A 144,179-nucleotide genomic window follows, 5' to 3' on the forward strand; every position below is an offset into this window, starting at 1 on the left:
TTTATACTTCCGGGTCGGCACTTGACCCTTTGCGGGGCGGGCTCAGAGCTCTGTAGCTCCGCCCAGTCTGGCCTCCAGCTGGACTTTTCGTCCTCCGGGGCAGCTGGGAGCCAGGCTGCCTCACTACACACCCCCTCCTCAAATCTGGCTCCTGTGTGGCGGGGCCATACCCTTCCATGCCTCCCACACGGGATAGAAAGTCTGCATTAGAGTGGTCCTTCCCGGCCCTGTGGTGAACCATAAAGGCATAGGGCTGTATTATGGTCTTTCATTCGGGCCAGCCATTGGAGTGCGGCATGATCAGTAATGAGCGTGAATGTGGCTCCAAGGAGATAGTACCACAATGCATCAGAAGCCCACTTTACTGCGAGGGCCTCCTTTTCCACTACCACATAATTTTTCTCCCGGGGAACAGTTTCCTGCTGATATAGACCACCGGATGTTCTTCTCCATCGACTTCTTGAGAGAGGACCGCCCTGAGTCCCACCTCCAAGGCGTCTGTCTGGAGGACGAATGCCCAGTCACAATCAGGGCTATATAGAACTGGTTTGCGGCAGAGGCTTGCCTTGAGTGTCTGAAATGCATTGTCGCACTCTTGGGTCCGTCTTACTTGCCGCGGGCTGTCCTTGGTCAACAAACTCGTCAAGAGGGCTGCAATAGCCGCAAATTGGGGAATGAACCGCCGATAGTAGCCTGCCAGTCCCAGGAACTGGCGTACTTGGCATTTTGTGGCTGGCGGAGGGCAGGTTGCAATGGCCTGAACTTTTCCCACGATGGTTTTTACTTGTCCATTCCCGATGGTATATCCCAGGTAGGTCGTTTCTTGCCAACAAATATGGCACTTCTTTGGGTTGGCGGCCAACCCGGCTGCCCACAGGGACCTCAGGACCGCGGCTACCCGCTCGAGGTGGTTCTTCCATTGGCTATTATAAATAACCACATCATTCAGGTAGGTGGCCACATAGTCCCGGTGGGGCTGGAGGATGTGGTCCATCAGCCGCTGAAACATGGCCGGGGCCCCATGGAGGCCGAAGGGCATCTGGGTAAACTGATACAGACCCGAAGGGGTGGCGAAAGCGGTCTTCTGCCTGGAGGGCGGCTCGAGGGGGATCTGCCAATACCCCTTGCTCAGGTCAAGGGTGGTGATGTAACGGGCCTCTCCCAACTGGCCGAGTAGCTCATCTACCAGGAGCATCAGGTATGCGTCGAACTTCGAGATGGCATTGACGTGTCTGAAATCGATGCAGAACCGTCGGGTGCCATCTGGCTTCGGTACCAGCACTACTGGGTTGCGCCATTCGCTTTGTGCCAGTTCGATGACCCCCAAGTCCAACATGGCCCATACTTCCTCCTCGACAAGCTGTCGTACGTGATAAGGCACGGGCCTGGTCGCGCCTCGAATCACCACGCCCAGCTCAGTCTGAATGGTGTGATGGATGAGGGTGGTGTATCCCGGTTGGGTTGTGAAGGTGCGAGGGAACACCTGAAGGAGACACCGGGTCTGTTTAAGTTGTTCCGCCGTCAGCGTCTCTCCAAGCTGGGGTCCTTCAGGTTCCTCCGAACATGTCACCTGGGGGCCCAGCTCGGGTTCCAGCGGGTAGAGGTTAATCAACAGCCCTTCTCGCTCCCTCCATGGTTTGAGAAGGTTCACGTGATAGCGTTGCCTTTTCTTGCGTCGGTCGGGCTAGTAGATCTCGTATGTGAAGGGCCCGATCTTTCGGACCACCTCATAAGGCCCTTGCCACTGGGCCAGAATCTTTGATTCACTGGAGGGGAGGAGTAGTAAAACCCTATTTCCAGGCTGGAAGTCGCGAGTCCGCGCCTCGCAGTTATAGGTCTGGACCTGAGTCTCTTGCACAGCTTTCAAATTCTCGCGTGCCAGGGCCCCAGCCCGCGCAAGGCACTCCTGGAGCTGGAATATGTATTTTAAGAGGCTCTGGGCGAGTGATGGGGCTTGCTCCCATGTCTCCCGCATTAGGTCCAAGAGGCCCCGTGGGCATCGACCACACAGTAGTTCAAACGGGGAGAACTTGGTAGATGACTGTGGAACCTCCCGAACCACCAGGAGTAGAGGTGGAAGTAACTGGTCCCAGCGGCGGAGATCGGCTTGGGGGAACTTGCGTAGCATGTTCTTAAGAGTCCGATTAAATCGTTCAACCAACCCGTTGGTCTGGGGATGGTAGACTGACGTGCTTAGCTGCTTGATTCCCAAGACCTCACACACCTGCTGCAACAGCCGAGAAGTAAAGTTGATGCCCTGGTCCAAAAGGATCTCCTGGAGCAAGCCTATGCTGGCGAAGATCTTCACAAGCTTGCCTGCAATGCTGTGGGCCATGATGTTTCAGAGGGGTATGGCCTCGGGGAACCGGGTAGCATAATCCACCATGACCAGTATATACTGCAACGCTTTTGGGGAGAGGGCCCACCAGGTCCATGGCCACCCGCTCAAAGGGGGTTTCGATTAAGGGCATGGGGATCAGGGGTGCCTTAGGGGTCTGGGCCGGAGCAGCCAACTGGCAGTCTGGGCAGGACTTACAGTAGTTCCTCACCTCCTGGTGTACGCCTGGCCAGAAGAAGAGTGTCAAAATCCAGGACAAAGTCTTCTCGTGGCCTAAGTGTCCAGCTGCCAGGACATCGTGGGCTAGTTTCATGACGGCCCGCCGATGGCACTCAGGCACGAGGGTTGAGTCTGGGACTCCCCCATATGGGGGTCCCCCTCGACCAGATAAAGGCGTTCCTGTCGTAGTTCAAAGTGTGGCCACTGGGCCGCCCGGTGGGGATCAATGACAGTGCCATCGACAGCGGTCAATTGCTCGTACGCCCGCTTGAGCGTGGGATCGGCCCTTTGATCGCAGCAAAAGTCTGTCTGAAGTGGGGGCTCCTCAACCACTTCCGAGGGAGAGTCCTCCGATTCTTTCATCAGTTCAGTGGGATCGGATGCTTCCCCTTCCTCTGCCCCAGTCTCAGGGGGATCTCCCCCCAAGGCTGGCGTGACCCTCGGGTGTTTCCCGGTGTTGCAGCGGAAGACTTCTGCAAACTCTGGCCAGTCCCGCCCCAGGATCACTGGTACGCAAGGCGTGGGGCTAGACCCACCACCATCGGTCGGGTTACCCTCTCCACTGTTAGCTGGGCCCAAGTACTGGAGTATGACTGGACGTCCCCATGGATACACTGCAGCTGGATCACCTCCAGGCGGGTGTCGGCCTGGGGGCCTAAGTTTTGGCGGACCAGCATCTGGCCGCAGCCTGAATCAATGAGGGCCACCATTGAGTAACCCTCCATGACCACGGACACTGTGATCTTGGCCGCTTGGGGATGTCGGGAGCAGGCTTCCCCAGAGCAGACCTGGTCAAAGTTGCACTCCACTGCTGGGCAGTCCCGTCGTAGATGGCCGTACTCCCCACAGGAAAAACAGGGCCCAAGGTCTGCTCGTCCCTGCCGGGGACGTGTCCCTGCGGCTCCCCGGGGAGGGCTCCAAGTGGCCCCCAGTGCCACTGGAGAAGGGGCTGGAGCTTGTCGCCCAGTGACCTCCGCGGGTTGGGGTCGGGGCTCAGGACCCCAGTAGGAAACTAGAGAATCAGCCCGGGTGGGAGCCCCCTTCCTCTTGGGGTTGGGGCGACTCACCCCGGGGCAGGTTTAGCTGCGGGGTCCCCTCCGGGCCTCCTGGCTGGGGTTCCACAGGCCGGGACGGCGCCGTTGTGAACTGTTGTAAGCATAGCCGCTGGAAGTCCTGGTGCTGGGTGGTCAAATCCTGAACCAGCTGGTGTTGCTGGGCTCCTAGCTGTTCAACCAGCTGCTGTTGTTGCTGGAGCTGGGCAGCCCGCTGCTCCTGCTGCTGCTGCAACTGGGCCGCCTACTGTCGCTCCTGGCTCTCTGTCAGGAAGGCGAAGAGCTGGGACAGATCCATGTCTCGGGGGGAGGTTCTCTCCCCTCCAGTGCCTTTCTCACTGGGGTCGAGGGCTCATGCCCACATTCTGGGCAGACTCCCCACTTCTGGTACCACGTGTAGAAGTCTGCTGTTGGGAGAGAGGGTTCACCACTCTCCGGGGTGGCTGGGAGCCAGGCCGCCTCATGACCTGGGGTGACAACAACAGTTCCGGGCCCAGACCCTCAGGCAGGGGCTGAGCAAGCAGTTCAGTCTATAGAGCCCCAGGCCCTGGATCAGGGTGGGGCAACAAACACTGGTGCAGAGCTCAGACCCTCAGGCAGGGGCTGAGCAAACAGTTCAGTCTATACAAGGTAAGAGGCCCAGGCTTCTGGGCCTGAGCGTTGGGGAAGGGGGACATGGCCACCAGTGAGGGAAGTGGCAGGGGGGTGCAAGCCCGTCCACTCCTCTGCGTCCCAGCCCGGGGCCCTACCAGTGGCAGGCAACCTGCTGCTGTGTCAGTGGGGATCCTGGCCGCAACACACTGACATTGGCTCTGGTTTTGCTGCAGCCAGACTAGAGTCGGCTGCCCCCGGGCTACTTCCAGACTCCCCCTCGGAGCCTACCTGGATCCTGGGGTCGTCCTCTGCAGGGTCCAGGTGCACGGGTTCGTCACGGCCGGGGCTGGAGGGTAGGTCTGGCAGCTCCTCTGGATAATGAGCACGGGGGAGCTCCAGCAGCTCCTCTGAATAACGAGCACGGGGGAGCTCCGGCAGCTCCTCTGGATAACGAGCACGGGAGAGCTCCGGCAGCTCCTCTGGATACTGAGCACGGGGGAGCTCTGGCAGCTCCTCTGGATACTGAGCACGGGGAAGCTCCAGCAGCTCCTCTGGATACTGAGCACGGGGGAGCTCCGGCAGCTCCTCTGGATTCTGAGCACGGGGAAGCTCCAGCAGCTCCTCTGGATAACGAGCACGGGAGAGCTCCGGCAGCTCCTCTGGATACTGAGCACGGGGGAGCTCCGGCAGCTCCTCTGGATACTGAGCACGGGGAAGCTCCAGCAGCTCCTCTGGATTCTGAGCATGGGGAAGCTCCGGCAGCTCCTCTGGATTCTGAGCACAGGGAAGCTCCAGCTGCTCTTCTGGATAACGAGCACAGGGAAGCTCCAGCAGCTCCTCTGGATACTGAGCACGGGGGAGCTCCGGCAGCTCCTCTGGATACTGAGCACAGGGAAGCTCTGGCAGCTCCTCTGGATAACCAGCACCACAGGGAAGTTCGGGCCACTCTGGGCAGCTACCCTGGGTTGCAGGAGTCTCCCAGTCCCGAGCTCCCGGAGGGACGTCCGCTCACTCTGGCCCCTGGGTCCTCACTGAGCTTGGAGGGCCCTCCTTTATACTTCCGGGTCAGCACTTGACCCTTTGCGGGGTGGGCTCAGAGCTCTGTAGCTCCGCCCAGTCCAGCCTCCGGCTGGGCTTTTCATCCTCCGGGGCGGCTGGGAGCGAGGCGGCCTCACTACAGTCTGTTAGTCTATAAGGTGCCACAGGATTCTTTGCTGCTTTTACAGATCCAGACTAAAACGGCTACCCCTCTGACAGGGCAGCTCCAGGCCCCAGCACGCTAAGCGCGTGCTTGGGGCGGCATGCCGCGGGGGGCGCTCTGCTGGTTGCCGGGAGGGCAGCAGGCGGCTCCAGTGGACCTCCCGCAGGCGTGCCTGCGGAGGGTCCGGTGGTCCCGCAGCTCCGGTGGAGCATCCGCAGGCACGCCTGCGGGAGGTCCACCGGAGCCACAGGACTGGCGAGCGGCAGAGCGCCCTCCACGGCGTGCCGCCGTGCTTGGGGCGTCGAAATTGCTAGAGCCGGCCCTGCCCTCTGATACTCAACTGAACAGTCTCTCTCTCTCTCTCACTTTTCAAGCAGTTTTATAAAATAACGAGTAGGGGAACCAAGAGACAATGGGGTGGAGGGAAATAGTAGTGAAATCCGGCTTTAGCTGAGGAAAATAACTTGCAGAATATTGTAGTTATGACCTCCAAAACACTGAGATTATTGTGAAATAGCTGATGAAGATCAAGAGAGAGAGAGAGAATTTCTCAAAAACTAGGAATGACAGCGAAAAATGCCAGAGGCAAGCTAAGTAGACAAAAAAATGGAAATAAAAAGAATGGGAAAGAAATAATAGAAAACTCAATTAGCAGTAATGTTGGCATAAATGGAAAGAACCAGAAATATTTTAACTGGGTGATGCAGAAGAGGAAAGAGAATGAAAGCTGACAGTGCAGATGTAAAGAATGAGATGAGAAGTATGCAAAATTACCAGTACATTGGATTTTACATTCTTCAAATGTCCACTACACTCCCATAAAGAAACCAAGCTGTAATGAATCCTGCTTATAAAATTACTGTATTTAACACACACACACACACACATGTGCGCGTGCACACACACACACACACACAGCTTTACTGACACTGCTTTCCTGACGCAAAACACTACTTTATCATTAGAGATTGACCAAGGACACCATGATCTGGTTTTGCAGCTAGTTTTCATTTTATAAAATTCAAAGCCAAGTTCCATCTGACCTGAATCAGCAGAATCTGGGGGACTGATGTCAGTGGGACTGCTCAGGAGCCACTAAAGACGTGCTCCCATGGGATAACACAGCTCCCAAAGCCCAGGATGAGAACTGGGGACAAAGTGCTTTGTGTCGCGGGAATCTGGAACAAACTTCCAGAGCATATCAGGCAAATCCAGAGTCTGATTACAAACGCTGTAAAACCATTCTCTTCAACAAAGGTGTTTCTATCATAGGAATTACACCTGCAACACTGATGCTTCCCTTCCTAACCAAAAAACCCTCAATAAAATTAAATAAAATAAAACCTAAAATCAAGTCAAACTGAAAGAAAGTAAATTAATAAAATTTAACAAAAATTAAAAACAAATCCCCACCCCCAACACAGTTTTCATCTCAGAAAGAGAGATCTGGCAGAGACTCCATGAAATCCACTACGGACGTCACTAGTGCTGTCAATCTGACACAGAAAGTGCTCAGATACTACAGTGATGGTGACAGTATAGAACCCGAAGTTAAGATAACATGGTCCTAAATGTGAGAAGAAGTGTCAGTTTCCGGTCATAAGACTATAAAAAGACCAGAGTGAGTCAGATTAATAGTCCATCTAGCCCAGTGGTCAGTGCCAGATGTTTCAGAGGGAATGAACAGAACAGGGCGATCCATCCCTTGTCATCCAGTCCCAGCTTCTGACAGTCAGAGGCTTAGGGATACTAAGAGCATGGGGTTGCATGTCTGACCATCTTGGCTAATAGTCATTGATGGACCTATCCTTCATGAACTTATCTAGTTCTTTTTCAGACCCAGTTACATTTTTGACCTTCACAACATCCCTTGGCAATGAGTTCCACAGATTGACTGTGTGTTGTGTGAAGAAGTACTTCCTGTTTGTTTGTTTGTTTGTTTGTTTGTTTTAAATCCTGCTGCCATTCATTTCATTAGGTGACCTCTAGTGTTATGTGAAGGGGTAAGTAACACTTCCTTATTTACTTTCTCTAACCAGTTATGATTTTATAGATCTCTATCATATCCCCCCTTACTCATCTCTTTTCTAAACTGAGCAGTCCCAGTCTTTTTAATCTCTACTCATATGCAAGCTATTCCATATCCCAAATAATTTTTGTTGCCCTTCTCTGTACTTTTTTCCAGTTCTAATACAGTATATCTTTTTTGAAATGGGATGACCAAAACTGGATGCAAATTCAAGGTGTGGGTGTATCATGGGTATAGTTTCCATGCAGCTTGCATGTATTTCACTCATTACTTTTCCTTTTAATTTCCATTTAACTAGCCTCATAATTTTTGCATAGTTCCTCCCTTTTGAAGTTAAATGCTACTGTGATGGGGTTTTTTTTTGGTATTTTCCCCACTACAAGGATGCTAAATGTAATTACATTATGGTCACTATTACCAAATGGTTCAAGTAGATTCTCTTGTGGTCCGGATCCTGTGCACCACTTAGGACTAAATCAAGAATTTGGAACAAATTGATAAACTAATCAGCAATAAGTCACCAGGACCAGATGGTATTCGCCCAAGAGTTCTGAAGAAACTCAAATGTGATATTGCAGAACTACTAACTGTAGTCTGTAACCTACCATTTAAGTCAGTTTCTGTACCAGATGACTGGAGATAGCTAATGTGACACCAGTTTTTAAAAGGGGCTCCAGAGGTGATTCTGGCAATTACAGGCCTGTAAGCCTGACTTCAGTACTGGACAAACTGGTTGAAACTATAATAAAGAACAATATTGTCAGATATATAGATGAACATAATTTGCAAAGGAAGAGTGAACATGGTTTTAGTAAAGGGAAATTATGCCTCACCTATCCACTAGAATTCTTTGAGGGGGTCAACAAGCATGTGGACCAAGAGGATCCAGTGGATATACTAAGATTTTCAGAAAGCCTTTGGCAAAGTCCATCACCAAAGGCTCTTATGTAAAGTAAGCTGTCACAGAATAAGAGGGAAGGTCCTCTCATGGATTGGTAACTGGTTAAAAAATAGGAAATAATGAGTAGGTATAAATGGTCAGTTTTCAGAATAGAGAGAGGTAAATAGTGGTGTCCTCCAGGGTTCTGTTCTGGGACCAGTCCTATTCAATGTATTCATAAATGATCTGGAAAAAGGGGTAAACAGTGAGGTGGCAAAATTTGCAGATGATACAAAATTACTAAAGATAGTTAAGACCCAGGCAGACTGCAAAGGGCTACAAAAGGATCTCTCAAAAGTGAGTGACTGGGCAACAAAATGGCAGATGAAATTTAATGTTGATAAATGCAAAGTAATGCATATTAGAAAGCATAATCCCAACTATACGTATAAAATGATGGGGTCTAAATTAGCTGTTACCACTCAAGAAAGAGATCTTGGAGTCATTGTGAATAGTTCTCTGAAAACATCCACTCAATGTGCAGTGGCAGTCAAAAAAGCTAACAGAATGCTGGGAATAATTAAGAAAGGGACAGATAATAGGACAGAAAATATCACGTTGCCTCTATTTAAATCCATGGTACGCCTACATCTTGAATACTGTGTGCAGATGTGGTCTCCTCATTTCAAAAATGATATATTGGAATTGGAAAAGGTACAGAAAAGGGCAACAAAAATGATTAGGGATATGAAATAGCTTCTGTCTGAGAAGAGATTAATAAGACTGGGACTTTGCAGCTTGGAAAAGAGATGGCTAAGGGGAGATATGATTGAGGTCTATAAAATCATGACTGGTTAGAGAAAGTAAATAAGGAAGTGTTGTTTACTTCTCATGACACAAGAACTAGGGGTCACCACATGAAATTAACAGGCAGAAGGTTTAAAACAAATAAAAGGAAGTATTTCTTCACACAACGCACAGCCAACCTGTGGAACTCCTTGCCAGAGAATGTTCTGAAGGCCAAGACCATAACAGGGTTCAAAAAAGAACTAGATACATTCATGGAGGATAGGTCCATTAATGGCTATTAGCCAGGCTGGGCAGGAATGGTGTCTCTAGCCTCTGTTTGCCAGAAGCTGGGAATGAGCAACTGGAGATGGATCACTTGATGATTACCTGCTGTGTTCATTCCGTCTGGGGCACCTGGCACTGGCCATTGTTGGAAAACAGGATACTGGGCTAGACGTACCCTTGGTCTGACCCAGTAGAGCCATTCTTATGTTCTTATGTACCTCTCCCCTTGTGGGTTCCAGGATTAGTTGCTCCAAGAAGCAATCATTAATGGTATCTAGGAATTTTATCTCTGCATCCTGTCCTGAGGTGACACGGTCCCAGTCAACATGGAGATAGCTGAAATCCCCCTTTATTATAGGGTTTTCTGTTTTTGTAGCCTCTCTCATCTCCCTGAGCATTTCACAATCACCGTCAACATCATGGTCAGATGGTTGGTAGTATATGCCTGCTTCTATAGTCTTATTATTCAAGCATGTCATTTCTATCTGAAGAGATTCTATGATATGTTGATTCATTTAAGATTTTTACTATATTTGACTCTATGCTTTCTTTCACATATAGCACCACTTCCCCACCAGCGTGACTTACTCTGTCATTCTTACATATTTTGTAATCTAGTATTACCAGGTCCCATTGATTATCATCATTCCACCAAGTTTCTATGTTGCCTATTATATTAATATCCTCATTATATGAGGCACAGAGAAAGAGAGAAATGGGCCAAATATGAAAACTCAAAGTCTGGATCTTCTCCAATTTAACAATGGCAGGGTCAGGTTCAACCATTGGACTCCCTCCCAACAGCCTTATGGTTTTGATTCTGGAACTGATACAAAACTGGAAGGGCCCCTTTTTCTGATCCCAGTGTGGATGTGGCAGAAGTCTGAGAAGAATGGTTAGTCTTTTGGATTTCAACTCAAGGATGTCAAGCAGCTCCCAAAACATGGGCACCAATGAATCCAAACCTGGACCTGAACCCTACCCCTAAATTCAGACTCATTAAAATCTGAAGCCTTAAGCTAAAACTATTCCAGAAACTAATAACAAGGGTAACATTTTACAAAAGTCTTAAGTGGACTAACATAAGAACAGCCATTCTGGGTCAAACCAAAGGTCCATCTAGCCCAATATCCTGTCTCTGACAACGGCCAATGCCAGGTACTTCAGAGGGAATGAACAGAACAGCTGATCATCAAGTGATCCATCCCATAACCCATTCCTAGCTTCTGGCAAACAGAGGCTAGGGACACCATCCCTGCCGATCCTGGCTAATAGCCATTGATGGACCTATCCTCCATGAACTTATCTAATTCCTTTTTGAACCCTGCTATAGCCTTGGCCTTCAGTTCATTTTCAGACTGATTTAGGCACTTAGGCTCAAAAGTCTCACTGACTTTCAACAAAACTTAAACTCTTAAATGTTGAGTCACTTTTGAAAATGGAACTTAGGCACCAAATATTATCCCCAGCTCCTGAGCTCAACTCATATTACACAATACTGCACATAGATGAGCTGACAGGAGCCCAGCTTTGGGAAAGACGTGGCTATCAGTGTGGTGCTAGCAGCACATCTTCTCCACCTTGGCTAGGTCTGACTTTTAAATGTTTTTGTTTCATTATTTTAGTTGAAGAGAGCAATCTATGATCACTCAAGGGAAGGATGCTTCCATCTTAACCACTGATCCCTTATTCATAATTATACAGGTGGTTAGCCTCCTAGTAAAAATGGTGATTTTTGGACATGTGGTAAAATTAGAAAGCAGAAATTTCATCATCCCATAAAACACTACACTAAAAGTAGGTGATATTAATATCATGATGACAAATTATTGCTGTGCCTGTTTCAGAGATATGGAAATGTAATATAGGTAACATATGGGATGACCTCGCTCCTTATGCCAATGTTTTGCCACTAACAGCTGGTGACTAGCCAGGATCTAGTAGAATATAAAGAAGGACGATGTGGAAATGCATCATCTTAGAAGTGAAATTAATGTGATTTTTGCAATTTCCTATCGCATACATATATTTACAACAATTTTCCTGGCTATAATGAGATAATTAGAACTGCAGACCTCTGATTTATCATTCATATATTATTTAGATGATAGCTCACTTCTTCAAATCCTCATACCCAAATTGAGAAGCTCATGCAAGAAACTAACATCACTTTTGTAAATGGCTACCCAGCAAGGTGCATCTGAAGTCACTGAAAAGAGCTAGAAACACTTTCTTTTAAATGAAATAGATATCCTGATCTTGGAGTCAGGAGTCTAAGAAAAACACCAAATATCACAAGAGTTGGTAACACTATGTTGCCCCTCTTTCTCTGTAGAATCACTGGCAACTGAAATATAATTGATAGATGCTTCCTTGCACATAAACTCATGAGAGAAGCTTTCAAAAGAATTGAAAACTTTAAAATACCCTTTTCCATTTTCATGTCAAACTGATATTCTCATCTGTTGCAGAAAGGCAGTCAGGACTGGATTCCATTTTCTTCTGCTCCCCCCAAAATATGGCTTTTGCTGAAATATCACTCTGTTATAAAAGGATCACCTGGCACGGATATTAAATTTTAGTAAAACAGAATGCAACTAGAAGCTTGCACATGTTGGCTAGATCTACACAGGCCCACAGTTTGGACTACAAGGGCGTGAACTGTAATACTCAGTAGCATGCTGTAACTCCCCCTCGTGGATGCTGTGAGCACCAACTAACAGGTATCTAGTTCATGTTATCGTAGAAATGCAGAGCCATGTAGACATAACCTTAGCTGCTTATACCCAATGAGAGAGAGAGCAATATATTAAATCTCTGCCAATTATAGGAATTGGTGGCAGCAGGGAATGCCAGAGAGATTCCTCTGCCTGCAGCACCAAATGGCAGAGCTGGCCAAAACTCAAGTTTTTCAGTTCGGGAGAAATTTTGAAATTTGGCTTCATTCCAAATCAGAATGAAAGCCCCAGAGCAATGGCCCCTGTAATCCTGGGGTCCCCAGCAACACACCTGAAGAGCTAGCAAGAAACCAGGCAGGTTTCTGATTGAAATCTGACAAAAGCTCAACCCAGACTCACTTACATGAGGCATTTTGGGGTTGCTGAACTGTTGTTTTCTGACAAAATAGAGTTTAACAGGAAAAATTCCAACCAGCTGTACCAAATGGGCAGTCAGTGAGACTGATTAGTGGAAGTCAGGCCTTTTCCTGCATTCCAGTTTTCACCAAAATCAATAGGATTCTGCCCATTTATACATAGAGCATTCCCTCAAATTTTGGAACTGATCAGATGCAGCATTCAAAAGTGGTCACTTGAGACAAACAGAGAGGAATGCCATTGAGATGAGTACAGGGCCACTCTCAGTAAACTACTACAGGATGAATATTCTAATCTCCCAAATCTCCATCCTTTGAGGTTTTTTTAAGGCCTGGCTTGACAAAGCCCTGGCTGGGATGATTTAGTTCATGTTGGTCCTGCTTTTGGCAGGGGGTTGGACTAGATGACCTCCTGAGGTCTCTTCCAACCCTGATATTCTATGACTCTATGACTGGGACTCAGCCTGTTTGGTTTTCTGTCTACGTTGCTTGCCATATTTCTATGATTTCATCAATAAATAGCATCCAGGAGCTAGAGTTCTCAGTCACTGGTGTGCACACCAGAACGGGCATTTCAAACTTTTGTAACTCTAGGCCCTGTTCCCCTAATCTTACAGCATGATTCTGCCTGCCTTATTCAGGGTGAGAAATAACATGCTACACAAGTAATCCCATTGAAATAAAGGATGACAGAATCAGGTAATAATGATCATCTCTGCTGGGCCCTGATTCACCACCGCTACCCACCTCCCATTCAGTTGTTTGCACTTCAACGCAAAATGGATATTGGGAATTAGCAAACAAGAGAATATAAACGTGCTGAAGCACTCCATCTTTACTCAGAAGATAAATATTAGAGCTATATGAGTCCCTTTGGACCTTCAACAACTTATGAGTCTGAGACGTACTCTGCAATCTCACCTGGGTTGATCTCGGCCAGGAAGCACAGAGCATTGCTATACATACAGTAACCTCATCAACTTTCTCTGTTCCATCTGCAACAACTGTATGACCAAGGTATGCACATGGGGAGCTGCCGTATGGAATGTAGGTGGTAGATAATGAGGAGCCAGATCTTCAAGTGGTGTAAGTCAGCATACTTCCACTGCCTCCATTCATGTAAACCAACTGCAGTTAGTGGAGCTATGGGAATTTACAATGCCTGGGGATCCGGCTAGGAGAATATGGGAGGCAATGTATCATGGAACTACCACGGCTGCTTTAGTTCTTGTTTTGGAACCAACAGAGTTATGCTAGTGCAATGCATATGTTATATCCATATATACAGACTTTAAACAACAAACAGAATACACACAAACTGGAAAATAGGGAGTCTGTCAGTATGCATGCCATCCTCTAGGGTCCAAAGGTAATGTATATCATCTACAGGAATGTCTACCATTTCAATGCCAAACAACCAACAATTCACCACTAAAACAGTGACTGCACCAAAATATACATCCTTGTTTCAAATGGCTGATTTACACTTTGGGCCAGGTCCTCAGCTGGTATAAATTAGCACAGCTCCACTGAAGTCAATGGAGCTATGCAGATTTAAATCAGCTAACGATTTAGCCCTTTCTGTGCTAAGCTCCAGAAGAAAAAATATGCACTGAAAGCCACCATCACTAATATCCCCTCCCACAGGGATGTGTAGTACATCATAAATCATGTAGGGGTATTCGGCCAATTGGAGAAATTAAGCCATACATGTCAAGAGCTTCAATTCAACATAGACGATAACTTGGCCATACCCTGCAACATACAGTACATTACACTCTTTAAATGAACATTCATTGAGGGGTGGCTGCGACCCCAGAACTGCACTCCCTCAAACTTTATCCTTTGGGATGAAGTCATTACACTATGATCTCAATGTTGCATTGATCTCAAAGATATTTCAGGCTGCTTTTGGAAAAGGCAGGGTGGCCATGCAAAAGTTGCAGTTGTCCTAGGAAAATCAGCATGGGAAGTAGCCCAGGTGAACTGCTGAATTCTCACAAAAAAACAAACAAACAAAAGAAACAAAACAAAAAAACCCACCTCTAACTCTAGTCTTGGCTAAATTACAAAGTGGCTTCATATTATAATTACCCAGATCCCAGGAGGTCCATGTAATTGAATTAAGGAGTGTCTCCACTTGCATAGTTAGTAGCTATAGAACAGTCTTTGGCTTCAGTCTGTGGACCTATAATCAGTGTCCAAAACATTGACAAGACACCCTTTAATTCAGTTCTAAGTACTCCTCAGGGAAACATAGAATTAAATTGGGTAATAAGGTTCTAAACATGGGCTGTACAAAGGACAATTCTCTGCTCTTGGTCAATAGCCGATTTCTCAGCCTCATCCAAGTTTTATGCTAAAATGTGGGCTAATATTCTGAAAGCATGTTACTTCATCTGACCTAAATGACTTTTGCACATGTTCATTTCCATTTCACTCAATCAGCCTGTTTAAAGGAATAGCAAATATTGGCATGTTTGAAGGAAGAGTTAGTGGTCTGGAGTCAATCCAAAGCAGTCACAGCAGCAAGGCAGAGCAATAAGAGGTTTAAAAGAAAATTACAGTGAAGCCCAAATGCAGTTTTGCAAAATTCAACAATCTCTGCACCCACGGGATGCTTGGAGATAAGTACAATAGACTAATGCTACTTGTAACCAGGCTACCAGATAATTTCCAGAAACACAGTCCCTGAGAAGACCATACATGGCTTCCTATTACTGAAAAATGCTGATGAGCTGAAGCTTTGGAATTATTCTTATTTTTTAATATATGTATAATTTAATATGTTTTATACAATATATGATATCATGCCATATATTCAAATTGACGAGGCATACACACCTACACATACATATTATCGGCAGAGCTCGTAGCACTTTTATTAAGGTTGCCCAACACGCCATTATAAAAGCCTGATTTCAGTTGCTTATAACTTTATCTAATTAACCATATAGACTAAAATTTTACATGCCGCATGTCTCCCTCAAGCTTTTGAAAAATGTCAGACAAATTGGTTCAGCCATTCCTGAGAACAAAGCTAGGGAAATACTGTTGTTTTGCCCATGTGAAACAATTCTAGTGACCTCTCCTTCAAACTTCTCTAGCAACCCCTTGCTTATGAGTAGAACTCAAAACTTGTTAGGGGGTGGTCACTCGGAAAAGAATGTGCCTTTTGCCATCTCCATGGAAACCTACCCAAATCTTGCCAAGGGGTGATTGCAATTTGCACCTGCTCAGTAGAGAACTCAGATTTTAGCTACTAAAATCTGAAAAGATTCCATTGTCACTGAGCACGCTCAATCCCCTCACTGACCAGACTATGCGCAAGCCATCCTCAGAGCGAATGAACATGCTTAGAATGGAATCTGCCTAAGGCAGACACCCATCAATGGAAATTTACTGCCCAAACAGTTAAAATTTGGCAAAAATTTTAAAAAAAAGGAAAACAGGTCTTATAATGGGAAGTATCTCGCAATCTTAATAGAAGACAGTGCTAGCACCCCACCTATAATATATACACATACAATATTGTTTAGACACACCTGTAATTGTTATTTGTTCTTCCTTTCATCCCAGAAATAAAAACATAAAGACAATAAATAAATAAATAAAGACATCATGAAGTAGACTTATGGGGAAGATTTAGATTTGGGGAAGAAACAACAAAACAAAAAAAATATATGCCTGAAAATACTTTCAAATTATTGTAAAATAAGAGTTGTGTTTATTTATTAAGAATGGTTGTTTGGGGACATATAAGGAGTAGGCCCATATCGTATCAACATATTCAGTTATATTGATACATAGCATTGAATGAGTTGTTTTCCATGCAGGAATCTTGATATGAATTTTTATTCACAGTCATTTATAGTCAATCAGTACCACACTGAAGAGATGGAATGTCTGAGCATGCTGTCCAATCACATTGTTTGGGACATGTGTGTATTTGAGAGTTATCTATAGATGCCCACTGATAACAGGTATTCTTTGGTTGGCTCAGCACTTAAAAACAAAAAAAAAAACACTGAGCTGGGAGTGAGCCTGCTAACAATAGTTGTCATGGCTGGGAGGCCTAACTCACAATAGAAACCAAGCTGAATAAGGGTTTTCTGCAGAAAGCCTCTTCTCAATGGCTAGAAAACAACAATGCTGACTGGAAAAAGCTTGTGAAGTCAGTTGAAGGTACAATGGGTCAGACTGATCTCAATGACTGATGTAAATCCAGAGTAACTCCATTAAATTGTGATCCCGATCCTCAACTGGCATAGCCCTATTCAGGCAATGAAGTTATGCTGATTTACAGCCACTGAGGATCTGACCCAATATCTGTAATTCTAATGGTCATACTGAGTGAAATTCTCCTATGTAGACTGCCAACAAGGCAGCTAGGCATCACTTAGCTCCTGTTAAAACCCTTTAAATGGGGCTCAAGCAGTGCGTAGGACACCTGCTGGCCCTCTGCATGGAGGTGAATTTCACTCCGTCTGCATATTCACTATGGATGAATCCTTGTGTTCTTAATTAGATTTTACTCAGGGATTTTTGCCTGAGGGAATACTGAGCAAAAGAGAATCAAGATTTCAGGATTTGGCACTATTCATGCTATTACTTATTTAAGGAGTCCCTGTAATAGTTCACAGATTCATTCACAAATTCTAAAGCCAGAAGAGACCACTGATCGGCTAGTCTGAACCTCCTGGATAACACAGGCCATGGGATTTGCCAGGAATAATTCCCATTTGCGCTAGAGAAAACCTTTTAAAAAAATATCCAATTTTAATTTTAAAAATTGCCAGTGATAGAGAATACACACAAGCCTTGCAAAGTTGTTCCAATGGTTAATTATACTCACTATTAAAAATTTACAGTGCCTAGGATCAGATCTAATTTGGATCATGGCAACTCATGTCATAAGATACTGCACTGTACAGTGATGACCAAAATCAACCCTGAGATATGTACATCCAGCTCCTGCTGAACTCAACAGGACTGGACATGTATATCTGCAGTAAACAGAGTCATCGAGCAGGAAGGGGAAACAAAAAGAAGGAAACAAAAAGGGGAAACAAAAACAAAAAGGTGAGGAAAAGCCACAGGGAACATCCTTCCCTATAGATTCTCTCTCCTGAATCTCAGCTGGAAATGTTTTCCAGTGGGGGATTGACACTATAAAAGGAGGGACAAACATTGCAAGGCACGTCTCCTCTTTCTCTCTCTGTCCATCAATTCACTACACCAGAAGGGACAAGGGAAGCAGTCATTGAAGTGGGGAAAGGATCCTGAGCTAAGAAGCTTGGTCAGTAAGATTGCTGAGAGCATGTGGGGAGAAAAATTCTGCTTTGAATTAGCATGTTAAGTTAGGAACCCATTGTGTTTTACCTTTATTTTTCTTGTAATCATTTCTGACTTTTAAGCCTCATTAGTCATTACTTGTATTCACTTAAAATCTCTCTTTGTATTTAATGAACTTGTTTTATTGTTTTAACTAATCCAATGTGTTTAAATCACAGTGTCTGGAAACTCCATTTGGGGTAACAAGATGTGTGCATATCATTTTTATTAATAAAATGAAGACACAGAGGGTATAGAGTTTACTTGGAGGAACTTGGAAAAAAGCCTTGTATGTTATGGACCACCAAGGCTGGATCCAAACCACTATAAATTCATAGAGGCCTGAGAGTGGGCAGTAAATCTGTGACCAAGGGGGACTTTGGCTAGTGGAGCCCTTAGGGAGGAAGGATACTGACAACCCATGTGTCACAGTAATAGTTGCAGAGCTGTTACACAGGTGCTACACAGCACTGTGAGGCATTTTCCATTGCCTCTTCCCCATATAAATCCCTGACAAAAACAGTTTGCTCAGCATGGCCTGGTTTGGTTCCAAGATGTCTTCTGTTGGGAAGGAGCTTGGCGTTGCCTTATGGTCCAAAGATAGAGGCTGATGTTGCAGTCTGAACACCTCTCCATCTACCTGGATAAGCTTCACAGCAGCAAGCTGCAACCTCATGCAAAGTGATGAAGCAGTCTTTGCAAAGGCTCACAACCTAAATAAGTAGCGCAATCCCCCAGAACATTACACCAGAGACTAAATCATTCCCTTCTGCAGACTTCCTCCTTTCAATCCCTTCTGTGTTGTGACACACACAGGTTCTTTTCTAATAGAGTTATCATAACATACAGACATCTGCAGAACATTCTGCCACTACTCTCTAGCATCCAAGGCATGTCCTCCTGTCACTCATCTCAAGCCATGAGCAATTTCTTTGTGTATTACCCCTTCTATCACAGTATTCCATATCTGGCTTTTCTTCTTCTCCTCTCTCAAGATTCTAGCTAATGAGAGAGATGAAGGTTCCTCTTCAAAAAGGAGAAGGAAAGAGAAAGCACAACTTTCCCTTTCATCCCATGCCACAATGAATCACCCAGCCCATGCACAATACAGTTCCTCACCTACCCATAAGCTGGCTGCCTAGCAGAGGTCAAAGCAAGGAGCAACCAGAGTCAAAATGGGAAGCCTGACAATTACACAAAGGCAGATGTCTGTACTCCTCCGTGTCTCCTCTCCCTGTGGGAGCAGGTTTCCACCTGGCAAAGCCTGCAGCAAATGTGGCAAGCAGATCTCTGAACATGTGAAGGGAGTGACAGAGTCAAATGTAAGTGTGTGTGACAGTTACAACTGCTCATGATTTAAAGATAGCCAAGAGCAGCAAGCTGCACTCAGGAAGTGCAAAGGTCACAAAGAAGACACAATGCTAGTTGATGGCATAGAATTTCAAGGCCTGAGGAGCAGAAGAGTGAAAATAAAGAGCATTTGGAGCTAATTAAGGAATAACAAAGCCAGAGGGCTAGCAGGAAAAAAAAAGAACAAATCCATCAAATAAGGAACTCCTCCCTACACAATTCCCCTCTTGCTTGAACACTGTCACCGTCCTAGTCTCTTGACATGACCAAATGCTGGCCTCTCAATGGTCAGTGCAAACATCAGATCACCCTCTGAGAGTCTACAGTATTGGATACTTACCTACTGAAAAGCGCTACTGAAGAAATGGAGGGTGTGGGGTTGAGGATGGGGATCAGCTGCTGCTGCTGCTTCTAGCTTGTTTCTCAAAGGCTGCATTGGAGATGGGAAAGAGCAGAGTCAGGGAGAATCCTGATTCCTGTCATAGACCTTATACCGTTAACCGATGCAGCAAATTCTTCTTTATCTTAAGTGATAGGATCCTTTACTTTTGGAACAAAAGTGTTTAGATTTTATGCCCATTGTTACTTTCAAATTGTCATAGTAGGCAGCATATGGCAATTGACAAGTTCCCTGTTGGTCATAGTTTTCCTTCAGTATCCATGGATATATATCATCTGCTTCTATAAGGTATCAAACAGCAATAGCAATTAAAATATATTTCATTTATAAATGCTGGCAAAAGAAGAGGTTCCCACCTCATGCTGTACCCAGGGCCCTGGGCGAAAATTCCACCTTGTGCCCTCCCCTGTCCCCGAGCCCCTGCACTGAGGCGCCTCCCCCCACCGCGGCAGCTCCCCACCCCCACCCTGAGGCACCCTCCCGCACCCCAGCTCACCCCTGCTCCGCCTCCATCTCAAGCACACCGTCGCTGCTTTACTTCTCCCACCTCCCAGGCTTGCGGCACCTAAGCTGATTGACGCCACAAGCCTGGGAGGTGGGAGAAGTGAAGCAGCCACGGTGTGCTCGGGGAGGAGGCGGGGCAGGGGTGAGCTGGGGTGGGGAGTTCTGCTGCGTGCTGCCCCTCCCTTACTTGCTGCAGGAGGCCCTCTCTGCGCCCCCCTGCCCCAGCTCACTCCGCCTAAATGCCGGCAGCGACCGGGGTGGCCGAAGATCCAGCCGCCGTGATCGCTACCGAAGAAAATGCCACTCTCCAAATCCTAGGGCCCTAGGCAACCGCCTAGGTTGCCTAATAGGTTGCACCGGCCCTGACTGTACCTCTTCTAAGTTCTTTTTTCTTTTTCATCTCTAACCCTTATCATAATACAATAGCATCATCTGTTAACATTGATCAAAGGGTTCCTTATGAAACATATTAGACAGGCTACAACTCTTTCCATGCTGTCAACACAGTCATTACTGGAAATAGACACACAAAAACCTAAATGCTCACTCTCATGCAACCACACTAAGGTTAAAGAATTTTCATTGTTTAACTGAGAGCAGAGTTTAGCCCATATGCTTCTAAATAAATTGGCTGATTGCTACATTTATACTGGATTACTCTGACCCCAAATAGGCAAATGCATGCAATCATTTACTCTCTGCATATTGCAATGCATGAACTGCAGCTTGGCTTGCACAAGCTTCTAAACATTGCAAGCAGGTTAGATTAAATGTAATTGCATGCCAGGGCAAAAGGCAGCTCTTGGCTCTAACAAAACCTCCCTTATACTTACCTAGTACAGATGTTTGTTGAGGATATATTGTCACATACCAACGCAAAACTGTGGTTTGGCTCTTTCTACTCTAGATAGTAGCAGATTGTTTATGCATTTGCCACTGTGTTTCCTTACTGTTGCAAAGCCACAACAGGATCTGGAATGTCTTCTGTGTGTGCACCATGAAAAACATACCACAGCTAGTTTTCTAACTCAGAATGAATGGAGGTGACAGCTGGACAGAACTGCCTAGTGTTTAAAGCAGAAGCTTCGGCAATAACCTTTGGGATTCCCCCTGCCCCTTTTTTCACATGGAAGGGTCTTTTCCTACATGCAAAGCTGGATTCAAGTTCATATAAAAAACTGAGGCATACAAATAACTCCTGTGATAAAAATTGGCTCTCAGCCTTAATTTTGTTTGTATGCATTTGCCAAAAGCAAAAAAACCAGTTGGTTAGATACTGATGGACAGATAACAACATGTTGAGTGTTCTACAGGGAACACATCAGGCACACATGAACACACATTTCAGACATGCACATCCAGACAAACCCATGCCCTCACACACAAACACCAGTCCTCACACTCACACATCCCATAAGAAGTGATCGTTCTTTGAAGATCATCTTGAAGGACTCCAATTGATATTCTCCTCAAATCATAAACCCGAGGCTGCAATTTGTTTTTTAATGATATCACCAAACTCACCAATCACCACTACTTCTCAGCAATAGCTATTGGAATTTTCCAACCTATTTTTCCCCTTGCCCCATATATCATGTTTAAAAAAATAAAATAATAAAGAGATAGGTATGGAATTAAAATCTCTGTCTTATAAGATTCATTAATGAGGCTTGTTAGGATGTATTAAACACAGTCTGAAATTTCATAAGTAACAAAAAGAATCAAAAGGAATTTTCTTTACCAAAGATTCTTTACTGAGACTCGGGTAGTCCAGATCACACTTGGTAGCATCGACTATAAGAAAAGGAACAAAGACCTCCAGCAGCATTTTTTAACTTCAAGAAAAGAAAAAAAACTTTTTAAATCACAAAATGTTCTTCTGTATCTTTGATTTTCACTTGAATTGCAATCCAGGAATTAAAAGAAGTTTTTGAAGAATGCCCTTGATCTTAACTCTAGACAGATTTATAGACAGACTGACATACTGTAACAGCATCACCAAAAGATTACACTCTTTAATATGGCTGCTGAGGCTTTCACATGTCAAAAACTTTCAAAGTTTAAATGAGCACCCAAAAATATTAATGTCTTCAGTTTCTTAAAAAGCAAATATTTTTCCTTAATAGGGAGAAAAAAATTCATAGAGAAGCCTAGAAAGTTTGACACTGATATTAGCACCATTAAACTACTTCCAGCCTTCTTTTGGTTCTTTGCTGGCATGCAGAAGTGAATCCCAAATTGATGTCTGTGCTGGAAAAATCTCACCATGAGGAAGCACTTGAATTCTAGAAGCGATAGCTGAGGAAGGGTTCAGCAGCTGTTCTTATCCACTCCATCTACAGACTGATCTATTTGCCTATTTCTTGGGTGCAATCCTGACCCTCTTCAGTCAACAGCAAAACTCCCATTGATTTCAGTAGGGCTAGGGCTTGGATTTTATGAGGGCTAGAATAAAATTAGGAATGCCTTAAATTTTCTGGGAGAGGGAAAAATAATGTTCACACAATCTGGCTTACATATACTTTCTCATGTAAAGTTCCCAACACAATAAAAAACAAACAGATGAAAAAGCCTAATTTTGTATGTTTTATGTTGATGTAAATTCTTTGAATCATAATATGCTTTCCCACCAGTGTCAATTCAGGAATAGCTCCACCACAGTCAATAGAGCTATCCCTGAATTGCACCAATATAAGGATGATCAGAAAAAACCCCAAACTCTTGAATCTCAAATTTCTTTTATTTTAAATCTTTACATTTTCCTTCATTAAATTAGTATTTACTATATGACACTCTTCCATTGCCTTTTCCAGAAAGAGCAAGATTCTCCATACTCTTTACTCATATTTTTCATTTGTTCTCAAATTCAGATCAAAGTGCTTCTCAAATACACAATTAACATAACAAGATATTACTTTACTAAGAAACAATTACTGTAATGCTCCATTGCAGTTCTTCTTGGGCAAAGTCTTCTTATTCATTAGTGGGTCCATTGAACTGCAATATTCACAGTTTGTGCTTATTGGACGCAGTCCTGCAACTGGACCAGCCAGGAGGATCCTTGCACCTGTCCAGAACCCCACTGAAGTGAATGGGAGCACACACAAGTAGACAATACTACGACAATGAGCACAGTATAAGAACCAGAATAGACTAGAAACTGCCCATACAGATCCATCTGCAGGAATATTCTATTCCCAACAAGGGAACAGAATCAATAGTATGTGACATGTAACTAATCAACACAGCATGAACTTTGGACTTTAATTTCAAATACATGATTTAAAATTAACTTTCATTAAAAATACAAGCTAAAAGATCACTTTTCAAGAGTACTCAAATGTTCGTAGGCAATTAATGTGAAAATCTCATGATCCTTGTGGCGTTAAGATTTGATTTCAGATTTGAACAACTATTCACAGAACATTCCCCCTTTCTTCCTTTGCCCCCTTTTCATTCTGCTCTATATACTGTTGCATTCTTCGGTTTGAATCACAGCATCAAAAACTGAGAGAGTGAAGACCACTAATAATCTTCACTGATCTTCTCTGAATTTCCCTAAACTACAGATCAGGCCAGACATATTCAAAAATAATTGTGTTTTCCAGTACTGTAGAACTGTATTTTCCAAAACATTTGTGAAATACCAACTTATGCACTGACAAATAAACCATTCTTGTGTGCACACAAATTGAAGAGATGACTGATAATTTGCATTAAAGGTAGGTTGCAACACTTTTTCCTCAAAGTAGTAAATAGATTAAGTCCTAAATCAAAAACATCCTTATAAATTTTGCAGACAAAGTTCAAGGAGATCTGATCATACTTATAGTGCAATATTGCTCAGCTGAGAGTGTGTGTGTGTGTCAGTGAGACAGAGAGACTAAGTTATGCAGCACTTTACTCTTGCCACCATTGGTCTGTAAGGGGGAAGATGGTGCCACAATGAGCCTGTGGTTAATGGCTGACAGCTCTGCTTCAGAACAGCCAGTTGGCTCCCATGTCTGAGTACAGACAGTGGTAAGAAAATGTGTTAACTTCACTTTTAAATGTGACAGACAGACACTGCTGAGCTATCACTCTCTGGAACATTGATTCCAAAACTGCATCCGAAGTGTAAAAAATTATTTTCAAATAAATCTATGTTCATAACATTTATTGGGAGTAGATCAGCAACAGATAATATAATATGCCTAGAAGTGTTCACCACTTGAACAAAAAAGACTCAAAGGGTCTAATTTTGCCAACTGTCACTCCCAGTGACACCTGTGAGCTCTCAGTGCATTGTGGAATAATGGGCCAACATTTACTTATATCCATATATACATAAAAAGCATTGACTGGGTTGAGTGGGGGCTATTTAAGATCAACATTAACTTTGAGCCCTAATTTTTCCCACCAAAACAAGTTTAGTTTTAGACGTTTTTCTGAAAAACAAATAGCAGTAATAACAGAAACGCAAAATTAATGGAAAAATAAAATTATATTTTTGAATTTTTTCATTCTGAAGTTGGAGAAATTCCTACCTTCTCTCAATTTGGCATTCTTATTTGTTCATTTGCTTTTTACTTTTTGCCCCAAAACAACAAAACATAAGTTAAAAAACAGAGAAACACTTAGTTTTTGCACTTTCACTTTTAAATGTTAACTTCACATTTAAATGAAAGTATTATATTGAAAAAGAAATCAGTACTCTCTTTTTAACTCTTTTGAAATTAGATAAAATAACATGAAGTAACACTGATTTTACTCGAGTAGGAAAGCAGTCAGAAAGTATAAGCGGCTGAAAAAAATTCCTAGTTTTTCCACCCTCACTGTGTTACTGATTTGCAATTGGCAAAAGATAGAAAAAACTTATAATACTTTCTTAATATTTTATTTTTTCCCATGAGAAAAATTGTTCCTTCCCAATTGAAAAATTTTGAACTAGACTTTTCCTATGAAAATTCCAATAGGAAAAATTCTCATTTTCCAGACAGCATTTCTGTGTATGAATGGTGATTCATTCTGTGGAACCGAACCTGAGGACTATATCTTATCTCCAAAGTTCTTTGCACTTTCCTGTTGAGGCCTTGACTAGAAATCTGTGGAATATGTACGAAGCACTGAGCCTAAATTATGCTGTATGCTAATTAGAGTTCTGGTTTATCATCTCTCAAATTCTACATCAACACTAAAATAATTTTTTATAGAGTCCAAAACACATTGAGCAACAAGACTTAGCTCCAATCCTTCTCAACAGGAAAGACCAATTTTAAATGTCTTTGTTAGGTTTATGATTTGCAGATAAACATTTTCCAAGAGACTGGATTATGATTCAAGTAGAGCTGGTTGGAATTTTTTTGACAACTTTTTTCTTTGCAAAATATCAGTTCAAATTGTATTGGTTTTAAGAACTCATCAATGGAACTTCTGGCCAAAATGAGAGAGACTGACTCCGGAATAGCCAATATCCCAGTGGTTAGAGCACTCACCTTGGATGTGGACAGCCTAGGTTCCTGCTGTATCTGATTTACAGCAGGGACTTGAACCTAGATCTTCCACCACCAGTATACCCTAACCCATGTGCTATAGAATCAGCTTCTCTAGCCCAGTGAATATCTAATTATTTATACAAAGTGAAATAGCTCCAGTGGGATAGATTGACCCTGCTCTGAATCAGGCACTGCAGGGCAAAGATCAATGTACTCAAATAGTAATCCTGCCAAAACTAGCTAAACTATTCCCAGTTATATATTATAGAGTTGGTAGATTTTTTTCCAAACTTTACATTGACACAGTTTTTCACTGAAATATGATTTCATTGAGAAGACAGGGTAAATATTGCAAAACTTCCCTTTCCAATGGTGTATTTTTTGTTGGCGACCCTGAGATGTAATAATATAGTTTCTCTGGTGGAAAGTGTTTGTCTTCTGAAAAATCAAACCTGCTAAAATATTTTAAAACTTGGATTTTGCTGTTAGAAGTGGACAGCTGTGAAATTCTACCAGCAGTTTGTCCCATTTAACTAGGAGTGACAGGCACTGGAGACAAGATTTTTCGCATTTCAGTCAAGTTAGAATTGTGTCACGAATTCAGTTAGTGCTAGATATGTAGCAGTCTTACATCCCCCATTTTTCAATTAACTCTAGTGCCCCCAGAATTTGACTTCTGTCTCCTATAATTTGCTGTATAATGTAAATATATTGTGGCTAACAAGAAAAAAATATATTGTCAAGAAAAGACCCTGTGAGACACTGGTCCCCAAAGTTAGAACCAGATTGCTCCCAGTCCTTGTATATGTGTAGAAGATTAGGAAGAGACCTCAGGAGGTGTACAGAAGGCAGAATTTTTCTCCTCTATCCTACAAGCCTGATTCAGGTGTCACTCACAGTGGGACTTGTATTCAGGCTACACATGCACTCTGTTGGGTTAGGAGCATTAGCATTAATCTTTGCAAAGACGACAGGAAGACATAGGGCTGTAACACCTTTAGCACCAAGCAGCAGAGCTTGCCAGGGATGAAGAAGAAAAGATGCTATGCTGTCTCCAAAGACAGTGCAGAAACTACAAACTGAGGGCTTGTCTACACATTGAGCTGCTCTTGAATAGCTCTTCTGTTTTAAATTCACACCCTACCTTATTCCAGAATTACTTGCATGTGTAGACAAGCCTTTACGCCCTTTGGTAATTCAAGAGAGGTGTGTGTGGTTTTGGCACAATGAGAGCTCCCACTGTGGTAGGTGTGCCCCTAAGCTTTGGCTTGTGGCTATAGGTCCTAAATGAACTGTTAAACATGTATCCAGGGAGAAGTTTATGTGGCCTACCACACAGCACAAACAACAGAGATCACTGAATCAATTGAAAAAAAGTAACTGTGTAAGTCAGATATCTTTGTCACTTGTGCCTTAACGTTGGAAGTCACCTCATCCCTTCAGTCCCTCTGTTGGAACATTTTTGTTCCCTTGTTTAAAACAAAAGGTTTGAATGGTATTTTTGATAAAATAATTAAAATATTGAAAAAAGGCATGACAATTTTTGCGAAAAAAACAGAAACAATTTGGTGGTTAGTTACTCTGGCTGGGGACCAAACCATGGAGTCCTTACACTCCAAGAGAACTCCTATTGAAGTACATTGACACAAGAATTGCAAGAGATTAGACCCTGTATTGCTGAAATTATAGCAGAAGACTGTTAGAAATCTGACAGAATTTTTGTGAGGTTACCAACTTGCTGACTTGCCAGGCTAAATTGATTAATCACCACCTTATAGCTGCAAGAAACCTTATAGTCCACTACTGGAAAAGGAATAGTGCTGCTAGGATTGAAGAATAGCTTTGGAAAAACCTGAGTTGTTGTCTCAATGGAAAAATTGACAGCATGCTTAAAAGAGAAATATGCTGAATTATACGTTATGTAGCTTTGGTCTGAAATCTCTTTTTCAGGTATATCAATAAGAATGGTGCCAGTTTGGTTAAGCCAAGAATTTTATACTTAATGTTTTATCTCCAGTCCATCATCACTAGAAGCAACATATATGGAAGGGAAATAGAAGTAACTGTCAAGGTTACTGTACTTCCTGGTCTCCTGCTGCCTTGTATGACCATGAGACTTTCATCAGACGTATAATTTACAGCTGAAATGATGATCTCAGATCTGCATGTATGGGTCCCATTGACTTCAATAAAATGCCTGAAGTTTTATATTGTATGTCACTTAGGAACTAATGGCAATTTTTAAAAGATGCACATAACATGATGCTGTAGTTTGGCAGCTCTAAACAACATAATTATTTTGTTAGAGTCCAAAACACATTGAGCAACATTGAACAGACACTGGTAGGACATAGCCCAGAGCAGTGGATTTAGACTCCCCGCTGGGACAGCCGCCTCCTGTTCAGGGGTTGATGCACACAGGCCCTGCCTGGGACCTGGTAGAGAGGAAGGAACGGAGCCAGATTCACAGCACTCAGAGAAGATGACAGACTGGCTCCTCAGGTGGTGTGAATTGGCAATGCTTCACCAAAGCCAAGGGAACTATGCTGATTTACAAGAGCTGGAAGTCTGGCTTTAGTCTCAGTTGAAGAATTCTCATTTATACCACTCATGCAATGTAAAGGGGCTTAAAAGTGGAAGCAAGTTACTTTTGCACACATTTTAAGGCCCATTGCCTCTTCCAGAGCAGCATAAAGGGGCTTTAGAGTAAATGAGAAGCAATAAGGCCATAAAAAAAGCACAAGGGTGCACAGCATGCTAGTTACTGGGCAATTAGTGCATATTCCACTTCACCATGGAGGTGGTGGCTTTGTGCAAGTGGGTGTGACCATAACAGGGGGCTGGAAAGCAAATATACACTAGGATACAAGGGTGTGAGCCAAAAATGAGGAAGGTTACTCAATGTTTATAACACTGTGTGTTTTCTTTACATATCTGTTGCTTCTCTTTGCATTTTATATTCTAGGTTAGCAGTTTTGGTGTCTCTTTGATCTCGGCAGCACCAGGAGAATTGCCAGTTAAACTGTCACTTCCTCAAGCTCCCTGCCAAAGGCACATATCCTCACACATGCAAAATCAGCAGCACTTAATCAGATTAAGTGTAGAACTACCAAAAATATGGATATTTGTATCACTTGATTTCCTGGTTTTAATTTTTAAAGGAACCTTTCTTTACCCTCGATAATTAGACTTAGCCTAAGTGTACTTTCACTTGATAAAGGTGGGCGCTCTGAATTCTTTGAGGCTATTTCACCTTGAATGGCTGCATAGGACAAAGCATTCTTCTAGAGAGCTACTCACAGCATTTGCAGAATAAGATCAGGATGAGGCTTCAAAGGCCCCATCTACACTGGCAAGTTTGTGCCCAGTAAAGCAGCTCTGAGCACTGTAACTCCTGAGGTTACACGCTGCCAAGCCACTGAGTGCGCAGAAACTGGGCAGATGCAGCGCTATGTAAACCCCACCTCAATGAGAGATGTAGCACTTTCTCCGCTGGGGGTGCAGAGCTGCGAGGCCAGTATAGACACCGTGGCGATTACAGTGCTGCAATTTGCCTCTTGGAGGTGTCCCAGAATGCTTGTTATCACCTCTCTGATCATTGGTTTGAACTCTACTGCCCTGCTCTCAGATGATCAACTGTCAGCCCCACCCCGTACTTTCCTTTGCAAATTTGAAAGTCCCCTTAGTGTTTGCTCGGTGACACGTGCAGTGGTCTCAGTGCATCTTTCCAGGGGGCCATGCCTGCTTCACACACCAGGCTATTCCCCTCTTGGAGCAATGCCAAGCTGCTGGACCTCATCACCATTTGGGGAGAGGAGGCTGTGCAGTCCCAGCTGTGATCCAGCCATAGGGATTTTGATACCTATGGACAGATTTCTAGATGCATGATAGAAAGGGGCCATGACCGGGACACACTGCAATGTAAGAAGCTGCGGAGCGCCTACCACAAGGTGCTGGAGGCAACCCGTCGCTCCGGTGCTGCACCCAGGAGCTGCCGGTTCTACAAAGAGCTGGACGCAACACTCGGTGGTGACCCCACCTCCACTGCCAAGGCCCTGTGTATACTTTATTGGCTCGCATGCCAGTCGAGAGTGAACCGAGCTAGGAGGAAGAAATCTTGGCTGAATAGGAGGAGGGGGAGCCAGAGGCAGAGGATGGCTCAGAGGTCAGAGATGCATGCAGTGAGGAGTTCTTTTCTACCTCAGAGAAGCCTAGCCAGTCACAGCAGTCAGAGCTTGGTGAAGTGCAAACAGGAGAGGAGGCCCCTGGTGAGTGGATCTGATTTGGGGAATTGCTGAAGCAATTTGTTGGGGTCAGGAGGGTTGCAGAAATCAGGCTTGTCTCCCACCTCATGCCTATTCTGAACAGTGGAAGAATCTCACTTCACGGGAATCTCCTTCAGAGATCTCCAGGAAACTCTTGCGGAGATACTGGCCAATCCACTGCCACAGGTTCCTCAGCAGAGCTGCTTTGTTTCTTGCCCCATTAACAGTAACTTTCCTGCCCCACTGTGCCGTGGCGGGTGGGGAGACCATTGCTGCACACAGGCAAGCTGCATAGGGGCCAGGGTGGAAGACGCAGGCTTGGAGAAGACCCTCTCTTGATTTCCTGCTCAGCCTCAGCAGCGAGATATCTTCCATATTGATCACATCCTGTGGGGACAGGAATGATTATCAGGCCCCCCCTACAGTGCTGGCTCACCCCAAGAGCTACATGCTCAATGTACACTAGGATCTGCGGACAATGATTTCCCCTACCCCTGCGGCTACTCACCATTTTGGGGCCCTTGTGGCTCATGTGTGCTTGCCTGGGGCCAGCCAGTTAGTGACAGGTGTGTGAGTACTGGCTGTGTTTCAAAGCTCTGAATCAGTGTTGTCTGTGTTGCACAGAATATGCTTCTGTAAAACGTTGCATTTAAACTTCACAGAGATGACCTTGGGAGCCCAGCCTCCCACTTCGTTATTGGCGGCAGAACGGCTGCGCAGAATTAGAAAGCGGTCACGAAGAACTAAGGAGGACTTTCTCCAAGAGGTTATGATGCACTCCACTGCTGAGAAACAGGAACTGAAGGAGTGTCAGGACAGCGAGAAGGGGGACTGAAAGGAGATTGTGGCACACCATAAAGAAGCCACGGAGCAGCTCTTAAATGTTATGGAGCACCAAGTGCATACGCTCCAGGCAATACTAGCTCTTCAAACTCTTTTCCATGCACCCCCCCACACACAACGCCAACACACTATCAACCTCCTGGCTCCACTCTCTACCTGCAGCATTCCACTCCTCCCTCCTCACAGTCCAGCAGTGTGGACTCCCACTACCCACTGCACTCAACACCCATCCCTCTGCAGTTTGGCCCTGATGAAGTACAGCACCTGCTGCATCAAACTCCAAAGGAGAAGGTCGGATATGATCCCTGGACATACACAAATCTGTAGCTGTCTTGGGACCCCTCCTCCTCTGGAGACCTTCCCTTCCCCCATCCCGCTCCCTGATGATGTATTTTTGTCTTTTGACTCTCTCCTCGGGTTGTTGTCTTTTAATAAAAGAATTGTGTTGCTTTGAAACCAATCTTTATTCTAAGTGAAAGCAAGAGCACAGCAAAGCAACACACAATTATGTTAAGGACCCTTCTTGCATCATGTACACCAATCACTTCCTAGCATTATAAGTACTACAATCCCTAGCAAAGCAACAAATATTAGTGGCTTTCAGCCTCAAATTTTTGCCTCAAGGCATCCCTGATCCTTATGGCCCTGCGCTGTGCCCCTCTAATAGCCCTGGTCTCTGGCTGTTCAAACTCATCCTCCAGGCACTGAGACTCTGCGGTCCAGCCCTGAGTGAAGCTTTCACCCTTCCCTTCCCAAATATTATGGACCGTACAGCACGCAGCTATAAGCATAGGAATATTGTCATCGGCCATGTTCAGCTTCCCATACAGGCATCGCCAGCGGGCTTTTAAATGGCCAAGTGCAAACTCAACTGTCATTCTGCACTTGCTCAGCCTGTTGTTGAACCGCTCCTTGCTGCTGTCAAGTTGCCCCGTGTATGGCTTCATAAGCCACGGCATTAAGGGGTAGGCAGGGTCTCCCAGGATCACAATGAGCATTTTGACTTCCCCTATGGTGATCTTCTAGCCTGGGAAGAAACTCTCTTCTTGCAGCTTCTTGAACAGGCCAGTGTTTCGAAAGATGCGTGCATCATGCACCTTTCCGGACCAGACTATGTTAATGTCCATGAAATGTCCACGGTGATCCAAGTGCCTGGAGAACCATTGAGAAATACCCCTTGCAATTAATGTACTCAGTGGTTAGGTAATCTGGTGCCAGAATTGGAATGTGCATGCCATCTATCGCCCCTCTGCAGTTAGGGAAGCCCATTTAGTCAAAGCCATCCATAATGTCATGCACGTTGCCCAGAGTTATGGTCTTTCGGAGCAGGATGTGATTAATGGTCCTGCACACTTGCATCAAGAAAAGTCTAACGGTTGACTTTCCCACTCTGAACTGGTTAGCGACAAATTGGTAGCTGTCTGGAGTAGCCAGCTTCCACCTTGCAATCGCCACGCGCTTCTCTAATGACAGGACAGCTCTCATTCTCATGTCCTTGCACCACAGGGCTAGGGTGAGCTCATCACACAGTCCCCTGACTGTGGCTTTCCTCATGCAAAAGTTTGGCAGCCACTGTTCGTCATCCCAGACTTGCATCACAATGTGATCTCACCACTCAGTGCTTGTTTCCCGAGCCCAAAGTGGCATTCCATTGTGGTTAGCACCTCCATGAAAGCCACAAGCAATCTCGTGTCGTAGCTACTACATGTGACGAGATCAACATCACACTCCTCTTGACTTTGTAGTTTAAGGAATAACTCCACTGCCACTCATGATGTTTTGGTCAGTGTGAGCAGCATACTGGTCAGCAGTTCAGGATTCACTGCGCAGTACACAACTGTTGAAAGATGACGCCAAATGTGGATGGAAGCACAGGGATTGCTGGGATATGAAGCAATGCATCATGGAGCATTGGGACTGGACCCAGGATGCCCCGCGACCCCCCTCTGCCTTCCCACAAGTCTTAGCAGCAAAAGAGGAAGAGGTGCTCTGTGCGATAGCTGCTCAGAGTGCACCATTCCAAATAACACCGAAAGTGCCACAAGTGTGAACATGCTATTGCGCAAGTAGCTGTCAGTGTGAACACACAACAGCAGTTTCCTTCTGCGCTCTCTGAGGGGCGCTGTAACTACCAGCACTGTAGCTTGCCAGTGTAGATGTGCCCAAGACAGATTTGGGGGGAAATGGTCTCCTGTTTCCATTTGACTGTTCACCACAATACATCTCTGAGGGAGTATAAACTAAGAGCCACCTTCTGCCCTCTGTTATGTACCCATTGACATGAAGATAACCAGAAAGCCACATATGTATCAGAGGGCAGAATTTGGCACGATGACTTTAAAAAGCCTAGTGTCTCTTTTGGGGAATACAATTGTCTGGGGAGAGTTCTCAATATAGTTGCTTTCTGAGACTGTTAACTGGGTGGCTCCATTCTCTGTGGAGTGACTTGTGTTTACTTGATCGCATGGATTGCTACCTGTAAATGATGATGGCTGCTTCAAGGTGCAGTGCATTTTCTAAGTGCTTATGGTCAGATTCTGAGATATATATGTGTGTATACACACACACACACACACACACACACACACACACACACACACTCTCACACTGAGTAGTACCTAATTGCATGAGTAAGCCCCACTGAAATCAACGGGACTATTTGTGGAGTAATATACTATATAACAGCAGCAAGGGTAGCAGTATCAGATTCATAATTTTTCAGATGGTGGCCACAATTAGAGACCGATGAGAAAAGAATTAATCTGCTTCCCAGCAGAGTCCATGGCTACCATCCAAATAGCATCATGCATAGAACACTACCAGTCTAATGTGCATTTAGGGCCAAAGACCAAGAACAACGAACAAAGTAGTAAAATGTTCAAGGAACTTTAAAATAAGGTGGAATTCATTTATTTTAGCACAACTAGCATGATACTACTTCATATCCATTATGAGTATTAAATTATGTATATGAACAAAGTGAGTACACCAGCTCATTGTGTGTAACGGAAGTAAATTTGGGTCTAACATGAGGGATAATTGGGAGGTATGTTGGTGAGCTGCCATGCAGTGATGACAGCAACTAAAAGACCCCAGCCAGGGCTTTGTCAAGACGGGCCTTAAAAACCTCTAAGGATGGAGATTCCACCACCCTCCTAGAGAAAAAGTGGTGAAGCATTCCAGTGCTTCACCACCCTCCTAGAGAAAAAGTTTTTCCTAGTATCCAGCCTAAAGCTCCTCCATCGCAACTTGAGACCATTGCTTCTTTTTCTGTCATCTGCCACCACTGAGAACAGCCGAGCTCCATCCTCTTTGGAACCCCCCTTCAGGTAACTGAAGGCTGCTATCAAATCCCACCTCACTCTTCTCTTCTGCAGACTACATAACCCCAGTTCCCTCAGCCTCTCCTCGTAAGTCATGTGCCATCCTTAAGTAACAGTATTTGACTTCCAGCTTGTTTCCAAAGGGAAAGCTCCCTGAGATACAGAAGCCTATTAAGAAATTAGGTCAGATGTCATCTGATGTTCTGGGCAGGTAAGGACTGGTAGGAAATAGCCAAACCATAGATAACATGATTATAGTGAGTGTTCATTGGTCCCATTCTCATTCTATTCCTGCCAGTGTTCTAGCATTGCCAAGGGTGGAAAAACCTTATAGACATCACACTTCAGACTACTGGAGTGAGCTAAAGTGCGTGCTATGCACTTTCCTCTCACCCACTCAAAAATGGAAGATAAGTGTTGTGTGTCATGAATACTGGCAAAGGGACAAGCCCAGGCCAGTCGTTGTGACACACTTATAAAATGACACTAATGAAAGATGAAAGAATAAGAGCAAACATTCAGGTGAGATGGGAGGACAGCAGCACTTCTCATGATGGCCTCCAAAAATTATAGAGAGAAGAGCAACAGACTGCTTATCATGCTGTTAAACACTCAGTGGAACTCTGCCTCACGTGTTCCTGAAGCAGCTAAGAGTGGTTTCAGTAACATGCTGTTATGCGCCTTAGCCATGGTGAGAGCAGATGTATTTCTTCCAGTTTGACAAAGGAGTCATATGAACCCCCTCTAGGAGATTCAAAGACTTTTCCAGGTAGTTTCCTGTGGGGAGATAACAAAGAAGGGCCTTGACTTTCTATTATCTCTCCACAGACAGTGAACAGTGGAGACAACCATACCAACTTAACCTATTTTCCTGAAGGAAATCAAATTAAATATGTGCACCTAAATACACAGCATGCACACAAACACAAAGTAATGGCCACTGGGAGATCAGCAATTACCACAGCTAAACGAGATCCCACAGGTCTTCTCTGTTCTAAATATAGGAACTACTGCAGGATACTCAGATACTACAGTGAGATGATTTTGGTAAATGATCATCTTTTAAATGGGGCCCACTGGAAGCCACTAGCTATCTCCACAGTCTGAACAGGAGTTTGCCCATGTTTGGAGGTTAAGAACAGGTTGGACAAACACCTGTCAGGAATGATGTAAATTTACTTGGCCCTGCCTCATCCCAGGGGGCTGGACTTGACTTCTCAAGATCCCTTCCAGTCCTACATTTCTACCGATTCTATGTTTGAAAATTCAGCAAATGCCCTTGGAAGCTTTAAACAATTCCAGTGAGTGAATCCAAAGATAGGCCTGGGCCAACCCCCCAGACAAAATACCCCCAAAATGGGCAGTTTAAAACCATCTCTAAATCTAATCACATGCTAGACCATAGGACTCACTGCAGGAATACAGACTATCTTCCCTCTTGGAATGGCTAGATCACAAAGTGCTCCGGATGGCAGGGCAGATGTATGTGCAGTAATATTGTGTTTAAAATATTAATGATGGGGCCAGAATCAAAGCCTGAGCTCTAAGCTTCATGATCCTATAATGGGTCAGACAAAACTCTCTACTAAAACAATCAGACTTGAGATCTGAATTCCAGGTCCAAGTCCAAGCTTTCCCAAATTTTACAAATTCAGTGATGGGATTCAACCTGATATAGGCATGCTGCACGGTTGTGATATGATCTCTGCTCTCAATCCAGACCCAGCGTTCAGGGCCAAGCCCATTTCAAACAAATACTAATTCTCTGAATACCATGTAACACTATCACATTTATTGTTATCACAAAGAGGTGCTACTCAGAGACATAAAGCAATCAGCCATGACTTTGAAGCTAATCAGCAGCAGTGACTATTGTTGAAGTTAATCTATTATGCATATAAGCAGCACACAGGATGTTTTTTAGGGAAAAAGGCAATACACCGCGTTTATTGAAGATACAACAATTAGCATATGCATTTAATTACACCACATGCACACACACACACTGTTCCACCAGTCGATATTATAGTTATTAGTTTAGAGTTCAGCTCAATATAGTGGCCAGGGAGGAGCCGGGTTTTGTTGATCATGACACGATGCTCCGGGGAAGTGTTGGCAGGACAAACCCAAAGTTTCATGGCAAAGCCCTCTGTTTATATAGTGATTTTTTTTATTGGGACCAATGAGTTTTGCACCTTTGTGCTGTAATTAATTGTTGTTTGACAAGTGCTTGTTTTTGTTATTTATTTATTATCTTGGTTTTTTATTCAGTTTTGTAGGGAGTTTTTCCATGCTGGTTTTGATTACAGCAATTTTGCTCCCTGTTTTATTTTTTGAGTTGTAAATTTGCTCTTTCTTGACATTTCAATAGGCGCACGTTGCAGCCTCCTGGTGCCCTTGCATCTGCCTCCAATTCCTCCCTAGGCATTTGGTTCAGCAATGGCCCCAAAGATATTGCCACATAAGGTCAAGATTCTTATACTCTGACTCATATTTAGTAGCACCTTATCCAGGGAGTGCTTTCATGGATTTCAATGGGACATCACATGGAGTAAGAAATTATTCATTGAAGTCAATGATGCTGCTTATGCAGTCAGGCTGTAGAGAAGGGTATTACAATCTGACCCATAAATAATGTGCAAGTTACCTCTTCTGCCAGAGCACTGATAAAAGATATTAAAGACAAGTGAGAAACTGTGTGAACCCAACAGCATATTGGACAATTCTAGTTCAATACAATTCCAGTTCAATATATTGCCTTTTCTCATAACTCCTTATTTCCAGTTCTTCCATTCGTTGTAAGTCCCTGTGACAATGCTTGAGGCCAAAACACACTTGAATCTTGAAATAAGATTTCAAGATGCATTACACCAACTTATTTACCTTGTAAAAACCTGTCCTTGGCCATCATAAACAGACAATAATCAGTGTTGGACATTCAGGCAGAAACAATAGGCACAGATCCAGTTTAACTGTGAGTATTACAAGAGTAATCAACATGTTAACTAATATTAGTTCCAAGACAGTCACCACAATTAAAGGTTGAGAATTTCAAACCTGGGCACTTAAAGTTAGGGTCTTTAAATAATTTTTAAGAGTTAAAGAGCTTTTGAGACTCAGGCCAAACTAATCTAGGTTCCTAAATCCATATATAGGATCCTAACTTTAGGCACCCACGTTTGAAATCTTGGCCAAGATTTGCATGACACCAGGTACTATCTTAAGAAACATCTCAGAAGGAAACTTAAAAAGACAGACTTAGTAGCATTCTTATTAGTTTCAGAGAAAAATTATAAATGGTGGCCAAATAGCAAAATATTGAATAGTATTGTTGTTTTTCAGGTTCATAAGATTATCCACAAAGCAAGAATTTCCCTTATTTTATTGACCCAATATCCAAGAGAGGGGCACCCCTAGATTTCACCTATTTCCAGCAATGAAGAAGTGATCAGCTGTCAGATGGTGGGATATTCTAAGTAACTGTTTAATGCAATAGTACTATATGTATTTTAAGCTGACTTTCTTTTTAAAGTGTTAAGTAGCTAGAGTTTCCAAATCTGCATTTTGCCTGGCTATTAAAACACTTTGCATTTGAATAAAAAGCATGGTTCAATACAACAATTTTAATTTTATATCTGGTACCTTGATATTTCTCTCAACTTTAGAAGAGGAAAAAGTTGTGTTGTGTCAAATACACCATATCAGGGGTCAGCAACCTTTCAGCAGTGGTGTGCCAAGTCTTCATTTATTCACTCTAATTTAAGGTTTCATGTGCCAGTAATAGATTTTAATGTTTTTAGAAGATCTCTTTCTATAAGTCTATAATACAGAACTAAACTATTATTGTATGTAAAGTAAATAAAGTATTTAAAAAGTTTAAGAAACTTCATCTAAAATTAAATTAAAATGCAGAGCCCCCCGGACTGGTGGCCAGGACCCGGGCACTGTGAGTGCCACTGAAAATCAGCTCGCGTGCCGCCTTCGGCACACCCCTGCACTATAGGTTGCCTACCCCTGCACTATATGCCAAGTGTATTTTTATCTCTATATCTAAATTACTAAACTAATGTTGATTTGATGACAGCATTGGGTTATTTGTTGTAGTGAATGGGTCCATTAGGTATTGCCCTAATCTGTCAAGGCCAGCTTAATCCAATATTTCTAATAGGATTCATCAGGATCTTGGGAAAACAAAGTTGTAACAAATTGGGCTTCACAAAGAAGGGGAAAGTGATGTTTTATTTAATTTATTTATTTATTTTAAATCTTGGACCATATTTTCAGTCAAAGTATGAATTTGGGATCTTGGGTTAAATATTCAGCAGCTTGCTCATTTAGCAAGTCACCTTGCTAGGAATAAATGACACCAGAGCACTGGTTACGTATTGGTCTTTGGGTAGCTTGTAAAATGTTGGTTCTGAATGGCCTGGGACCTGCCGGACAGACCACATCTTGCTCCCCAGTTTGTTTCACAGTAGCCTGAACTCAACCATGTGGTCATGCTGCAAAAGCCATTTATCTGAAATTTCACTTTCTATGAACATTCATGGCAATAAAACTCTGACGAACATTAACTGGAAATCAACACTAAAGAGGTAGAAGGCAGAAAGGGATGCTGGTCATACAGCTATGGCACCAGACTGGTACTCAGGAGATCTGGGTTCAATTTGTAGCTTTTCCATAGATATTTAATCTTTGAGGCTCAGTTTTCCATCTGTAAACTGGGGATAATGTGTCCTTTCTCTTAACCTTTATCTTGTCTATTTAGCATATAAGCTCTGGACAGTTCATAGCCTTTTAGGGCCTCCAGGCAGTACTCTAATACAAATATATTAATAGTAACAGCATTGCCAAGTAATTGATTTAGAAATTCAAGCAAATGTTTGAGCAAAACATATTGCAGTATTCATGATGTCCAGGAAATACTTCAAACCTAATGGAGTATGTGATTGCGTCTAAAGGCTCATTCATTGCAATTTCAACTATGACGAGATACAATTTGGCCTCGAGTATAGCTGGTAAGAAAAATACTAGTAGAAAGATTTTTCCAAGGTACTCCTCAATAAAGAATTAATATCTCCTCCTGCCTACAGTATTCTGACGCTTTTCATTTGCCTACAGGGTGTCACAGACTCCACCACATGGCCCCTGGTTTTGCTTGGTATAGTCGGACTTGAACTTAATAGAAATTATATGGAGGAAAAATTAAGCTAAATTTAAGGTTGAGTGTTGCACAGTTTATTTCTAATTACATAAAAAAACTAAATTAAAAGTTTAGGAGTGCAAAGCCAAGCTCTCAAAACTTAGGAAATGCCAAAACTAAAGTTGCCTGGGCAACCTGAGTTCAGGCCCTTCTGCGTATACTTTATGATATACTCTTTAATGACTTGACCATATATTTTTTCCACAGGATCCATCTCTTCTTACTACACCCTGTTCCTCACCCTTCTGCATGGTAGTTAAATTGCCTCCACCTTCTCCTCTATGCAGGCTGGGCCCAGCATGGGGGCACAGAGCTTAGGGAGAATGTCCCCTGACTGCCAGGAGCAGCAGTTGCCAGGAAAGTCCTGCTCAGCCCCTGCAGCCGTGGGATGGAACATGCTCAGTTGCTCTGTGGGGCTTGGCACCCACACAGTGCAGTCACACAAGGTGGCTGTGAGGGGCTGGAGCATGCTCGGTGCAGACAGAATTTAGCTACCAAAACAAAAAGTCTTTAACAAGCATGTGTAAATGGAGTTTGTTTGTTTTTTGGAGCCTTGTAATTTGGCGGAATTTGAGTGAATTTTCACAGGGATGGAAAAAAATACACCCCTCACATCAGTGAGACCTCCCTGACACATGTCAAGTTCCTGCTCCACCGCATGGAATCGCTAGAGCAGTAGTCCCCAAAATTTTGAGGGTTATACCCCCCCCCCCTTACACCTGTCTGCGCCTCTCTTGGACCAGGAGCAGGACTGCGGATTGGGAGAGGGAAGACGCAGACAAGGGTAAGAGGGCTGAGGTTGAGGGTGGGGTCGGAGCCGCAGCCCGGCTGAGATGGGGGCCAGCAGCCAGGCCTGTGGACAGGTTCATCTCTACTCCCAGCCTTGCCCTCAGCCTCGGCCCTGGACTGGAAATGGAGCCGCACCAAGCATGGGGATGAGGCAGGGAGCAGGGGACGCAGCTGGGGGCAGGACCAGGAGCAGAGTTGGGGGCAGAGCGGAGCGGCACTCCCTCCCCACCCCTGTGTGGGCTGGCCCAGGCCCCACTGGACCCCCCGGACGTTCCTCCACACACTCCCTAGGGGGGCACCCCACAGTTTAGGGACCCCTGCGCTTGAAGTTTTCAACAAAATGATTGTACAACTTTTTAAAACCTGGGCTATTTCCCATACCTCATTCTCAGAAATTGAGACATTTAAAATTTGTAAACCAACAAACTCCCAAAAAATCAGTATGAGACAGACACCAGCATGGAAAGTTTCAGTCCAAACATCTTACATCTCATGGCTCTTCTCTGAACCCTCTCCCATTTATCAACATCCTTCTTAAATTGCGGATACCAGAACTGGACACAGTATTTCAGCAGCGGTCACATCAGGGCTAAATACAGGGCAAAATAATCTCTGTTCCTACTGGAGATTCCGATGTTTATATATCATCCAAAGATCACATTAGCTCTTTTGGCCACAGCGTCACACTGGGAGTTTAAGTTCAGCTGATCATCCACTATGACCCACAAATCTTTTTCAGAGAGTCACTGCTTCCTAGGATCAAGTCTCCCACCCTGTATGGCCTACATTCTTTATTCCTAGATGTATGCATATTGTTTGTGTCCAGTTTACCAAGCAATCCAGATTGCTCTGAATCAGCGACCTGTCCTCTTCATTATTTACCACTCCCCTAATTCTTAAGTCATCTGGAAACTTTATCAGTCATGGTATTATGTTTTCTTTCTGGTCACTGATTAAAATGTTAAATAACATAGAGCCAAGAACAGACCCCCGTGGAACCCTACTAGAAACATACCTGCTTAGTGATGATTCCCTATTTACAATTACATTTTGAGATCTATCAGTTTTTAATCAGAATCTCATGTGATACCAAATCAAACACCTTACAGAAGTCTAAGTAAATTACATCAGTAGTATTACCTTTATCAACCAAACTTGTAATTTCATCAAGTTAGTCTGACAGGATCAATTTTCCATAAACCCATGTTGATTAGTATTAAGTATCTTACTCTCTTAGTTTTTATTAATCCAGTCCCATATAAGGTGCTCCATTATTGTGCCCGGGATTGAAGTCAAGCTGACAGGCCTATAATTACCCAGATTATCCTGTTTACCCTTTTTAAATATTGACACAACATCAGCTTTTCTTCCTGCCTTCTGGAACTTCCTCTCTGTTCCAAGACTTACTGAAAATCAACGTTAACAATCCAGCAAGCTCTTTTTTAAAATTCTGGATGCAAGTTACCCAAACCTTCTGATTTTAAAATATCTAACTTTAATAGCTGCTCTTTAACATCCTCCTGAGATACTAGTTGAATGGAAAGAATGTTATCATCATTATACGGTGAAACATCTGTTTTTTCCCAAATACAGACTATTTACTGGACACATCTGCCTTTTTTACATTATTACTGATAATTCTACCTTTTCCATCTAGTAATGGATCAGAACTATAGTAGGGATACTTTTTGTTCCTAATAGACTTAATACTTGTTCTTATTGTCTTTAAGAATAATGATATCTCACAATGCCATAGATATCATCATGTGTCCCTTTGCTTCTCTTATCAATTTTCTATAATTCCTAGCTTCTGATTTATATTCATTGCCACCAGCTTTTCCTTTCTTCCATTTATTACTTTTTTAATTTTATTTTTTATAGCTACTTAATCAGTTCATTTGTTTAAAACCAATATGGCTTTCTTCCTCAACTGTGGCCTTTTGAGCATCTAGTAAAGTGTTCTTCTTAAACAATTCCAAATTATCATTCACATTTTTCGGATTACAGATTCTTCCTCCTAGCTGATTTGGTTCAATTATTTTCAGCTTTGTGTACCTGGCTCTTTTAAAGCACCACGTATATATTGTGACAGTCTGTACCCTTATGTTCACCCTACTTACAAGACTATGATAAGTTTATACAAAGTATGCCTTGTGAGGTATCACTTGAAAGCTCAATCTGTCGAACATTATTGTCCTGGTAAAATATGTGTTTCAATGTTGTATGTAAAGTTATAAAATTCTATTGTATAAGATATGTTCCAAGTCTATGGAAATAGCTTCAAACCAGTTCCGCGTAGACAAAAGACTAGCCAACATCTCAGCCAGGTATCAACATAATCAAATGGACTATCACTTGATTAAATGGGCATTCTTTGGCAGAAAGAAGGTATGAGCAAGAAATTTACATCTCAGCAAACAGACTTTCTGTCTTCTGAACCTCAGCCAAACATGATTTTCAAAGACGAGGAGGAGATATAAATATGAGCAACAGAAGCCCCAAATCACCTTGCTCCCCTCATCTCTACTCACGGCATCAACAATTGAAAGACAAAGGAAGCATAAGTGAACTGGGGGAGCAGTCCTAGCTAAAAGAAATCCAGACAGATTGCTATAAGCATGGGGTGAGAGAAATCTTTTTACTTTAAATTCACTTAGCTTGTTAAGTATTAGTTTGTGTTTTACCTTTTATTTCTTTGTAACCAATTCTGACTTTTATTCCTCATTATTTGTAATCACTTGAATTCTATGTTTCTGTAGTTAATAAACTTGTTTTATTGTTTTATCTACATCAGTGTGTTTGGATTGAAGTGTTTGAGAACTTCCATTTGAGATAACAGAGTTTGTGCATATCATTTTCTATTAATAAAATGATGGACTTTCTATGAGCTTGTATTGTCCAGGAGGGTACTGAGCAGTACAAGATGCACATTTCTGGGAACTTGAAATTTGCTGGTGTTGCTCTGTAATATAATTAAGGAGTGGCTGGCTAGAGCATTCATACATTGTAGCTGGATGTGACTTACATGCTGGAGGTTGTGTGTGGGCAAACCAGGAGTGGTTGCTTTCACAGGAAAGCAGCGTAAAAGGCACCCAGGGTTGAAGAATTGAGAGGACACAGCTGCTCAACAGTCCAAATTGTACCCTGGGGAATGGCACATATATAATACTGGTCTGGAGTTTTTTCAGTCTGCACACTATAAATGTGATCAAGTCATGATCCCTTGTACATAAGCTCCTGTCATCAATTCACCTTTATCTGTCAAGTCGAGCTCTGATATAGAATTCCCTCATGTTGGTTGCCACACTTCTTGAGTTAAGAAATTATCATCTATTATGTTTGGAAATTCCAGGGATGTTTTAGTATTAACAGTATGAGATCTACAGCATATGTCACTCAAACTGAAGTCTTGATCATGATTATTAGATGCGGTATAGGGCTATTAAAGCTGAACAAAGGAATCTACTTCATAAGCAGGAAGAGAATCTGTTCCCCCCCCCCACACACCTCAAGAGTGTCATAGGTTCAAATCATAGGGCCACATAGTATATTTTCACATTGAATTAGACCTTACTCCTTGAGTAGTCCAGTGACAATACTGGGGTTATTGTGGAGTAAGATGCTCCTCAGTGAGAATAAGAGTGCAGAAATCTGTCCCATTATTTTTCCTCAGTCTTAACTAAGGTTCAGAAATTCTGCCACCCTTGCTCACGTTGAGTAGCACCTTCTTCCTCACGCAGTCTCACTGAAATCAAATAGAGGAGTGAGGGAGTGGGGAGTTAGGTATGACTCAACATGTGTAAAGAATGAGGAAATACTGAGTATGAGCTTCAGGACTTGGCTCTTTTGAGGGTATCCTGCAAATCCACCACTCTTAGATAGGACAGGGACCTCTATGAAACTCAATAATTTCACCATAAGACAAGGGACATTCAAAGCAGATGAGACTTGGTAAACAACTGAACTATATTAGCTCAAAGCGCATGCAAACCCTGCAGAAAATTAAGATAATATTGGCTGTTCATTGTAGATAAGAACATAAATCTGTAATATAAGCATCTAGGAGATTCCTGCATTTTCTGTATCAACATCAGAAAGAAAAGTTATGATTGCTGTCACACAAAAAAGAAATGCAGAGGCTGCTGAGCCTGACTAACATTTAGAGATATAAAGCTTTCATATCCTTCAGTCTTCTTTCCTTTGTGATTTCCACAGGATTTTCATTTCCAGAGATATTATACTATTCGCCTTCAAAGGACTTCAGTATTTTCATCCAGAAAAGTAATTTCACAGCAAAACAACACAGTGCAATGTCCTGGGTATTCATTTTCTGAACCAATCTTGCAAAGTCAATTTGTGTTGCAAGAAGGGAAGACATAAAAAGGTACAAATCCCATGAATGTGGGTTTCCATGACCCTCCTCTTCCCTCTGTTGTTCTCCACGCATGGGATGTAGTGATACTTGTATGGAAAGCATATGAAAAGAATTGCATGGTTTTGGAAACGGAGAGCTCTGAATTCTTTAATAATGCTATTGCATGTAACCTGAAGGCATTGATCCTGAGCCCAGCACTGGATTATGGCTTCCTCACTCCTGCCCTGTGGTGAAAGTCATATTGCTGTACCTACCACACTAATGTAGTTTATTTTCTCCTTGTTGTTTTATAAATTAAAGGAGAAAGCTGGGTTTCTAAAGTGAAAAGAGATGAGATGAGTTACTTGCTTGGGTACTTCTGTGCAGATGAAAAGCTAATCCTGATAAAACCAAGTCTGAAATCCTTCCAACCCACACAAAGTCAAGGTCACACATTATTAGGCAATCAAGGTTAAAGCTACACAATTTTCTGAACAAAAAAAAAAAAAGAGAGAGAGAAAGGAAGGAAGCAAAAGTAGTGTATCCCTCAGTTATTCATGTTCCTTGACATATTTCAGGATCAGAGAAAGTTTAAAACTCCTCCTTCGATTTTCATTAGAGGTCTAGGGTGACTCAAGAAGAAGCCTGACAAACAAGGCCCTGAATATGAGTATTTTCCCCTTTGTTTTGTGGAGCAGCCACACTCCATGACCTTGAGGACAACTATGTTTGTTCCTAGCAGAAAGAGAAAGCCAGACAATCACTGCACTTTCCACAAACCACCTGTAGAGCAGGCGTTGATGTTGAACAAAGGAGCATCACAGAACAGCAACAAGAATTTGGTTTATATTATAGGACATTCTGAGCCTGGGCAAGTTCTATTTAAATAAGCACAAACCTATTTTAAATGAGGATGGTTGGGAGGAATTCGCTCTCTTTTTGGGGAGTTGACATTGTTAGTTTATCTCCCGGATGGCTCCTCACAAAAGTCTTTCGTTTTCTTCAGTGGTTCTATGTGCCAGGTCTATAAGAAGGGAGGGACTAAAGACCTTTTCTTGAAACCTTTCAAATTACTTCAACAGGCGACCTACACCCTGTTGCCATCTCTCCAAGGATATAAATTAAAGGAATGAAAAACAGTCCAAAATAATTCATATGCTGGTAAACCCTAGGTTCTTCTCCTGGCCCTGGTCAAGGCAAACACTGTGACATTTACTGCACATGCTCAACTTTGAGAAATAAAGCTATTCAGGGGAAAACAGGCATTGGCTTCATGTAATGTTGTGATGGAACAGAAATAGCTAATTATAAAGTGTACACAGGAAAAGTAATTCCTGATAATTCCCATAGTGGCAAGGTTGGCTTTTTAAATAACATACTTTAAGTTAAGCCATCATTTCAGAAAAGCAACTACTTTTATATTGTTTGCAAACCTTCTGCCAGAGTGAACATTATAGAGATGGCATTTTTCTTTCAATTTATCTATCTTCCTTCCAGATAGACAAATAAAAATGATTCTTTACAGATACAGCACACAGGCCAGCTCCACATTTTCTGCAGATAACTTATTTTTATTCAGCTTAAAGCACACCCTATCATTTTTATTCAACACTCCAGCCATTTATTCCAACTGAACAAGTTTTCAGAATGCCTTACATTGCCTGCTCTGTTTCTAGAGTGCCTGCATACATGATTCCGTGCTCTTCCTGGTTTTTTAAAAAAAGTAGTAAACTAAAAAGTAAAAAAAAAGTTTCAAATATAAAATGCCATTTAACATCCTTCTCTGTCTCCTGACTTTTTTCTTCCATTCTTTCACATTTTTTCCTCCATTTTCTTCTAAATTATAGAATTCACACAGGTGGTACCACGAGAAATGGACTGAAACTGTTCTTAACCCAGAATGTATGAGTGTTGAGGTCCAGAGTTCTGAAGGGGACCATCTCTGTGCTATTAAGAAAGTCTTTCAGGAAGAGCAGAGATGCCACGTTTCCTGTACACTCTTTAAGTAGTCTTATTGTTCTCTTGTGAGGTGCAGCATGCTGGATAAGAAAAAAAGACAAAGGGAACACAGGACAGCAGATAGTTGCAGGCTACAGTTAGAGTAATAGGAAGTTTTGTTCCCTTGTTTTTGTACATAAACCCTTTGTTCAGAACAGAAACTATTAATCTTGCTCATTAATAAGCTACCACAACTCTATAGGAGTAGCTAGGAGTTCAGGGCAAAATTGTGGTCAGGCCTACCAACATACTCAAAGTTGGGGTGGTCACGACAGCAAATGCAATGAACCTCCTCTTCTTCTGAAGTTGGAATAAAAACTCATTGAAGCCAATGGGAGTCTGCCCATTGATCGCAATGAACTTAGGAACAGGCCCCTGATGAGCAGACTTCCTTTTTGCAGTAGAGCCAAAGTACCTAATCAGAATTCCCCTCTTCGTCCATTGTGCCTAGGCCCCTTCCCCATTTCTACACAAAGGCCAGGCACAGCTTGCTTCCTCATAAATGAGGCTGGTGCTGCCTCAGACTGAGCAGGAAAGTATAGGGTGATGGCTCCAGCCATTCCTCCACATGTATCCAGCTGTGCTCACTTCCTGAATGCCCCTAACTCAAGCCAGCCCCTAGACCAGGCCCAGAACTGTCACACACACAGAGCGTATAAACAAACTGTGATAGTGGAGAAGTTATTTTCCTGTTAACCTAAAGTAGATCATATTTGGAATATATTTTCATAGCTAAATTATTCCATCAAAATAAATGTACAAGTTCCAGGCATGTTTGTCCCCTGGGGCATTTGTATCCACCCAACACTCTATCAGGAGAAAAGCAAATGGCAAAAACTTTCAGAAACGAGTGGTGATTTTGGGTGACCAACTTGAGCCCCCATAAAGGGCTCTAATTTCAGAAGGGGAGGATGGTCTCAGCACTTTCTGAAAATCAGGGCCTCAGTGAAGACTCAAACTGGGCACCCAAAAATTGGGGGTCCCAAAATCCCAAGCCCTTTTGAAAATCTTGGTAATGAATTTCAGCTGCCTCTGGGACTTATTCACAAAACCAGATGCTTTGATTCTTCTCATCCTTCCTATCCACAACCTCATAATTAAACACTATATCAGTGCTACCCTGGAAACATTTCGGGTTTACATTCTTCAGCCATAATATTCTCTCCCTTTCCCATATTTTTTATTTCTGGATGGTTGTTGTTGTTTATCAGAGCTTTATGAGAGTTACAAAGCAGAAACAATTACATGAGGGAGGCCAGGAGCATGTTAACTACTAAAAACAATTGTCAAACACTCTGCATCTTAATGCAGCGCTTCGGTCTTTACGTAAGATTAATTAAAGAGCAGATGTTCTGTCATACCCTGCATTAGGTATGGTTATATTTGAGATTCCAGCTCTTCCATCTGCTGTGTTTTAATATACATTATTATGCATTTTGAGCTTGGGGCATGAGTAGTCAAGTGGTAAACATTAGATATAGTGAACTATATTTCCAAAAACACCTTCACTATTAGGCTCACTAATATAATTCCATTCTATTTTAACCAGAATCCTTTCAATTGCTTTTGACGTGTTACGTGGAAGCAAGACAGATAGAAAAAGACAGACAGACAGACAGATGTACTCTGTGTGTTCACATTGACACACATAAGCAATGGCCACAGGAAGGGCTTTGTGTACACTGAGTCAGATGTAGGACAGACAGCCCTGCCGAAAATTCTTTATCTTACATATGAAAAGCTTCCACTAAATTCCTTGCATTTTTAAGAGGTTTGCATACCAGTTACATGGAGACACTTCTGCTTTTGTTGTTTTGAAACTAAGACTGCAAACTGACTTCTCATTTCTAAATGCAACTGCTAGAAACTGATGTCTGAAAACTTTTCAAGCAGTGATCAAAGTCTGACGTGAATTAATTTGTCATCATAACAGAGCACTGCTTACAAGTCATTTCAGGCTGGATCTCAGAAAAGGCAATAGATATCTAGGTTGACAATTTCATTTAAAAGGATAGAAAGCCTTACACTTTTTCTTTCATTGGTTTCTTGATTTAATGAACATACAAACACATCACCACCATATGCTCTAAATACCAGCTTCAGTGCTTGTTCTTAGGAAACATCTTGGATGAATGCCAATGGAAGAAGCTTGAAAAGCTTCTGAGACATATTGCTGCAACTTGGGAAAGCAAATCCACTGGTGACTAATTAACCCAGAATTTAATTTGAATAGAATATCAATAAATTGCCAATAAATGCTTAATGGCGGGATTCATATCACGAAGAACAAAGCCAATTTGGCTTGTGACTGGATTTTGCTGATGTCAATAAAACAATCTGTACAGTATGTTGTCAATATGTGATAGAATGTGATGCTCTGCGTCCTCGTTAAATAAGGTGTTACCACAAACAAGGCTGCAGGCCTCTGAGTCGTTAGAGCTCTCTTCTTTGTCCTCAAAAGAACATGTAATAATGAACAACTACTTCCCCCGCACACCAGCTCCCCACCCTCTTATCTTCACAATAGTTTTGTGTACGCTTTTTCCTGTCTTCAAATACCCCTTATCCTATTTCTCATTGATTAGCATAGCACTTATTTGTGTGAAAATGACTCATCAACTGAGGCCTCCACGGCTGGATTTTGCTAACAGAGTGCTTTTAAGCTCTAGCAGTTTCTTTTTTTAGACAGTTTTTTTCCACAGCAGGAAACTCACTGAGCCTGAAATAAGGAAAGTGCTGACAATGATGTCAGAACTTCAACCAGTGCCTCTAGGACAAGGTAGTCAAATAGTCAAGTGAGATGTGGTTTCACTTCCAAAGAATTGCTGCTGTTCTCTGGCTAATACAATAACTGTTCAGGTTCACCCACATTCTGTGCTCTCATGTTTCTTCTTTGTTTCCGTCTCCTTTTGGTGAGCTCTTGATGCTTTACTAATGAAGTGTTAGGGCTGCTGGTTTAGGATTAGCAACATACTTCAATGAAATACTCTGCTATAAATACTAAAATCTATTTCAGGTGCATTAGTCAACCCAAGGGACTGATAATGTAATATAAAGCCTTTTACCTCTAGGTCACTGATTCAAATCCATTCCAGGTCAACAACTGGTGAAAGCCATTACCCATCTGATGGCTGTTTGGCAGCCTGAGTGCAATGACTTGGTTGTCCTGAGTCCAGTTCCCAAAAGTAGGTTACTAGAAAATGATCACAGCTGACAGCACTGTTGGCAGTCTTAACAGGCAATGGAAACTGGACTACCCCTTCACCTTGGTCACCTCAAGGTCATGGCTCAAACAGTTTGGTGGGGCATTTTGAGGAAGCTTATACTGTTTCTAACGCAGCTGCACCTGCTCTGGGGATAAACAGGACACTCAGTTTCCTGGGGCTCTTTCCAATAATAACAAACACAGTTAACCTCACAAACAATATGTTTTCCTTTGAATTCTAGTCTATGCCCACGTCATGGATTAATCACTTCAACAGACTGCACCACTAGGGTAGTACACTGCTTTCTCAATGGCACTTGAATCAGCTACCATAGAATAAGGTATCGTATTTATGGACAATGTCAAATCCGGCATTTCTCCTACAGCCTGATGCTGCATCATCCTTGCACAGGGGCCACATTAATCTTCTCTGTATAGTTCCAATTTCAGTGCACGTGCTACCAAAGTGAGCACAGTAGTATAGTGCTGTGATCCTATCAGATCTCAAAAGTCAAAAGGCGAGGTCAATACTCAGAGGGGAGAGCCACATGGGATACTGGATGACCTTCCTAACATTGCAAACACATCAACTGAAAAGGAATCCATTTTGGTTTTCGCTTCCCCATTAACAAAAGCAGCAGTTTCTCCAGCTTTACGCTCGAGACCTAGTAGCTTATTATCTGTATTTCTTACAGGAATTGGGTAGGATAGACACACTTGTCCTTTTTAGGAGTAACCAATCACGTTTGCGGCAAGACTGGAAGAAAATATCAACTACCCAAGTAGGTTTATCTTTAGGGACCTTCATGGCATACCTATCTGACTAATATTTAGACTTTGCAAAAACACACTGCAGGCAAGGAACTGACAAATGTTCATTCCTTCTGATGGTGTGTTTTATGGGGCAATACTAAGAGTGTGTGGCTGCATAGGCTGATAGCCACATTTCTCACTGTCTTGGGCTCATTCATATGATGTTAAAACAGGAGAATGATTCATACACTTTAGACTTCTCCCAGGGCAAACCTACATTAGGTCAATGTTGCAAGGAAGGCATATCTGCAATCCTTGTTTTGCAGTTTAGGGAGAGGCACACTCTGGCTACTCTGATCAGTTCATTAATGAAGCACAGAAAGCTCGTTTGTAACAGTACTCTCTGGAGGCTTGATCATCATTGACTTTAATGTTATAGGATCAAGGCCTTGCTGCACATGAAGTTAGGTCCTGGCACACACCTAGCAGGGAATCTAGTTATTTACTAGTTATTTTCAAGCAGTCTTCTTGGAAAGCTACACATTTTAAAAGTTGAAAGTGTCTCCTGGGGACTCATCTTCTATTGGCTGTAGACCACTGACAATTTCGCCTCAAAATAAGCTTTCCAACTATTAGATGCAATAACTAGTGCTGTTGTTCATGTCCCATCATTCATGCAATACATTTTTGGCATAGGATATGCAATCTATTACGTATTTGTGTTACAGTAGTGTTCAGAGGCACCAACTGAGATTGGGATTCCATTTTGCTAGACATTGTCAGGGGGGAAACCCAAATAGTAAGAGGCAGTCCCTACCCTAAGGAATTTATAATCTAATAGACATGACTGACAGAGGGTGTGGAAAAAGGAAATATCCCCATTTTGCAGATGGAGACCAAGGCACGGACACATTAAGTGATTCCCTCAAGGTCAAATTTAAAAGCTATGACAGAGCTGGAACTGAACCTGTATCTCTTGAGTTCCAGATCAGTGCCTTAACCACAAGAACACCTTTCCTCCCCCAAACTTACAAACTAGGATAACAAGCCCTACTTTTCTTACACACTCTACATTACATAGCTCCAGTGCACAGGCAATGGAAAGCTAAGCAAACAACTGTAAGGACAGGGAGCACATAAACCAAATTTATCTGTCTTCTTGAAACATCAGCTGTTCTGTTAACTTTTCTAGATCTAATGATGGAAACCGTAACCTACTATTATAGTCACTGTCTGCAGCAAACACAAGCTGGAGCTGACTCATCTCCATTATTTCTCTTGCATCTATTACATATTCCTAGTGTATGTGTGAAGAAATGCAAGTTACAGTAAACCTTTGTGTTTGGAAAGCTTTATTCTTCAACTGCAGAGCTCACCCAATAAATGGCATTAAGTGTCACTGAAATAACATAATTCCATGGATATGGATTGAACATGTGGATGGAGTGTACGTGGTATGGCATTGTCCTGTGCTGCAGAGTCCCCTGGGGACTCATCTTCTATTGGCTGTAGACCACTGACAATTCCTCCTCAAAATAAGCTTTCCAACTATTAGCTGCAATAACTAGTGCTAGTAGTAGGTTACAGTTTCCATCATTAGATCTAGAAAAGTTAACAGAACAGCTCACGTGCATGCTAATGGCTAGGCACAATTTGGCTGAATCCAGTGGGATACAGAAGCCTTGGGCCTGACACTCTTTTGCCTTGCAGTCTTTGTAATCATTTACACATATCTATTACGTGTGAATAACTGCCATTGGTTTGACAGCCTTTCATACCTGCTTTGAACAAGTATAAATGATTTCACAAAGGTGTCTAGGAGCAGAGGTACATATCTGCATCTCCTTGCTTCTATGGATATATGCTTAAACCTTAATAGTAGGATAAACACAATATTTATGATTAAATAATAAAACGTCTATAGATACTGAAATTTGCTAGATTTATCTATGCTGTGTTGTAAGTACACAGAAACTCTGATATACCTCTCATATGTGTTTAATTTTCCCAGACCATTTCTCTGTGTAAAACACATCTCACTGACAGGCATGGCCAGATGCACTGCACCTGAGCTCATCATGTGTGAATATGCAAAAGATGTTTAAGATCAGAGGTGAAAGTAAGCCGGTCTGGTCTGGTCCGGTCCGGCGTACTGGCAAGAGCCAGTACGCCGTGCTGGACCACACCGCTTCCACGACGGGGATTGAAAGGGCTGCGGGCAGCCCAGAGCCCTTTCAGTCCCTGCCACGGCTGAGATTAAAAGGGCTCAGAGCTCCCCACTGCTGCGGGCAGCCCAGAGCCCTTTGAATCCTGGCCACAGCTCTGGCAGCTGGGCTGGATCCAGGATTTAAAGGGTTCAGGGCTCCCCTCAGCAGCAGGAGCTCTGGGCCCTTTAAATCCCTGCCACAGCCCCGCAAAGCTTGGGGTTCTCACAGCGGCCAGAGCCCCGGGTCCTTTAATTTGCCCCTGAGCCCGGGGGGCTCCCAGCCACCTCTTCAGCTGGGAGCCCCTGGTTGATTTAAAGGTCCTGGGTCTCCCAGGCACAGCTGGTGTCCCAGGGCCTTTAAATCTTGAGAGGCGCCGCTTCTTCCAGATGAGGCCACACCCCCCTCAGGACTCCAGCAGTACTGGTAAGCCCTGTAAGTTACTTTCACCCCTGTTTAAGATGTATGTTAAAGTCCTATACAACTGTAATGTTGTGGGTCTCTGGATTTGCATGCTTGCTCATTTAAATTATCATCTGGTCTTTAGATGTCTTCAGGGTTAGGCAGAGGAAATCTACTACCCATTGGTTACAAAAAATATATCTACCACTTTTAACATGAATTCTTTTTATTATATGAAGATTATTATTGACTACATAAGTATCTGGACCCAGTGAGATTCTCTAGCTAAGAAATCAAAATGATTATTTTTACTACCTAGACCAGGGGCGGGCAAACTTTTTGGCCTGAGGGTTGCATCAGGTTTTGGAAATTGTATGGAGGGCTGGTTAAGGGAGCAGGGGCATGGCCTGGCCCCCACCCCCATCTTTGCCCCCTGCTTCTGGCCCCCTGATGCCCCCCCCAACTTTTGGCCCATCCAAACCCCCCTGTTCCCTGACAGCCCCCCTGGGTTCCCTGCCACCCTGCTCTCTGAGCCCCCCACCCGGAACCACCACCCCTGACTGCCCTGTGCTTCCCCATCCAATCCCTCCTCTGCTTCCTGACTGCTCACGCTTCCCTAGGACCCCTGCCCCCTCCAACCACCCCTTCTCCCTGTCCTCTGACTGTCCCCAGACCCCCTGCCTCTGACTGCCCCCCCTCACTGCCCCATCCAACCCCTCTTCTCACTCCTGACCATCCCCCTGGGATCTCTCCTCCATCCAACCACCCTTCTCCCTGACTGCCCCCAGAACCCCATCCCCTGACTCCTCCCCGCCATCCCATCCAACCCCCCCTCCTTCCTGGCTGCCTCCTCTAGGACCCCTGCCCCCATTCAACCCCTGTTGCCTGCCCTCTGACCGCCCTGACCCGATCCACACCCCCTCCCCCTGACACCACCCCAAACTCTCTTGCCCTCTATCCAACCCCCCCACCCCACTCCCCGTCCCCTTACCACGCTGCTTGGAGCACTGGTGGCTGACAGTGCTACAACTATGCCACTTGGCTAGCCAGCCACACACAATGCAGCACAGAGCACCGGGTCAGGCTGCCCCAGGAGCTCGCAGCCCCACCACCCAGAGCATTGCACCCACGGTACAGTGAGCTGAGGCTGCGGGGGGAGGGGCTGGGGGAACAAGCCTCCTGGGCCAGGAGCTCAGGGGCCTGACAGAAGGGTCCCACAGGCCATAGTTCTCTGACCTAGATTGTGATGATATGCACACACAGCTTATACATATCCAATTTTATATCACAATGGAGAACTTTGCCTTTTACGTGTGAAAATTTACATCCTGATTTCTATATATTTTAATAGCCGACAAATCATTCAGCTATTCAACCAAGAAAAATAATGCATAGGGTCAAACACCACTGGTGCTGACCTACTAGATAAAACAAGTCGATCTACAAAGAAGTCTGAACTATCAATACAAGTGAAAATCACCCTTATTCTATTATTTTTTAAATTTAGAGAACAGCCAGTAAGGGAGAAAAAAAGGCACCAAAATACACACAGTGTAGTGCAAGATACTCCCTAAAAATTTCCATCAGAACTGTGCAAAAATATTCTCAACAGTGGCCAGGTATGATGGGCTAGATACTCATCTGATTTAAATGTTATATTGCAGAAACACTGATTTACACTAGATGAGGATCTCCTTGTTGCTGAGGATGTGCCTAAAGCACAAACTTTTGATGTGCACTTCTTAAGACATATTTGTGGAAATGAAAGGCAGTTTCCAGGCATTTTGCCATGATAATGGCGAGTATACACTAGGGACAAATTCAGGATGTTGTCCTAGGTGTGGAATCATAATTTTTCCCCATTAAACACTGTTTTTGCACACAGCAGTAGCAACAGTTAATCCATGACCAGTTTTGGCAATGCTCAAAAACATCAAGGTCTTTGTACGTGAGTGCTCCCAAAGCGGGAACGTACAGTATCATTCAGCTCTTAGCCCCTCCCCGATTTGCGTTGTCCTCAAGTTGTTCCATCCACATGTTATTTAATGAAGAATGTCACACATCCCCTCTTTTCTCCACTTTCTGGTTCTTTCACCCTCAGAAACCTGTAGCACAGACATCATCTTTCCAGATAAAGACAATAGAACAGGGAGACCCTTTGGAGTCTGTCATTGCTATTCCTTAAATTAGCCACAGAGATCGCTGTTGAACAAAGGAAGGCAACCACTGGTCATCACCCCTTGCTTCTCCAAACTCTTTCAGAAGGAACTCAAACACAGACCAAAGTGTCTGTCCATATACATGAGGAGCTTAATATCAAAATCATGTGTTTGAGGTATTGTTCCATTGCATGGGGGGAGATTAGATGATTAACAATATGGTAGCTATTACATATCACTGCATCGTTCTCTGGCAAGCGTTACCTTGTGTGTATGGAGTCAGGTTTATTCCTTCTGTAGTTCTTGATGTTGCTATAAATCAACATACGGTGACACTATTTCTCTTATCAGATGCTTAGGATGTTTTGCCCTGTAACTGTGTTTAGGAAAGGCAACGGAGGCTAAGCTCAGAACCTGTTTTCCCCAGCTAAGTTAACACAAACACAATGCAAGTAGTGCTTAAAAATAAGACTTTAGAGAGCAGGCATATTCCAGGGTGGTTATTAAAATACTGAATCTCATGCTGAACATATTAATAGGTCTGAACTGTTCAGAAAGAAATCTCATAATGGACCTCTTTGCAGGGATTCTATATCCATGTCTTGTTCTTTATCAAGGCAGGTTAAGAAGCTATTTTGCTAGAATACATTTTTTTAAAAACACAGATCCAATTTTGAATGGTGTATTTGACACACGGCCTCTTGTTTAATATAAAAAGTGAAAACATATCTACAGATATTGGTGTGTATACCAGTTCACACTTCCTCACCAGACCAGCATTGGGTTCTTTTCTATAAATGCAGTGCAGGTTGGTAACAAAATTAATACCAGCTGGTGGCTGCTAAAAGGTCTATATCAGGGGTTCTCAAAGTTCCCCGTGTCCCCCTTCTGACAATGAAATTACTACATGACCCCAGGATGGGGGACCAAAGCCTGAGCCCACCTGAGTCCCACTGCACTGGACGTGGGGGTGGGGCAGCAGCAAAGCTGAAGCCCGAGGGCTTCAGCCCCAGGTAGGGGGCTTGTAACCTGAGTCTCAACACTCAAGGCTGAAACTCTTAAGCTTCATCCTCAGGTGGTGGGGGCTTGGGCTTCGACCCTGTGCTCCAGCAAGTCTAAGCCAGCCCTGGTGACATGGGGTCACAACCCACTTTGGGGTCCCTACCCACAGTTTGAGAACTGCTGGTCTATGTGACATACGTTTGTTGGTGTTAGTCAAGTTTCCAGTAGACTGAGGGTGAGATTTATCAAGACTGCAAAAAGAGTTGAGCACCCAGTACCCTTAAGCATTTTTCAAAACCGCATTCTGTGTGTCCAAATCACATTGGCACTGTGGTTTGAAGACTTGGCAGAGATTTGTGCCTCTTCTGTGGCCCGAAAAAGGACTTCAGTCTTTCCACTGTTGGCATTCTGGAAACTTTCACAATCACAAACTCAGCAAAAAGAGGTTTTTTTAAAATATGCCTTTGGATGAGAGGAAACCACCACCACAAAAACACTGTCCTTCTGCTAAGCACAAAGAGACTTTTTTTTTGCATCACAACATAAAGCCAAAACCAGGTGTGTCAGCAAAGCCAGCTTCAGATTGGAATACTGAACTGGAGAAGCTTTTCATCAGCAATGGAGGAGTGTGGCTAGTAAGATATCCCAGCCAGCCACACACAAGAAGCATAAATTATCACACACCAGCTAATCTAACAGTCTGCCGAAAGCCAGGTAGTTCATAACTAAACGATTCCATTGTCTGCCAAAAATATCTTGTTGTGGCAGGATTTTTCAGCCAAAAAACAGAACCTAAATTGGAAAACATGAATAAAACTTGAAAACAAACATTGTAAAATTACCTGACCTTGGTTAAACTCTACACAACCTCTTGAAATTAACGCTATTATCGAAGAGTTGCAATTAGAAGGAAGCTACATATCACACAAGAGAGAAAGGTAGAAGATCATTCCTGAGACTGAATTTTTCAGGAATGATTTCAGCCAACCATTGCTAACTCTTCCATATCCTCACTCCTGCCTACTATATTAGCATATACCTTGGAGAGCCACCAGGTTTCCATACTAGCTCTAGCCAAAATTTGGAGCATCGTTAGAAGTGTTGAGGCACTGAGTGTTGGAAGCTCCGATGGGAATCTCTGCCCTAACTCTTAACACCAGGAACACAAGCTGGCATCAATAATGCATGCCATGATGTAGGGATTTTTACATTTCCAAAAACAGATCACTGTTTATGGCATTCAGATTTACAGGGTTGGGGTTTCTGCTAACTTATTTGATACCTAGCTAACAGCACTGGCTGTGTTAAAGATCACAGCGTATGTAATGGCATATCTACCTTGGGGGGACTATGGGTATGGGGAGAAACCGCTCCACTGCTAAGCACATCAGTTTCAAATTGTTCTCTACACCCTGGTTAACATGTGTTTCATGTTGCAAAAGGGAGTGTTGCTACCTAAAATAGCCAAACAGGATACCTCTCAGCCTAGATAGAATACTGTCTAGACCATCCCTGATAGACATTTATCTAACCTACTCTTTAATATCTCCAGAGATGGAGATTCCACAACCTCCCTAGGCAATTTATTCCAGTGTTTAACCACCCTGACAGTTAGGAACTTTTTCCTGATGTCCAACCTAAATCTCCCTTGCTGCAGTTTAAGCCCATTACTTCTTGTTCTATCCTTAGAGGCTAACGTGAACAAGTTTTCTCCCTCCTCCTGATGACACCCTTTTAGATACCTGAAAACTGCTATCATGTCCCCTCTCTGTCTTCTCTTTTCCAAACTAAACAAACCCAATTCTTTCAGCCTTCCTTCATAGGTCATGTTCTCTAGACCTTTAATCATTCTTGTTGCTCTTCTCTGGACCCTCTCCAATTTCTCCATATCTTTCTTGAAATGCGGTGCCCAGAACTGGACACAATACTCCAGTTGAGGCCTAGCCAGCTCAGAGTAGAGCGGAAGAATGACTTCTCGTGTCTTGCTCACAACACACATTTAATGCATCCCAGAATCACATTTGCTTTTTTTGCAACAGCATCACACTGTTGACTCATATTTAGCTTGTGGTCCACTATAACCGCTAGATCCCTTTCTACCATACTCCTTCCTAGACAGTCTCTTCCCATTCTGTATGTGTGAAACTGATTTTTCCTTCCTAAGTGGAGCACTTTGCATTTGTCTTTATTAAACTTCATCCTGTTTACCTCAGACCATTTCTCCAATTTGTCCAGATCATTTTGAATTATGACCCTGTCCTCCAAAGGAGTTGCAATCCCTCCCAGTTTGGTATCATCTGCAAACTTAATACGCATACTTTCTATGCCAATATCTAAGTTGTTGATGAAGATATTGAACAGAGCCAGTCCCAGAACAGACCCCTGCAGAACCCCACTTGTTATACTTTAACAGCAGGCTTGTGAACCATTAATAACTACTCTCTGAGTATGGTTATCCAGCCAGTTATGCACCCACCTTATAGTAGCCCCATCTAAATTGTATTTGCCGAGTTTATTGATATGAATATCATGTGACACAATATCAAATGCCTTACTAAAGCCTAGGTATACCACATCCACCGCTTTTCTTAACCACAAGACTCGTTATCCTATCAAAGAAAGCCATCAGATTGGTTTGACATGATTTGTTCTTTACAAATCCATGCTGGCTATTGCCTATCACCTTACCATCTTCCAAGTGTTTACAGATTATTTCCTTAATTACTTGCTCCATTATTTTCCCTGGCACAGAAGTTAAACTAACTGGTCTGTAGTTTCCTGGGTTGTTTTTAGTTCCCTTTTTATAGATGGGCACTATGTTTGCCCTTTTCCAGTCTTCTGGCATCTCTCCCGTCTCCCATGATTTTCCAAAGATAATAGCTAGAGGGTCTGATACCTCCTCTATTAGCTCCTTGAGTATTCTAGGATACATTTCATCAGGCCCTGGTGACTTGCAGGCATCTAACTTGTCTAAGTGATTTTTAACTTGTTCTTTTTTTATTTTCTCTTCTAAACCTACCCCCTTCCCATTAACATTCACTATGTTAGGCATTCCTTCAGACTTCTTGGTGAAGACCGAAACAAAGAAGTCATTAAGCATCTCTGCCATTTCCAAGTTTCCTTTACTGTTTCTCCCTCCTCACTGAGCAGTGGGCCTACCCTGTCCTTGGTCTTTCTCTTGCTTCTAATGTATTGATAAAAAGTCTCTTGTTTCCCTTTATTCCCGTAGCTAGTTTGAGCTCATTTTGTGCCTTTGCCTTTCTAATCTTGCCCCTGCATTCCTGTGCTGTTTGCCTATAGTCATCCTTCGTAATTTGTCCTAGTTTCCATTTTTTATATGACTCTTTTTTATTTTTTAGATCATGCAAGATCTTGTGGTTAAGCCAAGCTGGTCTTTTGCCACATTTTCTATCTTTCCTACCCAGCGGAATAGCTTGCTTTTGGGCCCTTAATAGTGTCCCGTTGAAAAACTGCCAACTCTCCTCAGTTGTTTTTCCCCTCAGTCTTGATTCCCATGGGACCTTACCTATCAGCTCTCTAAGCTTACCAAAATCCGCCTTCCTGAAATCCATTGTCTCTATTTTGCTGTACTCCCTTCTACCCTTCCTTAGAATTGCAAACTCTATGATTTCATGATCATTTTCACCCAAGCTACCTTCTACTTTCAAATTCTCAACAAGTTCCTCCTGTTTGTTAAAATCAAGTCTAGAACAGCTTCCCCCCAGTAGCTTTTTCAGCCCTCTGAAATAAAAAGTTGTCTGCAATGCAGTCCAAGAACTTATTGGATAGTCTGTGCCCCGCGGTGTTGTTTTCCCAACATATATCTGGATAGTTGAAGTCCGCCATCACCACCAAATCTTGGGCTTTGGATGATTTTATTAGTTGTTTAAAAAAAGCCTCATCCACCTCTTCCACCTGGTTAGGTGGCCTGTAGTAGACCCCTAGCATGACATCAGCCTTGCTTTTTACCCCTTTTAGCCTAACCCAGAGACTCTCAACACTTCCGTCTCCTATGTCCGTCTCCAACTCAGTCCAAGTGTGTACATTTTTAATATATAAGGCAACACCTCCTCTCTTTTTCCCCTGTCTATCCTTCCTGAGCAAGCTGTACCCATCTACACCAACATTCCAATCATGTGTATTATCTCACCAAGTTTCAGTGATGCCAACTATGTCATAGTTGTATTTATTTATTAGCACTTCCAGTTCTTCCTGCTTATTACTTCTCGCATTTGTATATAGGCATCTAAGATACTGGTTTGATCTTGCCTCCCAGTTTTGCCCTGACCCTCCTTTCTCTCTGCCATTATAGCCCACGCTCCCTCCTATTTCTGACCCATCTCTCCAGTCTCCATGTTCTCCATTTACCTGTGGGCTTTGCTCACCTGTTCCTGTCAAACCTAGTTTAAAGCCCTCCTCATTAGGTTAGCCAGTCTGTGTCCAAACAGGGTCTTTCCCCTCCTCGAAAGGTGAAAGCCATCTCTGCCTAGCTGTCCTTCCTCGAATAGCATCCCGTGGTCAAGGAAGCCAAAGCCCTCCTGGTGACACCATCTTCGCAGCCAGGCATTCACCTCCATGATGCAACTGTCTCTGCCCGGGCCCCTACTTTTGACAGGAAGAATCGAAGAGAATACCACCTGCGCTCCAAACTCCTTCACCCGTACTCCCAGAGCCCTGTAGTCACTCTTGATCTGCTCAGTGTCACACCTCGCAGTATCATTTGTGCCCACATGGATGAGTAGCATGGGGTAGTAGTGAGAGGGCTGGATAATCCTCAACAATGTCTCTGTAACATTTCGGATACGAGTCCCCGGCAGGCAGCATACCTCCCGAGATGAAATGTCAGGGCGACAGATGGGTGCCTCCGTCCCCCTCAGCAGAGTGTCTCTGACCATCACTACCCTACGTTTCCTATTTGCAGTGGTGGCAGCACACCTCCCAGCCTTAGGGATACGAGGCTTCTCCTCCTCTACTGTAGGGGGTGATTCCTTCTCTCCTGTATCAAGAAGAACATAATGGTTACCTATTACCACAGCGGGAGGGTTCGCAGCAGGGTTGGAGCACTGCCTGCTGCCAGAAGTAACCAGCTGCCAGTGTCCACCCTGAGCCATCACCTCCTCCACCAGTGGTGTGTCAGCAGTCCTGTGTACTGGGACAGCTATCTCAGCTGTCTCCATATGGACACTGTCCAGGAATTGCTCATGGATTCGGATGCTCCTCAATCTAGCCACCTCCTCCTGTAGCTCTCCCACCTGCTGCCTGATAGATTCCACCAGTAGGCACCTTTCACATTGGATGCCCGCCTCAGCCTGGATATCAGTAAGTGGAAATTGCAAGTTACAGTCCCTGCAAAACCACACCAGGATCTGGGTAGAAGCATCCATGCTCAGGCACTCTGTCTGGCTACAGGTGGAGGAGACAGAAGCAGTGCTGGCACAGGTGTTGCGGGTCACCTAACCATCGTAAGCCTCCCTCTGTCAAACTCCCCTGTCTGCAGCCCCGTCTGCTCTGCTTCAGAACAGGGCAATACAATGCAATATAGACAGAGCCAGGCACCACTGGGCTACCAGTCTGAATCTAGCCAAAACTGATAGCAACAGAAAGCAGTTGGCATGTGATGGTAAAACTGTTGCTTTTAGGTGGTGAGTTCTGTAGTCTCCATCTTCTTCTCGAGGACAGATATCCATATCACAAAGTATCCAGCACTAATTGCCAGCTGCCTGGGCAAAGAGAATGCAATAATTAGAAGGACACAGAGGAAAATGCTCCCACTGGAAGTAATATCACAAGGTCAGGGATAAGCCAAAACTGGCAGGGCAGAAGAAACTGCCACTTCTACTACCTGCTCTGTGGATGAATAAAGGACTTCATATTCCATGACTGTCAATCTGGCTTTTCTTCAGCAGCACAAGTTTCACTAATAAATAGAAATAAAATTTGTTCAAATTTTAAGTTACAGTAAAACTCCTTTTCCTACATTTTTAATGGTCTCTTGCAGAAGACGCAAGGAGGATAATGGAATGGTCTCTGTGTTATCTTGTTAACAAGCTTCTGCTACCAGTAATGAACACCCTAATATACTATGGAGAACAGAGCGTGAGAGCTGTGCACATACTATACCGGAAGAGTGCCAGTGAAGTGAATCATGCAATTTACATTGCATCCTTTCTAAACTATTTCCTACTTGCAGTTTAAGAAATGTTAAGTGTCAGGAGCCAGAAAAGGGCACAAGATACCAGTGTGTTTAAGAAGAGGCAAGACGGTCAGGGACAAATAGGGGGCATTGTAAAGAACAAAGGATCTGGCGAACAGTACGAAGGCAGGAAATAAAAATATTAAGATCAGAAATGAAAATGAGTCTAAATGAGCATGAAGCATCTCAACATCTGTGTGTAGAGAAAGTGAAATTAAGAAATAAGACTCCTTAAGAAGTGGGACAGGAAACTGGGAGAGAAGGAGTCAGCTAATATTAAAGAGCTGTTTTGCATCCAAAATTAATCACTCTCATGCCACTCTGTTTTCACTACAATGTACACAACCATATCATTTGACTGTAAGATTACAGGGCAGCAAATCTGTCTCTGGTTCTTTTCTTTACCTGTTGTGAAGCATTATTCAGAGCTATGGCGTTATAGGAATTATAACCACAATATTACAGATAGAAAATGTGGCTGTTTAAAGCAATTGAGGCTCAGGTTCCCAAGAAAGAAGAGGATTTTTAAAGAAACATGCTGTTAAATGGCACTAACAGGGAGGAACCTTATGGGAGATTTAAGGAGGACTGGATTGTCAGCAGTACCACTGGTGCCATGGCACCGGGCCCAGGCTCCAAAGGGGCCCCAGCCTGGCCCGCTCTTCCCCCCCGCTGCCCCGCCGCCCACTGCTCTTTCCTGCAGGGGCAGCGGGTAGAAGCTTGGTCCTGCTGGCTCCTGCTGCAACAGGGCAGGCTCTGTGGGCAGCCAAGTTCCCTCCTCCCTGTGCTTCTCCCGCCACCAAACAGCTGTTTGCCTGCACAAGGGAGGGGGAGGAGCAGAGCCGTAGCATGCTTGCCACTGGGGGAGGAGGCGGAGAAGAGACAGTGGTGGGCCCTTGGGGAAGGGGGGTGGAATCGGGGCTTACCTCCTCCAGCCCCCTGCCATGAGCTGCTCAGGGCAGGGGGCTGGGAGCACCTCCATGACCCCAGCCCACAGCTCCAGCCCCCTGCCCTGACTCCTGCACCTCCCACACATACCCAGCCCACCCACACCCCATGCCCTGACTCCTGCACCTCCCACGCATACCCAGCCCACCCACATCCCATGCCCTGACTCCTGCACTCCCTCACACACAGCCAGTCCTGACTCCTGCACCCCCTCACACACACCCATTCGTGACTCCTGCACCCTCACACATACCCAGCACTCCCATTCCCTGACTCCTGCATCCCTCTCACACACACCCAGCCCCCAATCCTGACTCCTGCACCCCCCACACATACCCAGCCCACCCACACTCCATGCCCTGACTCCTGCACCCCCTCACACACATCGCCCCCCACCCTGAGTACCAAACAGGAGCTCCTGCATCACCACAACCACATTCCCACCTGCACCCCTCATACCAAAGAGGAGCTGCCCCAGGTAAGCGCTCCACACCCCAACCTCCTGCCCCAACCCTGAGTCCCCTCCCTTACCCTAGCTCCTGGCTATACCCTGCACCCCAATCCCCAGCCTGCTCCTGCATCCTAATTCCCTCGCAGAGCCTGCACCCCAGCCCTGTGCTCAGTGCACCCCCATGCTTAGCTCAGCACAGAGAGAGAAGAAGAGAATGGGCTAGACCCAGGAAGAAGGTAGGCACCCACTCTATGTGGGCACGGGATCCTGTTTACCCCCTCCCCAGCTCTGCTGCACTTGCAGTTTACCCTCAGCCCCTCCGTTGCTCCAGGGACCAACCCTAGCTCCTACCTCGCTGTGCTTTTGACCCCAGCCCCTGCTCTGCTCCAGTCAGCAGGGACTAATCCTCCCCCCATGCCCCACTGTGCTCATCTTGCCCCTGGTCCCTGCCTTGCTCCAGCTGAGGACCAATCCTTCCCCACCCCCCACACCCCTCTCTCAGGGTGGATAAAAATCAATGACTTTTTAAAAAAAAAAAAATCAAAAAAATGGATTTTTTTTATTTAAATATGATTTTTGAGGAAAAAAACCTATCTAAAGATAGTTCATGGATTAGGGACCCAGTCTTATGGGGTGCCAGGGGCTTCTGTATAGATTATTTAGCTTAATCTTTCTATCTGCCCAATGGGACTCAGTGCCCAGTCTAGAAGATAACATCAGAGATGCTTAGTTTTGCAGTTCTTAAACTGTGGATTTGTGTCTCCAGATGTAACATGCCTGTTAACAGCAAAAATGTTTTAAATAAATAAATAATATACCGAGGTGAGAAATAATGGACCTTAACTCTATTGTGCCTCTGCAAATTTGTGTACACAGAGTCGATCCCTTACCTCTCTCTAAAAGTGAAAAGTTTCAAAAAGTTAAATGAATTGCTGGAGGCGGAATAGATCTGGACAAAGAGAAGAAGTCTGGAGATAAATGTGAGAAGCAAGGGACATATGCTTTTTTATTAAAATATTATGTTTGCTGTTAAAAAAAACTCCAGAATACTTAACGTTGTTGTTTTAGTTAAATAAAACAATTTAAATGTCTGTCTGGTAAGGTTCTCCTCCTAATACAGCCTGGCAAGAAAATCCTCCAAATATTAATGTTGAATTGGAGATAGTTCACCTCGCAATGACTTCATAAATATCTGCTTCAATTATCTTTGGTAAATGAAACAATTATTCATTTTCTGATATAGCTGTAAAACTCATCTGAAAGTTTTCAAAATAAATTACTTTAAAAATGTATAGTGTGTACCTTCTAAAAATGAAACCTACATCTATCTCTGAGTTGTGAAGAATATGTATTAAGTCTTCCTGACTAGTGATTTAAATCATGATTTAAATCAAATCCACCCTGCCCACTGTGCTCTTGCCCCTGGCCCCTTCATTTCTAAGGGGGGCCCATAAATAGGTTTGGTGCCGGGCCCACAAACAGTTAATCAGTCACCAAGGATGGGACCCATGGAGCTAAAATAATGCTGCCTGCCTTGACAAGATCAAGAAGAGAGGACAAATCTGTGGCATGTTCTCTAGATATCATCACAGAGCCAGTCGTGGTGGTCATTCATTGGTCACTAATTATTATTTTTTAATGAAAAAATTTCAACTATTTTACTATGCACTACTGCTACTGGCATGTCTTAATAATAAATATAAAGATAAAAGCCTCAAAAAATAAAATTCAATACAAAATTCCAAAACAAACATTTTCTGAACCCATCACTTTTTTGGAAAGCCAGTTCACAGGATGATTCAAAAATATTTGTTTTTGTTCCAAACAGGAATTAAATTTTTTTTGAAACAACGAAGTTTCCTGCAAAGCATATATTCTGAACTTTGACCTGCTTTAGTAATTAACCATTGGAACACCTAACCAAGGGATGGGGTGAAATCTCCATCACTTGAAGTCACTAAGTTAAAGGCTGGGGGTCAGATTTTAAAAGTTAGTTAAGTGCCTGAAAATGCAGATATGCACCTAGTAAGATTTTTAGAAGTGCCTAGGTGCCTAACTCACATTAAAAGCAGCAAAGAATCCTGTGGCACCTTATAGACTAACAGACGTTTTGGAGCATGAGCTTTCGTGGGTGAATACCCACTTCCTCAGATGCATGTAATGGAAATATCCAGGGGCAGGTATATATGTGTGTGCTAGCAAGCAAGCAAGCAAGTCTCTACGGAAAAGGATAAATGGACATAAATCAGACATTAGGAATGGCAATATACAAAAACCTGTAGGAGAGCACTTCAACCTCCCTGGCCACACTATAGCAGACCTTAAGGTGGCCATCCTGCAGCAAAAAAACTTCAGGACCAGACTTCAAAGAGAAACTGCTGAGCTTCAGTTCATCTGCAAATTTGACACCATCAGCTCAGGATTGAAAAAAGACTGTGAATGGCTTGCCAATTACAGAACCAGTTTCTCCTCTCTTGGTTTTCACACCTCAACTGCTAGAACAGGGCCTCATCCTCCCTGATTGAACTGACCTCGTTATCTCTAGCTTGCTTGCTAGCACACATATATATACCTGCCCCTGGATATTTCCATTACATGCATCTGAGGAAGTGGGTATTCACCCACGAAAGCTCATGCTCCAAAACGTCTGTTAGTCTATAAGGTGCCACAGGATTCTTTGCTGCTTTTACAGATCCAGACTAACACGGCTACCCTCTGATACTTAACTCACATTAGATATCTTTCTAAAAGCCCAGAAGTTATGGGTTTGATGCAGAAATTCATGGGGAAAGTTAAAGCCTGTTATGTAGAAGGGGAAACTGGATGATTGTAATGGCCTTTTCTGGTCTGAAAATCTGAATTACTGGGATCAAAACCATAAAAGCACAGAGCTGGTGGTGGCAGGTCATCTAAGAGCCATAGCTCAGAAGTAAATGCTTTTCTGAAGTCTCAACTCTGACAGATCAGTGACTGGAGGAGCAAAGGATTCTATTTCTTATAAGTTTCCTATAATTTCAGAAGCACTGTCTCAGATATGTGGTTTCTGGGAGGAATTTTTTTTAAAATTGTTGAATGTATAGAGTTATACAAATTCCAGAGATGATAGCATGCACAATTTCATGACTGAAATACAGGACAGGAAAATGGAATGCTTTCCTTTCCAGACTGAAATGACAGGGCCCCCAGTGGCAAATCTAGAATGAATATTTTTAATCTATGAAAAATTAGATTAATTTCAGTCACCTCCCACACTCCCATGAAGAATATTTGTCTTTGAGAATTTTCTGTTGGGCAGTGACAAGAGACACCCTTCATCTGAAGATCTACCAGCAATAACAGCTTGTCTGTAAATACATTATCTCAGGTTAACTTATATAAGTATATCCTTTATCAAACAGAAAGTTGATTAAAAATATCAGGTAACCTAAACATGAGCTGTTTTTAGATTAAAAGTTTCTATATTGTCACAAATGGATGGACAAAATAAAAGTCCAGATTCAGTTTGGAAACTACATTATATCTGGAGCTGATCAGCGCATGATTTTTCCTGCAAATAATAAAAACAAAAATTGTTTTTTTCCAATTACATCAACATTTTTCTGGGGGACATGAATCAGAGTTCACGTCGCAGTCCTCATCAGTGCCCAGCCCAGGACAGGGAAGCTAATGATCCAACTGGCAGACCAAATTTGGTGATGAATCTTGGTCACATGTCAGCTGAGGCAGGTTGTGCATATGCTAAGAAGGAGAACATTTTTCTTTGAAATTTTTCATTCAAAGATGGAAAACCCAAATTTTCATTTGTCAGCAACTGAAAAACTTTTCTTTTCTTTGCCTTTCAGTTGCTGGAAAGCAGAATGAAAATGGACATTATGTCAGAAAAATGTTCATTTAATTGAAAAAGTCATTTTCTGTCAAAAAATGTTTGTATGGAATTTTTTTTTATCAGCTCAGACTATATTCCACTTCATTGCTATGTGCTTAACTGGGACATCTGTTTTATTAAGACAACTCCCTAAGAACCAATTTAGCATAACAAATGGAAATGACTGCAACTTAATCAGAAGAGAATTAGCATTGGCTTCATGGAGCCGTATTTAGCTAGTGCCAATGGGTTGAGTGGTGCTTTACCAGCTATTGTATAAGGTGGGAAATTCTATACTCTTTGGGTAGGGAAGGAAAGGGAGGGCTTCCCCCAGAATGGTCTCAGAAGACATGAGCCTAACATTTTTAGTTCTGAAGAAAGGAAAGGCTGAGTCTACAACTTGAAACCAGTAGTGGTTTCTTTTTAAGTTATTTTTAAATTTAGAAGTGGCCTCTTTTCATCATGTCACTAGGTTGTCCCAATTAAGAGGAGTCTACGGTACTGATAATGTAGCCAATCTATGGGTCACCTAAGACTTCATGGTTACCATTTTACTGCATGGTTATCATTTTACTGCATGACGCAGCCACTTGGAGCTTTACAGTGATAGCGGAGACCAGACTCAGACCTTCTGATCTCTGGGTTTAGGTTCCTACCACTCCAGCTAAATAAGAATCCTTTTTGGCTGTTAACTCTGAAGAGAAGGTAGAGTTGGAAGGAAAAGACCTTTCTGAAGCATTTCCATCAATCATGCCCTAAAAATTAAATTAGTTCATGCCCTTGACTCCCCTGGATCTTCTGTGCTGGAAATACAGGGGCCAGATACTCAAGTGGTGTAAATGGGTTTAACTCCACTGAAGTCAGTGAAACAGTGGCCACTTACACCAACTGAGAATCTGGCCCCTAAAATGAAAACATCCTGCTTGTTCCATTTTAGCATAGTTCCTGGGCACTGCTGAAGATTCTGAAGCAACTTAGTTGACTTTTTAGCCTAATCTCAGGAAATCAATGCATACATAATCCTGGGTTTAAAGAAGCAGTAGTAGTGGCCCCTTTAGTATGCTAAAATTAGGCTAGCCAAGTTCATTTTCCCCTAAACTTCTACTCTGGGAAGGATTTTAGAGTAGGAAATCCCAGCTCACCAGCAACACTGTCATTCCAAAATGATCACCATATTTCCAGAGAAAATATCAGCTAGCAGTGTATTTTTGTTGGACACAATATTAGATACAGATAAAAACTATTTTAGAACTCTCCTATCCCAGGAAGAATGTGAACAGGCCTGGTTCTATCACACATGTCAAAGTTGCCTTTCTCAGGCTGAACAATGTTTAGGTGGTCTTTACATTGTGAGTCATTATGGGCTACCAGAATAAAATATTTTCCTGTTTGCTTCAAGTATCAAAAAACCACCAAGCTGGCTGAGTTTGCCAGGATACTAGAGACCAGCTAGCTTGATGCGAGACAAACAGAAGCATTTTAGTAAATATTTCAGAAGATTAAATGGAGGGATATTAGATACAGCACAGGTTGCTGAAAAATTGCAAAGGTTTCAGCAGAGGCAGGTCATGCCTCAGAAAATTGCTGGAATTCTTTGCATGCACTGCATTGCCACCAGGACAGACAAGGGAAATAGCAGTGGACTTAGTTTTTCAAAGTATTCAACAAAGTTCCTCACTTGAGGTTAATGACCTGTGGAGCCAAGGAACAGAACAGAAGAAAAATTGCTGGAGTGAAAAATGACTTTAAGGGCAAAAGCCACAAGGAAGCTATAAATACAATATTGAAGGCGGGAAAAATGCTACCAGTGGGTTTGCAGGTGAATAAATGGAGGGACCTCACTGAGTAATTATTTTTAAATGCTTATTGAAGGTGCTGGATTCACAGCCAGGAGTCCATGGAAGTACTCTTCTAATCCACAGCACTGGTAATGCCTGGGCACCTGCAATATGAGGTTCCTCCCCCACCTTTCTGTGACTGCACTTCAATCCTGACCTGGGGTGATCAGCTGGAGGTTTGAAAGGGTACTTCATTCTCCCGGCCCATTTAGTCCTTGCCCTTTCTGCTGAGGTTTCCAACAGAAGTGCCAGCTGTGACAGAAGCAGCAGCAGTTCTGAGTAAGCTTGGAACCTTGTCTCTCAACAACAGAAGTTGGTCCAATAAACGATATTACCTCACCCACCTTGTCTCTCAGTTGCGACAGTGTCATTTACTGGCTAGTGCATACATTCTACTGATGGGAATGGCTGACATGGCTTAGGTGTGTATTATAAATGGAGGTGTTTAACTATTCATAATGCAGTGCAAGATGACTTGAAGTTCGAGATTTTCCACAGTATGTCATGAGCTGGAAAGAGGAGACCAGGTCTGCAAAATGTCTCACTTGCAATTTGTTTTTATTTTAAAGTGAAATGGATCCATTTTATGGTGAAAAATAGGGCAATTTATTGATTCACACTTGACAGAACTATATGCATACTTCAGTCCACACATCAAAAACAGGTAGGTGTTTTTACACCTTCAATCTGAGAAATGGCCATGTCACTGAAATTTTACTTAAAAGGGTGTGTTGAATGTGCAACAAAATATGAAACAAAATTGGTGAAAATTCGATCAAGTCATATGGACTGCTTCCTATGTTAAGGTTCCATTTATAAATAGTTTATAAGTGATTCACAGTAATTTTAATAAAGGGTGATTCAATTGTTGCAGATTTTTATAGAGTACAACAGGTTACTTGACGCATGACTTATAATCAGCTTATCACCTTCTATTGAGGGGCTTATGTCCAGCCATAACCAGGTTTGGAAGGATTAATTTTTATCAATAAATGTTGATAAAAGGTCAATTTCACCATATACACCAAATTGACAAAAAATATTTCCATCAATAATCAAAATTTACAGACAGGCAAAGTAAGAAACATGTTGCTTGAGCTCAAAATCCAGGGATTTAGACTTTTTAATCAGACTTATTACATATAGACTAGTGAATGAATAGTAAAAATAGAGATCATTTGTCAATTTAAGGTTAGTTACTTTATATATTTTGACATGACATTGACAATTTGTGTTTTAACAATTTATAAAGCTTTAACTTTTTGAATCTCAACATCTGTCATTAAATAACCTGCTGACCTTCCCCCCACATAATCTCCCACAACTGTGAAAATGTAAATAGATAAAAATCTAAAAAAGCCTAAAAACAAACATTATCCATCAAAATTATTTAAAAAACCACTGAATTCTGCTGAGCCTGTCTCTCACACATTACTGTCTGTGTCTGTAACATGCTTATATCGGCTGCTAATCATTTATTAGCCCCTTGTAAACTATTCCGATGTTGGATCTTTACTATGACACATGCCAATTACATGTGTGAATTTTGTAAGGCTCTAGTTAAATTCAATTTTTCTTTACATCAAGTGTTCTGAGTTTGAGCTGTTCAATGTTTCAGGATTGAGCCCCAAATCAATGGCAAAACTCTACAGAAATCATCCCAGGTGCAGGATCCAGCCCTCTGAGCAGAAGGACTGGAGTTCTTTCCCTACTAATTTCACAAATAAGACATGGAAGGATTTAGAGCACCTGCAGTGAGTATGTGGACTGGTAAATTGCAAATGCATCTTAATCCAGGTATACAGCATATAAACAGAATAATGTCTTGAAGCAAAGAATGAAAAAAGCCACTATATTTGCTGAAAAGGCAATGCTGTGCTTTATAGTGTAGGAGAGAGATTTGGGAGCACTTGAAGAAAATCCCTGGACTCCTCAGCCCTATGTACAGTGCTGTATGGCTACAGCGAACAAAGCAGATGTGATTCTGTGTTATAGTGCAGGAGTACAATATAAATCAAGGAAGGTGGTAGTAGTGTAAATGTTATATTTATATTAGAAATGCTGATACAACCCAAATTTATAGAGGTGCTAGCAGCAGCAGCAGCTATAATATGGCTAAAGATCATTTAAGCAGTGTTTGCAGATCTGATCATTGTGTCTTAAAAGGAACATATTGTACTCACTCTTGAAGAGGTAAACTGTCAGCAATGAATCAACCAGAATGACTAAATACATACCGCACTAGCTAAAATTGAAAAAAAAAAATCTTTCTTCTGATATTGTATTTGTTCTTTACATCTCAAAAGCTGGAGGTAGCAATCAAATCCATAGCACTTTCTTCTTCTATAAGCTATATTAAAGAACTCAATTGGTTCAGGATTTATTGCTCTGAATTGACAGTGAAATTCACAAATTCATACAAAAGAGCCATCTCATGACAAGAAGATTTTAAAAGACTGGCTGAGAATTCATTGGAAAAAGTTCACATGGAATATATAAAAATTAAATAACGTATACGAGAATAACCTTCTTGAGTATGCAGCATGACTTGTTTTTTCTGTTGTATCATTTTAATCTGTAAAATGGAGACAGAAACCCCAAACTAATTTTTGTATAACAGCTTAACAAAAACAATACAAATACAAATTGCTACAGAAGATAGGGCCAATAATAAAAGAGTGCAGTCAAATTAATGGAGTTACCTTCAAATTAATGGAGTAACCTTCATAATCTTGATCTTCTCTGCACTTACTTTCAATGCAGGAGAGAGGGATAGCTCAGTGGTTTGAACTATTAGCCTGCCAAACCCAGGGTTGTTAGTTCAATTCTTAAGGGGGCCATTTGGGGATTGGTTCTGCTTTGAGCAGGGGGTTGGACTAGATGATCTCTTGAGGTCCCTTCAAATCCTAATCATCTATGATAAATTTTGAATCAGATTTGGATCAATTTGATCCAAACAAAAATGTAAATATTGTCCAAGAATAATACTGAGCATTTAAACAATATAGTATTTTTATGCAAGGATTCAAAATGCGACATTTTATACCTTTGAAATAAGATACAGTAAGATTTGTTAAACCCATTTTATAGATAAGTAAACTGGGTCACAGTGAGGTTAAGGGCCAGAAGGTTAAAGATATTTAGGCCTCTGAAGATATAGATAGGTGCATTTGAAAACCCCAGTAGACACCTATCTCCATCTCTAGTTGCCTAATACCTGTCAAATCTGACCCTAAGTGATTTGCAGTAAGTTAGGAGAAGAGAGGATAATATAACTCAGCAGCTCGGACTTCCAGGTCTTCCCTTGAGCCAGCACATGACATTCCCTCTTGCAAATAATGGGTAACAGAGAAAAGGATCTAAAAGTTATCACAGTTTGATAAAACAAAAGTAATACAATACTGGTTCATATCCTTTCATTAGTCCTTAAGTTCCTTCTGTGCCATTGACATTGGGCAGTCCTGTAGCTCCATCAATTACGGTTACCCACTAGTTGTGGTACTTCCCTCAGGTGATGTCAGTGCACTCAATATCCTCTGTCACTGTCTTCCATCTGTTCTTCCTTGGCTTTCCTAGCGTTCTCTTTCCCTCCTCAAGAACACAATTCAGTGCTTGGTTAGCATGTCTCCCACCTTTCTTAGGGTGCAGATTGTCCCAGCCAGCTGAGCCTTCTCTCTCTGATATTTTTTAACATATTCTGCTCTGTCAACTCCCTTACTCTTGTGCTTGTTATTTTGTTTTTCCATAAAACGTGTAGTATCTTCTTCGCCTGTCTCTTTTGGTTAGCCAATGTCATTGGCCAAGTCCTTGTGCCACACAGTAGAATGCTCAGTACACTTGCATGGTATAACCTGACCTTTAGTTCAACGTGAAGACCTGTTTGACCAGACATTGCTCATCCTTCCAAAAATGGTGTTTGCTTTTCCTAATTTTGTATGAATCTTTACCGCAGCCACCATCAGCCTTGCTCTCCAGATAGCAGAACTCTTCTACCTATTCAACTTCTTTTCCACCACGTACCCCTTTAAATCAGTTGACCAGCTTCCTACCTTCATAATCTTGATCTTCTCTGCATTTACTTTCAATCCAATTTTTGCTGTTTCCTGCTTTACTTGGATGTAAGGCCAATCATTCCATTCCATGTTATATTTAGTAAAGCAATGTCATTGACAGAGTGAAGGTCATGTAATTCTTCTCTGCTAACACATTTTACACCATCCATGATGCCTTTTGTACCTGCTTCCTCATCCAGTGATAAGACACCTTTGTCTAATTCAAGTCACAATATCAAACTACTTACCCAGACCTGTAACCAATATTACTGCACCAGGGCCGCCCAGAGGATTCAGGGGCCCTGGGTTCTTCGGCGGCGAGGGGCCCCCACTGCCAAATTGCCACCGAAGACCCAGCACTTCAGCGGCAGGTCCTGGGGTGGAAGGACCCCCTGCCGCAGGTCTTTGGGGCACTTCTGAGGTGAGTCCCGGAGTGGAAGGACCCCCCCCACCGAATTGCCAGGGAAGACCTAGAGCGGAAGAAGCTCCGGGGGCCCGGGCCCTGCGAGAGTTTTCCGGGGGCCCCGGAGCGAGTGAAGGACCCCACTCCAGGGGCCTCGAAAAACTCTTGAGGGCCCCTGTGGGGCCCGGGGCCTGGGCCAAATTATCCCACTTGCTCCCCCCTCTGGGCGGCCCTGTGCTGCACATCTACTGCCATCATATAGACTCCTTATTACGCTGATCAGCTTGCCTGGTATCCCATAGCTTCGGGCAATATTCCAGACACTATTGAATTCTTTCTTAAAGTTGATAAAGTTAATTAAGATGGATTTTTGCTAAGAAGAATCTTTCTGAATCTACTGTAGAGGAGTGAATATCTCTTCACAGCAACATGATCTAATTGGACAGAACCCAGCCTGTTCTTCTGCCTTCTTCCGTCCACTGCCTTCTTCATTCTATCCCAATACTCTTCTTGGGACTGTTAGCAGTACAGTATCTCGCTAATCCTTGCACTAAGATCACCCTTTTCTGGCAATGTCACAATGATACCATCTTTCCAGTCTCGCAGCATTTGTTCTCTCACCCATATTCCTTTAGAGTTTTGTTAGCTGTTTAATCAGAATTTTGCCTCCGCCCTTTAGCACCTCCACTTGAATTCTGATCAGCCCCAGGAGTTCCCCTATTTGAAGCCTTTGATGGCTGCTTGTAATTTCATCGGTTGTGTCATCTCTCTTCTATTTCTAACTTAGCACTGGTATTTCTTTCAAACCTGTGCATGTTATCATTGGCTCTAGACAGTTTAATATGCAATGGAAACTTTCTTTCCATTATACAGCTTCCTCTTCATGTGTTTTCATCATCTGTGCAGGAGAGTCCCTTTGACCATCACCTGTGACCACCTGGGGGTTCTTCATGCATGAGAAGTCTTTCACTATATCTTTTCTTTACTTCTTTGTCTTTTTCTCTATATCTTGTGTCTGCCTCTACAAGTTCTGCCTGTGTCTTGCACTGTTCCTTTTTTGCCCTCAGTTCAATCACTGCCCATGTTCCAGATGCAATCCCTGTCCATGCATCTTCCTTCAGCCCTCTGCAGAGGCCCACTACTCCCTCTGCTGTCTTGACTACAGTCTTCATCCAGTTTAACCATCTGTGTTCCAGACTTTCATCAGCCTAGTCCTGTAAAACACAGGAGCATTGCTAAGCACAATCTGATCAGCATTTCCTTGTCCTTGAACTTCTCTATTGCTATAACTCTTTTTGTCCATCATCATGATTTTTTGAGTTTCAGTTGTAACATGGCCACTGAGCCAACATCTGTTCCTCAAAGAAGATGCCCATCTCTTACATATACACACATGGTCAATCCGGGTGACAGTTGCATTGTCTGGCGATCTCCATGTGAGTTTGTGAATCCTTTCATGCTGAAAGAGGCTACCTCCTATCTTTACGGTGTTTGCACCACAGAGACTCAAGAGCCGTTCACCATTATCAGTTCAGACGTCTTCTGTTGCTGTGTCCATGCCATGACTACCTCCCAGCCAGTAGAGTTGCTGCTGATTTATGCTCTGAAGTCCCCTATCATCATCTCGATGTCATGGTTAATCATGTCATCCAGTACTTGTGGAATATATTCTTTTCATTGTTGTCTCCTGTTTATGTTGGTGCATATACTTGGGTTATTGGACACTTGACATGTCTTGTGTGCTGCAAGGCTGCTGTTTATGTTGTTCACTGGCTCCCAATCCAGCAGATTCTTCACTGCAGTGTTATTCAGCATAAATTCCTACGTTTCTTTCATGCATTCTTCCTCTGAGTATAAGATAGTAGCACCGTTGGGCACTATCTTGCCACTCCCTGCCCATCTCATGTCATGGATGCCAGTTATGATCAGAGAGTACTTTTTCATTTCTTGTGCACCTTGTGCCAGCTTTCCCAGACTATATAAAGTATATACATTCCATGTGCCGACTCCTGTTAGAGACTAGGTTGTCAGGATTCGATATCTTGAGATCTCAGCTTCCTTTCAGCTTTCACGAAGATCCGTCATACTTGAGTTTTGAGCTCCATTTGCACCTACCATCCTCAAGTTCTGGGTTAAATGCACTATTTCTGTTGCAGTAAGGTTTTACCTGAGTGTGTTGAAAACCCAGTTGCAGAATCCTTCCCTTTTATCCAGGCTTATGACTGGCACTGTTGCTAACAGTGGCAGACATTCATATCAGACACAAAATACTAGGGCAAATTCTATGGTCCAGGTGAGCAACACTAGGGATCGTGGTAGGGGACAAAAGTGGATTTAAGCCACTTCCATGGCACAGAGGTACCTGATGTCAACTTTGTGCTGGTCCCATCCCCGGTGTAGTTTAGAGCAACCCAGCTACACTAGCTGCCAATGGCCTCCAAGGAGCAATTATGGCAGCCAGAGAACATGAAGTATAGGAATTCCCTGGCCACAGCCCCTGTGATGGGGTATTCACCAAATGAGTATGATGTAGAAGCTACTGAAGTGTGTCTATTCCATTCCCCCATTCTGGCTACAGAAAGACGAGAGATATAATTGACAGAGAAGAAAGGTAACTCTTGATGGAGGGGGCACAATTTAAAGGCTCAGCTGCCCCCCAAACCTCTCAAGTCATGACACTCCCCAGGCATGCCCTCCCCTTGCCCTCAGTCTCCTCTCCTGCAAAGCAGTGGCCCCACCCTGTAGCACCCAGCTGCTGCTCCTGCCTCTCCCCGTGGGGCACAGCTCACAGCACAGATTGCCTCAGTGGTCACTTGACTGGCTCCCCTCTGACCAAGCAGGGCCAGCCCTGAGTCAACAGGAAAGCCACACGCAGGAGTGGGACAGCCCTGGCCCCTTCCCAAGCCACTGGATGCTGGGTGGTTTCCAGCCGTGACTTCCAACCCCCGCCCCCAAATGGGGGCTCCTGCACATTAGCCACCCTGTGGCCCTGGTTAAATCCCAACCCCCGCCGGATCCCTGTGCGAGACCCTAATAAATACTGGAGCAGATGCCCAGCACCCTGAGCTAGCGGTGATCCCCCTGGCAGGCCCAGGCCTGCAGGCTCAGGCAGGCCAGGAATTTGCCCCTATGCACCCTCGGCCTGGCTGGAGGGCCACTGTGGGTCAGCACGCATGAGCTGGGCCTGCAAAGGGGAGGACAAAGAAAGGCAATTTGCTATTGCTTTCATCTCTGTTTTGAAATAAACTACAGTGAAGTCATGTATTTTGAACCCTGTCCCCACAAAAAATATATGTATATATAAACAAACCCTGGCTGAAATCTAGGGGGAGCGGACTTGACCCTGCATTCCCTCACCCCCATGCATCACGTCTGACCACTGGAAATTTACAACAAGGAAAGAGCAAGCAGGGAAATAGCAATTTGCAAAGGGTGTTACACCCCTTTGCCAATTTGCCTTTGATTAACAGATATTAATAAACAGTTACTTGGCTTAGATCATGGGTTCTTAATATGGGGATTGCAACCACTAGGAGCACTGGGAACAGATTTCAGGCATTTACACCCACACTCCCTTTATTGATAGCTAGATGTGATGGGAGTTCCCAAAACATTTTTGTAGTAACTGAGTTGCAATATGGAAAAGGAGAACTAGTGGCATAGATAAATAGATAAGAATTTGCAGCATTACCTCATTTCTCCATGCTTACCAGGACTATTAGGATATTAGATCCAGAAGTAAAGTTATTTAAGACCTGCTCTAATGAAACACTTGAGCTAGTGAGCAAATTTAGCAGTCAGAGGGTGAGTAATTTACCAGCCAGTAGGACCACTCATATGCTTAACATTAAGCACATGCTTAAGTGCTTTGCCAGATTAGAGCTTAGGGCATTACGATCAGGCATTTAGCAAACTGAAGTACACAAATATCGGTAGCTCATTTTCCATTAAAATCAGTTTTTTCATGTTTTACCACTTATGTCAATGGTTCATAAGAAAACAGATGATACCGAGTTGATTGATTATGCTAATCAGCCAGCAGATCCCTTATTAAACTGGACAGTGGGAAAAGTTCTGCTCAAGTGGTATCAGGTTCATCCCCAACTGTGCAAATTGACAAGGAAGAGCAGAAGATGCTCAGATTTTGTGGACTATAATAAAATCTCCCTGTAAACTGGCAATGCAGACTTGCAGTGCCACCAATTTCTGAGAACAGTCTTGAGCTTCACAAAGAGTTTGGCTTGTAGTGCAGTGTATGCATCCCAATGTTTTGCATAAAATTCATGACGCATGTTACCTATTTCAACTATAGAGCAGTAAAGGGGAAGAAAAAAAAGCTTAGCCCTACAACTCAGATAGGATTCATTTTGAGTAATTGCAAACCAGCCGTGGAAATTACAGATGCTTCTTGGTTCACTATTATTTTACAGCATCTCCAGTAATCTTCAGTGATCATCTATAACAGCGTGGCTGATGACTTTCAAAACATAACTGGAAAGGATACTTCTGTGGAGAGCACGACTACTCTAAGGAGAAATCAATCTTTGCTGCTCAGGGAGTTAACTTCATGGCATCATGATCAGACAGTTAAAAATTTCAACCTACAAAAATAGGGCTGTGGATCCTTAGACATCTTGGCCTATTGAATTTGGTGCATGCAGAGCAAGAACTTTTGGCTTCTCTCCTTTTACTAAAAGACAAATGCAAAATGAACGGCGCTTAGGAGTGAACGTAATCAACAATGAACTCGTTGGTAATTAAAAACAAAGAACGAAATAAAGAGGCTCACAGTAGGGCTGGATGGACAAAGAGAATTCTGTTTCACAAAAAATTGAGGGTTTGGCATTTATTTTCATTCTGCACTGAAATAAAGAAAAGACCTTTCATAATTTTTCACAAACAAACAGGAGATCCACCCTAGCATAGACAATTGCACCATATTTAGGGCATTCACATGGGATGGGGAAGACCAAGGTTTAAGACCCTGCTCCAAATGAGGCAGTGCAGGGACTTGAATTTGGGTCTCTCACATCCCAGGTCAGTGTCCTCTGTGCCTGCAGAGAGCCTCACTGACCTCAGCAGGGCTCCTACAGACACAGGGTCTCTCTGCATTGAGCTAAATGCAGGATGGGGGCATGTATGTGGCCACGTCCACACAGATGAGCCCAGCACAATCAGAGCAAAAGTATGAAAATTATAAAAGTGAAGGACATGAACATTCTAAGTTCTTTGGGGCAAGGACTGCCTTTGTGTTTATGTATTACGTGTGTGTGTGTACACAGCACCTAGGCACAATGGGGCCCTGACCCATGACTGAGGCCACCAAGTACTACTGTAATACATTAATAAATACACAAGTAATAATAATAATAATAATAACAACCACAACATAGGAAAATATGATGTTAGGATATAAACTGTTACAGTGTCTCAGATTCTTTTTTAAAAGCACACTAGAGCAGAATATCAACCTGTATAATCAGCAATCCTTACTCAAAGTAAAGAACACTTCATTGTCGGAATGAAGCATCGTTAATGCACTATGATGATACACAGTAAAGGAATGGGTTAATAAAAATCCTCCAGTCCATTCACCTGAATGCTCCCAGATTTGCTTCTCTCCCATGATTCTTCTCCCATAGCCCCATGTCAGGTGTTCCACGAGAGAACTCCCTGCAGTTATCCACTCCCTTTCCTCCCAGCCTGTGAGCCCTGCCACCGCTCCTGAGATCCTGACCCCTATCCTCAACCCTTGTTTGCAGCTCTGCAGCTCTTCATGAGGCTGGCTCTTCCCTGAGGTCTCTGCACAAACTCTCCTCTAACTCAGCAGGGATTCCCCAGCTCTGGCCAGTCCTCACACCAATGAACAACATTCTTCCCAACAGCTCTGTGTACCAGATCTCCTCTACCATTCCTGTTTCTTCTTTTCAACTCAGGCAGCTCTCACCTGCCTTTCTCCATGTCTCTCCCCTTATATGGCCAAGGTACCTTCTTTTAACCCCAACTAAGAAGCAGCTTATGAGTCTCAGGTGCACTCGACCTTGTTTTCTCTCAAAGTGGCCAGATACCTGTGACATCCACTTTCAAAACGCCCGTTTGCTCAGATGCCTACAAATGACTGGGCCATGGTCAGGCTGCTGACACATAGATACCACTGCCTACCAGGCTGCCCCATATTGTCGCATTGTTTCCTTGTACTCCCCCATCATCCCTCTGGTGTTTCTCGTCTTGTACTCTAGATAAGGCCCATGGGGTAGGGACAGTCTTTTTGTTGTGTTTGTACAGTGCCTAGCACTATGGAGCCTTGGTCCATAACGAGGGCTCCCAGGTACTATAGTCACACTGATAAATAACACCACTGCCACCATGGCCAGAATAAACTTGAACAAGTTGCTTTTCACCCAGGCTCCAGTTTTCTACAGGCCCTGATGTGCTGGGAGAGAGCATTCTTTACCCTTAAGAAAAGGAGGCAAACTGGGTTTTAATCAGCATGCTGGCAGCATTGTAACCCAGGACATTTTAACCTCCTCTGGTGGTTTTTCCACAGACCTTGAATAAGAGAGGACAACAGACCCCGTAGGACAACACAAGTGAATTGTCTAGGGGAAACATGACCCCTGAGGCGCTGTAAGAAAGGAATGAAAACAGTCAGTTTATTGCAACTCTATAAATCCTAGTAGAGTCTACTAGACGACTGCCACAGGGTGACTTGCCCCTTAAGAGGGAGCAGGGATAAGTCCATTCAGTAGAGTCATGCACATTTGCACCAGCCTGAAAATATGGAGTGGGGCAGAAAGCTAGTCCCAGATTTGGACCTTAGCGTCCAAAATATGGGGGTTAGCATGAAAACCTCCAAGCTTAGTTACCAGCTTGGACCTGGTAAAGCTGCCACCACCCAAAAAATTAGAATGTTTTGGGGCACTCTGGTCCCCCCAAAAACCTTCCTTGGGGACCCCAAGACCCAAATCCTTTGAGTCTCACAACAAAGGGAAATAAACCTTTTCCCTTCCCCCCTCCAGGTGTTCCTGGAGAGATACACAGAAGCAAGCTCCGTGAATCTAAACAGAGGGATTCCACCCTCTCTATTTCCAGTCCTGGAAACAGAAGTACTTCCCTCTTCACCCAGAGGGTATGCAAAGTCAAGCTAGTAAATCTAACACACACAAATTTTCCCCTGACTTCTTCCTCCCACCAATTCCCTGGTGAGCACAGACTCAATTCCCTGGAGTCCCCCACTAAAGAAAAACTCCAACAGGTCTTAAAAAGAAAGCTTTATATAAAAAGAAAGAAAAAGTACATAAAAATGGTCTCTCTGTATTAAGGTGACAAATACAGGGTCAATTGCTTAAAAGAAATATGAATAAACAGCCTTATTCAAAAAGAATACAATTCAAAGCACTCCAGCAACTACACACATGTAACTCCAAAAAAACAAACCTATCTTTTTGTACTTACAACTGGGAAACAGAAGATTAGAAAGCAGGAAATAGAAAAATCCTTCCCATAGCCGAGAGGGACAGATACAAGACAAAGGACCCAGACAAAAACTTCCCTCCACCTAGATTTGAAAAAGTCTTGTTTCCTGATTGGTCCTCTGGTCAGGTGTTTCAGGTTACTTCTTTCCAGGTGAAAGAGACATTAACCCTTAGCTATCTGTTTATGACACGCCCCCCCCCAAATTGCAGACAGTGGGGAAGCTCACTGGCGGCGATTTCCTCCTAGAACTTTAAAATAAACAGATTAATACAACACATGCACCTTTACATATACCACTAAGTATATAACTAACAGACTTCTACATTTTAAGAACACTTTTTAACTACTGGATTTTGGGAAACTCTCACAGGAGACCGCATCCGCTACTTTGTTAGAAGCTCCTCAGATGTCCTGAACTTTAAAATCAAAATCTTGGAGAGCTGAACTCCAACAAAGAAGTTTCTTGTTGTTCCCCTTGGCAGTATGAAGCCACTTTAGTGCAGCATGGTCAGTTTGTAGCTGGAACTGCCGTCCCCAAACATATGGGCGTAGCTTTTCCAGGGCGTACACAATGGCGTAGCTTTCCTTTTCACTGACTGACCAGTGACTTTCCCTCTCAGACAGTTTCTTGCTGAGAAACACGACAGGATGGAAGTTGTGATCCGTTGCTTCCTGCATGAGTACTGCTCCTATACCATGCTCAGATGCATCTGTGGTTACTAGGAATGGCTTCTCAAAGTCCGGGGCCCTGAGCACAGGGTCAGACATGAGCATCGCCTTAAGCTGGGTAAAGGCCTTTTGACACTTATCAGTCCAGTTAACTGCATTTGGCTGGGTCTTTTTGGTCAGGTCGGTCAGTGGGGCAGCGATTTGGCTGTAGTGTGGTACAAATCGCCTGTAGTACCCGGTCAAGCCTAAGAAGGATTGGACCTGTTTCTTTGACCTTGGGACAGGCCACTTTTGGATAGCATCCACCTTGGCCTATAGGGGGTTTATGGTTCCTCGACCCACCTGGTGCCCCAGGTAAGTCACTCTGTTTTGGCCTATTTGACACTTTTTGGCCTTAACAGTTAGTCTGGCCTGCCTGATGCGCTCAAAGACCTTTTCCAGGTGTAGTAGGTGTTCGGGCCAGGAGTCTGAAAAAGTGGCCACATCATCAAGGTAGGCAACTGCATATTCTCCCAGTCCTGCTAGTAGACCATCTACCAGCCTCTGGAAGGTGGCGGGTGCATTTCGAAGGCCGAAAGGAAGTACATTAAATTCATACACCCCCGCATGGGTGACGAATGCTGACCTCTCCTTGGCAGGTTCATCTAGCGGTACTTGCCAGTACCCCTTGGTTAAGTCTATTGTAGAGATGAACTGGGCATGTCCCAACTTCTGCAATAGCTCATCTGTGCGTGGCATTGGATAGTTGTCCAGACGAGTTACCGCATTTAGCTTACGGTAGTCCACGCAAAAGCATATTTCCCCCATCTGGTTTGGGTACCAGAACCACTGGAGATGCCCATGCACTGGTAGATGAGCGGATTATACCCATCTGTAGCATGTTCTGGATCTCCCATTCTATAGCAGCTTGGGCATGAGGAGACACCCGGTAGGGTGGGGTTCTGATTGGGTGAGCATTACCTGTGTCAATGGAGTGGTATGCCCGTTCAGTCCGTCCTGGGGTGGCTGAGAACAATGGGGCGAAGCTAGTGCACAGCTCCTTGATTTGTCGCCACTGCAGACGTTCCAGGGTGGTTGAGAGATTCACCTCGTCCACGCCACCGTCTTTTTTCCCGTCATAGTAGACACTGTCAGGCCACTCAGCATCATCTCCCTGGACTGTAAACTGACAAACCTGTAAGTCTCTGGAATAGAAAGGCTTGAGAGAATTAACATGGTACACTCTAGGCTTTAGTGAGGAATTGGGAAATGCTATGAGGTAGTTCACAGTTCCCAGGTGCTCTTGGACCGTGAATGGCCCTTCCCATGATGCTTCCATCTTATGGGCCTGTTGCGCCTTCAAGACCATAACCTGGTCTCCTACCTTGAAGGAACCTTCTCTGGTATGTTTGTCATACCAGGCCTTTTGCTCTTCCTGAGCATCCTTTAGGTTTTCTCTAGCAAGGGCTAAAAAGTGTCGGAGGGTGCTTTGTAGGTTGCTTACAAAGTCCAGAATGTTAGTTCCTGGAGAAGGCGTAAACCCCTCACATTGCTGCTTCACCAACTGTAATGGCCCCTTAACCTCATGGCCATACACAAGCTCAAATGGTGAAAACCCTAAACTGGGATGTGGCACAGCCCTGTAGGCAAACAGCAACTGCTGCAACACTAGGTCCCAATTATTGGAGTGTTTGTTGATGAATTTACGTATCATGGCCCCCAAAGTTCCATTAAACCTTTCGACCAGGCCATTGGTTTGATGGTGGTACGGGGTGGCAACCAAGTGGTTCACCCCATGAGTTTCCCACAGTTTTTGCATGGTCCCTGCCTGGAAATTAGATCTTGAATCTATAAGGATGTCGGAGGGCCAACCTACCCTGGCAAAAATGTCTGTTAGGGCCAGGCACACAGTGTTAGCCCTGGTGTTGCCTAGAGCTACAGCTTCCGGCCATCGGGTACCAAAGTCCACGAAAGTCAGTACGTACTGCTTTCCTCTGGGTGTCTTTTTTGGGAAAGGACCCAGAATATCCACAGCTACTCGCTGAAATGGGACCTCAATTATGGGGAGTGGCTGGAGAGGGGCCTTGACCTGGTCTTGGGGTTTTCCCACTCTTTGGCATACCTCACAAGACCGGACATACTTGGCAACATCCTTGCCCATCCCCTCCCAGTGGAAGGACTTCCCCAACCGGTCCTTGGTTCTGTTCACCCCAGCATGGCCACTGGGATGATCATGAGCTAAGCTTAAGAGCTTCCCCCAGTACTTAGTTGGAACCACCAACTGTTTTTGCGGCTGCCATTCTTCCCGGTGTCCACCAGAAAGAATCTCCTTGTATAAAAGTCCTTGGTCTATAACAAACCGGGATCGATTAGAAGAGCTGAGAGGCGGTGGGGTGCTCCGTGCCGCCGCCCAAGCTTTCTGAAGGCTGTTATCTGCTTCCTGCTCAGTCTGGAACTGTTCCCTTGAGGCTGGGGTCACCAGTTCTTCCTCAGACTGTGGACTTGGTCCCTCTGGAAGCGATGTAGGTGATGGGGTTGTTTCCGTTGCTGGTGAACCACTCTCCGCTGGTGCACCTGAGGGTATTTCAGGCTCTGGCTGAGCCTTTTGGGTATGGCTGTCTGTTGCTTCTGCCAGTTCTGGCTCACTGGCGCCCTCTGGCGTTGAGTTTGAAGATGTGGTTGCAATTGCTGGTGCTGGTTGCTGTTCCAGTTCCGGGCCTGGACTGGAGGTGCTGTGGCTGTTTCAGTGGTTGGCATGGAATCCGGGTCCACTACCTCTGTCTGGGTCTCTGGTAACACAGACGGGGCACCTGTGGATGGCTCAGGAACAGGAATGGATCTGGAAGCTTGCCTGGTCTGGCTACGTGTAACCATTCCCACTCGCTTGGCCCGCTTCACCTGGTTGGCCAAGTCTTCCCCCAGTAGCATGGGGATAGGATAATTGTCATAGACTGCAAAAGTCCACATTCCTGACCAGCCTTTATACTGGACAGGCAGTTCAGCTGTAGGCAAGTCTACAGCTTGTGACATGAAGGGGTAAATTGTCACTTGGGCCTTTGGGTTGATGAATGTGGGGTCTACGAAGGATTGGTGGATAGCTGACACTTGTGCCCCCGTGTCTCTCCACGCAGTAACCTTCTTTCCGTCCACTCTCAAATTTTCCCTTCGCTCCAAGGGTATTTGAGAGGCATCTGGGCCTGGGGATCTTTTGGGTGATGGTGGTGTAATGAACTGCACTCGGATGGCATTCTTTGGACAGTTGGCCTTGATATGTGCCAGTTCATTACACTTAAAGCATCTTCCATCTGATGGGTCACTGGGTCGAGGTGAGTTACTGGAGACTGGTGAGGTGGAAGAATAGTGTGTCTGTGGCTTTCCTTGGGTTGTAGGTGGGGTCTTTGGTTGTCCTCGGTTGTAGGGTTTATGGTCGGTGTGCCCTCTGGGGTATTCGTTCCCCTTGACAGTAGCTTTCTTGCTTTCTGCCACTTCCATCCATCTGGCTCCAATCTCCCCCGCCTCAGCGAGATTTTTGGGTTTTCCATCTTGTATGTACCGTGTTATGTCCTCAGGAACACCATCCAAGAACTGCTCCATTTGTATGAGGAGGTGCAGTTCGTTCAAGGATTTGACATTGTGTCCTGATATCCAGGCCTCATAATTTTTCCCAACGTAGTAGGCGTGTTTGGGAAATGACACATCTGGTTTCCACTTTTGGGTTCTGAAACGCCGACGGGCATGATCCGGGGTTATCCCCGTTCTGTATCTGGCCTTAGTTTGAAAAAGTTTATAGTCGTTCATGTTCTCCTTAGGCATTTCAGCTGCCACCTCTGCTAAAGGTCCACTGAGCTGTGGCCTCAATTCTACCATGTACTGGTCTTCAGAGATGCGGTACCCAAGACAGGCTCTTTCAAAATTTTCTAAGAAGGCCTCAGTGTCATCACCTGCCTTGTAGGTGGGAAATTTCCTGTGCTGTGGAACAATCATTGGCGCAGGGTTGTTAGGGTTGGCTGTGTTTTGCTTAGCCTTTTCTAATTCCATGGCCTGTCGGTGGGCTTCCCTCTGGAGTTCCCACTCTCTTTTATTTCCAGCTGTTTTTGGTGGTCTGCATCTTTGGCTTCTTGCTCTCTTTTGTAGGCTGCCTCTCTGGCTGCTTGTTCTCTTTGGTAGGCCACCTCTCTGGCTGCTTGTTCTCTTTTGTAGGCCACCTCTTCTTCTTGTAGTTTTCTGAGGTGGGCTGCATTTTTGATCTTTTCTGAGGTGGGCTGCATTCTTTTTCTTTCAGTTCCATCTCTTTTTGTTTTATTTCTAGTTCCTGTATTTTTTTTTCCATCTCTCGCCTGTGCTCGGCGTCTTTGATTTGTTCTTCGGCCTCCATTTTTGTCTTGTTAGGCATGGTTCCTGTTTTCTTCTGTTGGCGTGCCCTCCGGTGTTTATTGTCTGAACTGCAGGCTCTGTTGCCTTCTGGGGTCTGCCTAGCAACACTGCCTTTTTCCCTTTCTTCCTCTAGCTAATCTTTTCAATGTAAAGTAAACCAGAAAAACCACTTTATTTGCATGTGTATAGTGCTGGTATTTGACTCCTAATGGGAGTGCTATTGTGTCACAAAAGACCCTTTTGTCACAGCTTAATGGTTCCTTGCTTAATATGCAAGCCAGAAACTGCAAGAGAGAGCAGAAAAAAAAAATCTCTCTGGTTCCCTTTAAAACCAAACTGTTTCTCTCTGCTTAAAAGCCCCTAGCAGAGAAAAGAAAAATAATATTCCTACTGGCTTCTGGATTCTATCTTTCCCACAAATGCTGCCACCATGTCATAACCTAGTCCCAGATTTGGACCTTAGCGTCCAAAATATGGGGGTTAGCATGAAAACCTCCAAGCTTAGTTACCAGCTTGGACCTGGTAAAGCTGCCACCACCCAAAAAATTAGAGTGTTTTGGGGCACTCTGGTCCCCCCAAAAACCTTCCTTGGGGACCCCAAGACCCAAATCCTTTGAGTCTCACAACAAAGGGAAATAAACCTTTTCCCTTCCCCCCTCCAGGTGTTCCTGGAGAGATACACAGAAGCAAGCTCCGTGAATCTAAACAGAGGGATTCCACCCTCTCTATTTCCAGTCCTGGAAACGAAGTACTTCCCTCTTCACCCAGAGGGTATGCAAAGTCAGGCTAGTAAATCTAACACACACAGATTTCCCCCTGACTTCTTCCTCCCACCAATTCCCTGGTGAGCACAGACTCAATTCCCTGGAGTCCCCCACTAAAGAAAAACTCCAACAGGTCTTAAAAAGAAAGCTTTATATAAAAAGAAAGAAAAAGTACATAAAAATGGTCTCTCTGTATTAAGGAGACAAATACAGGGTCAATTGCTTAAAAGAAATATGAATAAACAGCCTTATTCAAAAAGAATACAATTCAAAGCACTCCAGCAACTACACACATGTAACTCCAAAAAAACAAACCTATCTTTTTGTACTTACAGCTGGGAAACAGAAGATTAGAAAGCAGGAAATAGAAAAATCCTTCCCATAGCTGAGAGGGACAGATACAAGACAAAGGACTCAGACACAAACTTCCCTCCACCCAGATTTGAAAAAGTCTTGTTTCCTGATTGGTCCTCTGGTCAGGTGTTTCAGGTTACTTCTTTCCAGGTGAAAGAGACATTAACCCTTAGCTATCTGTTTATGACATCCCCATTGACATCAATGACTTACCTGCTTAAAGAATATTCAGGACTATTAAATTGTGCAGGTTCATGGCCATAAAACTGATAGTGCCTCCATTAATAGTATTGCATTTTCAGAACATCACTGTAATACATGAAAATTTGACTTCAAGCATATATGTTGTCCTAACTGGATTGACCCGCATTTACACTGTAATTATCCAGTGTAGTAGAGTGTAGACACTCACTATGCCTTGTGTGAATACATTCATAGCTAGACAAAGATCATTTCCATATGCAGAGATGAACATTAGAAGCAATTTGCTGCCAAAAGTGTTTCCTGGGGTGAGGGAAAATGAAGAAGTTTCTGTTTTATGGGTTGCCAGAGGGAATAGTTTCTAACATGCAGCTAGTACACTGAAGCAAAATGAAGGCAGTCCCAAAAACAACACCCTTAGCTTTTCTGTTACTGAGCTATGGTTTTTATCTTATGCACAATTCAAAAAAAATTGCTGATTATTATTATTCAACATTCACTAGGATTCAGGGGAGGGAAAGCAGTAAACAGTAGGTAGGAAGGAAGAGAATCACTGTCATCAAATACAGCGCATAGAATTTTTGTGGGTCAGATAGGATAGGAGAGATGTTTCTTTTGGCTCACAGATAGTTTGACATTTTGGTAACAGGAAATAGGCCTGAAATTTGACCTTTACCCTCTACCCTATAAAAATGTATTCATTTTATAATGACTGTACAACACCTAGAGATCTGGACAGGCAATTTTCGGTCACTTAAATAAAGATATTGTATAACTAAAGTTCTAACAGATGTTGAAAATACTGCAGTCAGATCAACACCAGACAATGACCTTGTCCCCTGCTAAATATGCTCTTTGGGACAGGGACTGTTGGTTGCAATATGTTTGTACAGCCCCTAGCACAAGGGAGGACCGTGGTGTGCCCGGCCTCTAGGAAGTACACCACAACACAAATGTTAAGTAACAATGACAGCAGCAGCAACATGTAGGACCTGGTGAATGTTTGAATAGGAGATCTCCAACTAAAATCCAAGAGCTAGAGGAAGCAGAGCTGGTGTTTCAGTAAGTGGAACACTTACTTCTGAGTTATCATGAAATCAAGGGTCCCACAAGTTGTGATGGGGAATTTTGGTGGGTGTTGAAGTAAGAGAGAGCTGAAAAAATCAGTTTGTGACTCCTTAGGACTAGAAATGCTATATAAATGCAAGGTAGCATTATAGCATTGGAGAGTTTTGCTTAACATGATGATTATCTTTACTTCCTTTTTTTTTATTTCTTCATCTTGTGATTCAGTGGACACTGAAATTTGAGTCAACATAAACAGCTGGACAAGATTGACTAACAGGTGTTCTTCCCTAAATGGAAAAGCCTAATATGCTAAAAGAGCAAATACACTGATTTAGAAAGAGAAGCCTAGACAAAGGAAAGGTGGCCTTGCGGTTAAGCTACTGGACTGGGACACAGGAAATGTGGCTTCAGTTCCCAGTTTTGTATGTCCATGGGCAAGTCATTGTCTCTCTGTACCTTCGTTGCCCATTTATCAAGTGATCACTATTTCATAGAATCACTGAATATCAGGTTGGAAGGGACAGCAGGAGGTCATCTAGTCCAACCCCCTGCTCAAAGCAGGACCAACCCCAACTAAATCATCCCAGCCAGGGTTTTGTCAAGCCTGAACTTAAAAACTTCTAAAGAAGGAGATTCCACTACCTCCCTAGGTAACCCATTCCAGTGCTTCATCACCCTTCTGGTGAAAAAGTTTTTCCTAATATCCAATAAACCTCCTCCACTGCAACTTGAGACCATTACTCCTTGTTCTGTCATCTGCTACCACTGAGAACAGCCTAGTTCCATCCTCTTTGGAACCCCCTTTCAGGTAGTTGAAAGCAACTATCCAATCCCTCCTCGTTCTTCTCTTCTGCAGACTAAACAATCCCAGTTCCCTCAGCCTCTCCTCATAAATCATGTGCTCCAGTCACCTAATCATTTTTGTTGCCCTCCGTTAGACTCTTTCCAATTTTTCCACGTTCTTCTTGTACTGTGGGGCCCAAAACTGGACACAGTGCTCCAGAGGAGGCCTCACCAATGTTGACTAGAGGGGAATGATCACATTCCTTGATCTGCTGGCAATGACCCTACTTATGCAGTGAAAAATGCCGTTAGCCTTCTTGGCAACAAGGGCACACTGTCGACTCATATCCAGCTTCTTGTCCATTGTAACCCTCAGGTCGTTTTCTGCAGAACTGCTGCCTAGCCACTCGCTCTCTAGTCTGTAGCAGTGCATCTGACATCTCAGACCCTATCCTCAAAGGAAAACTGCACAGCACCTTCAAAAGATGAGCCTGGGAGCTTCAATTTATAACTTTGCTAGACACTAAAAATCATGGGCTGAATAGAGGCACTGGGTTTATGGCTGATTACAAGAATCTATAACCCACTACCCCCTCACCTGAACATCCCACGACCACCACCATGACTGGAGAGGTGTTAAAAGGTGACATCACTTTGATATTACCTCACCCACCCTGTCTCTCCAATAGCCTGGAACTGACACGGCTACAACAACACGGCATGCATTAAAGATTGTGAGGCGATGGGGGTGATATAAGCCCCTAAGACAGAATCAGTAGAATGTCCTTTGCATCTTCATGGCTTCTGAACAAGGACAGCAATTTTTCTTGTATTTCTTTGGATTGGGATATTAATAAATAGCACCACACCATTCTACGCATACTAACTGGATTGCAAATATCAGAATACATCTCAGATACAGTATATCGAGGAATTATTTATTTTTACTTTGAAGGGCAGCCCTCTTACTGCCATGTGTTAATGTGGCATTATTTATATATTTGTATTACAGTGGCACCAACAGGCCCCAGCTGAAACCAGGAACCCAGTGTGTTGACATTGTATATATATATTAAGAGTTCACATCAGCCCCTTCCCTTAAAAAGTTACAACCAAAATGCGTAAGACAAAGGATGGGAAAGGAAATATTCCCATTTTACAGATGTGGAACTGAAGCCCATAGAAATTTAATGAGTTACTAAAGACCACATGGGAAGTCAATGCCAGGAATTGAAAGCAGATTCACCAGTCTAGTGCCTTAACCATAAGACCATATGTTTTCCTTTATTGTTACTTATACACTGGCAATGTTGACTCCAGAACTGATGATTAAAGTGGTTTCTTTTATTGCAATGGAAGAGTAGTGCATTACTCTTCAGCTGAAACACGCCAATGCATATTGTAATCTGGGCAGTTCCTTTCTTTTGCTAGGCTAGTGGTTTTTCATTTGTATCTATGAACGGCACAATATGTATATTTTCGACTATAGGCCAAAGTCATCCCTGGTGTAATTTGACTGAGGTTGTACTTATTTATTTGCCAGATAATTAGAATGTATTTGTAGGAAATGATAAATGGCCTTCCTTTTTCAAACAGGGAAAGTACACACAAAGAGACAGATCCTTTGAGATAGCAAGTTGGGCTTCTACCCCAATTAACATCTGTATAATTTTCTATGCCTATATTGCCAGATGGGAGATGCATGGATACCTCATATGGAAAACTCAATATGTGCTTCAGATGGGACCTGGACTGGATTGTTCCTAAATGGCAACCAAGCAGTACAGTTTTCTTGCTAGACAGTCCACTATATGCTGTGTGTATGTCTATGCAAACCAGTATTTTGCCCAAGCCAATACTGAGGGAACTACCGCTTGGTGACATTTCAAAGTTGCATCCCACAGCAAATTGTTGGGAACATGAGTGGATGGTGAAAGCACAGATACTATAGACCTCACCAAAAGCCCCTTGAATATAATGGAAATATTCCAGTTTGACTTTTATGGACATTTGATTAGGTTTGAAGGGAGGAGAGGAGTAACAAGGATAACAGTGTGGAAGGCTTCAGAACTTCCTTTCCACCTTTGTTACTTTTTTTTAAAGCAGTTTATTATAAATGTCTCAGAGAACAGCAACACTGCTAGATCACATAGTATGAAATACCGACTCAGACTTTTATGCAGAAGACAGAAGCACAATAAATAGTGAACTGTGTAAAGTTACCATAACTCACATGCTACCCAGGTATCTTCCTACTTGTCAGCATCCATGTAAGCAGAGAAAGCAAAGTTTTGTTTGCACAGAGTATGTCTTCACTGCCATAAAAGACCCACGGCTGGCCCAGGTCAGCTGACTCAGGCTCACTGTAAAATTGCAATGTAGACATTTAGAGTTGAGCCAGAACCCAGGTTCTGGGACCTTCCTGCATCTCAGATCTCAGAGCCTGGGCTCCAGCCCGAGCCCAAACATCTACACTACAATTTCGCAGCACTGCAGGCCAAGCCCTGCCAACTCTGTCAGCTACTTGGGCCGGCCACAGCTCCTTTACTGCAGTGTAGACATACTCATAAATGTTTGTGGGGAAATAATTTCAATCCTGAGGCTGAAGTGTATTTTGTAATGTAAGTAAATTCATTTCTGGAGAAGCAGTAGCAGTAGATTTCCTGCTTTATCCATTTAAATTATCCAGAGAAGACAGATGTTTCCTTGATGCAGATCACCAGGGTCTTGCAACTTATAGAAATACCAGGTTGTGACTAGAGCTGGTCAAGAATTTTTCAATTAAAGTTTTTTTTAATAAACAAAATGCCAATTTGTCAAAATCAATTTTTTTCCCTCAAGAATTTTTTTTTTCAAATGGGATGTTTCAACCACCTTGAAACTTTTCTTCAAAAACATTTTTAAGCCTCAAATATTTTCACAGCACAGGGAAAAACTTTGCCCTGCCCAGCTCATTAGTGAGCATTGTCCGGTGATATGTGCTCAAGATCTGAACACATCTTTTTACGCAGACCCTTCTTCCTGCGCGGATACCTCTTCTTCGTTACTGTGCAGCTGTCTGGTGAATGTAATTACAAGCAGAACAATGCTTGACTGACACAGAGGAGAAACAGTGGTTATTACAGAAATCTAGCTATGTGCTTTACTGCCAGCACGAAGGTTGTTCAATCAGGTTACAATTACTAGTTTGTTTTTCACTATGACTGTGGTGAAAGGTGACAAATGGGGGACTAGTAAATGCCATTGGCAGAGACACAGCAATTAACACAGCACCATGAGGACTGTGTTCCTCAAACCCCATGCCAAATCCTTTACGCTAATGCAGTTTAAACATGAGTGACAAGGATATACAATTGCACTATTCAAAGTTTTCACACCTCAACTGATAGAACAGGGCCTCATCCTCCCTGATTGAACTGACCTCGTTATCTCTAGCTTGCTTGCTAGCATATATATACCTGCCCCTGGAAATTTCCATTACATGCATCTGAGGAAGTGGGTATTCACCCACGAAAGCTCATGCTCCAAAATGTCTGTTAGTCTATAAGGTGCCACAGGATTCTTTGCTGCTTTTACAGATCCAGACTAACACGGCTACCCCTCTGATATTCAAAGCTAGAACTTTGCAAAACCCCTGGCCAGAGCTCTGACACGAGGTAATTAAAAAAGGCAGACAATGATCTGGCGACATCTCGAGTCACAGACACACCACACAATTCCTTGGAGTAAATGCAATGATAGAAAAATATTTTTAATATGATTTCACACAATATTATAATACTCTAATTTTTTTTAGTGGTACTGTTTCAGGCAAGGCCTAGAAAGGCCTAGAAAGAAAAGGTTTAAAATAGCTCAGTGATTCCCTAATCTGTCCTGCCTAATCTGTCCTGCCTGTCTCCTAATTCCACAAACTGCTCCCATCCAGAGAATCCAAGGTCAAATGACTTGATCACCTCCTTCCTGTCTTTATCACAATTACACTCATCCAATCAGATAACGGAAATTAATTATAGTGCCCAATCGCATATTAGCAATAGGCTCAATCTGGCTTAGCACCCCGAACTCCCATTAGTACAAATGAGAGATGAGGTCATTCAGCATTTTCACAAGTTGTTCCCTTAGATTGGACCTTCAATAAAAAGAAAATACATGCATCAATCCCTTGGGTGACACTAATTTGCATGAAACATCACCTGAATATTTCTGAATTTTAAAAAGTCTATAAAAATGTATGTTTGTGAACAATTTGAAAACAGATGAGAGGCAAAATTTAGTTGAGAAGTTATTCACTATGAATACCTTGTCCAGCTCTGGTTTATGACCTCCTACATATCCAGGTCAAAATCCATTCACTCTCTATGTGAGCAAAACCATAATATTCAAGATCCAAGTTTATTTTTCATTCCTCCAAGCAACAGCTTATATAAACCCTTCTTCCAGATTGTTTTTTAACATTCAGTAGAGTGATCGTGTATTTTGGGCAGCAAACCAACATCGCAGCAGTCTTGGCTGGGGTGGCTGGTGAGAAGACAGACAAGGAGGTAAAACTGTCTCACCATAACAAAGTGACAGAGTGTTCTATTTCTGGGAACTTTCCTTGGTCTTCTATGAGATATTACCAAAAACGATACCGTGAAAACAGTCATTCACAAATCTCAACAATATTATAGTGCTGTCCTAGTCATGCAGGAATACATAGTTACTTCTTACAGTTAAGCAAATAGATCTATTCAAAGAATACATCACCTGGGAACCACAAAAAAGTAACTCAATAATAACCCAAGCTATTCGCAGAGCCTACCTATGAAGAAATAATATATTTTTGTGCACAGAGGTAGGTAACACAATCTACCCTTACTGTTAAATAAATAGCAATTGATAATAAATTTGTTTAAAAATAAGATATTGAGGTTAATGCATTTGTCAGGTTTCTTGAGCAACAAACTGAATTCACATATGGTCGTACAAAATATTCTTCAATTTTATCTCTGTGATAGAACAACGTTTATTTCTATTCCAACCTCCTGGTTCTCCATATTCCATATTCCCTGTATATTCAGAGGCTGTGGCATTTTGCCTTGTATTCAAGAACAGTCTTCTTTCAGCAAACATGCTGCGTCATAGTGGAGGAGGTACAAGCAGCAAGAGTTCAGCCCAGGAGCTTGACAACCAACATGACCTTTGCACACTTGCTAATCCATTCCACTTCATCTGTAACATATGTTCCAAGGTGGATCAGCCATTTCACACTGATCCTGGAAGGCGCTGAGCACTCATTACTCCTGATGACTTCAAAGGGAGTCACAAGAACTCAGCCCTATCCCAGGGATCAGGCCCTATGTGATTATTAATGCCTAATTCAGGTAGGCACCTGAGCTCTTGCCCAACTTTAAGCATGCAAGTTGTCTCACTGAAGCCCATGGGACTACCCATGTGCTTAAGTATCTTCCTGAGCTGGGGACTAACACAGTACAGGAATGTTCCTGTAAGGCAGTAGGCTCTCTGCAGCGAAGTGTTGATTGCCTGCAACTCCTACTGATTAGATGTTACTCAGCTCTTTCAGGATCAGACCCTAAGTGCAGTCAAATAAAGAGCTAATGGTATGTCAGTCTTATAAAGGACATGGGAACCTATCCTTTACCAGGTAATTTAAACTGCATGCCAGGGCATACAATTCATGCCACACCGGCTTTCACCCCTGGGTCATCCCACTCGAAGAACTGCAATTTGAGCTACATACTTTCCATCAGCCAATACAATGAAGCTCCCCACCTCCACCTCTCTCAATGCATTATGTGCAAGAAATAGAACAGATGCTGCATAAATGCTAGCTCAAAAACCAATAGAAAAACTATTTTACAATAAATCTCATTAAAAATTACACACCCCAAATGGATTCAGTGGCAAAATAGCAGCTGTTGCATGGTTTGGGGAGTTTTGTGTTTTTTTTTTAAACTTAATTAATATGCTGATCAGATTGTTGTAATCAGAAGCGAGGGACATTAATCTCATAAAACATGTAAACTGTATTTTATCTGAGCTAAAAAGGAGATGTTGCGAAATTGTAGCTTTTTTCCTTCTTTTGTTTCAATTGCTCAGACAGCAACTGCAGGCCATGTCAGAAGTGACTGAAGGTCATCACTCTCATCCAGAGAGAGGTTCAGCGAGCTGATAATATTATATCAAGACTTTTAGGTCATTGGTTTAAATCCTGTCATGATCAGTGGAGACAGAAAGTCACTACTCTGTCATGTCTATTATATACCCCTGTGGTCTCAGCCCAGCTCCTAATGGACAGGTCCACACCAGAAAAGTTACCATTACAACTGGCACCTATGTTGATAAAGTCAGTAAAATGATTTAAGCCAATGCCAATTAAAATCAACAGGTGTCTTCAATGACCTCAACATGCATTGGATCAGGCTCTCAGTGTGCGCAAAGACTGACCTCTGTGTGTGAGCCCTTCAGAAGGAGTTTGTGGTGTACTAGCAAGGGCATTGTGGGGAAACTAGTCCTGCAATTGCTCCTGCTGTATGCGATCAGTAGATAACAGACTTGGGGCTGAGATTTTAGTGCCCCGCTTAAAGCAGGATTTTCAGAAGGTAGGTGCTCAGTACTTTGTGAAAATCAGACCCCTTCAAAGCACCTTAAACTGAGCAAGCAAAAAAATGTAGGCATTCAGAATCATTGTTTTTGAAAACCTTGCCTTTGGTCATCTTGGTCAATCTGGTACTTTTCATGAAAAATGAAAGAAAAATTAACTTTTGGGTTTTGTTTTTGTTTTAAAATATACTCACCAAATAGTTACACTTTACTAAGCTGAGGACTTTAGCACATTTCCGTTCTTGTTTAGTGCCCATTTTGCATCTGAAAGGCTTAATCACTACTAAACTCCTCCATGCTGCCTGGAAAAATACAAGGGCTGTTTTCAAAACAGGCATGGAGGCATCAGTTGTGCAAAAGAAGGGTGAGGTTGATAAGTCAGGTTAGTTTCTAGTGGCAAAATACAATTAATGCTAATTGGGCCTTTTTGGACATGTGCAGATAGATATCTATCTGCGTGCGCACACACACAGACCCAGCACACCCCCTTTTGAGGGAAGAACGCCCTGACCATCTCCATTACAGTCAATCACGAGATGCATTCACAATGATGATTACATCAGATCTAGTTTAGACTCACCCAACAGGATTTGTCATCTAATCTTCCATGAATAGATGCAGTCACATAAGGTTAAATCTCATGAGGCCAATCCAGTTATAAACACAAAAACAAAGCAACATTCACAGAGGCTTGAAGGCAACGAGGTATTTACAGCTTTGCTATCAGAAGAGACAGGAATAGAGCGGGTGAGGCTACTGACTAGAACCTATTCTTGTGCTGTTCAGAAGTACAGATTGTCTAACTGTTCTTTATGTCCCTGACTGCAATGCTATTAATTATTTATCACGTGTAATTAAATATCAGGCGTGTAGCTGATTGTCTAAACACTTGATATAGCTTTAGGATTATAGTCAACTATACACTTCATATTCTTTGATCAGAGTGGACTTTTGTCAGAGCTGTCAACAGAAGTTGTAGATTCCATTATTTAAAAAATATAAGTAAAATGTCCATTGCATTTGATTAGCAATAGGCCCAAACCTGAACACCAGATTCCCATGGATTTAGGGAAGTTGAGATTAGGATCCAAACTCAGACTCGTGAATCTTACTTTGGGGTATTTGGCAACCGGGCGGCACAGGAGACATGATAAACTGTCGATACAACAATTACCCCCCTTAGGATGTACAGAGTTGCAGAGTTAGTGGGTGAGCTTCACGGCAAGCTAGCAGGCAGCACGATCTCTATTCTCCTACGATGGCTCAGACAAGTGAAGTCTCAGGTTCTGTCTACACGGTGCCTGAAAATCCTGTCTTCAAAACTGTTCCCATTCAGCCCAGCACTTCTATTTTTCTTGTTGGAGCAAATCTTGAGGTCTAATCTGGTTTAAACCAGATGAGAGTATAATCTTCAATTTGAGTGCATCTCTTGATCAGCTGTAACAGAGATTGGTCTGGGCTCTATTCTTTCACAGAGACGTGTGTGTATTTTTATGTGCATCTATACATGTGCACGTCATACTCAGACAAAACTCCCAATTTAAGTCGATGGCAGTTTTCCCTGGGTAAAGACATCAGGATGTATTTGAAAGATAAAAAATAGCTTGGGATACAAACCAATTACATGATGTTTTACTCGCAATTTCTATAACTGCAACCCATTCACCAGTGAATGTCCCACCCTATGATTTTTCTTTAAATCACAACCTAGGGCCCCCATTCATCAAGTTGAACACATTGGATGTACACACACAGAGCCCTCTTCCCCTTCCTCATTCCCTTTGCCATTTAAAACCCCCAGAAGTGCTGATCAAATGTGGAGAAGCTGTAATTCTGACTTAGACAAGAACATCACATAAATAGAAACCATTATCTCCCAGATGACAGAAGTCAACCAAGTCACATCATAAGCACAACGTTACATGTGGCTACAAAATGGCTTAAAGCAACTGCTACCCACACCATGAGTAAGTTCCCAAGAGAAAGCATGTTAAATATGCAGCGAGGGGTACTAGTACATGGTCTTGCAGGCTCAAATACAGGATAATATTTTTCTGTTGGCGGTTTAAGGGACCAATCCTGCAAGGTGTCCAGTGCCTCTTTCAAGGTGCTGAGCACCCTTACCTCCCAAGGCTTGATCCCATAAGGTGTAGAACACCTGCAACTATCCATTGATTCCAATGGGAAATGCAGGTGTTAAGCCCCGAAGTGACTAATGCAACAGAAGTTAGAGAAGTTAGCCTGTGCAACCAATATAGGGCCAGATCTTTGGCAGGTGTAATTCAGCTTTGCTCCATTGACTTTGATGGAACTACAAGGCCCTGTTGACTTAACAGATCTACAATGATTTACACCAGCTGAGGATCTGGCCCGCTGGGTGCAACTGCACTTGTGCAACAGAATGATTTTCCATAGAAATGTTTTTGTGATCTCAGTTGCATGCTACTTATAGCTGGTCAAATACTGCCAGAACAGTGTTTGCAAACATTCATTCACAGACTGAAAGTCTATTCAATTGGACTATGTTTGCAATTCTTATTATTTGCTATTTGTGAACATTTGTGGGAATGTTTTTTTGTTCGCACTAGTGTTCAGGGACTTGTAGGGGATGTACAGGTTTGCACTGGAGGGTGGGGGTCTGCTGGGAGAATAGCTGCACCGGGATATCTGTGCAGCTACTCTGCAGGGTGTGTCACCATTGTGTAATTCAGAGTGAAAGAGTTGGGGACGGGGCAGGATAAGGGACAGGGAGCATCTTTTGCAGATTCAGTGGCTCCAACACTTTCACTCAACTGCTGCTGCTAAGCGAGCAGTACTATTCCAATCGATCTGCTGGAATGGCAGCAGACGTGGGCTTTGGGAAGGCAAAGCAGAATGCACAGTCACCATCCACCTGTGGCCCTGCTTCTCCACACTCCGTTCACAGAGCCCAAATACTCTGGATTTATGCAAATGGAGTGGGTTTCCCCCAACAGGAATATCCATTTGAGATGCCCAGAACCATAAGCCATTGTGTTCCCCCTTAGCCTCAGCAAAGGGGAGCTTTGCTGGAGTTTAGACTGCCGCACCACTCTGCCCACCTCATCAGCAAAGTCCTAGAGAATCTGCCAGTCTTAACCTTGCCTTGCAGGTAACCATCAGTGAACCGCTGTTCCAAGTTCCCCAGAGACAGCTCCCTGAAGCATCCAGTCCTGCTCACTGGACTCTCACAAAAATTAAGTTTGCTACCTCCAAAGAGCAGTACACACACCAGCCTCTTAGGTTAGGGCAGGTCTTCACTACCTACCGGATACGCTGGTAGCGATTGATCTATCGGAGGGTAGATTTATCGCATCTAGTGTAGATACGATAAAATCGATCCCCGACCATGCTCCCCATCGCCTCCAGAACTCCAACTCGCAAGAGCGGAAGCGGAGTCGATGGGGGAGCAGCAGCGGTTGACTCGCTGCCGTCCTCGCAGTCAGGTAAGTTGACCTAAGATACGCCGACTTCAGCTACGCTATTTGCATAGCTGAAGTTGCGTATCTTAGGTCGATCCCTCCGCTAGTGTAGACCTGGGCATAGCTGAGGACTCACCCTTTATGTCAATATAACAGCACTGAGATGGTTTACAGTAAAACGACAGGTAAGTTTATTAACAAAGAATGGAGATTCAAGAGATACGCAGCATGAGAAAAAGAGGCAGATATGGGTACAAACAAAACAAAACATGCTTTCTAGTGACTCAAAGTTAATCTTAGCAAGTTGCAATCTTTTCTAGGAGTTTTCTCACTTACATCAAGGTCCAGCATTCCTAATGCTCCAGGCCAGAGGATGAAACATTAACAGAATCAGAGGACACTGTCCCCTTTGTCACCTAAGTGATGGATGACTAGAATGTCTCTGGCTCCCTTAACATTTCCCAAAGTCATTTGCCTCAAGAGCCAGGAAAGCTTCCTTGGGTGAAGACTCTGTTCCCTGGTGTCTATATAAGCAGCACCTCAGTGAGCAACTGTACATTTATTGTCTTCTGCCTGCAATCAAGCCAGTCAGACTGGTCAATCCACATTCCTTTGTCTAAGGCAGGCTCTAGCTATTCACTGCCTCCAAAACACATCTGAAGAACATATTTCCAGCAGACATATAGAACTCTTTATACATAACCAATGCATATATCATGCAATGATATTCCTGACCAGAGCATCACCAGTTTACACATAAGATCTTACTCAATATACTTTTCTAGTTCAATAAAATTGCATGCCATTGCTTGATTTAATTGCTTATTCTTTGGGGTTCAGACCCTGGGGTGTCTAGAACATGACCATCACACCATTTCATGTACAACTAATGCCATACTTTCTTCTCTAGCCAGTTTTCATTATGGGTCTGATCTAAAGCCCTTTGACCCAATGGAGTCTCTTGGGCATTGCATCAGGCCGTCTGTCATTTGTTGCTTGTCAGTTGTCATTCTCCTGTTTAACATATTTCAGACAGCCAATCAGGGACTTCATTATGCAAAAGCAAAGTGTAGACTGATAAAACACAGGCATCATATTGCTTAACAGTACACTAGGAAATCTAGATATTGCTGATGCCATAGTTCTTCTAAGTTTCAGCTCAAACCAACACATGAGTAAAGTCTGAAAGGCTACCAGAATAGCCGAAAAGATGGGGTTAATGATCAGCTATTGAAAAAACAAATCTAATGAGAACCCCAGCAACTCCCAGCTCAAACATTACATCACAAGGCAAGGGAGGTAACTCAATTCACATAGCTTGACAGTAATTTGCAAGCCAATAAGGACATCAAGAAGGAAATTGTGTCACAAACTGGCAAGGTGGAAGCTCCATTCACCAGCTTAAACAAGATACGGTCATTGAAAATCTACACCTGAACGACTACAAATCTTCAACTCAAATGTTATTTCCATCTTAACATATGGATGTGAATGCTGTAATCCACCCAAGGTACAGACAGACATCTAAATGCCTTCAAAAGCAAATGCCTCAGGAAAATACTAGGTACTAAATTGAATGCATTTATTTCACTGATACCGAAATGGAATCATAATTAACTTAAAATATTAACAATTTCTCTGAATGCATCACAAATATTAATATTTTGTTTACCAAACAGATACCTCTGCATCACTTGTTGTTCTGAATATGCTAAAATAAACTAACTTTTTGCCACTGTTCCTAATATGGAGTGTGAACACTTCTCTCCTCCATTTTTAAATTACTTGTTGAAAATATATGAGCTCACTGGAATTTATATACGCAGTTTTGGCAGCCCTTTCACATTTAGTTGGACTGTGAGATATAATTTTTTATGTAGGCCTCCATCAGAATAAGAATGTAAAACACTTGTTAGTTTGGTAAGCTTTTTTTTTTTTTTACTGACCAGATCAAACATGGATACTGTCAGTGGGCCTGTTTCTCTGGTCATTAACACTGGTGTAAAATAAGAATAACTCTACTGAACTCTATACAGTCCCAGTGGTCTAAATAGCGAGAAGTGAATCAGGTCTAGTGTGTGTTTAAAATAAATGAGACATATGAGTGTAAATAGGACTACTAATGTGAGTAAAGTTACACTTGTCAGTAAGTGGTGCCAAACCAGGTCCTGGATAGGTTAAGTCTGATTTGCATGTTTTTCCCTACCGCCTTTTATTAGTTTATTTTAATGTATTTTGGCACTGTCTGTTGGCAATGGGCCTGCAAAATTCAGATTCAGACATAAATCCAGTTCCAGTTTGAGCGTGGCCTGATCCAGGGGTTTGCTTTGGCTCTTACAGAAAGAAGAGACAGCTACAATGTTCAGATTTAGTGCTTGGTTCACAGTCTGAGAGGTGGCAGAGGTCCAAAACAGTTCTTCCCTGGAAGGATACACCCAACGAATAGTGATGGAAAATGGCTTCTTTACCACTTGTAGAGTCCCACAAAGATCATTTATTTCTCAGATCATTTCCAGCATCCACATGCAAGCACTGGGTGAACTGCTCAGACAAGATGGATTCAAGGGCCTGCAGTATGCACACACACAGCTCTACCATTCCTCAGTGATGTCAAGATCTCACATAACATGTAAGCTGCTATCGTCTTTGGATGGATAGGAGACCCTGTCCCTTCTTGGCAGATGATGACCTTGCCCCAGTTATTCATGCCTTTGTTATTTCCTGCCTGGACTACAGCAATGCAACAGATCTGGGCATGAAGCCTTCAGCGCTTAGGAAGCTCCAACTAATATAGAATACTGCAGCACATCCCCTGAGCAACACAGGCCACTGCCAGTCCTCCACTCTCCATACTAGCTTCCCACAGAACATCATATCAAGTTCAAAGTCTCAGTCTTTATCTTCAAAGTGCTCTCTGGCCTAAGTCTCGGAGTTCTAAAAAAACATCTAAACCTATGGGATGAAGACCAGGGTTGACAATTATGTTCCTCTGGCACAAAGGAACTCTCTGCAACATGGACAAGGCCTGTCAGTGCAGAACACAGAACTTTCTCAGGTGCTAGTCAGAGGCTCTGGACCCCAGGAACGAAGAACCAACACAAGCCATACCACCTTCTGCTCCGAGTCCAAGTCGCGTTTCTTTGACTTTGCCTTCACCAGCGTAAATACATAGCAACATGTATATTTAAACAAAACACCCTACCAAAACAAGACACACTTCTCCCCCGGCAAGAGGATAGGAAAACAAACGTGACAGATGTTAGCCACCTTGCTTGATGCACTACAGGAAGGCATTCAGATATTCAGATGAGTATGATATAAGAAACCATAAAGAATAGAATAGCCTGAACTCCCCTGAAGTCTGGAATTGTTTTGATCCAGGGTTTTAGTTCCAGACCATCTGTGTTTTTGTTATTTTAATTTTGCTGGAGGGTTTTGTGCCTGCCTCTTTTAAACTTTAAAAATGTATCTGGAATAAAGAGTAAGAGTCCAACAAAACATTCTACATTTGTTTCAAAATCAGCTAGCACCCACAGGAACCTGACAGGTAGGAAGTGGGTCAGAAATAGCTGCAGAGTCATTTTAAATTTTAGTTAAATGCCAAGGGCCAAATCACAATATTTAGACACTGACATGAGCAGGGGACTCCAGGATGGGATTCTGCCCCAGGAAAGCACAAGCCCTCTGTGAGCAGCCTGGCATATGTGGGGATTTAGCAGGACTGTGCAAACCTTTTCCCCCAATTTAGCTGGTCAGCGAGGAGGCAGTATTGGAGCCATGGCTCACCTCCTCCCAATCTCTTCATGCTCCCTCAAGGCACCGTGCCCCCCAGTAGGCACAAAAAGGAACTGATCCTGTGCTTCCCTGAATGCAATGGCTGCAACTGTAACACAAGGGGGACAAAAGCTCCTTACATCCGTACAGGGGCCTCTAACAATCTTGCTCTTACGTAGCTATTTGAGCTACAGTTTTGTGGACAGGAACGCAAGAAGGAAGCAAGCTGGTTCACTCCTCTTTGCCTCTGGCATCACTGCAACAGATATGGGAATACTGGGTCCATTTCTGATGTTGACAATTCAAGAGGGACAATGATAAATCAGAGATGGTTCAGAGACAAGCCACTAGACTGATAAAAGGGTTGGAAAACATGCCTTTTAGTGATTGACTCAAGGGGCTTATCTGGTTTGGCTGGACAAACAGAAGATTAAGATCCTGGTCTATAGGTACCTACAAGGGGAACAAAGAGATGACAATGGGCTCTTCAGGCTAGCAGACAAGATCCAAGGGCTGGAAGTTAAACTAGACAAATTCAGACTAGAAATAAAGAACAATTTTTTTTTAACAATGAGGGTAAATTATTGTTGGGAATTGGTCCTGCTTTGAGCAGGGGGCTGGCCTAGATGACCTCCTGAGGTTCCTTCCAACCCTGATATTCTATTAACTCAAATGGTTGTGGTGGATTCTCCATCACCAGAATTCTTTAAATCAAGTTTGGATGTTATTCTAAAAGAGATGCTGTAGTTCAAACAGGAATTAACTCAGGGAAGTCCTAGGATTTGTGTGATGCAGGATGTCGGACTAGATATCACAATAGTCCCTTCTGACCTTGTGAACTGTGAATTTAAAAGTAATCTAATAACTTTCATTCTAGATTTTTTGGGTGCTTGCATCCCCCTCTGAGTTGGGTCCATAATACTGACTCAGTTTAAAGATGGGGACCTGAGGTGACTTTCCCACGGTCACACAGCAAACCAGAGTGCAGAGTTGGGGATGGAACCTAGGTTTCCTGACAAGACCATTCTCCCCCAATTTGCCATTGCAATATTTTTCTTTCCTCCCTTTCCCAGTCCCAACTTCTCTCCCATCTTTTTCCTGTCACCATTGTCTTTTTCTAGGTTCACCACTTCACCCTTTTCCCCAGCGTCCCCTCCCCATTTGCCCCCTTCTGTTTCTCTATCACCCTTCTGGTCCTGCCTCCCTCACAACATGACTGCCTTCTGGGAATGGATTAGGCTGCTGCTCAAGACCAGGAAGTGGTGGTGTCAGCCCCATATTCCACAAGGAAGCCACAGGGAAGGGGAGGGGGCAGTGAAGAGGAAGACTAGGCCTGGCTCAGAGATAGAGAGAGCAGCTCTAGGAGCTGGGCCAAAGAGGTGAAGGGGAAACAGTCCTCAGACCTGCAGCCCTCCTTACAAGTGATGTGTGAGAATGACAGCGGAGGAAACGCATGACTGTCACTTCAGATGGGTGACATGTGACACACTGGCTGTCATAATGCAAAGCCACCTTCACTCCCCATCCAGTTGTGCAAAACACATCCCTTGAACATAGCCAGGGTCCTACCCCTTCACATATAGTCTTTTCTCTGTGATTTTTTTACCCATCTGCATGCATATAAATGGTGGCGACTTCTGCATTGTTTCATATCACTAACAGTTCCTTTTTACTCTAATATTCTGTGCTATGTCTCCAAAAATTTCAGTCTTGTCTCCTGCTTTAAACAGTCACTTTTCCTCCATTTCCAAACCCTTAGATCAGTTCTGTTCAAAGGAAGAACATATTAATAGCAGCCTCTATATTCCCTCTAGGATGCTCTCAAGTCTTACTGTGTTTTTAATCTTTGCAGGGCCCAAAAAACCAACCACATCAAGTGATGTGAATACCAGATTTTTTCATTTCTTTGTGGATATGACTGGCTAGGAGTTCTGCAAAGATTATAAAACCCCACTCAATAAAACTACAGAACTGGAAAAGGTGCATCGTGATATGATTAAGAGGGAATTCAAAAAACGAAGATAAAAATATTCCCGACATATCCGTGGAATGGTAAAATCTACAGTATAAACGGAGCAGCATTGTTCTAGTCCCTAAGAGCAGAAATAAAACATCCTAATCAAAATTTGGAGGTTATCAAAAGCAAAAAAGATTAAGATTTTTGGATTTCTAGATTGCAGAGAGAAAGATGCCGTTTGTGTAGTTGGTTTGAGACACCGAAGAAGGTAAAATGGCAACCAAAGCTGTTTATTTTGGATACAAGCTAGAGAATAATATTCATTTCAGAGAAAAAAAGAAAAGTTTTCTCTTGTGAATTATGTGGGGTGAGCAAGAAAGAAAGACTTACAGCATATGACATTTCGAATTGCAATTTGTAAGCAGAATGCCATGTCTGGTATATCATTTATGGTCTGTCTTCATATTTTTCAGCCTGCATTAAGGATATATTCAAAACTCACTTCTTTGGTCTTTGTTTCCATTTGATCTCAGAGCATATTTATTTCCTCTCAACACAGAAATATCTTTTCACCTACATATAAAAAATATTCTATATATTGCTATCAAAAAAATATTCTAGCCTGGAAAAAAAATAATTCTTCACATGTTTTCCTTCTTTTTTCTGCAAAGCTAGTCTCTTTTCTTGGGAGAAACCAATCAGACAGCAAAAGATGACATGTGATTCAGGAAAGAAGCTCATTAACATTTCTTCCAGGTAGTCACAAGATAATGCAACTCTGGCTTTGTGACACTGCAGACATTAACTCTTCCATTTGCCACTGTTTCTATTAGGCTGGCACAGCAAAGTGTGCAGGATCACAGGCCATGGCAGCTAGCTGGAAGACAATTTCACTGCACATCAACTTTGGAGGGATTGAAACCTTCTGAACATTTTTCCCAAAACAGAAAAGAAAATGTGGGTTACTCTATAACCTGGTGGCTAGCGTAGTGCCAGGGATATGGAGAACCCAGGCTCTAGTTATTACTCTACCTGATTCACAGTAGAGTTTTTTACTCTAAACCTGGAATCAGAGTGTCCCATAACCCATGCAGGTGCCCTAATCACCAGGCTATAGACATTTTCTTCCTTGCTCTCAAAAACCTTCCTGAAACATTTTGGCTTCATGATCAGCATATTTCAGTGAAAATGTTCCAAACAGCTCTACAGACCATATCTCACAACTAGAGAGGTAACAGTTGTAGCTGAATTATGCTGTCAGATACAATGATGTAACAGAGATCAGAATCTGGTCCTTGTTTTAACTGGTGAAGCACTGGAATGGGTTACCTAGGGAGATGGTGGAATCTCCATCCTTACATGTTTTTAAGGCCCGGCTCGACAAAGCCCTGGCTGGGATGGCTTAGTTGGAATTAGTCCTACTTTGAGCAGGGGGTTGGACTAGATGACCACCTGAGGTCCCTTCCAACCCTGATATTCTATGATTCTGTGGACTTGTTATTCTTACTCTCGTCCTCATCCAAACACACAGGGTCTGATTCTACTCACGCTTGTAACAGTTTTACCCTAGGAAAACTCTATTCAGCTTAGCCATGTAACTCCAGATTTACACCAGTGCAAGTGAAAGAAGAATTGGGTCCATAGCATTGCCATCTGCATTTTAAATAATTGCCATGTTCCACCACAAAATCAGTACAGACATGGCCAAATTTAGACATGGCATTTTAAGGATTTGACTTCATTGAATTTTTAATTTGATCCATCGTTTCCAAAGAACTTTGGGATCCTCTAAGAGAACAGATATTCTCTATAAGTTATTTATAATTATTTGTACTTCAGTAGCACCTAGAGGGGGAACCAAGGATGAAACCCTGAATTAGAGCAAACAGTGCTCCCACAACAGCTCGCCTTTTATGGCTGCTTATCACCTTTCTGGCCTATGCAAAACAAGCCACCAGGTGGATGTTATACTAAATATCTCAGCCTCACTTCCCTATTCCTCCAATCAGTCACCAGTGGAATAAATGATCTACACAGTGGCATCCATTACTGATATTCCTTGGTCTTGTTTATCTTTTCAAACCTACTTGGGGACCAGCTCAGTTTTCTTCAGTTTACATCTCGGTCCCCGCCCACACACACACATCCTTTTAGACAGATCTTCTCAGGAGCCCTAATTCAGGAGCCCTGCATTTTTCAGGTGTGAGCAAAGCAGGAAGGGAAGGCCATAATCATCCTGATGCCTACATAGCCTCTGACAACCACCTCACCTAGCTGTGGTTTTATTTCACAATTTTCTCTCTCAGAACCTAGCATTTCAACTGCTCCTTTGGCTTTTCTTTCAGCTGAGGCAGCTTCAACAGTTCTAAGGTGATCTGATCCCAGTTTGCACGTCCCACTGAATAGCCTGATTTTCAGCAGTGCCAAGCACCCACAATTCCAGCTGAATTTAACAAAGGCTATGGATGCTCAGACCCTCTGAAAGTCAGGCCCAATGGACTCCTTTTGAAGATGTCAATAGTTACCTGCCTTCAGGTCTTAATTCCAAATAAGCATTCCTCACTCCCTATGCTCATTGGTCTAGCATTTGCATGTTAAGTGTCCTCATTGAAGGTTTCAATCTGAATTCAGCTCAGTCTGGTTTAAAAGGAAAAGCAATTATATTACTTAATAATTCCCTCTTAACTTTATTCTACTGTATATCAAATATGAGCTATGGACAGACTCACCCCAATCTATCATATTTGATCAGACACACATCCCATAGGGTACATTAAGTGGAGAATGTAAGCTCAGAAGCAAATGTTAGTGAATCTGGAAGAGAATTAATTTCTAATTATATGTATGCATGTATCAACCAACACTGGAGAACACTACTAGGCTTAGGGACCTAATAATAGCCAAAATAATGAAAGGTTTCAGTGAAGTCTAACAGGGTAAACCAGAGAACACAATTTAAGGGCCAGATTCCAAGACTTTTAGTCATGTTGAATGGTATCGTCTTCCATTTTTGGCTCCACTGAACCAGCAGGACCACTTGTGCTGCTTTTCAGCTTGTCTGAGATTATGAGAATTGGCCTAATGTTAAAAGTAAACAGGAAAAACAAGCAGAATATATCCCAGTAGTCACTGAAAATATCAACATTTAACAACGTTACCGCACTGAGAAATTCCATTAGAATAAAAAATAATTGCTGTATCTCAGCTGGTCATTTGTTAGCAAATTTTTATTGTATAGTAGGGAAAGAGGCATAGAAAGGTGAAGTGTCTTGCCCAAGGTCATAAAGAGGTTAGTGGCAGAGCTGGGAGTGAATCCAAGTCTTTTTAGACCTAGTGTCATGCCCCGTCCACGCCATTCTGCCATTTGGTGCTTTTTATCTGCAGCCACTGTACATTTTGTCTAGAGCAGGAAACAAGTCAATAGGCGCCCCGTATGTACCTCTGAGGGCACAATCTGGCTACTGCATATACAATTTTTAAATAAAATCATAGCAAGTAGCATAAATGACTATAAAAGACAGCAAAGATGTTTTTATGGGAAAAGACACTGAGCGTGAAAGCAGGAAGGTATGAATGAGATTAAATTACAAGGGACAAGGTGGTAAAGTCAAGTGTCCTTTCCCTCTCCAGCAGGTCCTTATGTCCGAAAAATTAAACATTAACTCCCTTTGAACAACTCTGATAGGATGAATGCTCTTATGGGTAAAATTAGATGGGGTTGAGACTGTGAGAAAGACAGAAGAAAAATGGAATAAACTGAAAAACAAAATTGCCATGCACCCATGCTAACCGAAGACCTAGAGTATGTGAATTATAAAGTATCCTGAACAATTTGGTTTGCACATTCTAAGAAAAGAATGCTGAAACTGGAATAATCTCTCAAAGCTACTAAACTCTGGTGACTATTAAGGCGAGGAGCAAAGAACCCTAATTAGCTAGTTGGTCATTAACAACTCCAAACAAGCAAGGTGGTAGCTGAAGTTATGAAAAGGAACAGTCTATCACCAATTCTGGCAGAATTTCTTTACACACACACACAAATCGGAATCACAGAACCAGTTGCCAAAGGCAGTAACAGGAAACAAGTGGTACATGAGGAGTATATAAAGAGTGAGCCAAACATATCTGAGAGAGCAGGAATGACACTCTATGCAATCATTGACTAAACCACTGGAGTAAAGACAATGATAAAGAGGGCTGATTTCATTGACAAGATAAATTAATTGACTTAATCCACATGAATAATGGAGCCAGACCCCAATGAAGTACAACCCCTTGGAATGCATACCTAGCTATTATACGAGTGTAGTATAAAAGCCAAGGCTGGATGTAAGGACAGACAACAATATATGCCAAAATCAGCACTCAGTTCAACCCTTTTAATTTCAGTAACATTATCTTCAGCAGGGTTGGCGTTTAAACAGTACTGCTATTCATGTAACTGGGCTTGCACTGGTGTAACTGAGAGTAGCATCTGGCCCTGTGTGTGTTGCAGCTGAGAGTGAGAGAGGTTGTCCTGAAGTGTGAATCCATGTTAGCTAACCCAGTGCGGGACTTTCTTCCTCTCTTCTACTTGGACCATGTAAGGACGTCTGTGAGTCTGCTACTGAGTCCAAGCTAATAGACTTGATCCTAGAGTTCAAAGCAGCAGTGACTCATTGTTTACATCCCGTTGTCCACGGTTCAATGACCACAGCTGACCCCACCAGGGATGTCGTTACAAGTGCATAGCGTGCATGGAAAATAGATTGGCCCAACTGCAGCAGAATGACATGCAATGGTTAAGTCTACGATTTAATCATGGATATTTTTAGTAAAAGTCATGGACAGGTCATAACAAACAATCACAGCCCATGACCTGTCCATGACTTATACCAGAAATACCCCAGATTGAATCTTGCCGTGGTACTGTGAGGGAGGGAGATCGCAGCACCAGCTGTGGGGGTGAGTCCTGAGGGGCCCGCAGCACTAGCTGTGTGGGAGTGGGGCCCCAGGGGGCTCGCTGCCAATCCGGCTGCCGCTGGGGAGTGAGGGGGGTAGGGAAGCCCCAGGCAGCCAGAGGCGGCCCTGGCTGCAACCAGGAGTTGGGGGGTTGAGGGAAGCCCCGGGAGGCCAGTGGCTGCTCTGGGGGGTTGAGGGAAGCCCCAAGCCCCAGGAGGCAGCAGTGGCTGGGACCACCAGAGCAGGGGCTGGTGCGACTGGCTGCAGGGTCACCCGAGCGGCTGGCTACAGAGCTGCCATGACTTCCACAACCTCCGTGACAAACACGGAGCCTTAGCAATGGCATAGGTGCTGGAGCTGGAGGTGCTGTGGGGTGCTGTCGCACTTCCTAGCTTGAGGTACTTTCCATCATACATGGGGTTTACAGTTTGGTTCTATGGCTCTCAGCCGTCCCCACTAAACAAACTGTTCCAGCACCCCCTGGGTTGAGCCTTCAGCTGCCACCCTCTGTCTTCTACAAGTTCCCGGGCATGTCACAATGCCGACACTAGGTTTCCTGAGCGCAGTGTAAGGCTACAGACTGCTCTAGGGTACACTCTTCTCAACAACACCTGAACATTTTCCTGTGCCTACTTTCCACAAGCTGCAATGAGCCTTTCCAAACCTTCCTCTTGACACCAGGCTTCATTTCAATCCCTTCACACTTCTCTAACGGCTGCACACAGGGGAGGAATCTTCCTTTTCACATTCCTAGTCTCTGGACTGCAACAGGGATGAGGACATTCACCTCTTGCTGCTGGGAAAAAGAAAAACAGACTGAACATTCCACCGTGACAGAGTCTGCACAGAAACACAGCACCTCAAACCTACTGCCCCTTTGGTCACTTCAGACCATTTGTTCCACTTATTTACTTTTCTCCTGCACGGTAATTATCCCCATCTCACCTCTAGGATTGAGAATGGTAAAATAAATGCTCTGAAATTACTGCATGGCTGTCACCCCCACAGACCGACAGCCCTCTTGCTTCAATTCTTTAAGTGTTCTCCATTGCGTATCTGGTGAACACAGCCTACTGCATAGCCCCTTCCTTCTACCCCTGCCACATTGCCGTCTCATTCCTCACTCCAGGGTGTGTTCAAGAGACACAGCTGCTTCTTTTATATGTTAAATATTGGCCTCATTTATGAGCTCGGCCAAAGCTTGGTTTTCCAAAAAAAAAAAAAAAAGTTAAACAGAGCAACTTTATTGATTAAACAGTCATTTTCCTTTCTTTTGTTTTCATAGGCACCCTTGATGTCTCATCCAACAGACAGTCCAAACCTCACACCCCGGCCTCTTTTTCCCCTATTAATGCCATTGGAAACTGGCAAACCTGTTCACAAGTTGAGGCTCATCATTTGAGTATATATTTTTTTCAAGTAGCCTCTCTCTCTCTCTCTCTCTCTCTCTCTCTCTCTCTCTCTAGTCCTAGGACATATTTTATCTGACATTCCTGGTCTGAATAAGGAAAGGAGGGAAAAGGAAAGGAAAGAAAAGCCATCAGTTGCAATACCACTCTCATCTATTTGAATTTCTCAGCTCTCAGACCTTGAATACACACTTTTTAAAAAGTGGCAACCTTTTTACATTAGCTTTTCCATCTTTTCTCATACAGAAAGAAATACCCAAGGAATCCTCACTATGGGACTATCTAAATTAAACCTATTAAAGATTGCTGTATGTATCACGTGTATACCAATGTGCCCTTTTTTCTGATCAGGATGAGAACTGTCATCTTTCAGTGACACTTCCCCACTTTCCTTAAATGTGTAATATTTCAAATAATAGGGAAATGAATTACTATGATACACCTAGATAAGATTCTCAAGTATGTGAGTCAAATGTCCAGTTTCTATTAATTATCCAACAATAAATGAGGTCAAATAATTCAAGGAAAATCTCTATTTACAGCAGCAGATGAAGCGTAACCCTTATTGTGCTCATACTTAGGTTAAATGCAGCATCATGCCCTCGCTCTGTGGGTACAAAGCATTGATTGCTAATTAGCATCTTGTGGCAAATGTTCTCTGCATTGAGTGCAAATGTGGATTAAACCAATTTTGTATTCTTTGGAACATGCATAATTGGCAGCATACTCTTCTTTATGGTATGCTGCCACTCTTGGATTTGCACAGAATGTAAACGGAAAGGTTGAGCTGTACGGATCTCGTTCACTGACATGGAGTCCATATTCTGCCCTGTAAAATTCCCTGCCAATGTGGGGATGGGATAACCCAGAGGTCTCAAACACGCAGCATGTGGGCCATGCGGCCCACAGAGTTATTTCCTGCAGCCTGCCATAGGCGCCGACTCCACCAGCAGCCAAGCTCCCCTCACTTCCCCTCCGCCTCCCCGACTCCAAGCGTGCTGCGTCCCCGCTCCTCCACCTATCTCCCAGCACTTCCTGCCACCAAACAGCTGTTTGGCAGCTCTTAGGACTTTCCAAGAGGCAGGGGGGAGGAGTGGGGATGCGGCATGCTCAGGAAAGGAAGCAGGGAAGAGCAGGCTGGGGCGGGGATTTGGGGAAGGGGTTAGAATAGGGGCAGGGAGGGGGCGGGGAAGGGTGGGAAGAGGCGAGGCAGGTTGGTGCCTCGAGGAGGGGATGGGGGCGGGGCGGGGGCGGCTTTTGTATCTTTGTATGAAAAGGTTTCAGTGATGCGGCCCTCGGGCCAATGTGCTAGTCATCATATGGCCCTCATGGTGATTTGAGTTTGAGACCCCTGGGATAACTCAACCTTTTGCCTTTCTGGACATCAGGCAATGTGTCACCCAAGATATTAGTGACCAAACTTTACATCATTGGAACACTGCAGTGTAAAGGTCTCAGTTCTGACCCCAGCACATAGTGAATTTTTAGGATTTGAGGTAATCAATCACAATGAACAACTCATTTGCACCCCAATTTGAAGCAAAGACTGGCACAACACAGAAGCTGAATGATCATCACAAACCTAGAAACAGACCCTCAAGAATAACATTGGTAAGAAGCTTACATAGTCACCATCCATGACCTAGAAAGAGAGAGGATATAGTCTTCAGGGCTGTAAAGCCAACAACTTTCAACACTATCAAATTCACTCTCATTACAATGGGCCAGGACCCTCATCTGGTATAATGAGAGCAGAAGTCAATAGAGCTGCTACCAGCTGAGGATCTGGCCCAAGGTGGCAGCCATTTCAGGGTGGAACTTGGAAGCGGTGCAACAAGACAGCTGGCTGCACAGCCCCCTTCTCAAAAACGGATACGAAAGAGGAGTTTAGATTCAGTTTCAATCAAGTGTGAACAGCTAAACCTACAAAAGGCCTGGTCACCCCACCTTCTCTGCACATCCCATCACTTGAATCTACAGATTTTGATAATTACTAATGAAGATAAATTACTTAATTCACTTTTTCCTCAAAACAAAGAATATTTAGCAATCTGTAACACCATTACACCAGTTACCAGATTCTCCTCTATGCTACTAATACAGATAATTCAATAAAGGCTAACTGAAGGAGTTTCTGAAAGGACACACTAGGAACAAACAACACACCAATGGACAACATTCATGATTCCAGTGGCGTAGCCATTAGATACAATTCAGCATACCTTAAGGGAAATGTATTGAGCAGGAGGATAAATAATTATCAGATTTAATGCAAGAAAAATACACAAACGGACATTTCATATGCTCACATTTCTTATTAATCAAAGATTAACCTGATAAAAAAAGTACATAGGGAGACTGTAAAATCCTTTAATTAATCATACTTTGGAAAGCAAAGGAAACATTCATATGGTGAGGGTCAGATAGACAGGAATGATTATTCTGAAAGAAAGGACTGCAATCACAGATAAGATAACACACATTTTACACTTCAGAAGAGACACTTATTCAAACTCCTCCCTGCACACATGCTTGTATGCACACACAAACACATTGCACTCGCTCTCTCATACATGCCATTAACCATGTATTTGCATGCAGAGATCACAGTAACCTAGCAAGAAAGAGTTTCACGTGGGTAGCTCCCCACAATACAAACCGGAATAGAAAGTATTAGTGAGTCAGTGCCATTATGCATCTGAGCTTCTTAGCTGAAGCTGACAAGCAGCAGCAGGAAAGCAGCAAGGGAGAAGATCTGGCACACCCTAAATGCATGAACTGGTAATGATTAATCATGAGAAGAGTGATAAAATCCTTCCATTCAGATGGAGCTTTGACTCAAGAGAGACACTTGCAGGGAGAGGTCCTGTAAGTCACGGCAAATTCACTTACATTACCAGACACACCGCCTTTCCAGAATGAAGCTGGGAACCATCAGTAAGTACCTCAACTGAGTTCTTGGACTCTATCCTCGGCAACATGTTCAGATAGTCATCCCTATTCTCACCACCTCCACTGCAAGGCGCCAACAAAATGATGCAGGGCTGACAAGAGGTGGGAAAAGGGAGGAGACTACTGTACTTAGGCCCTCCCCAGACCATCTGCAAGGTCTGTGTGAATAAGGTCCCAATATCTCCATAAATAAATAAATTAGACTGATGAATATCAGCAAAGAGATGATGAATGCAAGACAGAAGTACAAGCTAAATATAAGCAAAAAGAACACAGTCTGGCTATGGGGTGGGGCCCCAGTGAACATGCTGTACTGGGCCCCAAATTTCTCTCGATGGGCCTGTCTATCTTTTTACTGGATTCCTCAATGTGCCAGGAGTACCATAGTGCTAGTGTGCTCCACCGTATCCCCTAATGAGGAGATGTAGCATAGGACTAAGGAGTAGCCCAGTGGAACAAGAAACCTTCAGAATAGCATCCAATGGCAGAATTAATAGAGACAAAAACGTAATAGCTGTCTACATATCAATATCGCCTGATTGGCCATAAAACTCACCAGAGCCAGAGCCAGGCATAAACACACTAAGGGCATGTTTACATGTACTTCTGGAATGATCAATCCAGAGAGGGTCGAATTATCGTGTCTAGTGAAGACTCGAGACGCATAGGCGGAGTCAATGGGGGAGCATCAGCAGTCTGTAGTAAGTAGATCTGAGTATGTCAACTTCAGCTACATTATTCACGTTGCTGAAGTTGCATAACTTAGATCGATCCCCCACCTCCCAGTGTAGACCAGGCCTCAGCAACTATTTAGGGCCCTGAGCAGCTCCACAGGGCCCCCTATTCGCTTTTTATTATAAAACCTTGCCTCTTTCAGTACTGAGAGGGGAATATTCCTGTTTAGGGCCCCCACGGGCTAGCACCAGCTCTGATACTCACTAAGACCTCTGGGATCACATCCCATGATACTCAGCGCTACAGTAAGCTGAACCACTCATTGAATTGTGGGACAACTTGCCTGACCTTTCTGAGCACCCAGGAGGAATTGTGGGAAGGCACTGGGAGGTCAGCAGGGCTCATATGGAAATAGCATTGTCTGCACTGCAGTGGTCCTGTTAACAGATGACAAGCTTGGCTCACTCAAGCTGTCGCGTGTAGCCTACACCCCCCTCAGGCCAGCCAACTGGAGTGAAACTTACCAACACACTCAAAGTGAGGGGGTTCTGTGTGCGGATGGGACTTGAATTCAGGGCAACACTTGAATTATAACTCAAGCTAACCATGCAATGAAGACAAACCCATAATTAATCCATTTAAAGAGTTTCAGAAATGGACTTTGTCATCTCCTTCAAATGTACATAAGATGAGAAGGAAAGTTTCAACTCTACTGAAGCTCTCCCACCGGATGACGAGATCTGTGATGAGAACACTCATTTTTTTTTAAAAATGCAGGAAGAAAGCCAACCATTGAGGAGGCAAAGTGTCATTTTCTTGTTTTGATGGTATAACTCTGAGGAAAGACTGTAGATGGGTTTCAGATATGGAAAAATATCTTTCAAATAGAGCTCTCTAGCTGGGTGAGGGGGAAGGGAAGGAAAGGAAAGGACAAGCATGTCTCACAGAAAATATATTTTCCTCCTTGGCTGCATTTCAAACAAAATTCCTTTTATTATTTGAGAATTTGTCTTTTACTTTGAAAAGTTCACTCAGCACTGGATTGATTATTAGGAGGACATGCATCCTGAAACATGCCAACAGCTAAACTTGGCTTGGTCGGAAGTCAGGTGTTGGGCCTTTTTTAAAGTAATACCTTTTGCAACAAACAAGACAGATCCTCCCAATGTTTCACACAAAGCAAGCTGAAAATATACCGCTCTGCAGAAAGCTGAGGGTGGGATTTTCAGGAGTATTCAGCTTTGACTTATTTTGGAACAGAGTTAGGCCAATAGGAGCTTTACATTTACTTCAATGGAAGCAGCATTAGGTCAGTGGGAGTTTTACCTTTGTTGCCAATGATAAACACTTCTGCAGCTCTCACCATAAAGTTTGTCTTTACAGCAAGTGGGGATCCATTATAGCCTAAAACAGGGATGGGCAAACTTTTTGGCCTGAGGGCCACATCGGGGTTTCATAAATTGTATGGAGGGCCGGTTAGGGAGGGTGTTATGGCCCGGCCTCCACCTCCTGGGACTCCTGCCCCATCCACACACCCTGGGACTCCTGCCCCCCTGGGACTCCTGCCCCATCCAACTCCCTCCTGTTCCCTGATGGCCCCTCTGGGACCCCTGCCTCATCCACACACCCCATTCCCTGTCCCCTGACTGCCCCTGGAACCCCTGCCACTGACTGCCCCACCCAACTTCTTGACTGCCTCCCTGCGACCCGTGCCCCCATTCAACCCCCTGTTCTTCCCCTGACCACCTCGCCCCCTATCCACACCCCTGCCCCCTGAACACTAACCTGAACTCCCCTGCCCTCTATCCAGCCCCGCCCCCACTCCCTGCCCCCTTACCATGCCGCCTGGAGCACCGATGGCTGACGGTGCTACAACCGCCACCACTGCCACCACATAGCACAAAGACTGGGTCAGGCCGGGCTCTGCAGCTGCTCTGCCCCAGGAGCTCACAGCCCCACCACCCAAAGCGCTGCACTGGTGGCAGGGCAAGCTGAGGCTGCAGGAGAGGGGGGACTGTGGGGGAGGGGCCAGGGCAAGCCTCCCGGGCCAGGAGCTCGAGGGCTGGGCAGGATGGTCCTGCAGGCTGTAGTTTGCCAACCGCTGGTCTAAAAACGTATATTGCGATCTTCTTACCGGGATTACTAATTCCACAATTACTTTGCTACATAGCACTAACCAAAATAATTACCTGAAATCTCAAAATGAGCTTCAAGTGGGATTTAAATGGTTCATAAGGCCTGATGCTACCCTCTGAGCAGCAGTGAATGTCACCTGCTAAGCGTGGAGTTTTGAATCCTGCCAGATTCTCACCAATTTACTTCATATATTAACAGTGGCCTATCAGAAAAATCAGCTTGTATGAGAAATGTTTCTGTCTTCCTCCCAAAGGTGGTATAATCCTTCTCCCATCCTACTCCCCAAAAGGACTGTATTTGCCCAAGGTTCAGGGTAGGAAGTGTTATCATCAGTGACCAAATTTAAAGTACAATATCACAGGACTCTGCCAAGCTAGAAAAGAGCTTTATACCAAGGAAACAGCAAGAATACTAGTTTTACACTGACAGACACACCACTTAATTCTAGCTATGGTCTCAATATATCAGGCCCTTAAAATCAGGATATTTTTATGTTTATAACTATTTTACATCATTTATTAAGGTAATTTAAATGGACTAGTTATTTCTCCTTTTCTTTTGATCCCTGTACAAGCCAACACTTGATAATTAAGTTGCCTGGCTTTACAGATAGAGACATACAAAAGAATAGCCCTGAGATAAACTTGTAACGCTCTCTAAAATAGTTTTTGGTTATATATATGGTCCATGCAGTAAACCTGTTGATGTGATATAAACAGTTTGCTGGTACTCTTTTAGGATGATCTTTGTAACTAATGGATCAATCCAAATATAAGCCAATTAAACCTTTATAAACATAAAGGCACCATCATATTTTCCCTATACTTACAGAAACATATACACTTAAAAAAAGCTTCTTCTCTTGATAACATGCCATTCTCCTTAGGAATAAGAAAGGGAAATCCATGTAAATCCATAACAAAAGCTTTCCTTGCTGGAAGAAAGGAACATGCAGCAAACAGCAACTACTTTCAAGAGGGCTGCTTTAAGGCTCACATCTGCTTGTTCCTGCCCTGCTTGAAAAGTCCACCTGCAGAAGAGCATGCTGGGGGAAAAGTTAGACTCAGACTCTTAGGTCAGAAGGGAACAATCTGATCATCTAGTCTGACCTCCTGCACAAGGCAGGCCACAGAACCCCACCCATCCAATTTTATAACAACCCCTATCCCAGGATCGAGTTATTGAAATCTTCAAAATTGGTTTGAAGACCTCAAGCTGCAGAGAAACCACCAGCAAGCGACCCGTGCCCCACGCTGCAGGGGAAGGCGAAAAACCTCCAGGGCCCCTGCCAATCCGCCCTGGAGGAAAATTCCTTCCCGACCCCAAATATGGCGATCAGCTAAACCCTGAGCATGTGGGCAAGAGTCACCAGCCAGCACCCAAGAAGGAATTCTCTGCAGTAACTCAGTTCCCATGCCATCCAACATCTCCCCGCAGACCATTGAGCAGACCTATCTGGTGGTAATCCAAGATCAATTGCCCAAATTAACAATCCTATCATAACATCCCCTCCATATACTTATCAAGCTTTGTCTTAAAGCCAGGAAAGTCTTTTGCCCCCACTACTTCCCTCGGAAGGCTGTTCCAGAACTTCACTCCCCTAATGGTTAGAAACCTTCGTCTAATTTCAAGTCTAAACTTCCTAATATCCAGTTTATACCCATTCGTCCTCGTGCCTACATTAGTACTAAACTTAAATAATTCCTCTCCCTCCCTAACGTTAACGCCCCTGATATATTTATATAGAGCAAGCATATCCCCCCGCAGCCTTCTTTTGGCCAGGCTAAACAAGCCAAGCTCTTTGAGTCTCCTTTCATAAGGCAGTTTTTCCATTCCTCGGATCATCCTTGTAGCCCGTCTCTGAACCTGTTCCAGTTTGAATTCATCCTTCTTGAACATGGGACACCAGAACTGCACACAGTATTCCAGATGGGGTCTCACCAACGCCTTGTATAACGGTACTAACACCTCCTTATCCTTGCAGGAAATACCCCGCCTGATGCATCCCAAAATCGCATTTGCTTTTTTAACAGCCGTATCACATTGGCGACTCATAGTCATCCTGCTATCAACCAGCACCCCAAGGTCCTTCTCCTCCTCCGTCGCTTCCAACTGATGCGCCCCCAACGTATATCCAAAATTCTTATTAATTCCTAAATGCATAACCTTGCACTTTTCACTATTGTATTTCATCCTATTTCTATTACTCCAGTTTACAAGGTGGTTCAGATCTTCCTGAATAGTATCCCTGTCCTTCTCCGTGTTAGCAATACCCCCCAGCTTCGTGTCATCCGCAAACTTTATTAGCACATTCCCGCTCTTTGTGCCAAGGTCAGTAATAAAAAGGTTAAATAAGATCGGTCCCAAAACCGATCCTTGAGGGACTCCACTAGTTCCTACCATGCTTAAAAGATGTTAAGAACATAAGAACAGTCACATTGAGTCAGACTAAAGGTCCATCAAGCCCAGTATCCTGTCTTCCGACAGTGGCCAATGTCAGGTTCCCAGTAGGAATGAACATAACAGGAAATCATCAAGTGATCCATTTCGTATTGCCCATATCCAGCTTCTGGCAAACAGAGGCTAGGGACACTATCCCTGCCCATCCTGGCTAACAGCCATTGATGGTCCTATCTTCCACGAATTTATCTAGTTGTTTTTTGAACCCTGTTATAATCTTGGCCTTCATAACATCCTCTGGCAAAGAGTTCCACAGTTTGACTGTGCATTGTATGAAGAATTACTTCCTCTTCTTTGTTTTAAACCTGTTGTCAGTTTCATTTGGTGACCCCTAGTTCTTGTGTTATGAGAAGGAATAAATAACACTTCCTTGTTTACTTTCTACACACACGTGATTTTATAGACCTCTATCACATCCCCCCATTAGCCATCTTTTTTGCAAGTTGAAAAGTCCTAGTCTTTTTCATCTCTTCTCACAGAGAAGCTGTTCCATACCCCTAATAATTTTTGTCGCCCTTTTCTGAACCTTTTCCAATTCCAATGTATCTGTTTTGAGATGGGGCGACCAGTATTCAAGATGTGGGTGTACCATGGATTTATATAGCTTCCCAACATTCTGTTTGCTTTTTTGAATGCCACTGCACATTGAGTGGATGTTTTCAGAGAACTATCACAATGATGCCAAAATCTCTTTCTTGAGTGCTAACAGCTAATTTAGACCCCATCATTATGTTTTCCAGCGTGCATTACTTTGCATTTATCAACATTGAATTTCATCTGCCACTTTTCCAGTCACCCAGTTTTGGAAGATCCTTTTATAACTATTTGCAGTCTGCTTTGGACTTAATTATCTTGAGTAATTTTGTATCATCTGCCAATTTTGCCACCTCACTGTTTATCCCTGTTTCCAGACCACTTATGAATATGTTGAATAGGACAGGGCCCAGAACAGATCCCTGGGAGACACCACTATTTATCTCTCTCCATTCTGAAAACTGATTGATTTCTGTTCTTTTTTTCCTATCTTTTAACCAGTTACCAATCCATGACAGGACCCCTTCCTTCTTATCCCATGACAGCTTACTCCGCTTAAGAGCCTTTGGTGAGAGACCTTGTCAAAGGCTTTCTGAAAATCTAAGTACACTGTATCCACTGGATCACCTTGTCCACATGCTTGTTGACCCCCTCAAAGAATTTCAGTAGATTGGTGAGGCATGATTTCTGTGACGCAGTAGGGAGTGGGGCACACTGACCTGGGAATGTCATCTAGTTTTACTAGGACTGTCTGCATGGGGGATGGGAGAGCAGGGGGTGAATTTACTTGAGTAATGATACCTGAGCCTGTAACCTGAGCAAGGAGGGGGATGGGGCCAGGTAACACCTTCTGCCGGGAAAACTGGACAAAGGCTGGAGGAGGAGCCGAGGGAAGGCTGGGTGGCTGGGGGAGGAGCCAGGGGAAGGCTGAGGGAGACTGCTGGAGGAGATTTTTAGTTTGGAGTGGTCTGGGGGAATGAAGGGAACCCCAAGGCTGGGGTTTAAGCTCCCTGCCCGCACCCGCCCCCAAGGGACCTGACTGAGGGGTCCTGGTTTTACCTACAAGCTCTGTTTGGGACTGTGTTCCTGTCATCTAATAAACTCTCTGTTTTACTGGCTGGCTAAATGTCACAGTAAATCACAGGAAGTGAGAGTGCAGGGCCTGGTGGTAACAGTGGGATGTACTGTACTCGGTGGACAGTGCTTTCTGCAGTAAGTGACTGGGGAGCAGTAAAACGAAGGGAGATTGACAAGAATCAGGTGTGCTGAAGATTCAAAAAAGAGCAGTTTGAGGGGTGGAGGAGCTACGCTTAACCCCTGGGAGTGTGTGACCAGCAGGAAGGACTGTTGCAGTAACAGGGTCCCCCTGGGGCCTGCGGTAAGCAGGCTCAGGGGTGGACGAGTCTGTGGCTTGACCCTGGGAGAGAGGTGGTGACCTGGAAAAGGGCTGGCACACTAGGGGTTCCTCCTGGAAACTGTGGCCTTCAAGTGGCCAGCAGGAAGATGTATGAAAAGCACCTTAAGAGCAACCTGGTTGAGCTGTGCAGACAAAGGGGGCTGCACATTGGAAGGCTCACCAAAGAACACTTGATTGGCCAGCTGGAGAAGAAAGATCCCTCGAATAAACTAATCCCTGTCTCTGAGGGAAGCATCCCAGCAGATGCAGCGCAGGCACCAGTGTCTGTTCCAGCTGGGAGTGGTCAGACGACTGCTGAGGGCTTCCCAAGACCCCTCCTACCTATGCCTAGGGGAAAGGCTGAGAGGAGCCCAGTGAATACCAAGGGCATTGTGACCCCTGCAGCCAGCAGGAGATCCTCCCGGAGGAGCTTCCCATCACTGGAGCAGAGGTGGCTGGAATGGAAGAAGAAGAAGATAAAACTAAAATAGCTAAAGTTGAGGCAGCAGGAACTAATGGAAGAGCTAGTGAAATGAGAAAAGCACAGGCAGCATGAGCTGGAGTTGGCCAAGCTGAGGAGCACCAAAACCCTCCCAAGAGAAACATCTGGCTTCAGGACCAACCGACCGGCCCGAGGGGACCAATGGAACATAAACTGCTATTACTGTGGCCAAAAAGGCCACATACGGACCCAGTGCCCCAAGCTCAAGGACAGACTAAGCAAACCAAACCCACACAGGGTTAATTGGTTAGGAACACAGCCGGAGAAGGGGCAGGCTTCCCAGGCAAGGGGGGCTAACAGCTTCCCAACTGCTCAGGAGGAAGAAATGCCCCAGGCCAGCTTCTCTGGGGGGGTGGATGCTCCAGACTCAAGGTTCTCAGTTTACAGGGTGGGCGCAGGGCTGTCCCTGCAGAGCAAGTGCCTTGTTCCGCTGGAGATGGATGGGAGAAAGGTCACTGGATACTGGGATATGGGCGTGAAGGTGACACTGGCCCAGCCCGAGGTGGTGGCCCCAGATCGGGTAATGCCCAACACCTACCTGACCTTGATGAGGGTGGGCGGGACCCCATTCAAGGTGCCCAAGGTGAGGGAACATCTAAAATGGGGGACCAAGGAGGGCCCCAAGGAAGTAGGGGTGCACCACCATTTGCCCACTGAGGTGTTGATAGGCGGGAACCTAAAGGACTGGCCAAGCAACCCCCAGAATGCCCTAGTCATATCCCATAGCCAGAGCTGGCAAGGGGCAAAATGTCCTGACCTTGGAAAGAATACCACACCGGAGGCACAAAACCCTACCCTGGTGGGGAGGGTGCACCCAGGAACAGGGCTCAGAGAGGCTGTGGCTTCAAATCCAGCTGGTGAGAAGGAGCAGGTCTCTGTCCCTTCCCCAGCTGCTAAGTTCCAGGCCAAGTTGCAAAAAAATCCCTCTTCGCGGAAGCTCAGGGACCTGGCCAACCTTAGTGTGATACAGACCATGGGAAGAGGTGACCAGGAGAGGTTCCCGTGGAAGAAGAAATTCCTATACCAAAAATGGGCTCCCTCAGGAAGATGGAGTCATGGGAAATGAGAAGGCAGCTGGTAGTACCCCAAAGTATAGCCGCAAGCTACTGCACCTGTCCCATAACATCCCTCTCGCAGGTCACCAGGGGATCCGGCGCACCAGGCAGAGGCTGCTACAAAACTTTTACTGTCCTGGGGTCTTTACTACTGTCCAACCCTACTGCCGATTCTGTGACTCCTATCAGAGGGTGAGGAAGGCCCGAAACAAGAAAAAAGTGGCTTTAAGACCCTTGCCCATCATAAAGGAGCCTTTCCAAAAGGTGACTATGAACATCGTGGGACCTCTCAGCAATCCATTTGGGGAAGAAATACATTCTGGTGGTGGTAAATTTTGCCACCTGCTACCCAGAGGCAGTGCCCTTAGCTTCCATTAAAGCAGACTCCATTGCAAATGCATTGCTAACCATTTTCAGCCAAGTGGGGTTCCCCAAGAAAGTCTTAACAAACCAAGGGTTCAATTTCATGTCGGCCCTGCTCTGGTGCTTGCAGAAAAAATGTGGGGTCCGGCACAACTGGGCATCAGCATATCACACCCAGTCCAATGGACTGGTAAAAAGGTTCAACAAAACACTAAAAATAATGCTAAAAACATTTATAAACCAGTACCCACAGAACTGGAATACATTCTTACTTCAACTGCTGTTCGCGTACAGCGAAGTGCCCCAGGAGTCTACCGGGTTTTCGCCTTTCGAACTGTTATATCGCAGGAGGGTAAGGGGGCCCCTAGATCTCATAAAAAACAAATGGAAGAAAAAGGCCACTCCCAATAAAGAATCTGTGGTAAAGTATGTCCTGACCTTCCAGAGAAGACTTGCTGAGCTCATGGGCCTGGCCAGAAAAAATCTGTCCAGAGCCCAGAAAAAGCAAAAGGTTTGGTATAACCACACGGCTTGGGCCTGCGCCTTTGCTACTGGGCATCAGGTAATGGTTCTCATCCCCACAAAAAAACCCAAACTACAGGCTGCCTAGAAAGGTCCTTTCAAAGTTGTCAAGCAACTAAATAAGGTAAACTATGTGGTGAAGCTGTCAAACCGGGCACACCACCACCACCACTGCGTGTACCATGTCACTATAGTAAAGCCATATTACAACAAAAAGAATATGTGGTGCTGGCCGTGTGTGGACATTGGAAGGAAGCAAAAAAATAACTCTTTAATAAATCTATTCCCTGGAACAAAAGCTGGCTCTCCCATTAAAACAATTCCTCTCTCAAAATCGGCTAACCCCTACCCAGCAAGCTAAAATCAGAAGGGTGCTGCATCTGTACCATAAGCTGTTTTCCAACCAGCCTGGATGCACTAATCTAACTGTCCACTGGGTTAAAAACAAAATTGCATCCTCCTATAAAATGATCCCCCTTCCAAGTCACAAAAAAACCTGAGCAGAACCAAAAAAGAGAGGTCAGGAACATGCTGGTTTTGGGGGTAATCCAGCCATCTTCCAGCCCTTGGGCCTCACTGGTGGTGATGGTCCCCAAAAAGGACAGGTTGATCCGGTTCTGTGTGAACTATCAAAAGTTTAATGCCATGACTGTATCTAATGCCTACCCCTGTCCAGGCCTGACGAGCTCCTAGACAATCTGCGGGGAGCTCGGTACCTTACCACCATAAATCTTACAAAGGGCTACTGTCAAGTGCCGCTGGATGCAAATGCCAGGCTAAAATCAGCCTTTATCACCCCTCTGGAGGTCTATAAGTTTCTAACCCTGCCTTTTGGCCTCAAGGAGGGGCCGGCTACCTTCCAGCACTTGGTAACTCAGTTACTGAAGGGGATGAAGAGTTTTGCTATGGTGTATATTAATAACATCTGTGTCTTTAGCCAAACCTGGAAAAACCATATGTCCTAGGTTAAACAAGTGCTAAACCAATTCCAAGAGGCTGGGCTAACCGTAAAGGCTAAAAAGTGCAAGGTGGAAATGGCTGAAGTACCTTACCGGGGCCATCGGGTGGGGAGCGGCTGCCTAAAGCCAGAACCAGCCAAAGTGAAAGTAATCAAAAACTGGCCAGCTCCACAAACCAAAGAGCAGGTCCAAGCCTTTATTAAAATGGGGAGGCACTATCAAAAATTTGTGCCTCACTTCAGCTCCATAGCCGCCTCAATACTAAGCTATGCAGAAAAAAAAAAAAAGAAAGCCAAACAAGGTGGTCTGAACCAAGCAGTGCCAGAGGGCTTTCTGCACGCTGAAGGAGGCTCTGGTCAGTGGCCCAGTTCTGGCAAACCCAAACTTTAACAAGCCCTTTATGGTGTTCACCAACACATCAGACACAAAACTGGAAATGGCATTAATGCAAAATAATAAAAAAAATCCCATTGTTAACCTAAGCAAAAAGCTGCTATCCCAAAAGCAAAACTACACAGCCATCAAAAAAAAATGCCTGGCCATGGTGTGGGCCCTTAAAAAACTAGAGCCATATCTCTTTGGGTAACACTTCACCAGATACACCAATCACTCTCCCCTAACCGGGCTACACCAAATAAAAAAGCCGATGCCGAGCTCCTAAGGTAAAGCCTGCGCCTGCAAAATTATAATATAAACGTGGGCCATGTAAAAAAAAGTGCCAACATAATAGCAAATGTGTTGTCCCAAAAAAACCCCTAAACTTCCCTAGGTCACTAGTCAAAGTAAACCCACTCAGTTCAGTCTAAAACAAAAACAAATGTGATGCAGTACGGAGCAGGGTGGACTGACCTGGGAATGTCGTCTAGTTTTACTGGGACTGTCTGCATGGGGGATGGGAGAGCGGGAGTGACTTTACTTGAATAACGATACCTTGAGCCTGTAACCTGAGCCGGGAGGGGGATGGGGCCAGGTAACACCTTCTGCCCGGAAAACCGGACAAAGGCTGGAGGAGGAGCCGGGGAAGGCTGGGGGAGACTCCTGGAGGGGGGTTTCAGTTGAAGCGGTCTGGAGGAATGGAGGGAACCCCAAGGCTGGGGTCTAAGCTCCCTCCCCCGCTGCCCCCCAAAGGACCTGACTGAGGAGTCCTGGTTGTACCTACAAGCTCTGTTTGGGACTGTGTTCCCGTCATCTAATAAACCCTCCGTTTTACTAGCTGGCTAAAAGTCATGGTAAATCGCAGAAAGTGAGGGTGCAGGGCGCGGACTCCACCACACTCTGTAACAGTTTCTCTTTACAAAAACCATGTTGACTCTTCCCCCAACAAATTATGTTAATCTATGTGTTTGACAACTTTGTTCATTACTATAGTTTCAACCAGTTTGCCCTATACTGAAGTCAGGCTTACCAGCCTGCAATTGCTGGGATCACCTCTGGAGCCCTTTTTAAAAATTGGCATCGCATTTGCTATCCTCCAGTCATTTGGTACAGAAGCTGATTTAAATGATAGGTTACAGATGACAGTTAGTAGTTCTGCAATTTCACATTTCAGTTCCTTCAGAACTCTTGGGTGAATACTATCTGGTCCTGGTGACTTATTACTGTTTAGTTTATCAGTTTGTTCTAAACCTCCTGTAATGACACCTCAATCTGGGACAGTTCCTCAGATTTGTCACCTAAAAAGAATGGCTCAGGTTTGGGAATCTCCCTCACATCCTCAGCTGTGAAGACTGATTCAAAGAATTCATGTAGTTTCTCCGCAATGGCCTTATCGTCCTTGAGTGCTCCTTTAGCATCTCGATCGTCCAATGGCCTCACTGGTTGTTTAGCAGGTTTCCTGCTTCTGATGTACTTAAAAAAAATATTACTATTACTTTTTGAGTCTTTGGCTAGCTATTCTTCAAATTCTTTTTTGGCCTTCCTAATTATGTTTACACTTAATTTCCTAGATTGATGCTCCTTTCTATTTTCCTCACTAGGATTTAACTTCCACTTTTTAAAGGATGCCTTTTTGCCTCTCACTGCTTCTTTTACTTTGTTGTTTAGCCACGGGGGCACTTTTTTGGTTCTCTTACTATGTTTTTTAATTTGGGGTTTACATTTAAGTTGAGCCTCTATTATGGTGTCTTTGAAAAGTTTCCATGCAGCTTGCAGGGATTTCACTTTTTGACACTGTACCTTTTAATTTCTGTTTCACGAACTTCCTCATTTTTGTCTAGTCCCCCTTTCTGAAATGAAATGCTGCTGTGCTGTTTTCACTGCCACAGGGATGTTACATTTAATTATATTACGGTCACTATTACCAAGCAGTCCGGCTATATTCACCTCTTGGACCAGATCCTGTGCTCCACTTAGGACTAAATCAAGAATTTGTTCTCCTCTTGTGGGTTCCAGGACTAGCTGCTCCAAGAAGCAGTGATTTAAGGTGTCAAGAAACTTTATCTCTGCATCCTGTCCTCAGATGACATGTACCCAGTCACTATGGGGATAGTTCAAATCCCCTATTGAGTTTTTTTATTTTAATAGCCTCTCTAATCTCCCTGAGTATTTCACAGTCACTATCACCATCCTGGTCATGTGGTCAGTTATATATTCCTACTGCTCTACTCTTATTATTAGAATATGGAATTACTACCTACAGAGATTCTATGGTACAGTTTGGTTCATTTAAAATTTTGACTTCATTTGATTCTACGCTTTCTTTCACATATAGTCCCACCAGCACAACCTGTTCTGTCCTTCCGATATGTTTTGTACCCTGGTATTACTGAGTCCCATTGATTATCCTCATTCCACCAAGTTTCTGTGATGCCTCTCGTATCAATATCCTCATTTAATACGAGGCACTCTAGTTCTCCCATCTTATTATTTAGACTTATAGCATTGGTATATAAGCACTTTAAAACCTTGTCACTTTTTAGCTGTCTGCCATCACATGATGTAATTGAATGGGACTTTTTTTCATTTCATTTCATTCTCATCAGATTCTACCTGTATTTTTTCATCTTCCATCCTCTTCTCCTTACTATGACATAGAGAATCTCCATTAATAGATCCTCCCCTAAGGGATGTCTCTGTTCGAACCACGTGCTTCTCAGCACCTGTTGGCTTTCCCCCAGCCCTTAGTTTAAAAACTGCTCAATGAATTTTTTAATTCTAAGTGCCAGCAATCCGGCTCCATTTTGGTTTAGGTCGAGCCCATCCTTCCTATATAGGCTCCCTCTTTCCCAAAAGTTTTCCCAGTTTGTAATAAATCTAAACCCCTCCTCCCTACACCATCGTCTCTTCCATGCATTGAGATCCAGCAGTTCTGCCTGTCTAACTGACTGTGTGTGTGGAACTGGAAACATTTCAGAGAATGCTATCACGGAGGTCCTGGACTTCAATCTCTTACCTAGTAGCCTAAATTTAGCCTCCAGGTCCACTCTCCTATCCTGCCCTATGTCATTGGTACCATGGATGCCAGGTTTGTATAATTTTTGGTGGTGCTCAGAATGGGTCCAAGCAGAGCCGTTGCATCCATAGGACCGACCAGGGGCTTTGGAAGGCCTTGCACTTCAGGGGGGTGCAGGGTCCAGGGAAGCCTGGAGTTAGCAAGGGGGCCTGGTGCCAGCAGCAGCAAGCAGCCCAGCCTGCCCTGCCCCACTCCACCCTGCCCCACCGGCTCCCAGTGTCGCTCGGTGCTCGCTGGAAAGAGGCAGGCAGGGGTGGGGGCTTGGGGGAAGGGATGGAGTGGGGGAGGCGGAGGGCAGAACAGAGGCAGGAAGAGGCAGGGTGATGGCTTGAGGAAAGGGGTAGAGTGAGGGGTGGGGTGGAGCAGGGTGGGGCTTGGGCCGGGTTGCTCTCTGCTTCCAGTGCCAAGCCCCCTGCTAATCTCCCAGGCTGCCCTGGACCCCACATCCCCCTGAAGCACAGAGCCCCCCAAAGCACGGGGCCCGGTGCGATTGACCTGGATCATCCTATGGATGGGACGGCTCTGATTAAATATAAGTCCAAACATTGGAGGAGTCGGGCTCACACTCCTGAATATTGGCGGAATACAGGCAACACAGGTCCATATAACTCACCACCTATGATTGGTACCTACATGTATCATGACCACCAGCTCCTCCCCAGCACCACACCGAAGTCTCTCTAGATGTCTCGAGAGATCTGGAACCTTCACACCAGGCAGGTAAATCACTATGCAGTTCTCCCGATCATCGCAAAACAAGCGAGCTATGTTTCTAATGATCATATCGCTCATTACTAATGCCCGTCTCTTCCTAATAAGTGGAGTTTCCTCTCTCGGAGAGGCATCCTCAGTGCGAGAGGATATCACATCATCATCTGGAAGGAGAGTCCCAACTATGGGATCGTTTCCCTCTGCTCCGGTTGGATGTTCTCATTCCCTGAGACTTACTTCCTCCTCAACAGCACAGAGACTGTCAGACTAGGGGTGGGACCATTCTACTGCGTCCCGGAAAGTCTCATCTATGTACCTCTCTGTCTCCCTCAGCTCCTACAGTTCAGCCACTCTGGTCTCCAAAGCCTGTACACAGTCTCTCAGGGCCAGCAGCTCCTTGCACCGAATGCACACATACGCCACCCGCCCACAGGGCAGATAATCAGACATGCTGCATTGGGTGTAATAAACTGGATAGCCCCTGCTCTGTTGCTGGACTTCTGCCAGCATTGTCTTTTTTCTCCTGAAGCTTGTTCCTTTGTTGTTGTTTTTTATCAGGGAGTGTTTGGGGCTTTAAGTTTTAAAAATGCTAAGTTTATATAGCCCCCCCACACAGTGATGAGCTGCTAAAAATCTTAACAACCGGTTCCCTATAAAAAGTTGTATTTTTTGTACCAATACGGTTACCATACGTCCGTATTTTCCCGGGAGGAATTTTTAAATGCGGATGGTGATTTACGAATAAAAAAGCCTGACATCTATGGGAAAATACAGATGTATGTTAACCTCACCTGAAGTTCTTTTTTAAAAAGATGGGCCTGAACTAGAAATGAGCTCCGTTTCACATGTGTGGGTCCCTGCCACTCCCTGGGGGTGTGCTAGGGTGACCAGATGTCCCGATTTTATAGGGACAGTCTCGATTTTTGGGTTTTTTTCTTATATAGGCTCCTATTACCCCCCACTCCATCTCGATTTTTCACACTTGCTGTCTAGTCACCCTACGGTGTGCACATGTGTGGGTCCCAGCTTCTCCTTGCCCCCCCCTCATTGAAGCAGGTGTGCAAGGTTACTGCCCTGGGAACTGCAGGGCACCAGTGGACATGAGGCTGGCTGCAGACAGGGGCCAGGGGCAGGGCTAGCTGGAGACAGGGGCTGGCTGTGGGCAGGGAGGTGCGGTATGAAGTGGCTGTGGGCAGGGGTAGGGTGCGGCAGGGGCTGGCTGGGGCAGGGCATGTGGCAGGGGGTGGTTGTGAACAGGGATAGGGTGCGGCAGGGGGTGTGGAACGGGGTGGCTGCAGGCAGGGGTGGGGGCGGTGGCAGGTGGCTGTGGGTAGGGGGGCTGTGGGCAGGGGTAGGGTGCGGAAGGAGGTGCGGAAGGGGCTGGCTGCGGGCAGGGGGTGCGGCAGGGGATGGATGGGGCAAGGGGTGAAGACAGGGGCATAGTTGTGGGCAGGGGGATGCGGCAGGGGGTGGCTGTGAGCAGGGAAGACGTGGCATGGAGGTGCAGCAGGGGGTGAAGATGGGGCGTAGCTGTGGGCAGGGAGGTGCGGCAAGAGGTGACTGTGGGCAGGGGCATGCGGCAGGGGCTGGCTGTGGTAGGTGGTGGCTGGGGCAGGGAAGTGCAGCAGGGGCTAGCTGTGGGCAGGGGGATGCAGCAGAGGCTGGTTGAGGCAAGGGGGTGTGGCAGGAGGTGGCTGTGGGCAGTGGGGATGCAGCAGGGGGTGGCTGTGGGCAGGGGGGTGCGGCAGGGGGTGGCTGGGGCAGGGGGATGCAGCAAGTGGTGGCTGTAGGCACGGGGGTGCAGAGCTGGCTGAGGCGGGGGGCATGCGGCAGGGGCTGGCTGCGGGTGGGGGGGATGCGGCAGGGGGGGCGGCGAGGCTGGCTGTGGGCGGCAGGGGCTGGCTGGGGCAGGGGGATGCAGCAGGGGCTGGCTGGGGCAGGGGGGTGGCTATGGGCAGGGGGTGCGGCAAGGGCTAGTTGGGGCAGGGAGTGGCTGGGGCAGGGTGGCTGCAAGCAGGGGGTGAAGACGGGCAGGGGGTGGCTGGGCAGGGCGGTGCGACAGCAGCTGGCTGTGGGCAGGGAGGTGCTGCAGCAGCTGGCTGTGGGCAGGGAGGTGCTGCAGCAGCTGGCTGTGGGCAGGGAGGTGCTGCAGCAGCTGGCTGTGGGCAGGGAGGTGCTGCAGCAGCTGGCTGTGGGCAGGGGGGATGTGGCAGGGGCTGGCTTCAGGCAGGGCGGCTGCAGGCAAGGGGTGAAGACCGGCAGGGCTTAGCTGTGGGCTGCAGCAGGGGGTGAAGACGGGCAGGGGCTGGCTGGGGCAGGGGGTGGCTGTGGGCAGGGGGGTGCGGCAGGGAGTGAAGACGGGCAGTGGCAGGGGCTGGCTCCGGGCAGGGGGTGAAGACAGGCAGGGGCTGGCTGCGGTGGGGGGCCGGGGGTGGCAGGGGCTGCAGGCAGGGGGTGAAGATGGGCAGCGGGTGCAGCAGGGGGGTGCAACAGACGGTGGCTGGGGCAGGGGCTGACTGCGACAGGGGGCTGGGGGTGGCAGGGGCCGTGGGCAGGGGGATGGGGCAGGGGTTGAAGACAGGCAGGAGCTGGCTGCGGGCAGGGGGGTGCGGCAGACAGTGGCTGGGGCAGGGGCTGGCTGTGGGGAGGGGGAGGGGGCAGGGGGTGCAGACAGGGAGGGGGTGAAGACAGGCAGGGTCTGGCTGTGGGGAGGGGGTAAAGCCGGGAGGGGGGGTGCGGCAGACAGTGGCTGGGGCAGGGGCTGGCTGTGGGGAGGGGCTGGCTGCAGCGGGGGAAGCGGGGGGGCGGGCAGGGGCTGGCTGGAGCAGGGGGTGAAGCCAGGCAGGAGGGTGCGGGAGGGGCTGGCTGCAGCGGGGGGGGCATGGGGTGGCTGTGGTGGGGGGCAGGCAGGGCGGCTGTGGGCAGGGGAGTGAAGACGGGCAGGGGCTGACTGTGGGCAGGGGGGTGCGGCAGATGGTGGCTGGGGCAGGGGCTGGCTGTGGGGAGGTGCTGGCTGCAAGAGGGGGCGCAGGCAGGGCGGCTGTGGGCAGGGGGTGAAGATGAGCAGGGGGATGCAGCAGGGAGGTGTAGGCAGGGGCTGGCTGGGGCAGGGGTGAAGATGGAGAGGGAGGTGCAGGCAGGGGGTGAAGACGGGCAGGGGCTGGCTGCGGCGGGGGGGGCCGGGGGGGGCAGGGGCTGCGGGCAGCGGGGTGGGGCAGGGACTGGCTGTGGGGAGGGGGTGAAGCCGGGAGGGGGGGTGCAGCAGACGGTGGCTGGGGCAGGGGCTGGCTGTGGGGAGGGGCTGGCTGCAGCAGGGGACACAGGGGGGACAGGCAGGGTGGCTATGGGGAGGGGGTGAAGACGGGCAGGGAGGTGCGGCAGGGGGTGCAGGCAGGGAGGGGGTGAAGACAGGCAGAGGCTGGCTGCGGCAGGGGGCCGGGGTGGCAGGGGCTGCAGGAAGGGAGGTGCGGCAGGGGGTGAAGACAGGCAGGGGCTGGCTGCGGCGGGGGGTCGGGGGTGGCAGGGGCTGTGGGCAGGGACTGGCTGGGGCAGGGGGTGAACTGGGAGGGGGGGATGCAGTAGACAGTGGCTGGGGCAGGGGCTGGCTGCGGGGAGGGGCTGGCTGCAGCAGGGGGCGCGGGGGGGCAGGCAGGGCGGCTGTGGGCAGGGGTTGAAGACGGGCAGGGGGTGGCTGCGGCGGGGGGCCGGGGGTGGCAGGGGCTGGCTGGGGCAGGGAGTGGCTGCGGGCAGGGGATGAAGACAGGCAGGGGCTGACTGTGGCAGGGGGCCTGGGGTGGCAGGGGGTGGCTGCGGCAGGGGCTGCGGGGAGGCGCTGGCTGCAGCAGGGGGCACAGGCAGGGCGGCTGTAGGGAGGGGGTGAAGACGGGCAAGGAGGTGCAGGCAGGGGGTGAAGACGGGCAGGGAGGTGCGGGGGAGAGGTAGAAATGCTGGAGGGTAGGGATAGGTTCCAGAGTTACCTAGACGGATTGGGCCAAAAAAAAAAAAAAATCTTATGAGGTTCAAGAAGGACAAGTGCAGAGTCCTGCACTTAGGGTGGAAGAATCCCATGCACTGCTACAGACTAGGGACTGAATGGCTAGGCAGCAGTTCTGCAGAGAAGTACTTGGGGATTACAGCGGACGAGAAGCTGGATATGAGTCAACAGTGTGCCCTTGTTGCCAAGAAGGCTAATGGCATTTGAGGCTTCATTAGTAGGAGCATTGCCAGCAGATTGAGGGAAGTGATTATTCCCCTCCGTTCAGCATGGGTGAGGCCACATCTGGAGTATTGCAGTATTGCGTCCAGTTCTGCCTCCCCCCGCTCCCCCCCCCCCACTACAGAAAGGATGCGCACAAATTGGAGGGAGTCCAGCGGAGGGCAACAAAAATGATCAGGTGGCTGGGGTGCATGACTTACGAGGAGAGGCTGAGGGAACTGGGCTTGTTTAATCTGCAGAAGAGAAGAGTGAGGGGGGATTTGATAGCTGCTTTCAACTACCTGAAGAGAGGTTCCAAAGAGGATGGAGCTTGGCTGTTCTCAGTGATGGCAGATGACAGAACAAGAAGCAATGGTCTCAAGTTGCAGTGTGGGAGGTCTAGGTTGTATATTAGGAAACACTATTTCACTAGGAGAGTGGTGAAGCACTGGAATGAGTTACCTAGGGAGGTGGTGGAATCTCCAGCCTTAGAGGTTTTTAAGACCTGGCTTTGACAAAGCCCTGGCTGGGATGATTTAATTGGGGTTGGTCCTGCTTTGAGTAGGGGGTTGGACTAGATGACCTCCAGAGGTCTCTTCCACCCTAATCTTCTATGATATGTAAAATAGCTATTTTGGATTCTCCAGCTTCAATAAAACAAAGCTTTCAACGTATGAAGTAGAGCTGACCAAAATCAGGGCACAGGGGACTTAGGAAAAACTTCCCAATTTTGTGTTTTACAGCATTTGATATAAACAGCTTTTCAAGATGGCCTGTGGCATATTCTTCTGCAAATCTCTGGGGCTGTTCTTCTCTCTGTTTCCTTTTGGCCTCAGAGTACAACACAATAATAATAGCCAGAGTGTGTTTTTTTCCCCCACTCTGAAGAGTTCTAGAATAGCAAAAGGAAAAATGAAACTACTCTGCCACTCGGTAATTTGAAAAAGTTAGAGTTGAAATAAGGGTCCCTTGACAGTCTGTTTCTTTCGGGGAGGGGGGGAAAACTGATGACAAAATGAAAAAGAGTTGAAGGAACAAAACAAAAACTCTTTTAAAATGTTTTCTAATTAAAAAACATTGTCACAAAAAAGTTCTGTACCCAACTTGTCAGCCAGCTCTAGTGTTAAAGATTTCACAGCTGGAATAGTTGACACTCAAAAGGGTCCTGGAAGTTTGCTTGGCTATGTTTTTTATATATAATATCCACGTTTAGCAGCACTGAGCTATAGTGTTGGTGGGAACATGTGATGGAAACCCCATCATCTCCATAAATAGAGCCTCAATCCTGCAAATATTTACACATGAATAACTATACTCTCACAAGTGACCTCACTGACTACCCACATGAATAAAGATACTTCTGTCTATAAGTGTTTGCAGGATCAGGCCCTTAAAACTGCATGGGAAGCTATACTTTAAGGACTGACTCTGCACTGGCAGGAACACGGACCAGACTTCTAATTTCTGGAATTCTACAGTACATCTGCTGTTCACGTCTAGTGATATGGTAACCGTCCTCTGAAACAGAATTGTATCTGTCATACTAACTGTGCATTTGTAATGCCTTGATCCCTTCCCTGAGGCTGGGGATGCTCAGAGCAGCAGGAAAGGACGAGAAGCAAAGAGGAGAAAGAGTTGATCTCCTGAGCACATTGCTGTGGAAGTTGGCTTCTATCTTGCAGACGGTGGGGTAGAGAGGTTGAGGGGAAAGTCTCCTCTTTATCCGAAGTCTGTGGCATCCTGGTAACAAAGGCTGCTCATGTAGCAAGGTGAGAGCTGTAGGGTTAGGAGGAGAGGCCCTGCTGCCTGTAATCAGACACAAGCTCTCTCCTCAGCTCTTTCTGCTTAGATCTCCTGCCCTTGTGGAGTTCAAGTGCATGAGAGTGAGGCCAGATGGCTCTGAGGGGCAAAGAGAAAGTTGTGGGCTGGAAGCAAGTGTCCTGGGAGCCAGATCTGTTCCACAGGCTGCATGTTTGCCCAAGATCAGAGCCACATTGTGCTAGGTGCTGTACAGACATAATAAGAGACAACTTCCCTGAAGCACTCACAATCTCAAGGCAAGCCAAAGGGGAAACAGAGACATAAAGAGGGGAAGTAACTTATGCAAGATAGAGTCAGAACTAGAACCCAGGTCTTGTTGAGTCCTAGTCCAGGGCCGTAGCTGCTGGGCCAGCACTGGGTCTCCCCTTCTACTTTGTCTTTTGGTCACCTATTGCCAGAAATTGACTCTTAGCCATTGTCTTGTTTCACAAGCTCTGCATGTGTTTACAAAGCAATCCAGGCCCATCATCTCTCACAGGTACACACTGATGTGCTTCCTCTATTTGCAATTAGTATGGAAGAAGCCCATTCACTGTTCACATTTTTTCTCTGTCTTTTCTGCACAAGTATTTCTCACTGGGGATCTTAAAGACAAAATATTGATTTTTTTATTCCTTTTTTCCCCTTTTTTTAATGGCTTGTTCGTTTTTATTATGTTATACTGGTGGTTTTAATTTCTTACTGTCTACTTTGATGTAGCAATCTCAAGACAGCTGGAGATGAAGTTCTAACCCTGAGGCCCAGAAACAAAAGATGCAGCATCTTCTCCCTCTCCCTGAGAAACAAGAATAAAATGGCTTAGTTGAAAGAAACCTGCACTCATGATAGTGTGAAGAAACCCATCGATCTCCCAAACTGTTGATTAATGCAAAGAATGTTCCTCATACACCAGAGTGGCCTTTCACATAAGCAGGAACCCATCTTTCAAATGATCCATAGGCTACAAACCTGCAATGAACTCTGCATAGGGGAGTTCCCATACTGGAGGAAGCCACACGATCATTGCGTACTGGGACATTGCTGCAGCAAAGAACAGAACTTTGAGTGATTTTTAGCATCCGTATTTTGTAAATATATCATACAGTGTAGGAAGGGCTTCCCTGAAAAATTCTATTTGCTCACTATTTTTGGACGCAAATAAAATTTTGTGCATTTACTGGGTCATAGAATTTTGACAGGGAATTGCTACAAACAACACTTATTTTCCCAGAGGGGCCTAGAAAAATGTCATCTGATGCCAAAAATTGCAGAGATAAACCAATAATGAGCACCAAAGATTTTTTTCATGAGAAATAAGTGGAATGTAAAAAGATGCAATCAGGTTATTTCATTTATGGGACTCAAAGTTGCATTAAGTGCCTCCCCAAACAGAAAGACGACATGACCCCTGTTCACAGGAGATCTCCTGCATTGAGGCCCCACTAGCCGAGATCTCAATGTCAGACTGGAAAGGTCTCCAGGATCTGGCCCAGTATAAGTGTCCTGACATGTCATATGCTGTTTCCAGAACAGCTGCTGCCAAGGTGGTTATGTTATCAAATTTCAATTTGGTTCTAAAAGGTGAAATTATTTCACTATCTCCATGAGTAATCACACCACCACCGATGCTGGTTTCAATAAGAGTTGAACTACACCCTCTTCTCAGATAACTTGGGGTGGGGAAGTTATTTTGCCTGGCTCTTCGGAACGATTGCCTGAGGCAGGGCTTAAAACAAGTCTCCTCTTGTACAGTAGTTTGAGCCATTCCGAGGTTTTGCTATTGCTTGGGCGTTCTGAGCGAAAGAAGAGATGCAAAGTTTGTTGAATGAATGACCTCAGTAATCCTTATCTAATCCTGACAGTGAAGCCTTTGGCTACCCCTGATAGCTACATACTTTTGTAGCAGCATTAGACAGATGAAGGGCTCCTCCATCAGCTGAGGTGATGAGCTTCAGCTGGGACAGTCAAAGGTTTAGCTCTAAGCATGCGCTGAGATTGCTTAGACTGTTCCTTATTTCTGCAAATCCAAAATCAAGATGCAAGCCAATCAAGAAGCCAGGAATGGATCTCATGACATTAACTCTGTTCAGGAGGACACTTATCGTAAACCCTTGCCTGAGGTTAGGCCTATACAGATCTTCCTGCTAGTGATATCGGATGCATTGTATCAGCTTCATTTCCCTGAGTTTGCATCACCTCTGTTTCACAGGCTGGATTATATCCAAGGAGCAGACTTTGTTCTTGTATTTTATTTTTATTAATTCCCTCATTTTGCTCAATTAGAACAAGATGCAGCCTTATCAGGTTATTTCCATGCACCAGGGCAGATTGGAGGGATATATTCTTTCACTTGCTTTCAACATATTTTTCAAGTTTATTGTTTGTTAACAGTTTGGAATTCATACATTAATTCATGCACAGAGTGTGCAATGTCTGGTTCTCTGTTAGCTTCCTATCAACTTACAAAGGCAAATGCAGAGAAATGAACATCCAGAACTTACATATGGGCCAAATTCTGCTGTCTGTTACACTAGTGTAAATACAGAGCACCTCTACAGCAGGTAATGGAATTGCCTGGATTTACTCCAATGAAGCAGAGAGCAGAATTGGGACCTTAGAATTTTGTGGTTAAATACAGCACCTGTGTCGGTCTTCCCCCAGATTCCTCTGATATTGGCAAGTAGAAAGCTCCTTTTTTTGTTCTGAGGAATGCATGGTCTTCCTTAGCTGGATAGTAGCATCCCAGTACTTCCCTTCTCAAAGGTAAAGATTTAGTGAGAATGGCTGGTTTCCATTTTTATGTGACCAGGGCAATATTCATGCCAAGGACTCTGTCAGGATAGTCTCTTTTGCCCCTTGTGCAATGAATAAACTCATGCACCCTCTCCAGAAATGTGCCAGAGCTCAAACAGCCTCAAGTTGCTTGTTTAGGTTTCAGAGGGGTAGCCATATTAGTCTATAAGGTGCCACACGACTCTTTGCTGCTTTTACAGATCTAGACTAACAGACGTTTTGGAGCATGAGCTTTTGTGGGTGAATACCCACTTCGTCAGATGCATGTAGTGGAAATTTCCAGGGGCAGGTATATATATATGCAGGCAAGCTAGAGATAATGAGGTAGTTCAATCAGGGAGGATGAGGTCCTGTTCTAGCAGTTGAGGTGTGAAAACCAAGGAAGGAGAAACTGGTTCTGTAATTGGCAAGCCATTCACAGTCTTTGTTTAATTCTGAGCTGATGGTGTCAAATTTGCAGATTAACTGAAGCTCAGCAGTTTCTCTTTGAAGTCTGGTCCTGAAGTTTTTTTGCTGCAGGATGGCCACCTTAAGGTCTGTTATAGAGTGGCCAGGGAGGTTGAAGTGTTCTCCTACAGGTTTTTGTATATTGCCATTCCTAATATCTGATTTGTGTCCGTTTATCCTTTTCCATAACGACTGTCCAGTTTGGCCGATGTACATAGCAGAGGGGCATTGCTGGCATATGATGACATATATTACGTTGGGGGACGAGCAGGTGAATGAACCTGTGATGGTGTGGCTGATCTGGTTAGGTCCTGTGATGGTGTCACTGATGTAGATGTGGGCAGAGTTGGCATCGAGGTTTGTTGCATGGATTGGTTCCTGAGCTAGAGTTACTATGGTGCAGTGTGCAGTTACTGGTGAGAATATGTTTCAGGTTGGCAGGTTGCCTGTGGGCGAGGACTGGCCTGCCACCCAAGGCCTGTGAAAATGTGGGATCATTGTCCAGGATGGGTTGTAGGTCCCTGATGATGCGTTGGAGAAGTTTTAGCTGGGGACTGTATGTGATGGCCAGTGGAGTCCTGTTGGTTTCTTTCTTGGGTTTGTCTTGCAGTAGGAGGCTTCTGGGTACACATCTGGCTCTGTTGATCTGTTTCCTTATTTCCTCATGCGGGTATTGTAGTTTTGAAAATGCTTGTTGGAGATTTTGTAGGTGTTGGTCTCTGTCTGAGGGGTTAGAGCAGATGCGGTTGTACCTCAGTGCTTGGTTGTAGACAATGGACCGTGTGATGTGCCCGAGATGGAAGCTGGAGGCATGAAGGTAGGCATAGCGGTCGGTAGGTTTTCGGTATAGGGTGGTGGTAATGTGACCATCATTTATTTGCACCGTGGTGTCTAGGAAGTGGACCTCCCATATAGATTGGTCCAGGCTGAGGTTGATGGTGGGGTGGAAGTTGTTGAAATTATAGTGGAATTTTTCCAGAGACTCCTTCCCATGGGTCCAGATGATGACGATGTCATCAATGTAGCGTAGGTAGAGAAGGGGCGTGAGTGGACAAGAGCTGAGGAAGCGTTGTTCCAGGTCGGCCATAAAAATATTGGCATATTGTGGGGCCATGCGGGTGCCCATAGCTGTGCTGCTGATCTGGAGCTATATATTGTCATCAAATTTGAAATAGTTGTGTGTGAGGATAAAGGCACAGAGCTTAGCAGCCAGTTGTGTTGTAGCATCATCAGGGATACTGTTCCTGACAGCTTGCATTCCATCTGTGTGTGGGATGTTCGTGTAGACAGCCTGTACATCCATGGTGGCTAGGATGGTGTTTTTCTGGAAGGTTTAGGTTGATTATTTAATGTGTATATAAAGTGCTCTGAAGATGTAAGGGGCAGATCCTCAAGTGGTGTAAATCAGTATCGCTTCATTGGCTTCAACGCACCTATGCCAACTTAAGCTAGATCCACCAGCTGCAGATCTGGTCCATAAAATGTTACCAGAATGCTAAGTAATAGTTCTCTCTTTTCATTGGTAGAGTTAGAACTCAATCCATTTCCCAGTACAGCAGCAGGGGACAAAAATGCTGAAGGGCCTGTGTTTCAAAAGCGATATGTTGACCACAAGGGGACAGGTGTTCAAACAAAGGAGGTCTATTTATGAATGCAAATATGCCCTTGCAATTGCAGGCCTACATTTGTGTCCTAGGTTATGCAGCGCAGGCACACGTAAGGTATTTTCACACGGAAATGACCATTTAGACATCTAATTTGCCATCTGTGCATGCAACTGCTCTACTTGTAAACTACAGATGGTTACAACAAACGAACAAAAAACCCACAAAATCAGATAATTTTTTTATTTCCCCCCATTTTTCAACCAACTACCTTGTCCACACTGTCATGATATATACCTATGCTTGCCTGTGCAGTTAAGTGAGAAATAAGTGATTCTCCTTTGTTTTATTTATTTTTTAAATCATCCCTCTGATCCCATGAGTAGCAGTACTACCTCCAGTGTCCTGATCAAAGTCCAGCTCAAATAGTTATATTCTACCTTGCTAATATTCTCTGCAGAGTTTCATTGGGTTCTAGTGGTTTTTCATAATTTAATAATTGTCTGCACTGAAGTATGACCATTTCCTACATAATACTACCAACACAGTTTCATTTTTTAAAGGCCTTCCAGTGCCACTGGACCAGGGAGGGAGTTTAGGGTAAAGTGACTTCATTTGGAAGACACAGAACATTTTTGACATTTGTAGAGATAGGTCTGGACCTACAAGTTCAAACCTGGCTCTTAACCTAAAATTACCCCCCAAAAATAATATTATAAATAAAGGTGAGTGAATAATTGATTTTTTTTTTTGTTTAGTTGCCAAACCAAACAATTGTAGAACAAAGTTAGGTTCATTTCAGACTGAATCTGATTTTTTTCATGGTTCCTTATTGAAACAAAGAATTTTAAAAAATCATTTGTGTTGAATGAAACACGTTGAATATCATTTTGAAACAAAATTTCAAAATATTTTTTAAAATTCATTTTTTTCTGGCAGAAACTATTCCCCAAATTCAACCCAAATTTGTGCATAGTTTTGGTATCCCCCAGAAATGATTTTTTTGGACAAATTTACTATTTGCCATAATAATTTCACTCAGGTCTTATTGTAAAATATAACTTCTTCATCTGTAGATAGGAACAACAACGGCTACTTGCCTCACAACTGTGTTATGAAGATCACGTTCATTAATGCTTGTAAAGCATCACTAGCTCATCAAAAGTAAGGTGCTTTGTAACTGCAAAGCATGGCTGTATTAACCCTTCAAAATAATCTCAGCTGGTTTCTTCAGTCTCTGATACCCATAGTCACCACAGCTGATTGTCATTGTCCTTTATAATCACCTCCTGTATGATGGAGTTTGCTGAACCACCAATATTTTAAGAAGGCTAAATAAAGAACAAGTGTTTGGTTTCCAATAGTCATTTATATGGCTTCAGGGTTCCTGACATTCTAAGGTCAGCTCAGTGATCATCAATCAGCCAAGTTTCCCCTCTTGGGCTTAGTGTATGGTGTATGTAATCTCTTCCGTGCAATGTCTCACTCGGATTCCAAGTTTTGAATGACTTCACATGACCTTTAGGAGGTCAAAACCCTTCCATTTATTCAATTACATATAGTGCCTCATGGAAAGCTCTTTGTCACAAATGGTAAAACACCAGAAAAATTCCATCCCACAGAGTAATGGAAAAGATGGCTCATTTTGTCCTTCAATCAGTGTGATCTACTCCTGTAGTTCCCTGCACAAGTTTGTCAACTGAATGGGGCTAAAACTGGATTCACAATGCAGGAATTTCTGGGGGAAATCCAATGGCTTGTGTTATGCAGGAGGTTAGACTATCTTATACTGATCCATACTGGCCTTAAAATCAATTACATTATTCCATGTAAAGTTTCCCCCTCGTTCTCTTATGAAAGCTTTTCTGGAAAAAAGAAGAGCTGAGTTTCAGGAAATTGGCTGGATGCCTGGCAAATGGGTGCTGAGTGACATATTGAGACAACACAAATGGGGGTTATTTAAAGATGAAATATGCAAAAGGGGTTTAACTGAGACAGGCAAAATAATGAAGGTGGTGTAAAAATTGATCAGGTGCTCTGTCCCATCTGGTGAGAGGGAGAGACAAAATGAAACCAAAAGGCAATACATTTAAGAGAAATAAAGGAAATGCTTCTAAGCAGAACATATGGTAGAATCTGTGGTGTTCAGTGATCACTCAGAGCTTACAAGAGCCTTACTCTGCATCCAGTTCCAACTGGCTGTGCCTGACAGGAGCTTCACGGTGCCCACCCCCCCACACCCCGACTCTCTGTCCGGGAAACTCAGCCCTTAAAAGTCAGAGTCCCCAATGCCATGGACTCTGCTGGTGAAACTTGCTCCCACAGGAGGTCATTGGGCTACATAAAGGGATAAGACTTCTGAAAAGCACAGGATGTTGTTACAACCATTAAACACATTTGCAGCTACACCAGCTAAGATGAACAGGTTGAAATTATTAAAATCAAAAGTTTCAATGAAACTTTTTGTCAATTTCCAATTTCAATGAGAGGGGGAAAGGTCAAACGTTTTCTACCTTTTTCTCTATTTTTTCCTAACCAGCTCTAAAGACAATATTACAAAGCTGGCAATCAGACATCAAGCTTAAGTGTGAAATCTGCTCTCGTGAGTCAGGAAGAAAATGGTACTTTCCTTTGTACAATTGGCTAGCTGCATTATGGAAGTTCTTCATTAGCTATTGACCTCTGTGTGAAGCGGGACGAGATGAATTAGTGCTCTGATCTGCTATGGCAATCTATGTCCTTAACTTTTTACAATATAAATATAAAGCTAACTCTCTCTTTCTCAACCTTGCTGAGCGTTTGGGTTTTAAGAGCTTCACTTCTCTTTTCTTAAGGGTGCAGAACCTATTAAGTAAAAAAGAAATCCTTCTAAGATCATGACTAGGGTGGGAACTAGCCACAATATGTTCAGATTGAGGAAAGGAAATGAAGATTCTTCCTACACATAAAGACAATTTGGCAGACAATTAGTGTTTGAGTCATTCATGAAATATACTTCCTCTGATAAGAAAAAAAAACTGACTTTTTTTGTCACTTCCTCTTTGCATTTTTCTCATGAAGATTGCTGTATATTGAAGGACTCTGCAGATAGTATGAATTAAGCAAAGAATTTGTCTCCTTTAGATTTACAGCTATCTGACTGCCATATTGAAATATAAAGAAGCATCCTTCTCACTTACCAATAGCGTATTGGATTTTCTACAGAGGAACCCCATTGCTGTCCAGATTGTTCTCCAAAATACTCAGCACCAGTCCTATTTCTGCATTAGGATAATTGATGATTTTAGGATTTCACCAGAAGGATTCTGCAGCATATTGTCTGTCTGCAGAACAGATACTGGTATCTATATTTAAGGCAATTTGGCCAGTTTGGTGACTCCAGTGATACAGGTCTATTACAAGTGTCCTTAAAGGCACTCAGATTAATAAAGAAAAAACATCATCATCCTCCACTAAGGAATTGCACTTATGTCACTTAAAGATACAGCAAAAAGTGCAACTGTATAACTCAGACCTTATCCTCATTACAGACCTGATCCAACTGTCATTAAAGTCAATAAACAGCCTCCCATTGACTTCAGTGGGAATTGGTCTGAGCCCTATGAGAATCAGTTGCAACCTTTTCACTGGCACACAGCAACTGTTCCTTGGATCCTAACTATTTTATAACCCTTCTTGTTATCATATTCAACAGGCTTAACTCCAAGCATCCTGTAATGAGGGTGAAGTATAGATCTGCTTAAGGTAAGGAAGAGTTTGCAGGAACCTTTAGTTACCGCTGTACCTAAGCACTTTCTAGTTCAGAATCACAAATCTCTCAATGGGAGGAAGTGCCTAATCAATAAGGAAAAACATGATACTAGGAAGTAAAAGTTCTTGATAAAAGGAAGCCTAATGCCTATGAAATGCAGACCAACCCAAAGGCCTTTCATCCTCTAACATTAGATTACCCAGCATAGCACCCACTGAGAGCTACATGACCATGAAAAACATTTTACCAATTTAAATATTAGTACAACATATGGCATGTGGTTTTCAC

At 44.2% G+C, this 144,179-nt stretch overlaps 1 non-coding gene across 1 annotated transcript; it reads right to left on the reverse strand.

Moving 5' to 3' along the window:
• Positions 1-49,885: 49,885 nt before the first annotated feature.
• LOC115654120 lies at positions 49,886-49,997 on the reverse strand. The gene has a single exon (XR_004001104.1). It is a non-coding gene; the product is annotated as a U6 spliceosomal RNA (small nuclear RNA).
• Between the last annotated feature and the right edge of the window lie 94,182 nt (positions 49,998-144,179).

The sequence above is a fragment of the Gopherus evgoodei genome, chromosome 6 (assembly GCF_007399415.2).
Source record: "Gopherus evgoodei ecotype Sinaloan lineage chromosome 6, rGopEvg1_v1.p, whole genome shotgun sequence".
NCBI lineage: Eukaryota > Metazoa > Chordata > Testudines > Testudinidae > Gopherus > Gopherus evgoodei.